The sequence below is a fragment of the Rutidosis leptorrhynchoides genome, chromosome 2 (genome assembly GCF_046630445.1).
Source record: "Rutidosis leptorrhynchoides isolate AG116_Rl617_1_P2 chromosome 2, CSIRO_AGI_Rlap_v1, whole genome shotgun sequence".
NCBI lineage: Eukaryota > Viridiplantae > Streptophyta > Magnoliopsida > Asterales > Asteraceae > Rutidosis > Rutidosis leptorrhynchoides.
The window spans coordinates 154,852,582-154,996,760 of record NC_092334.1 but is presented as its reverse complement, the minus strand read 5'-3'; the positions used below and the strand labels follow the sequence as shown (position 1 = coordinate 154,996,760).

The 144,179-nt window shown below is 33.3% G+C and overlaps 1 protein-coding gene and 1 non-coding gene across 4 annotated transcripts; both read left to right on the top strand.

Moving 5' to 3' along the window:
• The first annotated feature begins 43,306 nt into the window (after positions 1 to 43,306).
• LOC139891520 (UTP:RNA uridylyltransferase 1-like) lies at positions 43,307 to 112,847 on the top strand. Of its 3 annotated transcripts, none has more exons than XM_071874493.1 (6): positions 43,307 to 43,493; positions 43,580 to 43,939; positions 44,068 to 44,285; positions 111,582 to 111,648; positions 112,175 to 112,383; positions 112,496 to 112,847. In XM_071874493.1, exons 2-6 carry the CDS (start codon positions 43,907 to 43,909, stop codon positions 112,686 to 112,688), a joined length of 720 nt encoding a protein of 239 aa, XP_071730594.1. In that variant the 5' UTR covers positions 43,307 to 43,493; positions 43,580 to 43,906; the 3' UTR covers positions 112,689 to 112,847. The 3 variants fall into 3 exon arrangements, with proteins under 3 accessions (XP_071730594.1, XP_071730592.1, XP_071730593.1); XM_071874491.1 differs by having other exon boundaries at positions 43,572 to 43,939; XM_071874492.1 differs by lacking the exons at positions 111,582 to 111,648; positions 112,175 to 112,383; positions 112,496 to 112,847 and adding exons at positions 44,669 to 44,735; positions 45,262 to 45,470; positions 45,583 to 45,934 and having other exon boundaries at positions 43,572 to 43,939.
• Positions 112,848 to 119,447: 6,600 nt separating this feature from the next.
• On the top strand, positions 119,448 to 119,554 carry LOC139895226 (small nucleolar RNA R71). Its single transcript, XR_011775687.1, has one exon. It is a non-coding gene; the product is annotated as a small nucleolar RNA R71 (small nucleolar RNA).
• The last annotated feature ends 24,625 nt before the right edge of the window (positions 119,555 to 144,179 follow it).

Sequence of the window (144,179 nt, the reverse complement as noted above, 5' to 3'; positions counted from 1 at the left end):
GATAGAATTAATAAATTCAAATGGGATTGAATTTAAAGTTAATGGTCACAGAGTTAAACATTACATACATGGTCCGATGGAAGTCAACAACGAAGTTAATCACAATTTCGACACCACAGTTAACTAAGTGTGGGGAGAATCAAGTCTTTAAAGGATAATATGTATTTCTGTTAGAGTTAGATTGTCTGTTTTCGTGTAGTTCTCGAAAATGGAACCCGAATGGTCTTTCCCTAGCAGACCCTAAAGAACTAGTCTTCTCCCCCCATTCTGAATTTTTATTTTTTTTTAGGAAATGAAGACTGCCTGTGAACTAAACCATGGTCTAATGCTACACGCTTTGATCACTAAACGTAATAATGACACACTTCCGAGTGAAATAGTATCAGTAATCAGAGAAAGAATGGACGGAGTTAGAAAAGAATCCAGATGCGAAGATAATAAGTTACAATTTGGTAAAGGAAAATCAAAATCCGCAGCGAAAAGAAGAGCACGACACCTAGAAAGATGTCACAAATGCGGAAAATGGTCACATGGAGGTAAATGTTAAAATAATCAAACCTATTCAAATACCGAATTTGTTACTTTATGCATAGACTGACCGTTCATATGTTTAGAAGAAAAGACACTGAATGCTCGAGGTTACGCCTATGTAGCCATGGAAAACCAATTAAAACGACTATCTTATGAATGGGATAGATCATATAACTAAGAAATCTATTTCACAGGTAAGTCTGTACAGTTTTTATTTATTTTTATTTATTTATTTTTATTTTTAACCTTTTGATAATAAACGCTAATTTGTTCGTTATAAAGTATTAAATTGGTATTGAATAAAATTAGGTTTGGCGACCGAACTTATTGATATCATTCAAAAATTTATTACATCACTGCGAAATTTAACGTTTATTCTTAAGGTATAAATATCTTTAATCAATCAACCCAAAATATTTCAACAATTCGTCATGGGTTAAATTAGGTCTTGGAACCGAAATTACTTTACCGAAAAGAGGGGCGCATATTTTTGATAATATTTGATTGATTAAAGTGGGATAAAAAGCCAAAAAGATTTTTAATTTTATTTTTACCATGTTTTTAAAATTAATATTTAAATCTTAAATTAATATTGTAAACTTTGTAAAAACAATATTTTTAAAATTGTAAATATTTGAAAATTTTATATAAGTTTGGTGTGAATTTATAATATGAATTTTTAAATTAAGTTTGGTGTGAATTTTTAATTTTTAAAAATATGAATTTTTTATTTTATGCATTTCAAATTTTAAGTTTGGTGTGAATTTTTAATATTAATTTTGAATTTTATATTTAAATTGTGTGAATTTAAAAACAAAAATTTACTTTATCTCATTAAGTTAAAAATATGATTTTTAAAATTCGTCGTAAGTTGAAGACTAGGTCTTTAAACCGAAATTGGTTTACCCGAGGGAGGGACGAGAACTTTTATTATCATTATTTTTAATCTTATTGAATTAAAGTATGCCAAAAACATTAAAAAAACCCAAAAATCTTAGCTTTTAAAACAATCGCTACAAAAAGACAAATTTTAAAATTTTGTCGAAGGACGGACTAGGACATCGATCCGAAACGACCTCGTCCTAAAGAACAAGGGAAACAAAATTTTAAAATTAATTACTTAATTGTTTTAATTAGTATAAGATGATATAAAAAAAAAAAAAAACTCCGCGACTCGCGGAGGGACCGAATTACAGAAAAAAATAAAAGGAGCTGGAACAGCTCAGTTGCACACCTCAAACAAGAAAAACACTATGAAAATACTCCGAAAAAACACGCAAAAACACCCCCAAAATCACAATTTTTAACCGTTAATCATCAAATCTTTTACTAAAATCATGTTGAGAAGGATGCTATCAAGGAATTACTCAAGAAAAACGGTAAATTTCTACACCTAAACACCATTTAATCTGAAAATTAGTGTTCTTGAGCAATTTTTTCCCCAATTTGATTTTGATGCTTTTTAGTGTAATTATGCTTAAATTGCTTATGTATTATGCTTGTATAACCTAGATTGATACTATTTAACATGATTAGAAGCCTTAAACTTCAAATTTTGAGTAATCTAGGGTTTGTGTTCTTGAGCAAATTTGGGGCTTTTTGATATAAACAGGTTATGGCCGATTTTTGTCATGAATTGTTGCTAAATTAAGTAGTGTAACATGTTTAGGTAGTTAAATGATCCAAACTTTGAGCCTAAACATAATTTTGAGAATTAAAATGGACTTTTTCAAGTCTAAAAATTCATGAACTTGATTTTTGAGAGATAATGCCATTTGAAACTTGTTTAATTGCTAGTAATGATTATTTTGACATGTTATTTGAGTTGAATGCTTATGAACTTCGCGAACATTTTCGTATATGCTTATTTGAAAAAGTGTAGATTTGATGAAAATATGAAAATGAGCTTAAGTTTGATATAAATTGATCATGTCATTGTAATTATTTTGATTGATGATTTTGCTGACACTAAAGCATATTTGGATGCACAAAAATTGTGTTTGATGTGTTTTGCAGACTGAAAGGGGTGAATCTTCATCCCAAGCTCGCAATGCTTCTGCTGAGAATGCAGAACAATAGGAGGTGGATAACTACTACAAGCAAGATATACCTCATCCAATCATGACATTTTCTGATATGCACTTGGAAGATTTGCACCCGAACCTGAGATTTGACAGACTTTGGATAGATTATCCAAAATACCAAAGGGGTTTGCATACTCTTCATTCTAAAGTTGTTGAGGTACCTAGGGTCATAGAATGGGGACCATTAGAAGCTGTAGAATTGGCCGGGCCAATTAGGGAATTACTTGCACAGAGGTATGGTAATTCTACTTTTAACGACTGGGTACGTTTATTCACCATGCGTAGACCTGTATATAAAGTATGGTGTGAAGAATTGTTGTGTAGTATAGAATTAAATGATCGGGTAGCTAGTTTAACCGATCGATCTTTTATTAGATTTTTGTTAGGAGGTTCGATGCGCCACATGTCTTTACTAGACATGGCTCAGGCTTTACGTATATATACGCCTGAGGAGTTAGCATCTGCCGATTGTAGAGGGTTGATACTAAATGGTAGAAAGATAGATGAAAATTTTGATACACATGGTGTATGGAGTCAAATGACAAGCCATCACCGATTCAAAGGGAGAAATTACTCTTATTTGGATATAGATAGAGCTGAATTAAGAGTGATTCATAGGTTTTTAGCTAATTCGATTACACAAAGATGTAAGAACAAGGAAAAGGTAAATGAACAGGATTTGTTTTACCATATGTGTATTCGAGACCCACAAAGCGCTGTAAGTATACCTTATTGTGTGGGTTATTATTTATCAGCTATGGTTAGGGGGATGAGACCGCATAGCATAATAGGAGGTGGTATTTTTATTACTTTGATTGCTGAATATCTCAGTGTGGATATAAGTCGGGGGGGATTATTAGTCGAAGAAACAGAACCCCGCGATACAATAGGTTTAAATGTATACCATGGTGCGAAAGTTTTGAAGAGGCGAAATAACGCCGCAGTACAATACCATGGTAGACATCCACAGGTTGAGAGAAACCAACAGCAAGGTAATGTAGGAGGGGGAAATGAAATGCAAGAAATGCAAAGGTTTATAGCTTCACAGGAGTACGAAAATGCTAGACAGAGAGCATTTGAAGATTGGAAAGTTCATCAAAACCAAATCATAGCTCATTGCCAACATATAGGTAGAAACTATATTCCTACGCCAAAACCCATATTCCCTCCCTGGTCTATAGAGATGCAACCACCGTATCCTACGTATAACGCTGTCGAAGCATTTTATAGCACCTATGGTTATGCTTGGAACCCCTATTGGTATCAGTATCATCCCTAGTCTACTTAGTTTTATTTATTTTGTAATTTATAATGTTGCTACGTTTAATACTTATGTTAATATTGTAATAGTTTTTATAATTTTCTAACTTTTATTCTTAGATTTTAATAATTTTTGAATGTGGGGTAATATACCAAACTTCAAAAATATGTATATATGTTTGCAGTTTATCTTATGTACACAACAGGGTAAAACAACGCATTTTCAAAGACTGGCATTAAGTTCAGCAAGATGCAAAATATATGTGAAATAACAACAAGACGGAATGAACAAATGATGTGCAACATTTATCATTCAGCAAACAAACGCCAATACATTTGGAAACTTTGGTAAAAATTTAATCATTTTCACACAAATCACCCTCAATAATTTAAATTGTTACTGATTTCTTGCAAATGAGGGCATTGCAAGATCTTAAGTGTGGAAAGGGGTTAAATTCTTTTAGATTTTAAAATTTTTATCTTAAACACTGGGTTACCATTAAAAATACTAGTAAAGCAGTAGTTGTATTAGAATCTAGTGCTCTCTGATAATAAAGAACAGCCCTAGTCTTATATACTGACTACCCAATTCTAGTAAAATTTTTCAAAAATTTTCAATTAAATGAACTCAAAATCACGTTTATACATATTTATGAACGATAAAACTAGGTTTTAACACCGAAATTATTGTAACCTCGGAAAGGACATAAATTGAGAAACAAACCAAAATGTTAAAATTCATTTAAAATGGAATAGAAGACAATAAAAAGGAAAATAAAAGCCAAGTGTGGGAAAATTCTCCAAGTTATTCAAAACATATATCACATATTTTTGTACAAATAACTGAAAATACTTTTGCTTTGGACTAAACTAAAAAGTTTTACCTGATTTACTGTAAGAAAGATGGATCTACACGATGAATCAATTCCATCATTAAAAGGAAGTAAAGTCTTCCGAAAAAGAAACGCGCTTCTTGATTTAGGTCAAGAAGTTGTCGTCCAGACCAGCTGTAGGTTGACGAAAAATCTAGAAAAGTCATCACTAAAATCAGCAGGAAATCCACGGACCTCGGCATTAAACAGGGTCGCCAAGTGGTCAGATTTATCCTAACCATGAGAAGGATTTATCTCGTAAAATGGGGGGGCACCATGCAAATTAGCTGGATAAGACTAATGAATCAGATCTCCAGAAAGGATAATCTCCTTAAAGATTAAAAATCAGCTTTTAAAGCCTGATATTACTCAATCATAGAGATTGACCTTAAAGATTGAGAATTCAAACTCATGGAATTCAATGATATCTAAACTCGAGCTTGAACGAGAAAATATTTTGATCAAAAATAAAACCGATTTGTTTTCTGAAAACCCTATTTTCAATGCGTTCATTACCATTGAACGTAAAATCCTAGGAATTCACCTGAAATTCATTAGGTCACCTGAACCAAATCGGGTGTCAACCGTAAGAACGGTGGTTGCATAACATGGTCAAAGACAGGACCTTGTGCCAGACCGAAAAATCATAAGGGTGAGCTTTACTATTGCTCCTACCAAGGATAGTAATTGCGTCCGACACGTTATAGACCATAATTAAAAGCATGTCAGGGGACATTGCCTTAACAGTTGCTTGTTCAACGCTTTCCTTTACAACCGGACGGTAGTTTACCGAAAGGTAATATACGGGACAAGTAAACTGGACGTGTTGCTTTCCAAATACAAGGTTAGCAAGTGGGTGACACAAAACCATAAGTTTTGAGCTAAAATTTTCAAATCTGAAACCCACCAAACCCACAAAAATATTTTGCAAACACCGGTAAAGGGTTATTCCGGAAAACTTATCTAGGGTAAAAACTAGATTTAATTTTCAAAAGATCAAATGTTTTCACAAAGATCCAATTTCCTTAACGGATCTAAATTTTTATAGTCATGTGGGACTGTAAACCATATCGTTACTACCATTGTTTATACCGCCGTATAGAAATCACTGATGTACAAAGTGTGAAGAATAAAGAAGTGATTCTAGTATTTCAAGACGATATTGCTTGAGGACAAGCAACGCTCAAGTGTGGGAATATTTGATAATGCTAAAAACGAACATATATTTCATAGCATTATTCCTCAAGAAAGACAAGCTTTTAGTTGCAATTGTTCTATTTAAAAGTGATATTCATTTAAATAATAAAAGGTGAAGACAAAATACAGATTCGACGAATTGAAGAAGCAAACGACCAAAAAACTCAAAAGTACAAAATACAATCAAAGAGGTTCCAATTATTGATAAGAAACGTCTCGAAATTACAAGAGTACAAGATTCAAAACGCAAAGTACAAGATATTAAATTGTACGCAAGGACGTTCGAAAATCCGGAACCGGGACCAGAGTCAACTCTCAACGCTCGACCAACGGACTAAAAATTACAAGTCAACTATGCACATGAATATAATATAATATATAAATAATTCTTAAAAATTATATATATATTATATTAGTATAAAAATCCGTCGGCAAGAAATACTCCAAAGTTTGTGAGCTGTAATTTCAAACTCCGCGACTCGTCGAGTTTGAAGGCAAAAAATGTCGCGAGTCGCGGAGTATCCCTGAAACCAATTCCCTATAAAGCCAACCGAATTCTGATCATTTTTCATAACATATATCCATCCATCTCTCTATCTATATACGTAAATATTTATATTTTAATTTTAATTTTAATTTTAATCCTAATAATAAGGGTATGTTAGCGAATGTTGTAAGGGTGTAAGTCGAAACTCTGTCCGTGTAACGCTACGCTATTTTTAATCATTGTAAGTTATGTTTAACCTTTTTAATTTAATGTCTCGTAGCTAAGTTATTATTATGCTTATTTAATCCGAAGTAATCATGATGTTGGGCTAATTACTAAAATTGGGTAATTGGGCTTTGTACCATAATTGGGGTTTGGACAAAAGAACGACACTTGTGGAAATTAGACTATGGGCTATTAATGGGCTTTATATTTGTTTAACTAAATGATAGTTTGTTAATGTTAATATAAAGATTTACAATTGGGCGTCCCTATAAATTACCATATACACTCGATCGGACACGATGGGCGGGGTATTTATATGTACGAATAATCGTTCATTTAACCGAACACGGGAATGGATTAATAGCCACTAGAATAATTAAAACAGGGGTGAAATTATGTAAAAGGACACTTGGCATAATTGATAACAAAATATTAAAACCTTGGGTTACACTCAGTCGACATCCTGGTGTAATTATTAAACAAAGTATTAAAATCTTGTTATAGTTTAAGTCCCCAATTAGTTGGAATATTTAACTTCGGGTATAAGGATAATTTGACGAGGACACTCGCACTTTATATTTATGACTGATGGACTGTTATGGACAAAAACCAGATGGACATATTAAATAATCCAGGACAAAGGACAATTAACCCATGAGAATAAACTAAAAATCAACACGTCAAACATCATGATTACGGAAGTTTAAATAAGCATAATTCTTTTATTTCATATTTAATTTCCTTTATTTTATATTTAATTGCACTTCTAATTATCGCATTTTTATTGTTATTGTATTTAATTGCACTTTTAATTATCGTACTTTTTAATTATCGCAAGTTTATTTTATCGCACTTTTATTATTCGTAATTTCATTATCGTTATTTACTTTACGCTTTAATTTAAGTCTTGTATTTATTTTTAATATTTTACATTTGGTCTTAACTGCGACTAAAGTTTTAAAATCGACAAACCGGTCATTAAACGGTAAAAACCCCCCTTTATAATAATAATATTACTTATATATATATTTGTATTTTTATAAAAGTAAACTAATATAGCGTTAAGCTCTGTTTAAAGATTTTCCCTGTGGAACGAACCGGACTTACTAAAAACTACACTACTGTACGATTAGGTACACTGCCTATAAGTGTTGTAGCAAGGTTTAAGTATATCCATTCTCTAAATAAATAAATATCTTGTGTAAAATTGTATCGTATTTAATAGTATTTCCTTGTAAAATAAAATAGCTATTTTCTATACACCTCGCATAACATCAAACACCTTATGAAATTTTAAATTGTAGAAAACCAACCGTAAGTCATCTTAAAGTATTCGGGTGCAAATGTTTTATCTTAAACAAAAAGGAATATCTTACAAAGTTTGAACCTAAGGCTTACGAAGGAGTGTTTTTAGGGCATTCATTAGAAAGTAAGGCGTATAGAGTTCTAATTAAATATACAAATGTCATAGAAGAATCCCTAGATGTCACATTTGATGAAACTCTACCACCACCTAAGACTAAACCTTTAGAAGATGATGATGTGATAGAACAAGATGCCATAGAATTAATGCCAACTCAAATCAAGTTCAATGACACAAATGAGGATGGATCTCATTTGAAACCAAGTAAGTATAACTTAGCATCTTCGATCGACCTTAAACATATAAAGGATCATCCTATAGAACAAGTCATAGGAGACATCAACACTAGAACCACTAGATCACAAGCATTCAACCTAATTGCCAACTATGCTTTTATCTCCCAAATAGAACCCAAAAATGTTAAGGAAGCCCTATTAGATGAAAGTTAGGTAGAAGCTATGCAAGAGGAATTAAATCAATTCCAAAGGAGCGATGTATGGGATTTGGTTCCTTTACCTAGTGAAAGCAATATCATAGGTACAAAATGGGTGTATAGAAACAAACTAGATGAAGATGGCAACGTAGTTAGAAACAAGGCTAGACTAGTTGCACAAAGATATAACCAACAGGAGGGAATTGATTATGATGAAACATTTGCTCCCGTCGCTAGGCTAGAATCAATAAGAATACTTCTTGCATATGCGTGTGCCAATAACTTCAAACTCTATCAAATGGATGTCAAAAGTGCATTTTTAAATGGTGTCATAAATGAAGAAGTCTATGTGTCACAACCTCCGGGGTTTGAAGATTTCGAAAAACCTTATCATGTGTTTAAACTTAAAAAGGCTCTTTATGGACTTAAACAAGCCCCTAGAGCATGGTATGAAAGACTTAGAACCTTCTTGATAAATAATGGGTATGAAATGGGAAAAATTGATAATACACTCTTTATCAAAAGGCATGAAAAGGATTTAGTTATAGTTCAAATATATGTTGATGATATTGTATTTGGTTCTACTAACGATTCTCTTAGCAATGAGTTTTCTAAGTTAATGCATGATGAGTTTGAAATGAGCATGATGGGTGTACTTAAGTTCTTTCTCGGACTACAAATCAAGCAACTAGAAGATGGAACATTCATCAATAAAAAAAAATACATTCATGAAATGATCAAAAAATTCGGAATGGAGAACTCAAAACCAATGGCGACCCCGATGGCAACAAATGTAAAACTCACTTTGGAAGGGGAAGGATAACTGTTCAATGGTATAAAATATAGGGGAATGATTGGATCTCTTCTATACTTAACGGCAAGTCGGCCAGATATCGTGTTTAGTGTGTGCTTATGTGCAAAATTTCAAGAAAAACCAAAAACATCACACGTTGAGGCCGTCAAAAGAATCTTTAGATACTTAAAAGGGACAATGCATCTTGGGTTATGGTATCCAAAGTTCACCGGAGTTGATATTATGTGCTTTGCGGATTTCGATCACGGAGGATCAATGATTGATAGAAAAAGCACAAGTGAAGTATGCGCATTCGTAGGTCTTTGCCTAACATCATGGTTCTCAAAGAAACAAACGTCCGTTGCATTGTCTACCACCGAAGCCGAATATGTAGCTATGAGAAGAGCATGCGCACAAGTGTTATGGATGAAGCAAACCTTCCTCGATTACGGTATCATCTCATCCGAAATTCCCATATGTTGAGATAACAAAAGTGCTATAGACCTATCGAAAAATCAAATATTACACTCTATGACTAAACACATAGACATTAAGAACCATTTCCTTCGTGACCACGTCCAAAATGCTAATATTGTGATAGATAAGGTAGAATCTGCGGAAAACATAGCTGACATATTCACTGAGCCCCTTAAAAAGGAAACCCTTAACTTGCTTAGGAATGGGTTGGGAATGATGGAACACACTCCGTAAAATTCTATCCTGATCACGCACTGTCGAACCACGGTCGATCGTGTGGTGAACCGCCTGGTGTCTGACGAATTTCTTTGTCTTTTATGAAACTCCTTTAATGTCCAAAAAACTTTTCCACCAACCACATCTCTTCCTTAAACCCCAACCACTGAATTTCTGCTTTCTCTTTTGTCTTACCTTCAAGTACTTTTCAAAAAGTGGTCCATACTCTTTCAATTCTCTTCAAGGTAAACATCTAAATCTTACTTCAAATTTTACTAGATTAATTACATTCTTTCCAAAATCATAGGAATACTTGTTTCTTGCATAAATTACTTAAATATATGAGTAAAATTGTTGTAAAAGGTTTTTCTTATTAAATGAGTCATAATAGTGATTTCTTGCATAAAAACTCATATATGTTTTAAATCATTAAACTCACTCATGCGCACACACATATGTTTGAACAAATTATTATGATACTTGTGAATCTCATGACTAGTATCTATTCTTGACAAACATAAAGCAAAATGATGAAACTTATCTAAATTTTTAAAAGAAAAAGAGTACAATTCAAATTCAAATACATTGTTTTCAAAATGGGTCTAGACAAGGACTAATCTACAAAGTTTTAGCATATAGTTTTTCAAACTTATGAACTTGATTATTTTGCTAAAATTGTTGTTTTTCTAGGAAATGACAAACACGAGAAATCAACGTATTATGAACAATAGGCAACACATGGAGACTAGAACACTTCATGAGGAGCGTGTTGTTCATCATACTGAGTTTCCCGAACTAACTCAACTTTTCACCAATAACAATTGTTTCTTATTTCTTGAGCTCGATGAAACCATTTATCCAACACTAATTAGGGAATTCTATGCAAATCTTGACGTTTCAAATCCCGACCAAGTTGCATTTCGACTTTTTAATACACCTTACACTTGGTCCTTTGAACAATTCGCAACCGTCATGGCAATTCCTTCCACTAGGCGTTCCTTCTATACTCCTTCAACCGATCTAATATCACTTAATCCTACGTTTCCGTTGCAAAACATCTTAGATCTCATCACCACTCCAGGAGTATAACGAAACTTCAACCGACGGCTTAGCATTCAAGATGATAAAATCCGCCATGATCCTCAACTTATTCTAAATGTCAGTCGGAACAATATCTATTATCGGGAACCTACCGCTACTCATATTTTCGAAACCGAAGTTGTTGTCATGTGGTCACTTCTTACTCATGAACCCATAAATCTCACTTATCTCACTACTCAAAGAATGGGTTACCTTCGAGAACTAGGAAATCGTCCACTTCCATATTCAAATCATCTTAATCGACTTTTCTGATTTGTTAATGCCATCAACACTTCTCATATCCCTCAACCCATGTCAACAATTCCTATAACTTATTGGGTAGCTCACCCGGTGATCATTCTCTCGTCCGACAACGATGCGTTTAGTACCAATGGTATTTATCCTTAAAAACAATTAATGTTGTTTAAAAACAACTTTAAAGGGCGGGTAGTTTCAACACTTATCCTAAGATTGACACTTGTTATGTATTAATTATTGTAATGCACTTGACACGCTTATAATGTTTGTTGCTCTTTATGTCTACTAATGGTTCGAGGGGGAGCCACTTTATAGATAAGCAGGAACAATTAGTAAGTGTGTATGATTTAAGGGGGAGCATTACTCTAGGGCGCGCTTAGTTCCAAGTGGGACTAACCTTTTTGCTTCGACAAAAGGGGGAGAAAGTGTATGGTAAGTGATGTTAACACTTATGTCGGCTTACATAGTTAACACTTACTCATATGTTTGTCATCATCAAAAAGAGGGAGAATGTTAGTTAAGATTCCAATCATAATATTCAAAAGTTAATCACTTTGTTTTGATGATGACACACAAGAGCTAAGTTGTTAATCATATGTAGATAGATATGAGTTCATATGCGTAAACTATCTCTAGCAAAAGACCAACACATAAGTAATTATCTTGGTAAAAATGCTACACGCCTGCACTACGGTCGATCGTGAAACCAACCGTGTGTGTCCTGTATCAACGAGTTCAAGTTTTTCTAAAACTGTAAATCTACGGCTGACTATACAGACGACCGCAGCCTAACCGTATTTTTCTCTGTTACCAAAATCATCCACTTTAAGATAAACCACTTTGAGGCATCTATAATTTATAAAACCTTTTTAAACACACTTATAATAGTTGTCCTTTTTGACCTCAAAAGAGTTTTGTACCAAAAGATGTTAATTTTCACTAATCACACCTAAAGACATCTTAATGACGTTTTAAGCTTGATTAAGGCTAAAACACTCAAGTGACATTTCTCTTTAACCTAATGCATAGTGTCATTTAAACATACTAATAATGGTCATTAAAGTCCTAATTAAAGAGTTGCTCTCCCATTGAGTTCTATGTTTCATTATTTGTATGAGATTGTAATTAGTTCAAATCTAGTCAAGTTGTAACAAAAATCATTATGTTCAAACTAGATTCAAACTAGTTCATTTAAGTTGTAACAATGTTCTAAAAGGCAAGATACTCCCATAAGCTAAATGACAAGTAGATAAGAAAGGTTGATGAAGCTTTTGGAAGATAATGGTTTGTTAAGGGATAAAAATCTGCAATTACCTCTTTTGGTAATCAATGACAATTGGTCAAAGATTGAAGACTTTCTTCTTTAATGGACATGTCAACTTCCAAGCTTATGTCCAAAACATAAAGGGTAATGAGGATAATTTCAGAAGTAATTGGCCTCTAGTTTCAACTATTCAACAACGAAAAATGACAATTTTCAAAGGACAAAAATGGCCATAAGAATCAGATGTCAGAGGTACACGGTCGAACCACGGTCGACCGTGCAGTGAGTCGTATGACTTTCAGGCAGATTTCTCTTTCCTATAAAAGCCAAGCCTTGAAGCATTTGAAGACTTACCTCTTGCACTCATATTTTCTCATACTTACTGATATCATTCTTATAATTAAATTGTAATCTTTTGGAGTGATTCTAGCAAGAGTACTTGTAAGCTTATAGTTGTAAGTTTACTTGTAAACTATCTTCTTAAAGGGATCTAGAGGATAGTTGTGTTTTCACTAGGATAGTTCATTAGGATCTTGTGGTAGGAGCTATAGGTGATTGTGAAGTCTTCAAAGGGACGTAAGAGTTCACGAGTTGCAGCTTATCGAAGTACTAGTGTTGTATCCGGACACTCCACCGAGTTTGGAGTATCATAGTGAAGAAAAATCTCAATTCGTAGAATTGAGGAGTGGATTAAGGAAGATTAGTTAACATCTTCCCGAACCACTATAAATCGTTGTGTTTGTTCTCTCTTCCCTTATCTTTTGATTATAATTTTACATATATTTATATTGTTAGTATTATTAGAGAACAAATATTTCAAGTCACACTATATCAAGTTCAAATTCAACAAAACGAAAAGAAAATTTTAAAAAATCGACTAAGTAACTATTCACCCCCCTCTAGTTACTTACAGTTTAGTACATAGCAGAAGACGAACAGAAAAGAATACAATAAATAAGATAAATAAAACAATAAAATAAGGATAGAATCATATCTTAAAAAGAAGGTAGATGTAAAATAACTTGAATTAAAACTTGAATCTTGATTACAAAGAATAAATCTAACCTAAGGGTTTAGAGAAAAACCCTAAAAAATGACCTAACCAGAATTATTGAATTTTGAAAACTAATACATTTGAAAACTGAGACCAGAGGCCAGTATTTATACAGTTTAAGTTCGGTGGCCAAGCCGACGGCTTCATTGGGAAGCTGGCGGCTTGCCTTGAGTCGGTGACTCCTTTTGCAAGTTAAACTTAATCCGCAAGCTAGAACCTTTTAACCGTCATACTCAAGCCGGCGGCTTCAGAAGAGCTCGGCGGCTTCGTAGATTCGCCAAATCTTTTTGATTTTGTTTCCATTTTTGCTTGAACTTGATCAACAAGTTGAGAAACCGTATCAGCTAGGCCGGCGGCGTTAGTACCAAGCCGGCGGCTTCCTTTGCCTTTTTCTTGATCAACAAGTTCTTTCACTTTTATGAAGATTCTGAAACATTATGCACATGTGACTCCAAAGCCGGCGGCTTCCTTATACCCATGCCAGCGGCTTCATTAAGCCGTTCTGCAATTTGCTGTGTTTTTGATCCTGTTTGATACATAACTTTGATAAAATCATTAGAAATACATTTTTCTCATTTTTACCCATTTTTGTGTGTTTTAGTATAAAAATGACTTTAAATAACCAAAATAACTCCTCAAAATGTATTCAAAAACAAATATAATTTAGGAGTTATCAAATCCCCCACACTTAAACTTTTGTTTGTCCTCAAGAAAATAAAGATAAAACATTTAAAAGTATACTCCCTTAGGAATTTTTATCAAAGATAGTATTTAAAGAGATGTTTTGACAATACTTTGGTTAATCTCGTGTTTTCAGCTGAAAATTATCTTCAAATTTTATCAAAGATTAACACTTATTTATGAATTTCACCTAGGTAATGTATCAAAAGAAATATTAAATGGGTAGTTTATATCGGAATTTGGTTTCTCGGGTTGGTCATGACATGAGATAAAATTGGTGTAAAAGCGGAAGCAAAATGCAAAGTCAAAAAGATGTCTAATCATTAAAGTTTAGTTATTATTATAAGAACTAGTCTGAACGAGACCAAGGAGTACAAGTGGTCCTAATGTTCATTAATCCAGATTTATACAATAGTTAGTCATCATTGGACTCTTTTGTTTTCTAACTAAAGCTTTTATAAGTGTGTGGTTCTCATTGGAACTCTTTTCTCTCACTCTCATCACTCCTTTTGGCCTTCATTGGGCTCTTTTACTTTTTATTTCTTTTGCTCTTGGCAATTTTTCTAAGTTGACCCTCATTGGGACTCTTTTGCTGCCTTAGTGGTCCATGCTTATTATGCCATATGGTAGTGGCTATAAGTTCGCACTCATTTCACAATTTTTGGCTATTAACTTCTTATCTTAAACAAGTAATCCGATCTCGAAATTGAGAGTAGTTCTATAATTATCATTAAGATTAAGTTAGTAAAAAGATATAAGTTTGACTAACAATTTATACTTCCAAAAATATAGGGTTCGGAATGGGAATTTGGTTTAATTGGGTTATTCCTAAAAAGGTTAAAGTTTCTAATGGTACCTGATAAGGCTAAAAAGGAACATATATTTCATAGCAATATCCCTCCTAAATAATAGGTTTTCATATGTAATTGTATTATATTTTCATTGTAATTGTTTAAATAAATAAGTGCGAAGACAAAAGGCGAAAACGAAGATTTGAAGACACAAACGTCTAAAAAGCTCAAATGTACAAGATACAATTCAAAAGGTTCAATTTATTAATGAAAAACGTCTAAAAATGACAAGAGTACAAGTTACAAAATGCAAAGTACACGATATAAAATAGTACGCAAGGACGTTCGAAAATCCGGAATCGGGACATGAGTCAACTATCAACGCCCGACGCAACGGACTAAAAATTACAAGTCTACTATGCACAAGAATATAATATAATATATAAATAATTATATTAATTATTTATATTTTATATTTATATATAAATTATGTCGACAAGCAAGGTTCCAAAATTATGTGAGCTGGATTTTCAAACTCCACGACTCGCGGAGTTTGCAGGCTTAAAACTCCACGACTCGCGGAGCTGTCAGAAATCAAAACGCCTATAAAAGGCCATGCATTCTGCCGAGTAAATATATAAAATAATAATAATAATAATACTCTGTAATAAATAATAAATAAATATATATATAATATATATATATATATATATATATATATATATATATAGTATAGGGTAGTTTTATATTAGATTAGTTCGGGTTATGTAAAGGTTATTTTACGGGGTTTTGAAGTCGAAATTCTGTCCGTGTAACACTACGCGATAAATACTTAATGTAAGTTATGTTCTCCTTTTTAAATTAATGTCTCGTACTTAAGTTATTATTATGCTTATTTAATACCGAAGTAATCATGATGTTGGGCTAAAAATATTAAAATTGGGTAATTGGGCTTTGTACCATAATTGGGGTTTGGACAAAAGAACGACACTTGTGGAAATTAGACTATGGGTTATTAATGGGTTTTATATTAACTAAACAATACCTTGTTAATTTAATATACAAACTTATAATTTGACGTATTTATATATAACCACATACGCTTGACTGGGTACGGTGGGCGGGATATCTATAAATACCAATAATTATTCATTTTACCGGACACGGAACTGAATTAATAATTAATAGACTTGTTGAAACAGGGGTAAATTACATTCAAGGGTAATTGGTATAATTGTTAACAAAGTAGTAAAACCTTGGTTTACATGCAGTCGATAACCTGGTGTATTCATTAAATAAAGTATTAAAACCTTGTTACAATTCGAATCCCCAATTAGTTGGAATATTTGACTTCGGGAATAAGAATAATTTGACGAAGGCTTTCGCTCTTTATATTTATGACTGATGGACTATTATGGACAAATCCGTATGGACATATTAAATAATCCAGGACAAAGAACAATTAACCCATGGGAATAAACTTAAAATCAACACGTCAAACATCATGGTTATGGAAGTTTAAATAAGCATAATTATTATATTGTTATTTATTTTACGTACTTTAATTATCATCATTTACTATACGCTTCGCTTAAAATATAAAATCGACAAACCGGTCATTAAACGGTAAACCCCCCTTTTATATATTATTATATATATATATATTTATATATTTTTGTACAAATATAATTGTTTAAAAATATAGTGTGCAATAAGCCCGCTCCCTGTGGAACGAACCGGACTTACTAAAAACTATACTACTCTACGATTAGGTACACTGCCTATAGTGTTGTAGCAAGGTTTAGGTATATCTCATTTGTAAATAAATAATTAAAACTTGTGTAATCTGTATCGCTTTTCGTATCAAAAATATAATACTATTTCGTACCCCTTCGCTTTAACATCAAGTTTTTGGTGCCGCTGTCGGGGACTCGGCGAAATGCTATATTTTTAATTTATTTTTGTATAAATATATTTATATATATTTTAGAAAAACAATATAAAATTAAAAAAAAAACACGTTTTTCAAACTCCACGACTCGCGGAGTTTGCAGGCTTAAAACTCCACGACTCGCGGAGCCACCCTGACAGGCGCACCCAGGAACCCTACTTCGCATTTATTACGGAATAATATTAATTATTATTATTTTAAAACCCTAATTAGGTTTAATTAATTTAATATTTAATTTTTAGTTTTAATTAAATTTGTAATAATTACTTTTAATTAGTTTTATTATATATAAAAATTAATACTTTTATAAAATAAAAATATAAAAATAATATTTTTATAAAAATTGTACTTTTTACAACTTTAAGTTTATTTTTATATTTTGTATTTTTTTTTAGAGTAATATTTGTATCTTTATTGTTCGTAGCTAGTTTTAAGTTCTAGTATTTTGCCGTAGCTTATTTTTATTTTTAGATTTTTAGGCTTTGCCATTAAATTCCTTAAGTGCTATTTCTTTAGACTAAGATTTAGGTGCTTTAGAATTTTGCGACGATTTTAAAATTTTAGTGCCTTTTAAGTCACGACTCGCTACTTTCTTATTTTTATTTTTCGACGTTTTTCGACGCGCGTTCTTTTTCTTTCTTATTTCTCGACGCTTTAGTTTTTAGGACTTAGAAATTTTCTCTATTTCTTATCTAATATCTCAAACGGAAAGAAAAATTATTTAAGTGGTTAAATTAATGGACGTTGACAATATTCTGCTTCGTAGTAATAGTTGGATTTGTTAGTGGCTGAGTTGTGAGCTTCCGATTTAAAGGGTTCTGGCTCCCTGCTGCATCTTTTGGCTATTCGAAACGTGGGCAAAAGCAGAAAAGTCTATTAATTGGACAACTTATATAAGTTTGTCTATTTTTATAACTAATAGGATAATTAGTAAATGCACCACATTGTAGCTAAAATTTGGCCATCGCAATAAAATGGAAAATTTTTAAAACAAGGCTATGGAAACTCTTTTTGATATCCAAAATCAATTAAATCAATACTCTCAAACGGGAGTTGATGACAATTCGTTCGGTCAATCTTGGATCACGAATGACGAAACAATAACTGGTTGTGAAATCTGTGGAGATTATCACTCAACATGGGAATGTTATTATTACGTTCCTATGGAAAATTACGCACCCACGGAACCTGAATGGAATGATTATGAAGAATACAATTCAAATTGGGATTATTCCCAAGAATATTTCCAAACTCAACAACCAGTAGACGAGGAAAATTACGTGTCTGAAAATTTATTAGACAATATGAAAATCAAACTCGAAGAACTCAATGCTCAAAATGAACAAATGAGAGAGTTTGTAAACTGGCAAGCTGAAACTCTATCAGACTACACACCTGTTGATCTGAGGAGTCGTGTGCAAGAAAATCTCATATCATCGAATTTTGATGAATTCGAGAGCTCCGAAATCACCAACTATCCCGATGATACTTTTTATTCAGTCTTACCAATTTTTCAACATATCGACACATTAGCCTCTACCGACGAAATCATCGATCCATCAATGGATAAAGAAGAAGTAAGGGTGACAAATTGGTACTCTTGGGAATACGATAACGTTGAAAATTTTACCCCCGAGGCCAAACCGAACTTCACCATTCCACAACCTTCCAACCCAATATTCTCAATAGACGAGTCATCCACCGGAAATGAACTACGAGCTGTAATAGATAATGACACCTCGAATTTCACCCAATTGGGTAATAGAGGTGAAAACTTTGATCCTGAGAATAAAAGGATGGAAATATTAGGAATTGTCCACCCTATAGAAATAAGTATGTCGGTGTATATCGATCCATTTGACCAAAAACCAGAAAAGCGACATATCCATTTACTAAAAGCTACACTTAAAAAAGAATTAACTAGTGACAATCGGGCGAGTCTAAACATTAAACCCATTGATATATTATACACCACCCGAGATGTAAATAACTGGCTCACTACTCTAATTCGTGGAACTCATTCTACTGAATTCACATGTCGTCAGCTAAGTGTGGGGAAGTCTAACCCCACTTAACGTTAAATTCGGGGTTCGGGTTAGTGCATAACTCGTTAATAAAAATGCATGATAATTTAGGGTAAAATACGTATATTCAAAGATTAGCAAACAGTTCAGAAAAGCAACCATTTTTGAAGAAAAATATGTGTGATAAAACAAGAAGGAATGAACGATGAGGCGCGCCATCTATCATTTGACGAGCTTTGTAATTACAAACTGGGTATTTTCAATCACTTTTCTACACTAATCACCCTCCTGAATTTATAATTAGAGTCTGATTTCATGCAAATGAGGGCATTGCATGATCTCAAGTGTGGGGAAGGGTTATAAATTCTCTCGGGTTTATACGCCAAATTTTATGAAAATTTGAAAAATTTTCAACTAAATGAATTTAAAATCATGTTTATATATATTTATGAACGGTGAAAATTAGGTGTTAATACCGAAATTATCGTTACCTCGGAAAGGACATAAATTGAGAAACACCCTAAAACGCTTGAATTTATTTATTTAAGAATAAAAAGGCAAAGAAAGAAACTAAGTGTGGGGAGAATGTACCTAGTTATTCAATTAAAAACTATCTAGCACATGTTTCTGTAAAGTTTATTGCAGGTGCTTTTGTTTTGGACTAAATTAACTATTTTACCCGATGAAAGAAAAGAAAAGATGGATCTACACGATGAATCAATTCCATCATTAAAAGGAAGTAAAGTCTTCCGAAAAAGACACGCGCTTCTTGATTTAGGTCAAGAAGTTATCGTCCAGACCAGCTGTAGGTTGACGAAAAATCTAGAAAAGTCATCACTAAAATCAGCAGGAAATCCACGGACCTCAGCATTAAACAGGGTCGCCAAGTGGTCAGATTTATCCTAACCATGAGAAGGATTTATCTCGTACAATGGGGGGACACCGTGCAAATTAGCTTGATAAGACTAATGAATCAGATCCCCAGAAAGGATAATCTCCTTAAAGATTAAAAATCAGCTTTTAAGCCTGATATTACTCAATCCTTGAGATTGACCTTAAAGATTGAGAATTACAAACTCGTGGAATTCAATGATATCTAAACTCGAGCTTGAACGAGAAAATATTTTGATCAAAAATACAAACCGATTTGTTTTCTGAAAAACCATTTTCAATGCGTTCATTACCATTGAACGTAAAATCCTAGGAATTCACCTGGAATTCATTAGGTCACCTGAACCAAATCGGGTGTCAACCGTAAGAACGGTGGTTTCATAGAATGGTCGGAGACAGGACCTTGTGCCAGACCGAAAAATCATAGGATGATCTTTACTATTGCTCCTACAAAGGATAGTAATAGCATCCGACATGTTTATAGACCATAATCAAAAGCAAGTCACGAGACATTACCTTAACAGTTTCTTGTTCATCGCTTTCCTTTACAACCGAACGGTAGTTTACCGAAAGGTAATATACAGAGCAAGTATACTGGACGTGTTGCTTTCCCAATACAAGGTTAGCAAGTGGGTAATACAAAACCACAAGTGTTGAGCTAAAATTTTCAAATCTAAAATCCACACAACCCACAAAAAAATATTTTGCAAACATCGGTGAAGGGTTATTCTGGAAAACTTATCTAGGGTAAAAGCTAGATTGGATTTTCAAAAGATCAAATATTTTCATAAAGATCCAATTTCCTTAAGGATCTACATTTTCATAGTCATGTGGGACTGTAAACCGCCATTCAAATGTGCACTTTGCTTTGGAAACCGAAAGTAAATCGGCTATTTAATTGCAAGTGTCGTTGACCTAAACCCGAGGCAACTGTGGATGGCACACCCACCTTTAACCATGATTCTATCGTTACTATCATTGTTTATACCACCGTATCAAAATCACTGATGTATAAAGTGTGAGAATAAAAAAGTGATTCGAGTGAAGTGTGATTTTATTTCAAGTTATGTATTGCTTGAGGACAAGCAACGCTCAAGTGTGGGGATATTTGATAAGACTAAAAAGGAACATATATTTCATAGCAATATCCCTCCTAAATAATAGGTTTTCATATGTAATTGTATTATATTTTCATTGTAATTGTTTAAATAAATAAGTGCGAAGACAAAAGGCGAAAACGAAGATTTGAAGACACAAATGTCCAAAAAGCTCAAATGTACAAGATACAATTCAAAAGGTTCAATTTATTAATGAAAAACGTCTAAAAATGACAAGAGTACAAGTTACAAAACGCAATGTACACGATATAAAATAGTACGCAAGGACGTTCGAAAATCCGGAATCGGGACATGAGTCAACTATCAACGCCCGACGCAACGGACTAAAAATTATAAGTCTACTATGCACAAGAATATAATATAATATATAAATAATTATATTAATTATTTATATTTTATATTTATATATAAATTATGTCGACAAGCAAGGTTCCAAAATTATGTGAGCTGGATTTTCAAACTCCACGACTCGCGAAGTTTGCAGGCTTAAAACTCTACGACTCGCGGAGCTGTCAGAAATCAAAACGCCTATAAAAGGCCATGCATTCTGCCGAGTAAATATATAAAATAATAATAATAATAATAATAATACTCTGTAATAAATAATAAATAAATATATATAATATATATATATATATAGTATAGGGTAGGGTAGTTTTATATTAGATTAGTTCGGGTTATGTAAAGGTTATTTTACGGGTTTTTGAAGTCGAAATTCTGTCCGTGTAACACTACGCGATAAATACTCAATGTAAGTTATGTTCTCCTTTTTAAATTAATGTCTCGTACTTAAGTTATTATTATGCTTATTTAATACCGAAGTAATCATGATGTTGGGCTAAAAATATTAAAATTGGGTAATTGGGCTTTGTACCATAATTGGGGTTTGGACAAAAGAACGACACTTGTGGAAATTAGACTATGGGCTATTAATGGGTTTTATATTAACTAAACAATACCTTGTTAATTTAATATACAAACTTATAATTTGACGTATTTATATATAACCACATACGCTTGACTGGGTACAGTGGGCGGGATATCTATAAATACCAATAATTATTCATTTTACCGGACACGGAACTGAATTAATAATTAATAGACTTGTTGAAACATGGGTAAATTACATTCAAGGGTAATTGATGTAATTGTTAATAAAGTAGTAAAACCTTGGTTTACACGCAGTCGATAACCTGGTGTATTCATTAAACAAAGTATTAAAACCTTGTTACAATTCGAATCCCCAATTAGTTGGAATATTTGACTTCGGGAATAAGAATAATTTGATGAAGGCTTTCGCTCTTTATATTTATGACTGATGGACTATTATGGACAAATCCGTATGGACATATTAAATAATCCAGGACAAAGAACAATTAACCCATGGGAATAAACTTAAAATCAACACGTCAAACATCATGGTTATGGAAGTTTAAATAAGCATAATTATTATATTGTTATTTATTTCACGCACTTTAATTATCGTCATTTACTATACGCTTCGCTTAAAATATAAAATCAACAAACCTGTCATTAAACGGTAAACCCCCCTTTATATATTATATATATATATATATATATATATATATATATATATATATATATATTTATATATTTTTGTACAAATATAATTGATTAAAAATATAGTGTGCAATAAGCCCGCTCCCTGTGGAACGAACCGGACTTACTAAAAACTATACTACTCTACGATTAGGTACACTGTCTATAGTGTTGTAGCAAGGTTTAGGTATATCCCATTTGTAAATAAATAATTAAAACTTGTGTAATCTGTATCGCTTTTCGTATCAAAAATATAATACTATTTCGTACCCCTTCGCTTTAACATCAGTAACTAATTGTATCTAGCATACATACTGGGTGCTAACGACCTGGGTACTGGCTTAAATTGGTTTTAAAACAAAAGACTAACAAAAAAATAAAATCCTAGATATTTCTTTATCATTTACATTACCTTAATTTTAGGTGTTTTACAATTTATTTCATCTCAAAATTTAAAAATTTCACAATATAGAGAGTCAAAAACTAGTTACTTTTAAGGGTATGAATTATTAACCAAAAAGCGCTATAATATAGGACAAACAAAATCAAGTGTGATTTTATACCATAAAAACCTCATTTTATTAGTATTTCCTTAACAATTTTCAAAAAATTTATCTTGGGTTTTTTATTAAGTGAAAAATTCACATCTTCCCCTCACACTTAAAATCATGCAATGTCCTCACTTGCATGAATTTATACTATAACGATAAAATAAAGGAAGACAAAAATGTAAATAGGGAGAAGAATGATATTACTTGGAATTAGATTGTAGTTACAAGATAGTTGCAGCAGTTGAATTTGAAGACCACGCGCCCAATCACCCCATTTATTCAAATAATCAACAATAAAAAGAAAATAAATACGTTCTTCTTTATTAACGAGTCATAAGCTTGACTCGACCCCATTTAATTTTTTCCTTAGTGGTGTTTAACTTCCCCCACACTTATCCGGCGACATATAAAATCGGTGAAAAACATTCCACGAATTAGTAACGTGAGCCAATCATTAACACCTCGGGTTGTAAAGATATATTTAATTTGCTGTTTATTTAAAATTTTGAAATTAACCCGAGTGTCAAGTAATAGTTTCCCATTGTATAGGTCTTGCGGCAATAAGTTTGTTTTTGTTGTGGGTTCTTGCCAAAACGGGCCTTTAAATACCATTTCACATCTGATAATATCTTGAGGATACGCGAAGTCTATCGGAGTTATACATATTTCAATTGGTGTTTCCGATATAAGTTCTTTCTTAGTAAATAGTTCATCCTCGGATTCATCATTGATGTTAACCTTCATAAACTCTTCAAACACGGCATCTAGATCTTCATCCTTAATACTTATAGGTGTGAAATCCCCCGTGTCTACATCCATTAATGCCCGAAAGTCTTCCTCAAGAGAAGAATCAATATCATATATCCTTAAAATTGGAGCAGTTTCCACTAACCTAGCATTTTCTAGCAATCCGTACACCTCAAAATCAAGATAAGAATCATCTTCATCATCATCAGAATAATCCCATTTGATCGAATGGAACTCATCATCGTCTTCGGTATCTGAAGGATCCCAATCTATACTCGGTGATTCTTCATCTAAAATTTCATCGCTAAATATATTATCCGTGTCTACTAACATAGGTGGTGGAATGGTAGGTTGTGGTATTGGAATAGATTCTATGTTACTTAATTGTTCTATGTATGAATCGGTAGGTAATTGTGTATTAGATGGGGTACATGAATGTTTTACGTCCGGATTTGTGCAACATTGAAAAGGTCCATAAAAGCACGGGTAAAATCCCTCGACTATCATTATCTCTTCTATCGACATGTTTCTAACACTAACCCCAATCTCCTCTACCTCTTATTTGACTAGTTCGAACTCCTCATTAACCAACTCTTCCTCATCATTAGTCCAATAATACGCATTGGAAAGATATTGTTCGATAGTTATCTTATGTTGAGTTTGAGCATTTTCTTCCTTTTCTTTTATTTGTCTCATGTATTCATTCCATTCTAACATTGATTGTATTTGTTTTGGTGTATACGGATCAACTTTATATTCATCCTTATTTTCTAAACTGAACAGTTCCATAAAAGTTTTAACTTCTTTTCTCTTTATTGGTTGTTCCATATTTTTAAATAAGATTTTAGATTTAGATTTTAAAATTGAGATTTTAATTATAGGAGTAATTAAGATTTGAATGAAAAAAATAATTTAAGTAATTAAATAATAACTATATATTAAATTTAAGTAATAAAATATGAATAAATTAATTAACAACTTTTATCGCTTAACAACGAATAATCAAACATACACGGCCTATTGAATCTTTCAATACTTAAGTGACCCGTCAGCTTCTAGGTTCGAGCAGGAGCCTTTAAATCGGAACCCCAGTAACCCTCCCCTAAAGGAAGATAGTCATCACCCGTTTTCAAGAAATATCAATAACCAAAGTATATCCAACCTCCGTATTTACCGCGCTCCCCGGCAGTGGCGCCAAAAAGTTGATGTGCAAAAGTGTGCAGTGCTTAATTTGCCTTTCAAACTTTTAAATTTATATAAGCTTTATTGTTATTACACTTTTAACACTCTAACGAGCAACAAGACCCGGTCAGATGTAGTATTTTAGGTTATCGTCCCAAGAGAGCGTAGATGCGTTATAAGTTGTTTATAGCTTAGCTCTTATTAAAGAACTAAGGATATTTTTATGTGTTTTATGGGATAGAATCTTATCTCTTAGGAAAGAGATGATTTAAGATAAACAAAATAACAAAATATAAAGCAAGAAAATAAAGATTTAAATTAAACAATTATAAATAAAAGTAGCTATATGAACGAATAACTCATACGAGAATCATATTAGGCAAGTTTCATAACTTATATTAACACAAATCAAGATAACAATCATAGAACAATTATTATCCCTAAACCGGTTAAGACAAGTGTTGCATATTATTTAATAAGCAGGACTTAAAGCATATACTAGACATGTGATGTGCATGACTAATATCTCAATTCTTAGCATTCAATTCAATTACATGATACATATCAACCTTATGATGCGGATCAACATGCAAATTGACTGACAAATTATATAAGCTATTAAACATCAAGCAGATCAACTCAAATTACTAGCTGAAAGTCAATTACTACTTAGTTTTCATGTAATTATTAATTAAACACATCCAAATAAAGGATCTTCGATTAAGCCTAACAATATCAAACTCTATTATATAAGTGTAATTCCAATTAAACAAGTTTATAACTATTATGCTGTTTAACCTAGTTGCATGCAATTCAAATTAACAAGTTTGATGGACTAGATCTAAACAAGTAGCATGAATCGAATAATAGATCATCGGATCAAGTACTAATCAACCCTAAAATCATGTTATTTAAACATTAAGCATGGCAAACAAGTGTATTTAAGCAAAACAGATTCGAAACAGTTCAAATATCATCACAGAAACTCGACCATACAGATCTGGAAAAGAACCAGAAACTGTACGGATGAAGCACTGAAGCCGGCGGCTTCCTTCCCATCAAGCCGGCGACTTGGGGGTGAGGCCGGCTGCTTCATCTGATTCTCAGATGAAGTTCAATCTTCGTCCACGAAACTACTATGAACATTTAGTACATAGCAGAAGACGAACAGAAAATAATACAGTAAATAAAACAATAAAATAAGGATAGAATCATACCTTAAAACAAAGGTAGATATAAAATAACTTGAATTAAAACTTGAATCTGGATTATAAAGACTAAATCTAACCTAAGGGTTTAGAGAAAAACCCTAAAAAATGACCTAACCAGAATTATTGAATTCTGAAAACTAATACATTTGAAAACTGAGACCAGAGGCCTGTATTTATACAGTTTAAGTTCGGTAGCCAAGCCGGCGGATTCATTGGGAAGCCGGCGGCTTGCCTTGAGTCGGCGGCTTCAGAAGAGCCCGGCGGCTTCGTAGATTCACCAAATCTTTTTGATTTTGTTTAAATTTTTGCTTGAACTTGATCAACAATTTGAGAAACCGTGTCAGCTACGCCTGCGGCTTCAGTACTAAGCCGCGGCTTCCTTTTCCTTTTTCTTGATCAACAAGTTCTTTCACTTTTACGAAGATTCTGGAACATTCTGCACATGTGACTCCAAAGCCGGCGGCTTCCTTATATCCATGTCGGCGGCTTCATTAAGCCGTTCTGCAATTTGCTGTGTTTTTGATCCTGTTTGATACATAACTTTGATAAAATCATTAGAAATATACCTTTTTCCCGTTTTCCCTATTTTTGTGTGTTTTAGTATCAAAATGACTTTAAAATACCAAAATAACTCTTCAAAATGTATTAAAAATATGCATAATTTAGGAGTTATCACATAGCAAACACAAAACATAGATATGCATATATGGAATTATGCAAGGAGAATACATCATAGAGCGAAAACATTCATAACATAGGTAGGCATTCTTCAAATTGCCTTGACCTAGTTCTTGCGGTGAACGTAGTGATGAGTGTCTCTTAATGTAATTTATAAGCTAATAATCCAAAAAAGATTCGAATTGTTTAATCCATTTCACATGTAATAAATTAATGACACCTTCTATATATATATATATATATATATATATATATATATATATATATATATATATATATATATATATATATATATATATATATATATATATATATATATACATATACATATATAGATATTCCTATACATATATATATACCTATACATATATATATACCTATACATATATATATACCTATATATATATATATATATATATATATGTGTGTATATATATATATATGTATATATATATGTATAGGTATATATATATATGCATAGGTATATATCTATATAGGTATATATATATATATATATATATATATATATATATAGGTATATATATATATATATATGTATAGGTATATATACCTATATATATATATATATACCTATATATATATATATATATATATATATATATACATATATATATGTATACATATATATATGTAAAAGAATGATTATATATTGCATCCAAACTATATCATGCATTTGTTCTACTCATGTTATCAAACAAAAACATGAAAAACAAACAGCATGCTAATTCAACTATAATGAAAAAATATAGCATATAACCGGAAAATAAACTTCAAGCTCTGATACCAATGATGTATTAATAATAGATTCGAGACATACCCTAAAGCTAGTAGTAGAAGCGAATAGGATCGACATTTATATTACCGGTCAGGAAAGCGATCACGAAAAGGAACACTTTCAAGTTTCACAAACTAATTCCTTCAATAGTTTGTCACGTACCAACACAAACACTAATATTTTCTCTCTCCTCAATTGTGTGTGTATTTTTATTCTTTCTTGTGTGTGCATTCAACATAGAAATGGTGACTATTTATAGAGTCGCAAAAGTGAAACTTTAACAAATGAAATGTCACAATAAAAACTCATTTTAATCACAAAGTTAATGAGTGAACTTATTTCTTGTTGAATTCCAAGAGTTTGTTGTAACAACCCGACTTTTTTCGTTAACTTTTCTGTTAAATACTTAACGACCGTTGGTTAAATCCTACAAATTTATACGCCAGAATTTTTTTTTAGAAAATACCCTTTTTAATATGTGCTACATATTACTTGATTTCATACTTTGGTTTAGAAGTATGCGAGAAACTTCGAAAACGCATGAAAAACGTACGGTTAGTGAAAATCGAAAAAACGTCTTTAAGACAACGAAACGAATGATAATTCACTTTTAATAATTATTTTATATAATTATTATGATTTCAAGATACTTTTAATTTATTAGAATGTTTATAAATTTAAAATGCATTGAATTCGCTAAAATGCTTGGTTAACGTTTATGTTCTTGGTTTCGGTTAACGAAACTTATCAACGAATTAAATAACTATTATTTAAAATAATTATTCAATATAATTTATGTAAATTAGACTTCTTTTATGATTAAGAGAATTTAATTTAAATTTAGAATCCGAAAAAATTAACGTTTAGCGACTCCGTTTGCATTTTCGGGTCACGGAACTCAACGACACTTAACGGAATTCTATAGAAACTTAGCTAGCAACTTTTGGGAGCCCATGGACCCCCTTTTACAGCCCCTTGTCTGAAAATCAATTTCCCCACCCCTTTATTGTAATTTTTGGACCACTAGATTACTTGTTGGGTTTTTAATTAAGCCCTAAACCTAATTATAACAAAATAAGTACAATCCCTTCTTTCCTCTTTCAAAAACCACGACCTAGGGCAGCTCCAAACCCCTAAAAATGTCGCCATCTTCATCTTCATAAATTACCTTCAAAAATTGCTTGTTTGCTTGAGCCTTCAACACGAAAGTGCTTCCTTTGATCGTCTTCTACACGCTAATAACCATTGATTGTGTTATTAAGGTATAAATCATTAACCCTAATCTTATTAGATCTAATTTTGATCAATTACATAGTGTACAAGGGTCTAGTGCTCAATTGATTGTGATTGCATACGTTGTTAGTCGTTATTTTGCGCGATTGATGTATTTTGTTTGAATCGCGAATTGATTTGCTATGAATCTGATTAAATGAGTTTATCTACTGTTAATATAATGTATCTATATGGATATATTTCGAAAAATTAATAAATTTGGACTTTGAATTTGCATGATTTCGTTACCGGATACACTAGTTATGATTGATTGAAGTTTTTGCTATGGTTTAGCATGTGACACGAATTTTATGGTGATTATGCTTTATGAATGAGTCATTGAATTTCTAACTAATGGATTCCTTGTTAAAAATCACTCAAATTAGACTTAAGAATCATATTAATTGGTTATGTATAGCTCTCGGTATGATTAAATGAAAAATGGTGACTTGTATTGCTCGGAAACTGTTTTCATATGCACACGAAATGACCTCATGTGAACTATAAATTGTTTGAGACTTTGATCTTCTGGAATATTGTTACTTAGATGTTCATATTCATATTTCATTTGTATGATGACTTCTGAAACCATTGTATGCTATGTGTTATATGCATCACCAAATGACATGTCTAGTTGTTGTCCAAAAACAGAAGGTCTGTAGAGTTATGCAAAACTGTACAAAATAGCTATATGAAAGTCTTTGTTTATTTTATCACCGATAATTTGGAGTGTCTAGAGTCATCTCCAATTGGACATTTGTTAATTGCTATTTTCTAAATTAAATGAGAATTTTTCTAAAACTGCTGCGCTTGATGAAACTGATTTGGTAAACCTTAACTGAACCTTTTCTGAAACCCGACTTGTAGACATCGTATGAAGGCATGACTAGGCTTTTTGGAAACATTTATGAGTCTAGTTATGATCTGGAGTTTTTCATATTACCATGACTTATGTGCTATGAATTATGTTCGTTGTTTACAAGTTGTGCATGAATTTTATGCTATACGATAAACTGTGAACGCGTACCTAACAAACTGTGAGCTAAAACATGTTAGTTGACTTAGGATTGACATGTTGGCTAAGATTGCATGACCTACTGAGATGGGTTTATAGAAACAAACTATATGAAGATGGCAATGTAGTTAGAAACAAAGCTAGACTAGTTGCACTAGGATATAGCCAACAAGAGGGAATTGATTATGATGAAACATTTGCCCCCGTCGCTAGGCTAGAGTATATAAGAATACATCTTGCATATGCATGTGCAAATAACTTCAAACTTTATCAAATGGATGTCAAAAGGCCTTTCCAAATGGTGTCATAAATGAAGAAGTGTATATGTCACAACCTCCGGGGTTTGAAGATTTCGAAAAACCATATCATGTTTTTAAACTTAAAAAGGCTCTTTATGGACTTAAACAAGCCCCTAGAGCATGGTATGAAAGACTTAGAACCTTTTTAATAAATCAAGGTTATGAAATGGGAAAAATTGATAACACACTCTTTATTAAAAGGCATGAAAAGGATTTAGTTATAGTTCAAATATATGTTGATGATATTGTATTTGGTTCTACTAACGAATCTCTTAGCAATGAGTTTTCTAAGTTAATGCATGATGAGTTTGAAATGAGCATGATGGGTGAACTCAAGTTCTTTCTCGGACTTCAAATCAAACAACTAAAAGATGGAACGTTCATCAATCAACAAAAGTACATTCATGAAATGATCAAAAAGTTTGGAATGGAGAACTCAAAACCAATGACGACTCCTATGGCAACAAATGCGAAACTTACTTTAGAAGGAGAAGGAGAACCGTTCGATAGCACTAAATATAGGGGAATGATTGGATCCCTTCTATATTTAACGACAAGTCGGCCCGATATCATGTTTAGTGTGTGCTTGTGTGCAAGATTTCAAGAAAATCCAAAGACATCACACGTTGAGGCCGTCAAAAGAATCTTTAGATACTTAAAGGGAACAATGCATCTTGGGTTATGGTATCCAAAGTTCACCGAAGTTGATATTATGTGCTTTGCGGACTCCGATCATGGAAGATCAATGATTGATAGAAAGAGCACAAGTGGAGTATGCGCGTTCGTGGGTCTTTACTTAAAATCATGGTTCTCGAAGAAGCAAACGTCCGTTGCATTGTCTGCCACCGAAGCCAAATATGTAACTATGGGAAGAGCATGCGCACAAGTGTTATGGTTGAAACAAACCTTCCTTGATTACAATATCATCTCATCCGAAATACCCATATGTTGTGATAACAAAAGTGCTATAGACCTATTTAAAAATCAAATATTACACTCTAGGACTAAACACATAGACATTAGGCACCACTTTCTTCGTGACCACGTTCAAAATGGTAATATTGTGATAGACAAAGTAGAATCTGCTGAAAACATAGCTGACATATTCACTAAGCCCCTTAAAAGGAGACCTTTAACTTGCTTAGGAATGGGTTGGGAATGATGGAACATACTCCATAAAATACCCTGCAGATCAGGCACGGTCGAACTACGGTCGACCGTGTAGGCAGCCGCCTGGCGTCTGACGATTTTCTTTGTCCTTTATGTACTCTCTTTAATATCCAAACAACTTTTTCACCAATCACATCTCTTCTTTAAACTCCAACCACTGGATTTCTAGATTTGCTTTTGTCCTATTTTCAAGTACTCTCCAAAAAGTGGTCCAAACTCTTTCAATTTTCTTCAAGGTAAGCATCCAAAATTCATTTTTAATGTTACTTGTTTAATTATGTAAGAATCTTTCCAAACTAATAAGAACACTTGTTTTCTTGCATTAATTCCTCAAATTATGTGAGTAAAAAATTGTTATGAAAAGCATTACCTAGCAAATGTGCCATATTAGTGTTTTCTTGCATAAATCTCACATATGTTTTAAGCTTTTAAACACACTCATGCACACACATATGTTTGAACAACTCATTATGATACTTGTGAATCACATGACTAGCATCTATTCTTGACAAACATAAAGCAAAATGATGAAACTTGTCTAAATTTTCAAAAAAAAATTGGCACAATTTACCTTCAAAATTTTGTTTTCAAAATGAGTCTAGACAAGGACTAATCTACACATATTTGGCATATAGTTTTTCAAAATTATATAATAAACTTTAATATTTTGCTAAAAATGTGGCTTTTCTAGGAAATGACGAACACGAGAAATCAACGTATTACGAACAATAGGCAACACATGGAAACTAGAACACTTCATGAAGAGCGTGTTGTTCATCATACCGAATTTCCCGAACTAACTCAACTTTTCACTCAAAACAATTACTTCTCATTCCTTGAGTTTAATGAAGTTATTTATCCAACGTTAATTTTAGAATTTTATGCTCATCTTGATCTCTCAAATCCCGACCAAGTTGCATTCTGACTCTTCAATACACCCTACTCTTGGTCTTTTGAACAATTCGCAACCGTTATGGCTATTACTTTCAATGGGCGTTCCTTATATACTCCTTCTACCGATCTAAGATCACTTAACCCCACATTTCTGTTGGAACCTATCTTGGATCTCATCACCATTCCTGGAGTACAACGAAACCTCAACCAACGACTTCGCATTCAAGATGACGAAATACGCCATGATCTTCAACTCATTTTAAAAGTCATTCGCAACAATGTCTATTGTAGGGAACCTACCACCACTCACGTTTCAGGAACCGGAGTTGTTATCATATGGTATCTTCTTACTCATGAGCCCACAAATCTCGCTTATCTCACTACTCAAAGAATGGGTTACCTTCGAGAACTAGGAAATCGTCCACTTCCATACTCAAACCATCTTAATCGACTTTTCCGATTTGTTGGTGCCATCAACCCTTCTCAAATTCCTCAACTCGTGTCCACAATTCCTCTCACTTATTGGGAAGCCCATCCGGTCATCATTATCTCTTCCGACAATAAAGGCTCAACTATCTTGCGTTTAGCACCAACGAAATTTATTCTTGAACAATTAATGTTGGTTAAGAATAAGTATAAGGGCGGGTAGATACAACTAGGGATGGCAATGGCCACCCGATCCGGTGGATATCCACCCGATCCATCCACTTCGTGATGGATATGGATGAACCTAAATGGATATGGATACGGATATGGATGAACCTAAATGGATATGGATATAGAAATGGATCAAAAGCTTCATCCATGGATATATCCATTACAACCTAAAATACGTATACAAATACATAAATATCGATATATGCTTATATATTTACTATTACAAGCTCATTTTACTGTTAGATTTACATTTTACTTCCAACCCTATAATGAAATAACTGAAATATATTGCAATAAAACATGTTTATCTAACAAAATAAACTTACAAATTTCATATTTAATTTTTTATAATCTGTCTTATAATAAATTTAAAAAATTTGTTATATCTTCGACAAAGGTTACACATTTTTATGGATAGAATTTAATAATGTCATGGTATATTTAGTTTTGCTATACTACGTTTTCATTTTAATCGCTTATTAGAAAATATTATAACATTTTTTTAATATCCATTGGATATCCATTAACCCGCTTAATCCACTGGATATGGATATGGACAGATGACCTGAAACTAAATGGATATGGATATGGATATGAATGAACAAAAACTAAATGGATATGGATGTGGATGTGGATACGGCGTCACCCGATCTATATCCGATCCATTGTCATCCCTAGATACAACACTTGTCCTAAGGTTAAAACTTGTTATGTACTAGTTGTTGTCATGTACTTATTATACTTATTATGTTTGTTACTCTTTATGTTTGATATTGGTTCGAGGGGGAGCCATCCTATTGATAAACAGGAACAATTGATAAGCTTGTACGATTTAAAGGGGCGCATTACTCTAGGGCGCGCTTAGTTCGAAGGGGGACTAACCTTTTTGCTTCGACAAAAGGGGAAGAAAGTGCATGGTAAGTGACGTTAACACTTACTTCGGCTTACATAGTTAAAAACACTTACTCATATGATTGTTATCATCAAAAAGGGGGAGAATGTTGGTTAAAATTTCAATCATAATATTCAAAAGTTAATCACTTTGTTTTGATGATGACACAAAAGAGATAAGTGATTAATCATATGTAAGACGACATGAGTTCATAAGCCTACACTATATCTAGCAAAAGACCAATGCATAAATAATTAACTTGGTAAAAGTGGTATGCGGCTGCACCACGATCAACCATGAACTTGACCGTGGATGCCCTGTACCAACGAAATTAAGTTTTTCGAAAACTGTCAATCTACGGCTAACCTCACGGTCAACCGTAGTTCGACCGCAGTTTTCTCTATTACCGAATTCATCCACTTTAAATTAGACCACTTTGAGGCATCTATAATTAACAAAAGCTTTTTAAACATACTTATAACAGTTGCCCTTTTTGATCTTAAAAGAGTTTTGAACCAAAAGATTTTAATTTCTACTAATCACACCTAATGACATCTTAATGACATTTTAAGCTCAATTAAGGTTAAACACATAAGTGTTTTATTTTTCACTTGTTACAAAATGTCATTCAAATACATACTAATGATGGTCATTAAAAATCCCAACAAAAGAGATGATCTCCCATGATTCTCATGTATCATTTTTATGTATGTATTATTATGTGTTAGTAAGTTGTTACGATCTTCAATTATGTTCCAACTAGAATCAAACTAGTTCAATTGAGATGTAACAATGTTCCAAAGGGCAATATACTTTCATTAGCAAAATGACAAGTAATTAAGAAAGGTTGATGAAGTTTTTGGAAGATAATGGTTTGTCAAGACAAAATTCTGCATTTACCCTATTAAGTAATCAATGGCAAATAGTCAAAGCTTGAAGACTTTCTTCTTTTATGGACTTGCCAACTTCCACACTTATGTCCAAAACAAAAGGGTAATGGGATGATTTCAGAGATAATTGGCCTCTAGTTACAGCTATTCAACAAGGAAAAATGACAATTTTCAAAGGGCAAAAAATGGCTATGAGAATCAGATGTTAGAGGTACACGATCAAACCATGATCGATCGTGCAGTGAGCCGCACAGCTTCCAGGTAGATTTCTCTTTCCTATAAAAGCCAAGCCTTGAAGCATTTGAAGACTCACCTCTTGCACTCAAATTTTCTCATACTTACTGATATCATTCTTATAATTAATTGTAATCTTTTTAGAGTGATTCTGGCAAGAGTACTTGTAAGCTTAAGTTGTAAGTTTACTTGTAAACTATCTTCTTAAAGGGATTTAGAAGGTAGTTGTGTTTTCACTAAGATAGTGCATTAAGATCTTGTGGTAAGAGCTATAGGTGTTTGTGAAGTCTTCAAAGGGACGTAAGGGTTTACAAGTTGCAGCTTATCAAAGTACTAGTGTTGTATCCGGACACTCCACCGAGTTTGGAGTATCATAGTGAAGAAAAATCTCAATTCGTAGAATTGAGGAGTGGATTAAGGAAGATTAGTTAACATCTTCCCTAACCACTATAAATCATTATGTTTGTTCTCTCTTCACTTATCTTTTTGATTATATTCACATATACATATATCTTATAAGTATTGTTTGAGAACAAACATTTCAAGTTACACTATATCAAGTTCAAGTTCAAGAAAACGCAAAGAAAATTTTAAAAAATCGACTAAGTAACTATTAACCCCCCCCCCCCTTCTAGTTACTTACAATCTCCTTTTTGTGGACATGTGGAGGACACTTTTGGATAAAACCTAAGTTGGGTAGTTTAACTCCAAACGCCATGCTCGTGTTTTGTTTGGAACTTAAACTCTTTGGGTTAAAAATTATCTTTCGGATTGTACAAAATGGGTCTTGTAAGCCAATGAGATGTTATGCATATTTTGATACTTGAAGTATTGTATGAAACATTTTAATGTCGTTTAAACAATGTATGGTGGTTTGAATGTGTTTTGAAAACGTAATGGTGGTGTTGTTATTAATTTTATTAATGTAAAAAAAATTTGTCAGGTTAATGACGGATGGGTCATTATAGATATTCATTAATAGGGTTGCATATGCTTGACTGTGTTTCTTTTTCCGTAATGTTATCATTTACGTCGTGGCTCGTTTGTTTTCCCTAAGAATTGAGCAGAACTTGAGCAGACAACTCTGTTGACGATATTGATGTTCTTCAATGCTGCGAAAAAAGAGCTTTTCTTTTATATTACTTTTTTCGGAGTTTGGAACCTAGTCAAATTAGGTGCTCAGCCCCATGCCGATTTATTTATTTATTCCTTCTTTATTTTAGAAAAGCAACACGGGAAGAATTAAACGTGAGATAATAAAGTGGCAGTAGGTTGGCATTTGATATTGTTTGTGACCGTCAGTAACCTTGTACGCAAATTGTAGAGAGAAAATAAAATAACAATAATAATAATTCCATTCAAGGATGTCTTCCGCATATTGCGTTATGAGGACAGTGGAGGAGGAGGTTTTTACCGCCCACATCTTCGGATTTGGCCGGGTTTACTCTTGGGCAGTAGTTTGGGGCGGGTTATGCAACTCGGGAGATGAACGCATGTGTGGTTAAGTTCCCCCTTGGTGATCCCGTACTGATGATAAAAAAATAATAATAATGATAACAAGAAATAATAAAATAAAAGATGGAGAAAGAAAATTGTGTTGGTTGGCTATGAATGTAATCGCATTCGGGAACATTCAAACAATTTCGACATGTTTGTTATTCGGCCGCATTATTATTTTTATTTTGGTTTGGTAGTTTTTTTTTTTTTTTTTTTTTGGGAAAATAAAAGAGAAAGATCAAAGAAACATAGATTTGACGGACGGTAAAGAGATAGCGGCTCATGGTAGCTCACTAGGTTTCGAGATCAGACCAAAGCTTTAATTACCATGTTAAATAGTGATAATAACCCGTGCTTATTATTCAATACTCATATGATATATATAGTACATACAGAAACCTTAATAATTCTATAAACTTTAACGGATCCAAGCCCACAATCGAGTTAAGTCAGTGACCTATTATTAACATAATATTGAACATGTTTTATGTTTAAACTCAAACTTCAAACCAAATAATTTATACATATACCTATTCTCACTATCTTACGTTAAACTCATCTGGCAAACTCATTTCAAAGCGCGTCAATTCTTTCAGAAGATAGGCATCAAATTGTGAAAGTGTCAAACAATCAAATAAAAGTCAACAATAAAAATAAATTTGGCCATTCTAGTAAAAATGGTACTGGTCAACAATCAATTCTTATTAGAAGTAAACTTTCCATTCATTTGGTAACATTCATTTGTTAACATGAGATACATATCTGATATTGTAATTTTAATACAGATTTTTTGCACCAAAAGGGAAAAGAGTAAGGTAAAAGAAAAAAAAGAACAAGGCAAGATTATGCTCAACTTTACCCTATTAAGTAATCAATGGCAAATGGTCAAAGCTTGAAAACTTTCTTCTTTTATGGACTTGCCAACTTCCACACTTATGTCCAAAACAAAAGGGTAATGGGATGATTTCAGAGATAATTGGCCTCTAGTTACAGCTATTCAACAAGGAAAAATGACAATTTTCAAAGGGCAAAAATGGCTATGAGAATCAGATGTCAGAGGTACACGATCGAACCATGATCGATCGTGCAGTGAGCCGCACAGCTTCCAGGCATATTTCTCTTTCCTATAAAAGCCAAGCCTTGAAGCATTTGAAGACTCACCTCTTGCACTCAAATTTTCTCATACTTACTGATATCATTCTTATAATTAATTGTAATCTTTTTAGAGTGATTCTGGCAAGAGTACTTGTAAGCTTAAGTTGTAAGTTTACTTGTAAACTATCTTCTTAAAGGGATTTAGAAGGTAGTTGTGTTTTCACTAAGATAGTGCATTAAGATCTTGTGGTAAGAGCTATAGGTGTTTGTGAAGTCTTCAAAGGGACGTAAGGGTTCACAAGTTGCGGCTTATCGAAGTACTAGTGTTGTATCCGGACACTCCACCGAGTTTGGAGTATCATAGTGAAGAAAAATCTCAATTCGTAGAATTGAGGAGTGGATTAAGGAAGATTAGTTAACATCTTTCCTAACCACTATAAATCGTTATGTTTGTTCTCTCTTCACTTATCTTTTTGATTATATTCACATATACATATATCTTATAAGTATTGTTTGAGAACAAACATTTCAAGTTACACTATATCAAGTTCAAGTTCAAGAAAACGCAAAGAAAATTTTAAAAAATCGACTAAGTAACTATTCACCCCCCACCCCTCTAGTTACTTACAATCTCCTTTTTGTGGACATGTGGAAGACACTTTTGGATTCGACCTAAGTTGGGTAGTTTAACTCCAAACGCCATGCTCGTGTTTTGTTTGGAACTTAAACTCTTTGGGTTAAAAATTATCTTTCGGATTGTACTAAACGGGTCTTGTAAGCCAATGAGTTGTTATGCCTATTTTGATACTTGAAGTATTGTATGAAACGTTTTAATGTCGTTTAAACAATGTATGGTGGTTTGAATGTGTTTTGAAAACGTAATGGTGGTGTTGTTATTAATTTTATTAATGTAAAAAAAAATTGTCGGGTTAATGACGGATGGGTCATTATAGATATTCATTAATAGGGTTGCATATGCTTGACTGTGTTTCTTTTTCCGTAATGTTATCTTTTACGTCGTGGCTCGTTTGTTTTCCCTAAGAATTGAGCAGAACTTGAGCAGACAACTCTGTTGACAATATTGATGTTCTTCAATGCTGCGAAAAAAGAGCTTTTCTTTTATATTACTTTTTCAGAGTTTGGAACCTAGTCAAATTAGGTGCTCAGCCCCATGCCGATTTATTTATTTATTCCTTCTTTATTTTAGAAAAGCAACACGGGAAGAATTAAACGTGAGATAATAAAGTGGTAGTAGGTTGGCATTTGATATTGTTTGTGACCGTCAGTAACCTTGTACGTAAATTGTAGAGAGAAAATAAAATAACAACAATAATAATAATTCCATTCAAGGATGTCTTCCGCATATTGCGTTATGAGGACAGTGGAGGAGGAGGTTTTTACCGCCCACATCTTCGGATTTGGCCGGGTTTACTCTTGGGCAGCAGTTTGGGGCGGGTTATGCAACTCGGGAGATGAACGCGTGTGTGGTTAAGTTCCCCCTTGGTGATCCCGTACTGATGATAAAAAAATAATAATAATGATAACAAGAAATAATAAAATAAAAGATGGAGAAATAAAATTGTGTTGGTTGGCTATGAATGTAATCGCATTCGGGAACATTCAAACAATTTCGACATGTTTGTTATTCGGCCGCATTATTATTTTTATTTGGGTTTGGTAGTTTTATTTTTTTTATTTTTTATTTTTTTTTGGGGAAAATAAAAGAGAAAGATCAAAGAAACATAGATTTGACGGACGGTAAAGAGATAGCGGCTCATGGTAGCTGACTAGGTTTCGAGATCAGACCAAAGCTTTAATTACCATGTTAATTAGTGATAATAACCCGTGCTTATTATTCAATACTCATATGATATATATAGTACATACAGAAACCTTAATAATTCTATAAACTTTAACGGATCCAAGCCCACAATCGAGTTAAGTCAGTGACCTATTATTAACATAATACTGAACATGTTTTATGTTTAAACTCAAACTTCAAACCAAATAATTTATACATATACCTATTCTCACTATCTTACGTTAAACTCATCTGGCAAACTCATTTCAAAGCGCGTCAATTCTTTCAGAAGATAGGCATCAAATTGTGAAAGTGTCAAACAATCAAACAAAAGTCAACAATAAAAATAAATTTGGCCATTCTAGTAAAAATGGTACTGGTCAACAATCAATTCTTATTAGAAGTAAACTTTCCATTCATTTGGTAACATTCATTTGTTAACATGAGATACATATCAGATATTGTAATTTTAATACAGATTTTTTGCACCAAAAGGGAAAAGAGTAAGGTAAAAGAAAAAAAAAGAACAAGGCAAGATTATGCTCAACTTTACCATATTAAGTAATCAATGGCAAATGGTCAAAGCTTGAAAACTTTCTTCTTTTATGGACTTGCCAACTTCCACACTTATGTCCAAAACAAAAGGGTAATGGGATGATTTCAGAGATAATTGGCCTCTAGTTATAGCTATTCAACAAGGAAAAATGACAATTTTCAAAGGGCAAAAATGGCTATGAGAATCAGATGTCAGAGGTACACGATCGAACCATGATCGATCGTGCAGTGAGCCGCACAGCTTCCAGGCAGATTTCTCTTTCCTATAAAAGCCAAGCCTTGAAGCATTTGAAAACTCACCTCTTGCACTCAAATTTTCTCATACTTACTGATATCATTCTTGTAATTAATTGTAATCTTTTTAGAGTGATTCTGGCAAGAGTACTTGTAAGCTTAAGTTGTAAGTTTACTTGTAAACTATCTTCTTAAAGGGATTTAGAAGGTGGTTGTGTTTTCACTAAGATATTGCATTAAGATCTTGTGGTAAGAGCTATAGGTGTTTGTGAAGTCTTCAAAGAGACGTAAGGGTTCACAAGTTGCGGCTTATTGAAGTACTAGTGTTGTATCCGGACACTCCACCGAGTTTGGAGTATCATAGTGAAGAAAAATCTCAATTCGTAGAATTGAGGAGTGGATTAAGGAAGATTAGTTAACATCTTCCCTAACCACTATAAATCGTTATGTTTGTTCTCTCTTCACTTATCTTTTTGATTATATTCACATATACATATATCTTATAAGTATTGTTTGAGAACAAACATTTCAAGTTACACTATATCAAGTTCAAGTTCAAGAAAACGCAAAGAAAATTTTAAAAAATCGACTAAGTAACTATTCACCCCCACCCCTCTAGTTACTTAAAATCTCCTTTTTGTGGACATGTGAAGGACACTTTTGGATTCGACCTAAGTTGGGTAGTTTAACTCCAAACGCCATGCTCGTGTTTTTTTTGGAACTTAAACTCTTTGGGTTAAAAATTATCTTTCGGATTGTACTAAACGGGTCTTGTAAGCCAATGAGTTGTTATGCCTATTTTGATACTTGAAGTATTGTATGAAATGTTTTAATGTCGTTTAAACAATGTATGGTGGTTTGAATGTGTTTTGAAAACGTAATGGTGGTGTTGTTATTAATTTTATTAATGTAAAAAAATATTGTCGGGTTAATGACGGATGGGTCATTATAGATATTCATTAATAGGGTTGCATATGCTTGACTGTGTTTCTTTTTCCGTAATGTTATCTTTTACGTCGTGGCTCGTTTGTTTTCCCTAAGAATTGAGCAGAACTTGAGCAGACAACTCTGTTGACGATATTGATGTTCTTCAATGCTGCGAAAAAAGAGCTTTTCTTTTATATTACTTTTTTCGGAGTTTGGAACCTAGTCAAATTAGGTGCTCAGCCCCATGCCGATTTATTTATTTATTCCTTCTTTATTTTAGAAAAGCAACACGGGAAGAATTAAACGTGAGATAATAAATTGGCAGTAGGTTGGCATTTGATATTGTTTGTGACCGTCAGTAACCTTGTACGCAAATTGTAGAGAGAAAATAAAATAACAATAATAATAATTCCATTCAAGGATGTCTTTCGCATATTGCGTTATGAGGACAGTGGAGGAGGAGGTTTTTACCGCCCACATCTTCGGATTTGGCCGGGTTTACTCTTGGGCAGCAGTTTGGGGCGGGTTATGCAACTCGGGAGATGAACGCGTGTGTGGTTAAGTTCCCCCTTGGTGATCCCGTACTGATGATAAAAAAATAATAATAATGATAACAAGAAATAATAAAATAAAAGATGGAGAAAGAAAATTGTGTTGGTTGGCTATGAATGTAATCGCAATCGGGAACATTCAAACAATTTCGACATGTTTGTTATTCGGCCGCATTATTATTTTTATTTTGGTTTGGTAGTTTTTTTTTTTTTTTTTTTTTTTTGGGAAAATAAAAGAGAAAGATCAAAGAAACATAGATTTGACGGACGGTAAAGAGATAGCGGCTCATGGTAGCTTACTAGGTTTCGAGATCAGACCAAAGCTTTAATTACCATGTTAAATAGTGATAATAACTCGTGCTTAGTATTCAATACTCATATGATATATATAGTACATACAGAAACCTTAATAATTCTATAAATTTTAACGGATCCAAGCCCACAATCGAGTTAAGTCAGTGACCTATTATTAACATAATATTGAACATGTTTTATGCAAACTTCAAACCAAATAATTTATACATATACCTATTCTCACTATCTTACGTTAAACTCATCTGGCAAACTCATTTCAAAGTGCGTCAATTCTTTCAGAAGATAGGCATCAAATTGTGAAAGTGTCAAACAATCAAATAAAAGTCAACAATAAAAATAAATTTGGCCATTCTAGTAAAAATGGTACTGGTCAACAATCAATTCTTATTAGAAGTAAACTTTCCATCCATTTGGTAACATTCATTTGTTAACATGAGATACATATCTGATATTGTAATTTTAATACAGATTTTTTGCACCAAAAGGGAAAAGAGTAAGGTAAAAGAAAAAAAAGAACAAGGCAAGATTATGCTCAACTTTAACATGCAAAATTTGCATATATGTTTAAATTTGAAGATCCAATATTCCGTTATAAATGAGTTTAGTAAATTTCTCATATTAAATTTGTAATACCGATTTTTTTCGGAGCGAAAACCTCCCTAGCGACAACCACATCGGGTCCCCACTACCGAGTAAAACTCCCGGATGACGAGTCCCCCGAGCGACGAGACCTGTATCCGGGTAAATTGCGCACATTGATGTCCCTCTAGTCAAGAGCCCAATTAATTCAATCTTGAGCGTTACCAATAATTGAACATGAATCTTCAGCTTCATTGGGAATTCAATGACGAATACCGATGTAGGTCTCATTTATGTATGTTCTACTTCACATAAACAATATCAGTGTATCAAAAGGATTTCCGCCTAATACCTCTAGAGTTTAGGCGAAATGTTTGTCTATGATTGAGAAAATCAATCCGACATTGCAAATTTTTGTAAGAGGATTGAAATTGGTTGTTTATGTAAATTTCTCTAAATCTAAATAGGAACATTAATTAAATATTAAATTAAATATTAGTAGTATTTATACGGAGTATTAATATTTAATATTTTAATATAAATATTTAATATTTTTAATTATTATTAATCATTAATTATAACTAATTTAATCACAATAAGACAATGTGGAGTAGTTTTTTTTTTTTTTTTTTTTTTATATCCAGGTTATATGTATTTGCCCTAAATCTATTGGTTTCCAATTTTTTAATTCAAACCCTACCCCAAGATCGAGAGGGCTGCAAACCACTCCTCACCTTCTTTGCAATTAGGGCTTGGATCTTGAAACACACATCTCGCTTTCTTCTTCTTCTCGCCCTTTTCTCATTTTACTACGACGGAGTAGATTACATTGCTAAATAAGGTAGATGCTTATATGTATATATTTGTGAATAAAATTAGTAGTATGAATTCAGTTCGCTTACTTGTGAGTTATGATCAGCGTCACAGGGAAGCTTCTTCTTTACTTAACGAAAGACAGAGGATGTATAGAAGAACTATACCATGTCCGAAAAGTTTACTTAGTCTAGATGATGATTTTGTTAAGTTTTATGAATCTTTAATCCCTACAGAGGATGAGATGCAACAACGTGAGGGACTAAGAAAATCATTGAAGGAAGTGGATGCAATGCTGTTGACCCAAGCTGAATTGTTTCTTTATGGATCGTCTGCAAATTTGTTAGGGTTCAAAACAAGTGATATTAATATGTCTGTTGTTGTTGATGATGATGCTAATAGGATAGAAGATACTTTGTTTGTTCTTTAGAAACGCTTGCTATGAAATTGAAGGATAAGTTTGATGATGTTAAGGTATCATTCCTTTATCTTCAAGCATAACTTGGGTGTTAGATTCTATAATTAATATATGATAATTAATAATAAATAATATATAAATAGATAAATAAATAAATACAAAATGATTTATGTTGTTTTCACAGGTGGTTAAGGACGAGGTTTTACTGAAGTTTAAGGACTTAATAACTGGAATCCCTTGCAATATAAGTGTTAACAACCAGCTTGCTCTTGAAAATACAAAGCTTGTTAATAGCTATAGGGAGATAGATCCTAGATTGCGACAGTTGGTCATAATTGTGAAGAAATGGGCAAAATCAAGAGGTGTTAACGATGCTTTCAAACAAACGCTCTCTAGTTATGCGTGAGTTGATCACCACTCTCTTATATAGTTCTAGATAAAGATTTTTTGTAATGCCTTTTACCTTTATTTAAAAGGAATTAGAAAGATAAAAAAAAAAACATATAGTATTATTGTGTTGTGTTTTTGAATGATAATTACTATATTATTGCAATAATAATTTAAGTCGTCTCGAGATAGAATTATTTAGGAGATTTTATGCATTAGAAAACGACTTCAATTGAGCTTTAACTCAGTATTCTGCTAACCAATTTCTTAATATTGAACATGTTCAAGATATGTCGGTTCCAAATCTATTTAATAATAAGTGAACGGGTTGAAATTGCTACCTTTATTTATACCGATCCCATCATCTTCTGAAAGCTGAATTTTTATATATTTTTCAGGTATGTTTTGATGTGCATCTATTTCTTGCAGCAGCATTGCATACCTTCCAATCTTCCATGTCTACAGGTGTATCTTCTCTTATTAACTGCCTTATAAGAGTCCCATGTGTAGTATTCATTTAGTATAATATGCAATATGAACATAACCAGTTTGTTAAAGATCATTCTATTGAAGTAGAAACGGCAAAGATACTGGTACTCGTTGGGGAAATTCGAAACCCGACGTTTTTGGGGTTGGTCGGGTCCGAGTATTTGGGTCAAGGGGCAGGTCTAGGGATAGTTTTAGTTTCATTTTTTGCGGGCTTGAGTTCAGGGATGGTTTTATATAAAAACCTGCATGAGCGACCCACACTCGCATTCCTGAAATTTGAGCTCATCTAGTATACCCGTTGGGAAACCAGTTAACCCGATAGTTAGTAAGTAAACGGGGACCCCTCGGGTATGGGTTTGGGACAAGTTTTTTTAATCGGGTTCTTGGCCGGGATTAGGCCCGATATCATACCTATGTTGAAGGTGATACATTATAAATTATTAGTTATTAACTAATTAAAAAAATAAAATTAGTTATTAACTATAAAAGAATGTGTTCTCAGGAAATGGAGTTGAAAAATTATAAAGTAAATCTGGGTGGTGATATCATATGTGAGTATTATAATCAAGTGGATAAACTAGAAAATTTTGGATGTGGCAATCGTAATTGTGAAAGTATTGCTCGATTAGTGTGGGGGTTCTTTCGATACTGGGCTTATTGTCATGATTATGCATCTCGAGTCATATCTATTCGTACCAAAAACATTATAAGGTAAGTTATTAATTTTTGTTATTCTTTAGTAGATATTTGGTTTGTAGTTTTAATTATTTTGTTATAACGACTAAATATCTATATCTAAATTTTTTATATTGATATGAAACAGCAAAACTGAGGAAGGCTGGAATGATCATTACATAAGCATAGAAGAACCTTTTAAGGTTTCTTCTGATTTGGGTAAAGAAGTGGATGAACAAACCTTTATTGTTTTCAGAAAGGAGTTTGAGCGGGCTGCTTTTATTATGGAGGTTGATTCTGATCCTCTTGTAAAGCTTTTTGAGAATAAACAACAATGGTGATGTGGTGTTTGGAAAAAGTTGAAAGAGTTTAGTGAGAAGTTGAAAGTAACTGTTTAGCTTATATAATTTATCATTTTAGTAATTGGATATGAAGTTTCCCTATTATTTTAGTAATAGTTCATCGTAAATGAAATTGAATGAGTTTCCATTATGGAATTGAAGATTTAAGATGTCAAAATCTTGTTTGTTTGATGTTCAATTTTGCATTTTCTGATCTTGTTTGGTTTTTCATCTTCTGCTTCAGTAACCGGCCATTTTATACGTCGCTCCAAATAAATATTTAGAACATGATTCCCCTGTTCCTGAATTTTCGATGCTAATATTTCTGTTTATTAGTGTTACTACTCTATCTCAATCATACTAGTATTACGGAGTAAAATTTATTTTTTGATGTGGGAGTTCCAACCAACATACATATTAACGGACTGATTTGGGTCGCATTATATTTCAAACTGGCGAAATCAAAATAGTTAGTTGAATATGGGAACTAGTCCTAAATTGTTTTTTTCTCTAACCGTTTAGAATATTGTTGTTTTGACCCAAAACTCCTGGTACTTGGTGGTTCTGGTGCTTGCGGCGCTGGTTGTGGTGTTTGTGGAGCTGGCGTAAGCCTAGCTTCTAAATTGTGCAACGTACCCTCTAGGGCTATTATTCTTGAACGAAGTTCTCTCACTCCTACTACTCCCACTTGATTATAAGTTGTCATTAGGGGTCGAATCATATCCAAAAGTGTTCTCATGGAACCCTCCAGGCGAAAAATCCTTGCAAAAAGTGTGTAAATTGTGTTTCGAACAGGTTCCCTGGTAATTGGTTCATGTTGTCCGACATTAGGAGGAAAATTTACTTCGTTATAGGGAGAACCTTCTTCATACCTTCATACCTCCATCGGTGAGTACATTTTGAACTCACCCCCATCTATTCCAAAAGGACTGGTAGTTAATCGGTTGGGGCATTCCCGTCACACTGTCCTCGGAGTTTTCTTCAACCTCCATTTTAGGATCGGAGCCAGAACTAGCAGAGCTCGAACTTCGTGAATCATCCATCTTGAGTGTGCAACAATCCAAATCAATATGACCTTCCGCAATCAAAGTCCGCAGCAATTATCCTTTGAAGTAAAGAACGAGTAAGCATAAACAATATAATTTTTTTTTAATAACATAATCTTAAAATAATAAAAACAAAATTTCCGCCCCATCCTCGGTAGGGTAATTTCGGTTCGTGCACCTAGTTTTACCAGCGACAAATTTTCAGAAATTATTATTTCAAGTCGTCAATAAAAAGTAAATTTGGTTCTACTATTTAAATGATACTTATGAATCTGACAAAAAATTACGTGTGCAATTTTGATAAACGATAATTTCAGCTGTAACACTTAGTTTTATCGTTTCCAAATAAACAAGTTAAATTCAAGGTTTTAAAGGTTTTATCGTTTTTAAATAGTAAAAAGAAATTTTAAAATCACACAACTATATAAACAAACATGGTGAGAAGAGAATTTCAGAATGTTAGAGACCTAACTTAATCGCCTCTTCGGTGAGTCGATTAAGTGGATTTCCTACGGCTACATGGGCGTACCCTCGTGAGTTTAACAATTTTTCCATATGACATCTAATCGGACCTTCTTTGCATAAAGTTACAAACTCGTAATTAGAATGTGTTTGATTCTTTGGGCATTTTCCCTTGTGGAACCACTTTCCGCACTTGTAACATTTTTCAAGATGTCGTGCTCTTCGTTTTGAAGCAGATTTAGACGTTCCTTGTGCGAAATGTTTTCGATTATGTTCTTGCCTCAATTCTCTCCTCACTTTATTACAGATATCCCTAATTTCTAAAACTAACTCGCTCGGCAAACGGTTTTTATTATATTCACAAATTAACGCGTACATTACTAGAAAATGATTGTATTCAAATTGATTGCGCATTTTGAAATTTTTTTCAAAATAAGAATGGAGGGAGAAGACTAGTTTTTAGAGTCTGCTAGGGAAAGACCATTGGAACTATATTTACATTAAAACTTGGTGCATGTTTATTTCTGAGTCGTTGCACTCGATTCTCCCCACACTTAGTTATTTGTGGGGTTGAAGTTGTGATTAACCTCATCATCAACATAGTGTTTAACTCTGTGACTATTAACTTTGAATATGTCTCCCTTTGAGTTTATCAATTTGAGAGTTTCGTAAGGTAGTACTCTTGTAACTACAAACGATCCTGACCGTCTAGTTTCAACTTTCCAGGAAATAGTTTAAATCTTGAAATGAACAGAAGAACACGGTCACCTTCTTTAAACACTTTTGATTTTAGTCGTTTATCATGCCATTTTTTTGTTTTCTCCTTATAGATAAGAGAACTTTTATATGCATCATGTCTTAGCTCCTCTAATTCGTTCAGTTGACTTAACCGTAGGCGGCCAGCTTCATGCAAATCAAGATTGCATGTCTTAAGAGCCCAAAACGCTTTGTGCTCAATCTCAACCGACAGATGACATGCTTTTTTGTAAACAAGACGAAAAGGGGTGGTCCCAATTGGAGTTTTATAGGCCGTTCGAAAGGCCTAAAGAGCATCCTCCAATTTCATGGACCATTCCTTCGGATTTGCACCTACAGTTTTCTCTAGAATGCGTTTTAATACTCGGTTAGTGTTCTCAACTTATCCACTTTTTTGTGGATGATAAGATGTCGATATTTTATGAGTTACCCCATATCTTTTCAGAACTTTCTCAAGATGATTGTTGCAAAAATGTGTACCTCGATCACTTATCAAAGCTTTCGGTGTTCCAAACCTTGCAAAAAGGCGTTTCAAGAAGTTGACTACAACTCGTGCATCATTTGTTGGTAGAGCTTGTGCTTCTGCCCATTTAGATATATAATCAATGGCAACGAGAATGTAGAGATTAATATGAGACTTTGGAAACGGGCCCATGAAATCAATGCCCCAAATGTCGAAAACTTCGCAAACTTGAATGATATTTTGTGGCATTTCATCACGTTGACTTATTTTTCTGGCCCTTTGACATGCATCACAGGATTTACAAAGAAGATGGGCATCCTTGAAAATAGAAGGCCAATAGCATCCAGCATCGTAGACCTTTCTTCCAGTGAGTTGAAGTCCGTAATGCCCTCCTTTGGGTTCTGTGTGACAGTGGAGTAAGATTTGTCTAGCTTCATTCCCAAATACGCACCGGCGTATTATACATCGTGACAACTTTTAAATACATGTGGATCCTCCCAAAAGTAGTATTTAATGTAACTAAAGAATTTCCTTCATTTTTGATATGACAATCCTTTCAAGATATCCACATGCCAAGTAGTTCGCGAAGTCTGCGAACCATGTTATTTCACTACTCTCGATCCTCATGAGATATTCATCAGGAAAGTTATCTTGTATTACAGACTCTTGGAGAACCTCCAATTCAGGGTTCTCAAGACGAGAGAGATGATCGGCAGCGATATTTTCTGCTCCCTTTTTGTCTCGAATTTCGATGTCAAATTCTTGCAGGAGCAAGATCCATCGAATTAAGTGTGGTTTAGCATCTTGTTTTAAAAACAAGTACTTAAGAGCAGAATGATCGGTATAGACAACCGTATTTTCTAGTACGAGATATGATCGAAATTTATCAAAAGCAAAGACTATAGCAAGGAGTTCCTTTTTCAGTGGTTGTGTAGTTCGTTTGTGCTCCTTGTAAAGTCTTACTAGCATAATAAATGGGTTGGAATCGTTTTTCAATTCTTCGACCCAAAACAGCTCCTATTGCGAAATCACTTACATCGCACATGAGCTCAAATGGAAGGTTCCAATTTGGAGTTATCATGATTGGCGCATTTCTTTTCTTTAAGAAGGTTAAAGGATTTAATGCATTCATCTTATGAATGGATTGTCTTTTTCAAGGAGTTTGTTCATTGGCGTGGCGATTTTAGAAAAATCTTTGATGAAACGTCGGTAAAAACCGGTGTGCCCTAGAAAACTCCAAACTCCTTTAACATTGGTAGGATGTGGAAGTTTAGAAATTACATCAACTTTTTCTTTATCCACTTCAATTCCTTCACTTGAGATTTTATGACCTAAAACGATGCCTTCTTTGACCATGAAATGGCATTTCTCCCAGTTAAGTACTAGATTTGATTTCTCCCATCTAATAAGCATTCGTTCAAGATTGATAAGACATGTATCAAAAGTGTCACCGAAGACTGAAAATTCATCCATGAATACTTCCATACATTCTTCTATCATGTCATGAAAAATCGCTATCATGCACCTTTGAAAGGTTGCAGGGGCGTTGCAAAGTCCGAATGGCATGCGTTTATACACGAAAGTGCCATAGGGGCGTGTGAAGGTGGTTTTCTCTTGGTCTTCGGGTGCAATTGGGATTTGAAAATATCCGGAGAAACCGTCAATAAAACAATAGTAACTGTTTCCGGCTAACCTTTCCAACATTTGATCGATGAAAGGTAAGGGAAATTGATCTTTTCTGGTGGCATCATTCAATTTTCTATAATCAATACAAACATGCCACCCCGTTACTGTCCGAGTAGGAATAACCTCATCTTATTCATTTGTGATTACGGTAATGTCACCTTTTTTAGACACGCATTGCACCGGGCTTACCCATGGACTATCAGAGATTGAATAAATTAAACCTGCATCAAGCAGTTTAATTATCCATTTCTTAACAACATCTTGCATGTTAGGATTTAGTCTTTGTTGACTTTGCACACAAGGTTTAAAATCATCTTCCATCAGAATTTTGTGTGTGCAATACGAAGGACTTATACCTTTTATGTCATGAATTTTCCATGCAATAGCCGGTTTATGGGCTTTTAGCAAGGAAATAAGTTTTGATTTTTCATTTTTCGTGAGGGAAGATGAGATGATTACAGGTAATTGAGATTCACCATGTAAATATGCATATTCTAAATGGTTTGGAAGTGGCTTTAACTCTAATGTTGGTGGTTCTTCAATTGATTATTTGTATTGGTATCTGTCTTCCTCTTTCAGCACTTGAAGTTCTTCTGTTATTGGTTCGAATCCATTAGCCATGAGTGTGGCTAACATTTCGGCTTCATTAATTGGTTCAGTTACATCTCCTAAAGAACATTCTCCAGTTCCCTGTAATTCTGGAAATTCTTGCAACAATTCTAGATGCGTATCTATACTTAGGGTCAGTTTCTTACCAAACATGTCTATTATTGCCTTAGCTGTATTTAAGAATGGTCTTCATAAGATAAGAGGAACTCGAGAATCTTCTACATTGTCTAGAATAACAAAATCTACTAGGAACACTAAATTACCAACTTTAACTAGCATGTTCTCCATTATCCCTCTAGGATATTTTATTGATCGATCGGCTAGTTGTATGCTCATTCGTGTTGGTTTTAATTCTCCAAGGGCTAGTTTAACATATAATGAATAAGGCATTAAGTTAATACTAGCACCTAAGTCTTCCAATGCTCACATTGAACTAAGACTACCCAAAAAAATATGTGATTGTAAAACTTCCAGGATCAGAAAGTTTTTCTGGTATCTTGTTCAATAAAATTGCTGAACATGTATCGTTCATCGTTATTGCTAGGAGTTCTTCCATTTTTCTTCTATTTGTGATCAGGTTTTTCAGAAATTTTGCATATCTTGACATCCCTGAAATCACATCAATAAAACGAAGATTGACGTTTATTTGTTTAAACATGTCCAAAAATTTAGACTGTTCGGCTTCGAGTCTTTCTTTCCTCATCTTGCTTGGGTATGGAAGCGGTGGTTGGTATGGTTTAACGTAAGGTTTTTCCTTCACTGTATTATCTTGAAATTTTGTGCATTGTTGGTTAACCTTTTCAACTACCGATTCATTTTCTTTCTCTTGCTCAAGCTGTGGTGCTTGAGAAAGAGGAATAGAGTAATCGGAAATGACAAGCTCATCAGGTGGCTTTAATGTCATACCACTTCTTGTAGTGATTGCTTTAGCTGCTTCATTTCGGGAGTTAGCATTTGTGTCGCTAGGTAAACTCCCCGGTCTTCTTTCACCAATCAACCTTGCTAGGTTACTCACTTCTTGTTTCAAATTTTGGATGGAAGCTTGTTGATATCTAAATGCTTGAGCATTTTGTTCATTAGTTTGTTTCTGAGCTGTAATAAACTGCGTTTGAGATTCAACTAGCTTTGACATCATTTCTTCAAAATTTGGCCTTTTTCTCGTCGGTTTGTGGTGGCTTATTATAAAAACCAGGTCTTTGCTGATTATAAGTATTGTTAGATACTTGTTGATTGCTAGGACCTTGTTGGTTATTCTGGTGGGCATTTGGATTGTAAGAAATGTTTGGATTTCGGTTGAAGTTTGGCCTTGGTGGTTGATAATTATTTTGATAATTATTTCCCGGCCTTTGGTTCATGTATGATACATTCTCTCATTGTTCCATTGTTTGTTTAACACTGAAACAATCTTTCGTTAAATGAGGTCCACCACACTGCTCACAACTGATTCGTATCGCGTGAATATCTTCAGTCATCTTTTCCATTTGTCTCCCGAAAGCATCTATCTTTGCGGAAATGAAATCAAAGTCATGGCTAGATTCGGCTCTAGCCACTTTAGATGAACGAAAAATATCTTTTTCCTGATGCCACTCATGGGAGTGGGAGGATGTATTATCAATAATCTCGTAAGCTTCAGCAGCGGTTTTCTTCATAATCGAACCACCAGCTGATGTGTCGATGTCCTTTCGTGTAGCGACATCGACACCCTTGTAAAAGATTTGCACTTTTTGAAAAGTGTCCAATCCGTGTTGAGGACATCCTCTCAACATCTTTCCGAATCTTGTCCATGCCTCATATAACGTTTCCATTGGCTTTTGCGCGAACGTGGCAATTTCTCCTTGAAGTCTCACGGCTTTAGATGCCGGAAAGAATCTTTGAAAAAAATATTCAACTAAACCATCTCAAGTGTCAATCGTTCCCTCGGGTAATGATTCCAACCAATCTTTAGCTTCCCCCTTTAAAGTCTAAGGGAACAACCTAAGATAAATTGTTTGATCCTCAACTTCTCGAATTTTAAATAGATTACAAATCCTATTAAAGGTTTGAAGATGTTCGTTTGGATCTTCTTTTGTCGTACCACTAAATTGGCACTGATTAGTGATCATGTGTAAGACTTGTCCTTTGATTTTAAACTCCGGTGCATTAACTTCTGGTGGAGTGATGGCGTGTCCTTGGCCCGTGAGAGTGGCCTTTATTCTTTCTTCCATGCTCACTGGTTCAGTGTGAAAGGACCCGTTCATATGCATTATAAACGATTCACAATAGTTGATTACATTGCGAGGTATTTGACCTCTATATGATACATTTTACAAACATCGCATTCGTTTTTAAAAGACAAACTTTCTTTACATCGAAAATTGACAGGCATGCATACCATTTCATAATATCCACTATCCAACTATAAATTGATTTAATAATAATCTTTGATGAACTCAATGACTCGAATGCAACGTTCTTCGAAATATGCTATTAAAGACTCCAAGTAATATCTTTAAAATGAGCAAATGCACAGCGGAAGATTTCTTTAACACCTGAGAATAAACATGCTTTAAAGTGTCAACCAAAAGGTTGGTGAGTTCATTAGTTTATCATAATCATTTATTTCCATCATTTTAATAGACCACAAGAATTTCATTTCCGGTTCTCATAAATATACGTCCCATGCATAGAGACAAAAATAATCATTCATATGATGAACACCTGGTAAACGACATTAACTAGATACATATAAGAATATCCCCTATCATTCCGGGATCCTCCTTCGGACATGATATAAATTTCGAAGTACTAAAGCATCCGGTACTTTGGATGGGGTTTGTTAGGCCCAATAGATCTATCTTTAGGATTCGCGTCAATTAGGGTGTCTGTTCCCTAATTCTTAGATTACCAGACTTTAATAAAAAGGGGCATATTCGATTTCGATAATTCAACCATAGAATGTAGTTTCAATTACTTGTGTCTATTTCGTCAAACATTTATAAAAGCGCATGTATTCTCAGTCCCAAAAATATAAAGGGTAAAAAGGCAAATGAAACTCACCATACTGTATTTTGTAGTAAATATACATATAACGTCATTGAACAAGTGCAAGGTTGGCCTCGGATTCACGAACCTAAATTAATTATATATATTTATGTGTTGGTCAATATTTATCTAACAAATTAGGTCAAGTCATAGTGTACCACAATCCTAATGCTCGAGACTAATATGCAAAAGTCAACAAAAGTAAATTTGACTCAAAATAATTTCCAAAAATCTATACATGATTAATATATAGTTTAAATATCGTCGTTTTATATTTTTAAATATTTTTTAAAAGATTTATTAGAGTAAATAATATAATTTATTTATTAATAAATAAAATTTTATATTAAATTTATATAATAAAATATACTTTTATATATATTAAGTAATAAAATTTATAGGGTTCATTTAATATCATAAAGATAATATGATAGGTATTATTAAAGTAAGATATTACACATAGTAAAATATATTTGTATCACATATTTATTTGATAAAATAATATCTATAATGATAGTAAGTAAAAGTTGTATTATTTTGTAATAATAATTATTATTATAAAAATATCAATATTTATAATTACTAAGATGACATTATGATAAAACGATAATTCTAATTATGATAACTTTAATATTTACGATAATTTTTAATATTATCTTTAAAATAATAATTCTATTTAAAATAATAATAATAATGATATTTTATAGTAACAATGACATTTCTATTAAAATGATAATTTTTGTTAAAATGATAGTTTTAATACTAACGATACTTTTAATAATAATAGTAATGATAAAAATAATAACGATAATTTTATCTAAATCAATATCTTATAATATTTTAATTTCATCATGATACTCTTACTCATTATTTCCTAATCGTTTCGTTTAATAGCTTTTAATCGTCTTTTATATCGTGTTCATAATAATGATAATAATAGTAATCAAAATAATTAGGTGTTACAAATATTTGTTTTAATTACACTAATATTAATAATGATAGTTACTATAACATTATTAACGATAATACTAATAATTATCTTAATGATAATATAGTAATAATAATAATAACAATAACAATAACCATTTTTAAATAATGATATACATATTAATAATGATAATAATAATAATAATAATAATAATACTAATAATAATAATACTAATTAGATAATAATAATAATACTAATTATAACTTTAACGATAATAACGATAGTAATAATAAAAAAAATAACAATTTTTAATGATAAATCCCTTTTATTGATAAAGATAATAATAATCATAATAATAAGATAAAACTAGAACGACGATAAAAATGACAATAATAATAATCATTTTTAATAAAAATATCGAAAATTCAATTGATTATAACTTCTAATCCGTTCATCGAAACCATTTGATATCTAAAGGAAAAGTTCTTAATTTTTCGCTAGCTTTCTAAGGACATGCATATCTTATACTTTATCTCAACCGCAAGTGTAACTAATTCAAGATTCAACCTAACCTGTCTAAGGGCAATATCAAAAGTACAAGCATGCATAATCCTAAATACTCGAGCACTAGTCAGGGATACACTATTAGTATGTAAAAGTTAAATTATGAGTACTCACGTATCAATATTGAGATTCAATATTGCAGGAAAGGTACGTAGACGCAACGGAAATGATAAACACTATATTGACCTCACGAGCATACCCATGAACCATACTCAATCACCTCCATAGCTATAACCCATAATTTCCTTAATCCTATCCTACCCGAAAAATAATTTCGAAACCACTCGGACAGCACTCCGTCGTAATATTTTATGTATACTAATAATATCTTGAAATAATACGGAGTAAATATATATATGTAAATCGATTGAGAGAGTTTAGAGAAAAATATTTTCAAGTTTCTATGAAATAATGAAACCTATTGAATTCTATTTATAATAGATTTTTGAATTATTAAAGTGAATAATTAAAGTATGAATTATTAAAGTGAATTATTAAAGTGTGAATTATTAAAGTATGAATTATTAAAGTGAATTATTAAAGTATGAATTATTAAAGTGAAATATTAAAGTTAAAGTAAAATAAAAATAAAGTAATGGTAAAGTTTAAGTATAGTAAAAGTATAAAACTATGTACGTATAATACGCGTATAAATATATATAATATTAATTTAAATCGTTATATATATTTAATAAAATAAAATATAAATATCGTTATCTTTATCATACTAGTTAAGTAATGAGTTGTCAAAAGTGGTTCTAGATATTTATAAAAGTTATATATGTTTTAATAATAAAGTTCTTTTTAAACTGAAAACGTTTTTGTACGTTTGAAACTAAATAGATCAATCGAGTCTTTATGAGATTCAATCTTCCACTATCCTTTGTCTAGTTCTCAATGATTGATAATTGTTCTTATTTATAAATCACTTTACCATTTTCCGAATATTGTTAAAATGGAAAGATTTCTCAAATCAACGTGGGCCTTTCAACAGAGACTTGTAATCATAATTCAATATATCTGATAATTCAATCATTTGATCTTATCTTCTAATTCCATTGATAAACATTTTGAAACAGACACAATCATATAAAGTATTTAATCTAATATTTTGTTTACGTTTCAAGTTATAATATATATACACATATACATATATAATCATATTCGTTTAATGGTTCGTGAATCGTTGGAACTTGGTCGAGGTTGAATGAATGTATGAACGTAGTTTAAAATTCTTGAAATTTAACTTAACAAATATTGCTTATCGTGTCGGAAACATATAAAGATTAAAGTTTAAATTTGGTTGGAAATTTCCGGGTTGTCACAGTACCTACCCGTTAAATAAATTTCGTCCCAAAATTTGAGTGGAAAGGTCGTGAATGATAATAAGTATGTTTTCATGATGCATACGGGATGAAAATTAGAGTTTTATCATCAGCGAACAATTTGGATAAACAATCCATTTATATGAAGAGTACGAATGAAGCAAACATAGAAGAGTGAAATGTGTAAGTGTAGATTCATCTTATCATTTGACGTAGATATGATTGATTCACAGATTTCAAGGGATTTGAAGAAAATCTTCTTAATAAGATTTGACTCTCCGGTAATCAAGGGAATTAGGATCCGCTTTAAATGCGATCGTCTATTTTAATTGTTCTGTCGGAGATTTTCTTATAAATTCACCTCCTTCGTTTCCTTACAACTCACACCTTCTGTTGATGCATTTTATGCAAGTCCCTAGACATCTACCCACGTCCATTGCAGGTACAACAATTTATAGGCCACCATGATTGCTCGTTATTATCTTATCCGTGTTTGTATGTGGTTACAGGAACTGCAGGAACGAGATTTAGATGTTTGACTATGTTAGACTTAGTTAGACGTACGAGTGAAGCCTCACTAGTACGGCTGACAGGCTCATACGCACGGTTGATGCTGAACTAAGTCACAATTACAACCTAAATGAGAAGACATGAGTGAGTGATCACTCGTACGGCTGATGAAGCCAACTCGTACGTGTGATGAATGAATCGTATGGGTGAGTCAACAGCAGGGGTATATAAAGTCTTATGTTCTTCATTTTAGGTTAAGCCTCTCATTTGTTACACACACTCAGATCTAGTGAGCTCCTCCGATTCTCTCTCAGTCCAAATCACCCAGGTGGTGAATAATAGCTCTAGGTGTTGATCTAATCACACTCGATTTAGTTGTGGTTTGACTAAATTAATCAAAAAAAAAAAAAAAACTTAACCTATTCACTAGAGGGTTTGATTCACTTATTCCGCCATTGTGTGAGTTAAATCTGTTGATTTCTAAGTTCCTAGTCATGTTTCATCACCTTCTATTATTTCCCCCTCAACTCATTTTTTAAAGTATTCATCAATATACTCCATCCAGTTCTGATTCTCGATATACTTCTAACTTTCATATCGGTCATTCTTCTTTTTCATCTACCGCCGGAAGAATCTATTTACTTCTACTATACTCTTGGGTTTATAGTGTTTCTAGTTCTCCAGTGTCTTTATATTGCTATATTCATCGATATATATGGTTTATAATTTCTGGTTTGTCGTTGGGATTTATATGTTCCCTTATATTTCAAAGTCTCTGCTTCTGTCTTCTATAATCATTATCATTCACAGTTAATGCTCTCTTTTATTTGCTGCAATTTATACCCCAATTTCTATTTCGGAGTTTTATCCTTTCGTTTCTTCTTCTTGTGATTAAGCACCACTTGTAATGGTCCAGAATTCACAGATATGAATTTCGGAATGAACATTGTTAATGTTCTAGGAAGGAAATTGTGATGGCACGATCTTGACTTGTCAAATTACTAGAATACCTTGGAAAAGGCCGAATCATCAAGAAATATTTTCTTGATATTTTAGAGGTTAAATAGAATACAAGAGTCATATAACATGGCACATGATGATGTTATGATATGTGAATCATCACGTTCCATTTAGAAACTCAGCATGACTTACTGTAATATAATCACATTGATCAAGTGTCATTATATTATACTAATTCATGCTTCAGTTCCCAACATTACTTCAAAATATTCCTATTTTAAACTTGAATGTTTCAGAATTTTGAAACTAAAATAGTTTCTTTTATGATGTAATACAGATAGCGCAAAGAGCTAAATGATTTCAAATAAGAAAAATTAAGAAAATATCTTCAGAAATATGGAGGATACTTATAATGAAAGATATGATGATATTTTAAAATTTCTAATATCAGAGGATGATGAAGAATATTGTCCGCAGGGGTTTAGAGTCAGGAGCAAGGTATTCGTTAATGACTTCAGCAGGTACTGAATCATTTGGATCCTTTGAAGTCAGGTTCAGTCTTTGTAATTTGTCCACAGCCTCCTTCCTACTTTGCTCAATCCGTTTTCCAGTTCTAAAACTTCTCTTTTTCTGCGCTTTGCCAGCACACTTCATCATTATCATCCAGCTTTTGCCGTTTAAAGTCATTTATAGTTTTTGCTGCTTCATCAGCATTTTTTTTCCATTTTCGGAGAACCAATTCGTAGTTCGGAGTGTTTTTCAGAAACTTCACATTCAAATTAAGTCCAGAAGATAGACGTTATATATACACATATAACTGTTGACGTAGACATCCTGCGAAATTTCAAAATACTGATTGCTAATTCCCAATGATTCATATGGTAATTCTCATTATAAGATGCGAATGAGTAAATGATGGGGTTTCAATGAATAATTATAATGACTTTTTGAAGAGGCTAAAGTCAAAGGGTAATGAAGTTGTTGGTACATCTGCTAATAATGTGGTGGAATGTAAAAGGTTCCCTGGTAACGAAGGTGTATATCTCAAGGTTATAATAAGGTTAGTCTGACTGAAAAGTTGAAGTTGACTTGCTGGAGCTGTGACAAAACTGGCTACTTTGAATAGGAGTCGCAAAGTTATTTTTGCTAATAAATGCCAAAGAATCTGACGCTGATACGTTGTTTAAACTTTTACTTTGGTTTCAAGAGTTTTTCGGGTACATAACTGTGGGTAACATGTGGTTGGATCATCATCTCGATTGCTCATCATTCGAAGTGACTTCAGAAATTTTCGAAGGGTTTGAACACAGATTGTAATCGTTAACATACATTTGATTTTCTGACACAGTTTTGAAGTCAAAATATAGCTTATGAAAGATGTAAGGATCTAAGAGTGATGATTTTGGTCATATCTCAAGTTGAATTTTGAGATTTCAAAATCAGAATATGTAATTAAATTTTGAATGAGTATGGTTGTTTTGATTTCTATAAAAGAATGTATATTGTTGTGAAAGTAGGGAGTATAATGGATGATTTGCTGAATCAGATTCGAAGAATGTAACATATTAATTGTGAATTTATATATCTCTCGGGTATTACCTACCCGTTAAAAAAAAAATTCACAATTAATATTTTGTACAAAAGAATTTTATTACAGTCTTTATGAAAATATATATATATGTATATTTTCTTCAGATGTAACATAGATTTAATGAGTTAATGTTAAATTAAACTCATTTGATTTACGGTTAAAACTAGAATTGAATAATCCCTAAAGGCTTTAAAAAGTACATAACTTTTACGCAGTATTTCTTTAATGACATTGAAATTATGAATCAATACTTCGTTATTTGTTGACGTATGATGTTCGGTTCGTGGAATTCTTGTGAATTTTGCAAAGTACGAATGATGTTATCTGAAAAGTTTCGGGTACATCGATGATGAAAGTGTAAAATCAAATATATACTTGATTTATTATGAATTGGAATTTGTTGAATTGCGACAGAGATTGTAGTTAACGCTGGTTAAGTTGCGGCCGAAGGACGTACATTATTGCATATTTGTAATATGAATTAACCGAGTAGTTAAGATTCACACACAATAGCATAGCACGGAAAGATTTATATATATATATATATATATATATATATATATATATATATATATATATATATATATATATATATATATATATATATATATATATATATATATATAATATATACATATAATTTCTTCAGAGGGAATGAGTTAATTCTTCATAACTCGTTGATACAATATACACGTTATTGATTCGTAATGATGTCCACAATGATTCTTGAACTGACGGAGTTTGTGATGTTATCGGTGTTGTTGATTCGGATGTTGACTGTACTGACGATGCTGGTAATGCTGACGGTACTGTTGATGTTGTTGGTAAAGCAAGTTTAGCTTGTTAATCACACACCATTTTTGTCAGGGTTTCTACTCTTCCTTCTATCATTTTGGTTCGCTTAACTGATTTATGGTTAGGGCTAGATTAGATAATCTCTAAGACTTTAGAGGTTACATAATCGCCGCGGAATGTTTCTCCAATGAAGTTATGAATTAATACTTCGTCAGTTGTTGTTGTTGGTACTCCTTGGTATCTATGGTGCGTATGACGTTGATGCTCGTGGGATAGATTGTGAAGTTGAGGTTTACGACGCGGTTGTGGTTGGAGGTGGTAATGGTACTGTTGGCGTTGATGATGGTGGTACTGGTTATGCTGCTGATGCTGCTGCTGGTGTTTGTAATCTCTGCACCATATTCTCCAAAGCCACTACCCGAGCGTGAAGCTCGTTGACTTTTTCTATTACACCGGGGTGATTGTCGGTTTGGACGAGCGGATAAATAAAATCTAAAATTTGATGTAATATATAATCGTGACGAGATACTCTGGAAATGAGCGAGAAAATGGTGTTTCGGACAGGTTCGCTGGTAAGTGCTTCAGGTTCTTCATCAAGAGGGCAATGTGGTGGATGGAAGGGATCACCTTCTTCTTGTCTCCAATGATTGAGGAGCTACGAACCCATCCCCAATTCATCTAGAATAGGTGATGACTGATTGGTTGATCTATTCCGGTCACACTGCCTTCGAAGCTTGAATGGGATTCCATTTTGGAATCTGAGTGACTTGAACTGATGATGAATTCCATTTCGTACGATTGGATAAAGGATTTTTTTTTTCGATATGAAATGATTTTGGCTAACGGATGGTATTCTAATTACATAGAATATATATATATATATATATATATATATATATATATATATATATATATATATATATATATATATATATATATATATATATATAGATCAAAAGATTTCGTAGATTACGGAGGACTTTGCGGGATATGTCAGGCAAAGTTTAAAGTAACAGATACGATAAGATATGATTTAGCAGATATGCTAAGATATGAATTTTTTTCTATACACTATTCATGCAATCAATGCAGCAAGACGTGTCTTAGACTAAAAATGATAAGCAGGTAATTTCCTGAGGATGATAAGTAGTTAATTTTTGACACAAAATGATAAGTAAAACTTTTGACATGCAGACACAGTCGAAGTCCAGACTCACTAATGCATCCTATCGACTTATCAGTTAGACACACTAATGCAGACCTGGTTCGCTAAGACCACCGCTCTGATACCAACGGAAAGGATCCGTTCATATACATTATAAACGATTCACAATAGTTGATTACATTGCGAGGTATTTGACCTCTATATGATACATTTTACAAACATTGCATTCGTTTTTAAAAGACAAACTTTCTTTACATCGAAAATTGACAGGCATGCATACCATTTCATAATATCCACTATCCAACTATAAATTGATTTAATAATAATCTTTGATGAACTCAATGACTCGAATGCAACGTTCTTCGAAATATGCTATGAAAGACTCCAAGTAATATCTTTAAAATGAGCAAATGCACAGCGGAAGATTTCTTTAACACCTGAGAATAAACATGCTTTAAAGTGTCAACCAAAAGGTTGGTGAGTTCATTAGTTTATCATAATCATTTATTTCCATCATTTTAATAGACCACAAGAATTTCATTTCCATTTCTCATAAATATACGTCCCATGCATAGAGACAAAAATAATCATTCATATGGTGAACACCTAGTAACCGACATTAACTAGATACATATAAGAATATCCCCTATCATTCCGGGATCCTCCTTCGGACATGATATAAATTTCGAAGTACTAAAGCATCCGGTACTTTGGATGGGGTTTGTTAGGCCCAATAGATCTATCTTTAGGATTCGCGTCAATTAGGGTGTCTGTTCCCTAATTCTTAGATTACCAGACTTTAATAAAAAGGGGCATATTCGATTTTGATAATTCAACCATAGAATGTAGTTTCAATTACTTGTGTCTATTTCGTAAAACATTTATAAAAGCGCATGTATTCTCAGTCCCAAAAATATAAAGGGTAAAAAGGCAAATGAAACTCACCATACTGTATTTCGTAGTAAAAATACATATAACGTCATTGAACAAGTGCAAGGTTGGCCTCGGATTCACGAACCTAAATTAATTATATATATTTATGTGTTGGTCAATATTTATCTAACAAATTAGGTCAAGTCATAGTGTACCACAATCCTAATGCTCGAGACTAATATGCAAAAGTCAACAAAAGTAAATTTGACTCAAAATAATTTCCAAAAATCTATACATGATTAATATATAGTTTAAATATCGTCGTTTTATATTTTTAAATATTTTTTAAAAGATTTATTAGAGTAAATAATATAATTTATTTATTAATAAATAAAATTTTATATTAAATTTATATAATAAAATATACTTTTATATATATTAAGTAATAAAATTTATAGGGTTCATTTAATATCATAAAGATAATATGATAGGTATTATTAAAGTAAGTTATTACACATAGTAAAATATATTTGTATCACATATTTATTTGATAAAATAATATCTATAATGATAGTAAGTAAAAGTTGTATTATTTTGTAATAATAATTATTATTATAAAAATATCAATATTTATAATTACTAAGATGACATTATGATAAAACGATAATTCTAATTATGATAACTTTAATATTTACGATAATTTTTAATATTATCTTTAAAATAATAATTCTATTTAAAATAATAATAATAATAATGATATTTTATAGTAACAATGACATTTCTATTAAAATGATAATTTTTGTTAAAATGATAGTTTTAATACTAACGATACTTTTAATAATAATAGTAATGATAAAAATAATAACGATAATTTTATCTAAGTCAATATCTTATAATATTTTAATTTCATCATGATACTCTTACTCATTATTTCCTAATCGTTTCGTTTAATAGCTTTTAATCGTCTTTTATATCGTGTTCATAATAATGATAATAATAGTAATCAAAATAATTAGGTGTTACAAATATTTGTTTTAATTACACTAATATTAATAATGATAGTTACTATAACATTATTAACGATAATACTAATAATTATCTTAATGATAATATAGTAATAATAATAACAATAACAATAACCATTTTTAAATATTGATATACATATTAATAATGATAATAATAATAATAATAATACTAATAATAAAAATAATAATAATAATAATAATAATTAGATAATAATAATAATACTAATTATAACTTTAACGATAATAACGATAGTAATAATAAAAAAAATAACAATTTTTAATGATAAATCCCTTTTATTGATAAAGATAATAATAATCATAATAATAAGATAAAACTAGAACGATGATAAAAATGACGATAATAATAATCATTTTTAATAAAAATATCGAAAATTCAATTGATTATAACTTCTAATCCGTTCATCGAAACCATTCGATATCTAAGGGAAAAGTTCTTAATTTTTCGCTAGCTTTCCAAGGACATGCATAACTTATACTTTATCTCAACCGCAAGTGTAACTAATTCAAGATTCAACCTAACCTGTCTAAGGGCAATATCAAAAGTACAAGCATGCATAATCCTAAATACTCGAGCACTAGTCAGGGATACACTATTAGTATGTAAAAGTTAAATTATGAGTACTCACGTATCAATATTGAGATTCAATATTGCAGGAAAGGTACGTAGACGCAACGGAAATGATAAACACTATATTGACCTCATGAGCATACCCATGAACCATACTCAATCACCTCCATAGCTATAACCCATAATTTCCTTAATCCTATCCTACTCGAAAAATAATTTCGAAACCACTCCGACAGCACTCCGTCGTAATATTTTATGTATACTAATAATATCTTGAAATAATACGGAGTAAATATATATATGTAAATCGATTGAGAGAGTTTAGAGAAAAATATTTTCAAGTTTCTATGAAATAATGAAACCTATTGAATTCTATTTATAATAGATTTTTGAATTATTAAAGTGAATTATTAAAGTATGAATTATTAAAGTGAATTATTAAAGTGTGAATTATTAAAGTGAATTATTAAAGTATGAATTATTAAAGTATGAATTATTAAAGTGAAATATTAAAGTTAAAGTAAAATAAAAATAAAGTAAAGGTAAAGTTTAAGTATAGTAAAAGTATAAAACTATGTACGTATAATACGCGTATAAATATATATAATATTAATTTAAATCGTTATATATATTTAATAAAATAAAATATAAATATCGTTATCTTTATTATACTAGTTAAGTAATGAGTTGTCAAAAGTGGTTCTAGATATTTATAAAAGTTATATATGTTTTAATAATAAAGTTCTTTTTAAACTGAAAACGTTTTTGTACGTTTGAAACTAAATAGATCAATCGAGTCTTTTTGAGATTCAATCTTCCACTATCCTTTGTCTAGTTCTCAATGATTGACAATTTGTTCTTATTTATAAATCACTTTACCATTTTCCGAATATTGTTAAAATGGAAAGATTTCTCAAATCAACGTGGGCTTTTCAACAGAGACTTGTAATCATAATTCAATATATCTGATAATTCAATCATTTGATCTTATCTTCTAATTCCATTGATAAACATTTTGAAACAGACACAATCATATAAAGTATTTAATCTAATATTTTGTTTACGTTTCAAGTTATAATATATATACACATATACATATATAATCATATTCGTTTAATGGTTCGTGAATCGTTGGAACTTGGTCGAGGTTGAATGAATGTATGAACGTAGTTTAAAATTCTTGAAATTTAACTTAACAAATATTGCTTATCGTGTCGGAAACATATAAAGATTAAAGTTTAAATTTGGTTGGAAATTTCCGGGTTGTCACACAGTGTCTCCCATGTTAGAAATGGCTGACTCTGAAATTGCGGGTGATGTCGGACGTACAGGAGGTACGTGAATAACCTCTGGTGGATCAATGATGGCTTTTGGTTCAAAAACTGGATTTTCGGAAATTCGAATAGGTGTGATCGATTGATTGGATGATGATCCTAACGTGTAATTTATTTCTATTTGCCTGGCCTGTGCTAATCGTGTTACGGGTGGTGATAGTTTCGCACGGTGCATTCACTACTTAACCTATGAATTATTAGTATTTATTATTATCTAACTTAAGTATATAAGTATTTAAATAAATAGACTTTTCCGATTTTGCCCACATTTCAACTGGCCGACAGATGTAGTGGAGAGGCAGGATCCTTTTGGTACCAATATAATTCGTGATCCAACAACTAAGTCCACGTACAAATTCTAGACACCACATACTCCGAATCAGAAAAATAATGTCTATTTACTTAACTACTAATATATAATACTAATAAAATATTAAAATGTTATTTGAAACTAAAGATAAAAATAAAAAATAATTACAATTCTATTACTGTTATTATTAACTTTTGAAAAATAAAAGTGCCAATTGTTCATAGTTGAAATAAAATCCAAGATAGAAACTAGAAATCCTAACTTGATAATTTGTCCCAAGTTGCAGTGTATTCGATACCACACAAAAATAATAAGTAATATTCCAAACTTGAAGTATCCTCCTTTTTTGTTTTCTGTCGTCGACCCAAAATCAACTCAAGATGGTGTCTACCACTTTTTAGAAGAAAAATATATATATATATATATATATATATATATATATATATATATATATATATATATATATATATATATATATATATATATATATATATATATATATATATATATATATATATATAGTGGTAGGATCAAGAGGGAAGTAACCAATCGGGGGAAGCGGGGGGAAGCAAAAACTTTTTTTTTCATTTTTTGAAAAAACTTTGTTCACGAACATTATAGATGGGATGAAAATATGAACATTTAGTAGACACACTTTGTGATAAATGTTTTTATTTTGGCGGAAAAACACTCGAAGAAGTAATATATAACAATTATCGTGTTTTTCGAGCGTATGTTGAGGTTTTAGCTATTGGGTTTTAGATATTAGGGTTTAGATATTAGGGTTTATAGGGTTTAGATATTATGGTTTAGAAATTTAGGGTTTAGGGTTTAGATTTAGGATTTAGATTGAGTTTTTAACACGAACGGTTTAGAGTTTAGGGTTTAGGGTTTAGGGTTTGGTGTTTTAGGTTTATGGAATAAACCCAAAACACCAAACCCTAAACCCTAAACTCTAAATCGGGCTAAATTTTACTTCACAAAACATGAAAAAAAAAGTTCATATTCTTCACGAATAATATTATCTTGAATGTTATTTTTGTCGATCGTTTTCCCGCCTAAATAATAACATTCATCACGAAGTGTCTCTTCTAGATGTTCATATTTTCGTGTGATCTTGATGCCGGAAAAAAATTCCAAAAAAATGAAAAAAAAAAAATTTGCTTCCCCCCGATTTGTTACTTCCTCATTGATCCTGTATATATATATATATATATATATATATATATATATATATATATATATATATATATATATATATATAACCTAACCATATATATATATATATATATATATATATATATATATATATATATATATAACCTAACCTAACCTAAGTTATTGTGTAGGGTGTTAGTGGTCAATATACATTTATGTGTAATAAATGGTCTTGAGTCTTGACACATTTGTTATACTCTTATTATACTATTCGAAAAAGTTACTATGGTGTGACTGTTTAAAATTATTAGTTACTAGCGAAGATAAAATTTACTAAAGAAACATAAGAGTTACTATCTAAAAATTATTACTACAGGAACAAAAGAGTTGGTTATGGAACAAAAGAGCATCTTTTTTTAGAACTAAAAAAAAAAAATAAACTATACTATATTATCACTCGAGATATCACTAAAAAAAACTGGTCTTCTTTTTGTCACCGAATTAAATTATCACTTCTAGGTAGAGGAAAATAAATGGTGGTTAACAAGTAACAATTTTTTTGTGGTTTCCCCCTCTTTTCCTTCTCTGTACGTTGACTCACTCACAAAAACAACACATTTAATTAATTTGTCACTTGCTTCTTCTTTATTTTTCGTGAGTCACACAAGTGGGAATAATTCCTTCTTTTTCAGTTATTTATTAATTTTTTATGTCCAACTGTGATTTCAAGTGGCCAAGAAATAATTCAATCTTCTTTTGTTTTCTGCTTGTCGTGATTCAACAAATCAAAGGGGACCACCAACAATCACCAACACGTATGTCCAATTGTGATAGTGGACATCAAGTTTATTTAAAATGAGCTTTTGTGCTTAGGATTCTCTTTTTAAAAGGGGATGCATGCTCAAATTGGGAGTGCAGATTCAAATTGAATGCAGGCTCAAATTGGGAGTGCAGATTTAAAACAAATAAATAAAACTTTAATAAAATTCTAATAACTAAATACCTATAAATTAATTAACAAAACGTAATAAATAAATACTAAGATTCTAAAAATTAAAAAAAAAAATCTAAAACAAGTCCCCTGCAGCGGTGCCAAAAACTTGATGTGTTCTATAGGGTATATGAAACGATTATTATTTTTACACTAATTACTACGGGAGATTACTTACATTTATACTAAAACACAATAGGCAAGTATACCTATCGTATAGTAGTATAGCTAGGGTAAATTCCGGGATATCGTTCCAAGGACTTGTTAGGTGTCAAACTAGATTTTTTATAGTTAATCTTAATAGTTACAGTAATTATTAAGTTACTGATTAGTTTTTGGAGGGTTTTACCGTTTAATGACCAGTTTATCTTTTTAACTTTTTCTACTTGATTAAACAACAAGAAAAATAAATTTAAACTAGATTATAGCAACAAAGTAAATAAAAATTACTGTAGTAAATAAAAGTTACTAAAAGAGATGAAAATACAATAAAAGAGTATTATGCTTATTTAACTTCCATAGTAATTATGTTTGACTTTTACTTTTTACGTTTTTATCCTGGGTTAAATTTCCTCTGTACCAGTAGAATATTAAATATGTCTACCTGGAGTTGTCCAGAATAGTCCTATAATTACAAGTATCAAATGCGAGTGTCCTCGACATTCTACCTTGTATTTACAGTTAAATATTCTAACTAATTAATATTTAAAAGGATGACGCGGTTGTCACGTATGTCAATAGTTGTACCACTTGTCACTGAATACAACACACCTTAGTTTTAACTAGCCTTTTAATTATTAATCCATTCTCATGTCCGGTTCAATGAATAATTTTCTATATATATAAATAATCCGTCTCCCGTATTCGGTTCAACGTATATGATTATTTATACATATATCAAATTATAAGTAATGGTAGTTTTTAACAAGTTGTCACTTAATTAATTATTTACCATAACCATTAATAGTCAAAATCCCAATCACCCTTAAGGTCGTTCTTTATTTAAATATTAACCGTTGTACAAATTTGGTTTAACCCAATTCCTATTTTTGGTCAAACATCATAACTACTTAGGTTAAATAAGCATAATAACAGATTAGTTACGAGACATGGTAAAAAGATAAATAATACTTACAAACATAATCACTTTCATTATCTTCAAACGGTTAAAACTTGAAATAAAATACCCTTACAATACTTGATTACAATACCAAACTACTAAATTAAAACTAAGAATTGAAATATGGAATGAAATGAGACGGAGTGTATGTAAAATGAAATTTGTTGTTGTCTGTCTTCTTTTTTCCAAAGTGATCATGTGTATCCTTCTTTAATACTGGCTTCTTCGAATTATTACTCCGTAAACTTTGCAAACACATTCCTTGAATTCCTCAATATTTAATATCTCAACCATCTTTACTGTGCCATTCAATTCATTGACTTGATGTTGCCAGACACTATTGTCTTCATACTCCAATGTAAATATATTCTGTCGACACTTTCTATTCCATAAAGGGAGGTCTTCAAAGTCTAGAATTTTGCTTCTTGTTTCATAATTTGTGCTTCTAAACTTGTATCTCTTGGAGTATAATTTCTACATTAAGTATTTTGACTGTTTTCTTGATGAAATCTTCATTTTCGCACTCCGTTTTCACTTTTATTTATTTATAGGATTAGAAGTAGAAAATATAACAATTACAAATAAAAACCTATTATTTCGGATAGGTATTGCTTCTAAATATGTGTTCATTTTTAGCAATATCAATAGAATGTTTGGAAAATGGTCACGAACTATTACACATTGACCGTTTACATCGAAGCTAAAATACTCATTGTGTTAGTCATTCTTCAATTTTTCTGCACTTCCAAGGAGTAATAATCAACTAAACGCTGCTGAAAGTATCACATGCAACCTCCTTTTGCTGCCTTTCCACTGCTGTTTACAAACTTTGATTACCTCCTTCTCTGATTACTTCACGTCCCTGTGTTCTTGGATCAAAAATTGGGTTAACAAGCCAACTGATAGGCCTGAATCGTGACTTGTTTTTTCTACCCTTTTGATCTCCTAGAACACGAATCTTCGATCCTCTCTGAATACCAAATAGAATCGGTATCAGAGCCAGGTTGCTCTGATACCAAATGTAGGACTAGCTTTTACTGATTTAAAGTACTAAGTTTATGAACAAGAAAAATGAGAAACGTAATATAGGAAGGAAATGGAATATGTTGGGAGAGGTTATGCAATTTGTTTGATCGATTTAAGTCCACCAACATATCATGCATATAAGCTTATGAGTCTCTCTCTTCTCTAAAACCAATTGGTGATAGAGAGTGATTCCCAAGTGCCTTATATGAATACATATTTTTCTTTCTACTTTCTATGTGGGACACCCTACCCTTTTAATCCAAACTTGTGACCATATAAATGATTACCCCCAACATTGTGAGGAACAGATCTGTAATTTTTTACAACCTGTACAAGTTTGTGAGTGATAATAAGGCTATTTTTGCAATGGGCTTTATTGTGATTATGAGAAATCGAAGTATTATTAAAGGTATAAAATCCATTTTAATTGGTTGAACCCATAAAGATTTCAAAACAAAATTATAGCTGTTTTATAAGCCATGCACCAACAATATTTGGTGGCTAGGTATAGCTCTTCTACACAATCAACTCGTACGAAAATGTGAAAATATATATACATATATACACAAACGATATGAAAATAGAGTATATAACTTTTAAACATGATAAAAGGTTAAATTATTAATGTGTAAATTATATTGGCGAAACCAAACATTGGGGACACAAAATAAAAACCGAATATAACAGCATATTTATTTTTAATTTTGAAAATTTTCTACTGTTAAAAAATTAATTATTTATAATATACAACTAAGTACAATTTGTATAAAGGTAAATTATCAGTTTTATGTCTCATATGTGTAATGTCTATATCATATAAAAGTAAAAGATAAAATCATAGAAGGTTTGGAAAACGGTCATGAACTATTACACATTGCTGTTTACATCGGAGCTAAAATACTCGGTGTGTTAGCCATTCTTCAATTTTTCTTCACTTCCACGGAGTAATAATCAACTAAATGATGCTGAAAGTATCACTTACAACCTCCTTTTGCTGCCTTTCTACTGCTATCTACAAACTTTGATTACCTCCTTCTCTGATTGCTTCACGTCCCCGTGTTCTTGGATTAAAAAACTGGGTTAACAAGCCAACTGATAGGCCTGAATCATGACTTATTTTTTCTACCCTTTTGATCTCCTAGAACACGAATATTTGATCCGCTCTGAATACCAAATGGAATCGGTATCAGAGGCAGGTTACTCTGATACCAAATATAGGACTACCTTTTTACTGATTTAAAGTACTAAGTGTATGAAGATAAAAATGAGAAACGTAATGCAGGAAGGAAATGGAATATGTTGGGAGAGGTTATGCAATTTGTAGGATCAATTTAAGTTCACCAACATGCCATGTATATAAGCTCATGAGTTCATTTTTTCTCTAAAACCAATTGGTGATTGAGAGAGGTTCCCAAGTGCCTTATATGAATACATATTTTTCTTTCTACTTTCTATGTGGGACACACTAACTGATTAGCTCCAACAATCTCCCTCTTAATCGGTTTGTTCATGCACTCGTATCGTATAACGTGGCTATATATCTCGGACCCGTTCATTTACATCTCGAATTTTCGCAGACACCCGATCTCTTCCCTTGGTCACATCCTCAGTCACCCCAATATGAACCGTCGTTGCCACAATAATTGTAACATCCCGCCTTTTTCCGTTAAATTTATTTTTAACACCATTTTTTTTTTAATAATACCTTTCATTATTTAAATTTGTAGTTTCCGTTGACTAACGTTCATAATAATTCCGTCATTTAATTATAACATCACTCGTTTACTCGAGCGTTTTTTTTAAAATATTCGTTTGGTTAATTCTCGCACCCGCTCTGAAACTTGAGGGACTAGTTCCGCCACTTGACCAAAGAGGTGGCTAGTAGTTGACTAGTCAACCACTCACCACTTCCACCCACTCATTCATCCATTTCTATTTTTTTCTTTCTTTCTTTTTTTTTCTTTCTCTCAAGAACACAAACATAAATCATCATCTAAATCCGGATCGGGAAGCAAACTTCAAAACAAATTACATATTCGTGATCCTCTCTTCATCCTCTTCGATTTGGTACCAATTTCATCCATTTTGGGTAACTTTCTAAAATCACTAATTTTCTTTAAATTCGTGTTTTTGACTTGAAATTGTGTTAGTTAGTGTCTATGGCTCGTGTATAATATGAATATATATTTTGTTTGCTCGATTTGTTGATTTGGAGTAACTAGTATGAACTTTGAAATGGGTGTGCTTAATATTTGATTTTGGATGATTAAATGTTGTTTAATTGTTAAAGTTCATGTATTAAATGTGTTACTAGCATCATTAGCTTCAATTTGATGTGTAGGTTGATTAAGAAAACTTCAAAAGCATGATTATTGATTTTGAGATGTTTGACTAGGGTTTGATAGTTCTTGACATGAATTTTTGGATGCTTGAATGCCATGGAATGTTAGTTGTTAGTATTTAGTTGTAATGTATGCCTCATTACCTTCAAAACGGCATATCATATGTGAGAATTGGATTCCCGAAACTCAAAATGCATTTGATGAACTTGAAAATTTGAAAATAGACTTTTATTGATCACTTGACGAGAAATCGGTTGTTGAAAATGATGTTTTTGATTGATGATACATGTTTAGTTGTGTTCCTTGTCAAAAGAGCTTTCCAACGGTATAAGATACTCCTTCTAGTTGTTTACGGTTTGCGTTTTATGGTTGTTTGAAGTTTTGACCAAGACTTGAACATTTGAAACTGACCAGGCACCAGACCCCGTGTATGGCCGCGGCGCGGCGCTCCAGGTCGCGGCGCGACATAAGCCGCGTCCAGATTCTGTTTCCCTTGACCTTTTTACTAAAAATGTTTGACATGTTCTAGACCTCCAATTTACATGCAACTTGTTTTAACATGCTTATATATGAATAACTAGCATAGAAAAATAGTTCGGGACCCGACCCGAACGTGTTGACTTTTTCGTTGACTTTGACCAAGTTTGACTTTTAGTCAAACTTAACCAAACTTTTATACAATCGTTCTAACATGCTTTTATACTTGATTCTTACATGAAACTTGACAACGTGATTCACATGCTATACTATTCGAGTCGTAACGAGCCATAGGACTAATTGAACACATTTCGCTCGACCTTGTGTCGTAACCGGTTAATTGATACAACTTACTTGTTTAGGTCAAGGCTAAGCAACTTTCATGCACACGTTTACTTTGTGAAGTACCTTTATACTCGTGCACTCGAGGTGAGATCATAGTCCCACCTTTTCAACAACTTCTTATACTTTTAAATTGTGGGCTGAGAAACATATACTTTGTTACATTTTGTACTACTTACTTTTATACTTTGAACACAAGTACAAGGAAAACAAACATTCCACAGCGAGTTAGAACAAAAATCCTCAATTCGATTATCATTAGTTACACTTGCAGGGTGTAAGCGAGAACTTATATTGTGTGGCCATACGGGTTTGACAAACCCTCATTTCGGACGGTTCGCTACCGTCTACGGATGAAATATATTTTCGAGAAACAGTGTATGTTCTAACACTATTGTTGTCACGACCCTACTTTTTCCGTTATCTTTTTCAGTTAATTATTTAACGACCGTTAACTGTTAGTGTGCCACGTCATTTTAATGACCTATATTATTATTATTTGTAATAATATGTATATATTAATTATTATGTGTTATGTGAATATTTGTATTCATATTTTAATTTATACGTTTCTACGTCTCGCGGATTTCCATCCGGCGAATCTTTTCGGTTTTCAAACCAACGGACGCGTTTTCGGGATTTTTAAATCCTAAATATTTTAAATATGATATTTTAAGATCATATTATTATATAGTGTATTTATATTTATTTTTCGTCGCGCGTTTGTTATCTTTCCGGATTTTAAATCGCGTAGGTGCGTTTTCGCGTTTCGGGACTCGTTCGGGCTTTCGGGCCACAAGGAATATACATTTAAGTGAGATGGACCAAGTGGGGCCCACCCCACTGAAAATCTCGGCTGAATGGGGGAGGGAGGGAGTAATACTCCCATTTTCTCATTATTTTCCTCATTTAATTTTCACATTCTATTTTTATCTTAACCTAAATTATTTTTTTTTGTGCTCTCCTCTTCCCCTTGCCTCCTTGGCCGTCGCCATTCATCATCACAACATCATCATCATCAACCAAAATTAAAGCTTGGATCATCAATTGATTAACACCAACACGTTCCTCTCTTCATTCTCTACGCGATAACATCAATCGTTTCTCGATTAGGGTATAAACCCTAACCCTAGAACTTTCAATTTTTCAATTATTTTCTGTATTTTGATATTTATTTAGTAGTATGATGTTTGTGGATTATTGTAATGGTGTTTGTATGCATAGATGTACTCATAATTGAATGTTTTCGGTTTATAAAATTCTGGACAGCAGCTATTTCATGTATTCTGGGTTTGTGACTGACATAAAAGTTAAAATAAACTATCTAGATGAGTTCCTCTCATCAAGACATTAATTTTAGACTCCGGATTCATGTCGTTTCGATTCCCGGAGCCCTAGTTATGATCAAATTACTATTTTGTTAAAATTGAATTGTGGATTGACATGAAACAGGTTTGGTCCGACTTTGTGACCTTACTTGGTGTCTTTAGGGTGTGTTAGTGTGTTAGGACTGATGGTGGGACGAACTTTCATGTTCGGGTCACCTAAATCCGAGCCACGGTTCACCCGTTACGTCTAAAAACACGTTTTTGATTGAATTGAAGTTCCAAGTAGTGTATTGGCTGTATATCACGACTTGTGGGCTGTTCTTGGTGTGTTATTGAGTGTACCAAAGTGTCGGATGGTTTGCTTAGGCGGAGATATATGTAAGGCTCGCCGAAAACCGACACCCGGGACTCAAGATACGACCCGATGAACTTTTGATTAAAACTTATGGTTAATTATTAAACTTAGGATAAAAATAATGACTTTCATTATTAATTAATTACTTATGATATAAGAAGTAATTATTATTATTTAAGACTTATGATATGTATATTTATTATATCATTTAATTATTACTTATGATTTAATTAAACTTTTAATTAAACTTATGATTAATAATACTCTTATTATTAATGAAAAATACTTATGATAAGTATTAAACTTATATTATGAGATTATTATTATTATAGGACTTATAATAAGGATTAAATAATTATTTAATTATTATAAGACTTAGTTATTATTTAATTATTAAATACTTATGATTTAATAAGTATAATTAGAAATTTATGATAGGATTAATAATTCATTATTAATTAATAATACTTATGATATGATTTAAAATTTATTATTAATTAATAATACTTATATTATGACTAATATTTAATTAATTAATTAAATACTTATGTTATATTAATTATATCATTTAAACTTATCTAAACTTTAATAATTCATTTTTATTTAATTAAACTTATGTTAAGACATAATTATACACTTTTGACTTTAATAAACATTATAACCTATGTTATTATTATAACTTACACTTTTCAAATTAATGTTGACTATGTTTGACCAAGGTTGACTTTTGAGTTGACTTTCGGTTGACTTTGACTTTGACTTTCAGTTGACTTCTGTTGACTTTCTAAATAAGGAAACTTTCCTAACTTCAAAACTTTCTAAAAATAGAACTTTCTAAATTTGGAAACTTTCCAAAAATAGAAACTTTCCAAAAATAGAAACTTTCCAAAAATAGAAACTTTCCTAAAATAGAAAACTTTTCAAAAATGGAAACCTGCTAAAAATAGAAACTTTCTAAAAATAGAAAGTGTGTGTCCGTATGCTGTTCCAGTCAAACCGATGCTTGCCGAGTGTTATTCTATGTCTACTTGCAACATGTACAATAGCTATCATACTAAGACTTGACCTAAGTTAGTTATTTATATCGGCCTGCTTTATTTATAGGTCGGCGTTGTGATCTTTCTTGATCACTTTACTTTATTTGCTGTTCGCTTGTTTGTGAGATTTCTTCAGTTGCTATTAAGGTGAGTTATAGTCCCATTTTTCTATTTTAAAGCTTTTGGGATGAGAATACATGCAATTTATTTTATACTTTGGACACATGTGGAAGTTGGTTTAAATTATTCATTGTGAGTTGAACAAAAATATTCCCTAGTCTAGTAACTGTAATCACTGGTTTCTACTGGTGAACGCGAATCCTATGGATAGATCTATCGGGTTTGACAACCCCATTTCGAGCTAGTCGCGCTAGCAATTTGTTATCGGAATGTTTAGTACTTCGTATTTTGTTGTAGATACACTTGTTCGGTGTATATTATTTATTGTGTTTGGCAAGGGTAAATAAAGGGTTAAGTGGTTACCAGGTGTGATGTTATGCGAGGTGTATACAAAATAGTTTATATTTTACTAGGAAAAACTATTAAATATGATACAATTTTACACAAGATATTTATTTATTTATAGAATGGATATACTTAAACCTTGCTACAACACTTATAGGCAGTGTACCTAATCGTACAGTAGTGTAGTTTTTAGTAAGTCCGGTTCGTTCCACAGGGAAATCTTTAAACAAAGCTCAACGCTATATTAGTTTACTTTTATAAAAATACAAACATATATATAAGTAATATTATTATTATAAAGGGGGGTTTTTACCGTTTAATGACCGGTTTGTCGATTTTAAGATTTTAGTCGCAGTTAAAACCTAATGTAAAATATAAAATAAATAAAAGACTTAAATTAAAACTTAAAGTAAATAACGATAATGAAATTGCGAATAATAAAAGTGCGATAAACTTGCGATAATTAAAAAGTACGATAATTAAAAGTGCGATTAAACAACAATAAATAAAAGTGCGATAATTAGAAGTGCAATTAAATATAAAATAAAGGAAATTAAATATGAAATAAAAGAATTATGCTTATTTAAACTTCCGTAATCATGATGTTTGACGTGTTGATTTTAGTTTTATGCCCATGGGTTAATTGTCCTTTGTCCTGGATTATTTAATATGTCCGTCTGGTTTTTGTCCATAACAGTCCATCAGTCATAAATATAAAGTGTGAGTGTCCTCATCAAATTATTCTTATACCCGAAGTTAAATATTCCAACTAATTGGGGATTCGAATTGTAACAAGGTTTTAATACTTTGTTTAATGAATACACCAGGTTATCGACTGCGTGTAAACCAAGGTTTTACTACTTTGTTAACAATTACACCAATTACCCTTGAATGTAATTTCACCCCTGTTTTAATTATTCTAGTGGCTATTAATCCATTCCCGTGTCCGGTTAAATGAACGATTATTCGTACATATAAATACCCCGCCCATCGTGTCCGATCGAGTGTATATGGTAATTTATAGGGACGCCCAATTGTAAATCTTTATATTAACATTAACAAACTTTCATTTAGTTAAACAAATATAAAGCCCATTAATAGCCCATAGTCTAATTTCCACAAGTGTCGTTCTTTTGTCCAAACCCCAATTATGGTACAAAGCCCAATTACCCAATTTTAGTAATTAGCCCAACATCATGATTACTTCGTTTTAAATAAGCATAATAATAACTTAGCTACGAGACATTAATATAAAAAGGTTGAACATAACTTACAATGATTAAAAATAGCGTAACGTTACACGGACAGAATTTCGACTTATACCCTTACAACATTCGCTAACATACCCTTATTATTAGAATTAAAATTAAAATTAAAATATAAATTATATATATATATATAAATTTTACGTATGATAAGAGAAGAAAAAGATGATGATTTTGATCAGAATTCGGTTGGCTTTATAGGCAGTTTTCAATTTTGGGGCTCCGCGACTCGCGGTGAAAACCTCTTCAAACTCCGCGAGTCGCGGAGGTTACTTTTACAGCTCAGTCCTTGGAGTTTTTCTCTGCCGACGGTTTTTTATTTATAAATATAATATATATATAATTAATATAATTAATTATATATTATATTATATTTATATACATAGTTAACTTGTAATTTTTAGTCCGTTGCGTCGAGCGTTAAGAGTTGACTCTGGTCCCGGTTCCGGATTTTCGAACGTCCTCGCGTACAATTTAATATCTTGTACTTTGCGTTTTGAATCTTGTACTTTTGTAATTTCGAGACGTTTCTTATCAATAATTGGAACCTTTTTTATTGTCTTTTGTACTTTTGAGCTTTTTGGTCGTTTGCGTCTAAAATTCGTCGAATCTGTCTTTTGTCTTCACCTTTTATTATACAAACGAATATCACTTGTAAATAGAACAATTGCAACTAAAAGCTTGTCTTTCTTGAGGAATAATGCTATGAAATATATGTTCGTTTTTAGCATTATCAAATATTCCCACACTTGAGCGTTGCTTGTCCTCAAGCAATATTGTCTTGAAATACTAGAATCACTTCTTTATTCTTCACACTTTGTACATCAGTGATTTCTATACGGCGGTATAAACAATGGTAGTAACGATATGGTTTACAGTCCCACATGACTATAAAAATTTAGATCCATTAAGGAAATTGGATCTTTATGAAAACATTTGATTTTTTTGAAATCTAGTTTTTACCCTAGATAAGTTTTCCGGAATAACCCTTTACCGGTGTTTGCAAAATATTTTTGTGGGTTTGGTGGGTTTCAGATTTGAAAATTTTAGCTCAAAACTTGCGGTTTTGTGTCACCCACTTGCTAACCTTGTATTTGGAAAGCAACACGTCCAGTTTACTTGTCCCGTATATTACCTTTCGGTAAACTACCGTCCGGTTGAAAGGAAAGCGTTGAACAAGCAACTGTTAAGGCAATGTCCCGTGACATGCTTTTGATTATGGTCTATAACGTGTCGGACGCAATTACTATCCTTGGTAGGAGCAATAGTAAAGCTCACCCTTATAATTTTTCGGCCTGGCACAAGGTCCTGTCTTTGACCATGCTATGCAACCACCGTTCTTACGGTTGACACCCGATTTAGTTCAGGTGACCTAATGAATTCCAGGTGAATTCCTAGGATTTTACGTTCAATGGTAATGAACGCATTGAAAATAGGGTTTTCAGAAAACAAATCGGTTTATAATTTTGATCAAAATATTTTCTCGTTTAAGCTCGAGTTTAGATATCATCGAATTCCATGAGTTTGTAATTCTCAATCTTTAAGGTCAATCTCTAGGATTGAGTAATATCAGTCTTAAAAGCTGATTTTTAATCTTTAAGGAGATTATCCTTTCTGGGGATCTGATTCATTAGTCTTATCCAGCTAATTTGCATGGTGCCCCCCCCCATTGTACGAGATAAATCCTTCTCATGGTTAGGATAAATCTGACCACTTGGCGACCCTGTTTAATGCTGAGGTCCGTGGATTTCCTGCTGATTTTAGTGATGACTTTTCTAGATTTTTCGTCAACCTACAGCTGGTCTGGACGACAACTTCATGACCTAAATCAAGAAGCGCGTGTCTTTTTCGGAAGACTTTACTTCCTTTTAATGATGGAATTGATTCATCGTGTAGATCCATTTCTTCTTTTCTTTTATCGGGTAAAACAGTTTAGTTTAGTCCAAAGCAAAAGTATTTTCAGTTATTTGTTACAGATATATGTGACATATGTTTAAAATAACTTGGTAAATTTTCCCACACTTGGCTTTTATTTTCCTTTTTATCGTCCTCTATTCCATTTTAAATGAATTTTAACATTTTAGTTTGTTTCTTAATTTATGTCCTTTCCGAGGTAACAATAATTTCGGTGTTAAAACCTAGTTTTATCGTTCATAAATATGTATAAACATGATTTTGAATTCATTTAATTGAAAATTTTGAAAAATTTTACTAGAATTGGGTAGTCAGTATATAAGACTAGGGCTGTTCTTTTTTATCAGAGAGCACTAGATTCTAATACAACTACTGCTTTACTAGTATTTTTAATGGTAACCAAGTGTTTAATATAAAAATTTTAAAATCCGAAAGAATTTAACCCTTTCCCACACTTAAGATCTTGCAATGCCCTCATTTGCAAGAAATCAGTAACAATTTAAATTATTGAGGGTGATTTGTGTGAAAATGATTAAATTTTACCAAAGTTTCCAAATATATTGGCGTTTGTTTGCTGAATGATAAATGGTGCACATCATTTGTTCATTCCGTCTTGTTGTTATTTCACATATATTTTGCATCTTGTCGTCAAAATTAGTTGCTTTTGCTGAACTTAATGCCGGTCTTTGAAAATGCGTTGTTTTACCCTGTTGTGTACATAAGATAAACTGCAAACATATATACATATTTTTGAAGTTTGGTATATTACCCCACATTCAAAAATTATTAAAATCTAAGAATAAAAGTTAGATAATTATAAAAATGATTACAATATTAACAAAAGTATTAAACGTATCAATAATTACAAATTACAAAAAAAAAAAATAAGTAAACTAAGGATGATATTGGTACCAATAGGGGTTCCAGGCATAACCATAAGTGCTATAGAATGCTTCGGCAGGGTCATACGTAGGATATGGTGGCTGCATCTCTATAGACCAAGGAGGGAAGACGGGTTTCGGTGTAGGAATATAGTTTCTACCTATATGTTGGCAATGAGCTATGATCTGGTTCTGATGAACTTGCCAATCTTCAAATGCTCTCTGTCTAGCATTTTCGTATTCCTGAGAAACTATAAACCTATGCATTTCTTGCATCTCATTCCTCCCTCCTACATTACCTTGCTGCTGGTTTCTCTCCACCTGTGGATGTCTACCATGGTATCGTACTGCGACGTTATTTCGCCTCTTCAAAACTTTCGCACCATGGTATACATTTAAACCTATAGTATCGCGGGGTTCTGGTTCTTCTACTAATAATCCCCCCCGACTTATATCTACACCGAGATATTCACCAATCAAAGTAATAAAAATTTCACCTCCTATTATGCTATGTGGTCGCATCCCCCGAACCATAGCTGATAAATAATAACCCACACAATATGGTATACTTACAGCGCTTTGTGGGTCTCGAATACACATATGGTAAAACAAATCCTGTTCATTTACTTTTTCCTTGTTTTTACCCCTTTGTGTAATCGAATTAGCTAAAAACCTATGTATCACTCTTAATTCGGCTCTATCTATATCCAAATAAGAGTAATTTCCCCCTTTGAAATGGTGATGGCTTGTCATTTGACTCCACACACCGTGTGTATCAAAATTCTCATCTATCTTTCTACCGTTTAGTATCAATCCTCTACAATCGGCAGACGCTAACTCCTCAGGCGTATATATACGTAAAGCCTGAGCCATGTCCAGTAAAGACATGTGGCGCATCGAACCGCCTAACAAAAATCTAATAAAAGAACGATCGGTTAAACTAGCTACCCGATCATTCAACTCTATACTACATAACAATTCTACACACCATACTTTATATACAGGTCTGCGTATGGTGAATAAACATATCCAGTCATTAAAAGAAGAATTACCATACCTCTGTACAAGTAATTCCCTAATTGGCCCGGCCAATTCTACAGCTTCTAAGGGTCCCCATTCTATGACCCTCGGTACCTCAACAACCTTGGAATGAAGAGTATGCAAACCCCGTTGATATTTTGGATAATCTATCCAAAGTCTGTCAAATCTCAGGTTCGAGTGCAACTCTTCCAAGTGCATATCGGAAAAAGTCATGACTGGATGAGGTACATCCTGCTTGTAGTAGTTATCCACCTCCTGTTGTTCCAAATTCTCAGCAGGAGCATTGCGGGCTTGGGATGAAGATTCACCCCTTTCATTCTGCAAAACACATCAAACACAATTTTTGTGCATCCAAATATGCATTAGTGTCAGCAAAATCATCAATCAAAATAATTACAATGACATTATCAATTTATATCAAACTTAAGCTTATTTTCATATTTTCATCAAATCTACACTTTTTCAAATAAGCATATACGAAAATGTTCGCCAAGTTCATAAGCATTCAACTCAAATAACATGTCAAAATAATCATTACTAGCAATTAAACAAGTCTCAAATGGCATTATCTTTCAAAAATCAAGTTCATGAATTTTAGACTTGAAAAAGTCCACTTTAATTCTCAAAATCATGTTTAGGCTCAAAGTTTGGATCATTTAACTACCTAAACATGTTACACTACTTAATTTAGCAACAATTCATGACAAAAATCGGCCATAACCTGTTTATATCAAAAAGCCCCAAATTTGCTCAAGAACACAAACCCTAGATTACTCAAAATTTGAAGTTTAAGGCTTCTAATCATGTTAAACAGCATCAATCTAGGTTATACAAGCATAATACATAAATAATTTTAGTCTAATTACACTAAAAAACATCAAAATCAAATTGGGGAAAAAAATTGCTCAAGAACATCAAATTTCGAATTAAATGGTGTTTAGGTGTAGAAATTTACCGTTTTTCTTGAGTAATTCTTAGATAGCATCCTTCTCAACATGATTTTAGCAAAAAATTTGGTGATTAACGGTTAAAAATTGGGATTTTTGGGGGTGTTTTTCGGGTTTTTCGGGTCTATTTTCGCAGCAGTTTTTGAGTTTTTGGGTTGGGGACTGAAACTGATCGTGCAGCTCTTTTTATTTTTTTTCTGTAATCCGGCCCTCCGCGAGTCGCGGCGAAATGCACTTCACACTCCGCGACTCGCGGAGTTTTTTTTTTTTTTTTTTTTTTTTTTTTTTTTTTATAATCATTAACTTTTGAAAACAATTAAGAAATTAATTTTAAAATTTTGTTTCCCTTGTTATTTAGGACGAGGTCGTTTCGGATCGATGTCCTAGTCCGTCTCTCGATAAAATTTTAAAATTTGTCTTTTTGTAGCGATTGTTTTAAAAGCTAAGATTTTTGGGTTTTTTTAATGTTTTTGGCATACTTTAAATTAATAAGATTAAAAATAATGATAATAAAAGTTCTCGTCCCTCCCTTGGGTAAAGCAATTTCGGTTCAAAGACCTAGTCTTCAACTTACGACGAATTTTAAAAATCATATTTTTAACTTAATGAGATAAAGTAAATTTTTGTTTTTAAATTCACACAACTTAAATATAAAATTCAAAATTAATATTAAAAATTCACACCAAACTCAAAATTTAAAATGCATAAAATTAAAATTTTATATTTTAAAAATTAAAAATTCACACCAAACTTAAAATTTGAAATGCATAAAATTAAAAATTTATATTAATTTTTCAAATATTTTAAATATATTGTTTTTACAAAGTTTACAATATTAATTTAAGATTTAAATATTAATTTTAAAAACATGGTAAAAATAAATTTAAAAATCTTTTTGTCTTTTTATCCCACTTTAATCAATCAAATATTATCAAAAATATGCGCCCCTCTTTCCGGTAAAGTAATTTCGGTTCCAAGACCTAATTTAACTCATGACGAATTTTTGAAATATTTTGGGTTGATTGTTTAAAGATATTTATACCTTATAATAAACGTTAAATTTCGCAGTGATGTAATAAATTTTTGAATGATATCAATAATTTCGGTCGCCAAACCTAATTTTATTCAATACCAATTTAATACTTTTTAGCGAACAAATTAGCGTTTATTATCAAAAGGTTAAAAATAAAAATAAAAATAAAAACTGTACAGACATACCTGTGAAATAGATTTCTTAGTTATATGATCTATCCCATTCATAAGATAGTCGGTTTAATTGGTTTTCCATGGCTACATAGGCGTAACCTCGAGCATTCAGTGTCTTTTCTTCTAAACATATGAACGGTCCGTCTCTGCATAAAGTAACAAATTCGGTATTTGAATAGGTTTGATTATTTGAACATTTACCTCCATGTGACCATTTTCCGCATTTGTGACATCTTTCTAGGTGTCGTGCTCTTCTTTTCGCTGCGGATTTTGATTTTCCTTTACCAAATTGTAACTTATTATCTTCGCATCTGGATTCTTTTCTAACTCCGTCCATTCTTTCTCTGATTACTGATACTATTTCGTCGTTCTTTTCTAACTTATTTCTCGGATTTTGTACTTTTGAGCTTTTTGGTCGTTTGCGTCTAAAATTCGTCGAATCTGTCTTTTGTCTTCACCTTTTATTATACAAACGAATATCACTTGTAAATAGAACAATTGCAACTAAAAGCTTGTCTTTCTTGAGGAATAATGCTATGAAATATATGTTCGTTTTTAGTATTATCAAATATTCCCACACTTGAGCGTTGCTTGTCCTCAAGCAATATCGTCTTGAAATACTAGAATCACTTCTTTATTCTTCACACTTTGTACATCAGTGATTTCTATTCGGCGGTATAAACAATGGTAGTAACGATATGGTTTACAGTCCCACATGACTATAAAAATTTAGATCCATTAAGAAAATTGGATCTTTATGAAAACATTTGATCTTTTGAAAATTAAATCTAGTTTTTACCCTAGATAAGTTTTTCGGAATAACCCTTTACCGGTGTTTGCAAAATATTTTTGTGGGTTTGGTGGGTTTCAGATTTGAAAATTTTAGCTTAAAACTTGCGGTTTTGTGTCACCCACTTGCTAACCTTGTATTTGGAAAGCAACACGTCCAGTTTACTTGTCCCGTATATTACCTTTCGGTAAACTACCGTCCGGTTGTAAAGGAAAGCGTTGAACAAGCAACTGTTAAGGCAATGTCCCCTGACATGCTTTTAATTATGGTCTATAACGTGTCGGACGCAATTACTATCCTTGGTAGGAGCAATAGTAAAGCTCACCCTTATAATTTTTCGGTTTGGCACAAGGTCCTATCTTTGACCATGCTATGCAACCACCGTTCTTACGGTTGACACCCGATTTGGTTCAGGTGACCTAATGAATTCCAGGTGAATTCCTAGGATTTTACGTTCAATGGTAATGAACGCATTGAAAATAGGGTTTTCAGAAAACAAATCGGTTTGTAATTTTGATCAAAATATTTTCTCGTTCAAGCTCGAGTTTAGATATCATTGAATTCCATGAGTTTGAATTCTCAATCTTTAAGGTCAATCTCTAGGATTGAGTAATATCAGGCTTAAAAGCTGATTTTTAATCTTTAAGGAGATTATCCTTTCTGGGGATCTGATTCATTAGTCTTATCCAGCTAATTTGCATGGTGCCCCTCCATTTTACGAGATAAATCCTTCTCATGGTTAGGATAAATCTGACCACTTGGCGACCCTGTTTAATGCTGAGGTCCGTGGATTTCCTGCTGATTTTAGTGATGACTTTTCTAGATTTTTCGTCAACCTACAGCTGGTCTGGACGACAACTTCCTGACCTAAATCAAGAAGCGCGTGTCTTTTTTGGAAGACTTTACTTCCTTTTAATGATGGAATTGATTCATCGTGTAGATCCATCTTTCTTACAGTAAATCAGGTAAAACATTTTAGTTTAGTCCAAAGCAAAAGTATTTTCAGTTATTTGTACAAAAATATGTGGCACATGTTTAAGATAACTTGGTAATTTTTCCCACACTTGGCTTTTATTTTTCTTTTTTTTTCGTCCTCTATTTCATTTTAAATGAATTTTAACATTTTGGTTTGTTTCTCAATTTATGTCCTTTTCGAGGTAACAAAAATTTCGGTGTTATAACCTAGTTTTATCGTTCATAAATATGTATAAACATGATTTTGAGTTCATTTAATTGAAAATTTTGTAAAATTTTACTAGAATTGGGTAGTCAGTATATAAGACTGGGGCTGTTCTTTATTATCAGAGAGCACTAGACTCTAATACAACTACTGCTTTACTAGTATTTTTAATGGTAACCCAGTGTTTAAAGTAAAAATTTTAAAATCCGAAAGAATTTAACCCCTTCCCACACTTAAGATCTTGCAATGCCCTCATTTGCAAGAAATCAGTAACAATTTAAATTATTGAGGGTGATTTGTGTGAAAATGATTAAATTTTTACCAAAGTTTCCAAATATATTGGCGTTTGTTTGCTGAATGATAAATGGTGCACATCATTTGTTCATTCCATCTTGTTGTTATTTCACATGTATTTTGCATCTTGTCGTCAAAATTAGTTGCTTTTGCTGAACTTAATGCCAGTCTTTGAAAATGCGTTGTTTTATCCTGTTGTGTACATAAGATAAATTGCAAACATATATACATATTTTTGAAGTTTGGTATATTACCCCACATTCAAAAATTATTAAAATCTAGGAATAAAAGTTAGAAAATTATAAAAACTATTACAATATTAACATAAGTATTAAATGTATCAATATTACAAATTACAAAATAAATAAAACTAAGTAGACTAGGGATGATACTGGTACCAATAGGGGTTCCAGGCATAACCATAGGTGCTATAGAATGCTTCGGCAGGGTTATACGTAGGATACGGTGGTTGCATCTCTATAGACCAGGGAGGGAAGATGGGTTTTGGTGTAGGAATATAGTTTCTACCTATATGTTAGCAATGAGCTATGATTTGGTTCTGATGAACTTGCCAATCTTCAAATGCTCTCTGTCTAGCATTTTCGTACTCCTGTGAAGCTATAAACCTTTGCATTTCTTGCATTTCATTTCCCCCTCCTACATTACCTTGCTGTTGGTTTCTCTCAACCTGTGGATGTCTACCATGGTATTGTACTGCGGCGTTGTTTCGCCTCTTCAAAACTTTCGCACCATGGTATACATTTAAACCTATAGTATCGCGGGGTTCTGGTTCTTCTACTAATAATCCCCCCCCCCGACTTATATCCACACCGAGATATTCACCAATCAAAGTAATAAAAATACCACTCCTATTATGCTATGCGGTCGCATCCCCCTAACCATAGCTGATAAATAATAACCCACACAATAAGGTATACTTACAGCGCTTTGTGGGTCTCGAATACACATATGGTAAAACAAATCCTGTTCATTTATCTTTTCCTTGTTCTTACCTCTCTGTGTAATCGAATTAGCTAAAAACCTATGAATCACTCTTAATTCGGCTCTATCTATATCCAAATAAGAGTAATTTCCCCCTTTAAAACGGTGATGGCTTGTCATTTGACTCCACACACCGTGTGTATCAAAATTTTCATCTATCTTTCTACCGTTTAGTATCAACCCTCTACAATCGGCAGATGCTAACTCCTCAGGCGTATATATACGTAAAGCCTGAGCCATGTCTAGTAAAGACATGTGGCGCATCGAACCTCCTAACAAAAATCTAATAAATGATCGGTCGGTTAAACTAGCTACCAGATCATTTAATTCTATACTACATAACAATTCTTCACACCATACTTTATATACAGGTCTACGCATGGTGAATAAACGTACCCAGTCATTAAAAGTAGAATTACCATACCTCTGTACAAGTAATTCCCTAATTGGCTCGGCCAATTCTACAGCTTCTAAGGGTCCCCATTCTATGACCCTCGGTACCTCAACAACCTTAGAATGAAGAGTATGCAAACCCCTTTGGTATTTTGGATAATCTATCTAAAGTCTGTCAAATCTCAGGTTCGGGTGCAACTCTTCCAAGTGCATATCAGAAAAGGTCATGACTGGATGAGGTATATCCTGCTTGTAGTAGTTATCCACCTCCTGTTGTTCCGCATTCTCAGCAGGAGCATTGCGAGCTTGGGATGAAGATTCACCACTTTCAGTCTGCAAAACACATCAAACACAATTTTTGTGCATCCAAATATGCATTAGTGTCAGCAAAATCATCAATCAAAATAATTACAATGACATGATCAATTTATATCAAACTTAAGCTTATTTTCACATTTTTATCAAATCTATACTTTTTCAAATAAGCATATACGAAAATGTTCGCCAAGTTCATAAGCATTTAACTCAAATAACATGTCAAAATAATCATTACTAGCAATTAAACAAGTCTCAAATGGCATTATCTCTCAAAAATCAAGTTCATGAATTTTAGACTTTGAAAAAGTCCACTTTAATTCTCAAAATCATGTTTAGGCTCAAAGTTTGGATCATTTAACTACCTAAACATGTTACACTACTTAATTTAGCAACAATTCATGACAAAAATCGGCCATAACCTGTTTATATCAAAAAGCCCCAAATTTGCTCAAGAACACAAACCCTAGATTACTCAAAATTTGAAGTTTAAGGCTTCTAATCATGTTAAACAGCATCAATCTAGGTTATACAAGCATAATACATAAACAATTTAAGCCTAATTACACTAAAAAGCATCAAAATCAAATTGGGGAAAAAATTGCTCAAGAACACTAATTTCGGATTAAATGGTGTTTAGGTGTAGAAATTTACCGTTTTTCTTGAGTAATTCCTAGATAGCATCCTTCTCAACATGATTTTAGCAAAAGATTTGATGATTAACGGTTAAAAATTGTGATTTTGGGGTGTATTTTTCGGGTTTTTTCGAGCAGTTTTCGCAGTGTTTTTTTTTTCTGTGTTGGGACTGATCAGTTCGGGTGTTTATATTTTTTTCTGATTTTTGGTCCTCCCGCGACTCGCGGTGTTTGGACCCTTCAAACTCCGCGAGTCGCGGAGTTTGCTTCTTTTTTTTTTTTTAGGTTATCATTAACTTATAAAACAATTAAGTAAATAATTTTTAAAATTTTTGTTTCCCTTGTTATTTAGGACGAGGTCGTTTCGGATCGATGTCCTAGTCCGTCCTTCGACAAAAATTTTAAAATTTGTCTTTTTGTAGCGATTGTTTTAAAAGCTGAGATTTTTGGGTTTTTTTAATGTTTTTGGCATACTTTAATTCAATAAGATTAAAAATAATGATAATAAAAGTTCTCGTCCCTCCCTCGGGTAAAGCAATTTCGGTTCAACGACCTAGTCTTCAACTTACGACGAATTTTAAAAATCATATTTTTAACTTAATGAGATAAAGTAATTTTTTGTTTTTAAATTCACACAATTTAAATATAAAATTTAAAATTAATATTAAAAATTTCACACCAAACTTAAAAGTTGAAATGCATAAAATTAAAAATTCATATTTTAAAAATTAAAAATTCACACCAAACTTAATTTAAAAATTCATATTATAAATTCACACCAAACTTATATTAATTTTTCAAATATTTACAATTTTAAAAATATTGTTTTTACAAAGTTTACAATATTAATTTAAGATTTAAATATTAATTTTAAAAACATGGTAAAAATAAAATTAAAAATCTTTTTGGCTTTTTATCCCACTTTAATCAATCAAATATTATCAAAAATATGCGCCCCTCTTTTCGGTAAAGTAATTTCGGTTCTAAGACCTAATTTAACTCATGACGAATTTTTGAAATATTTTGGGTTGATTGTTTAAAGATATTTATACCTTAAGAATAAACGTTAAATTTCGCAGTGATGTAATAAATTTTTGAATGATATCAATAATTTCGGTCGCCAAACCTAATTTTATTCAATACCAATTTAATACTTTTTAGCGAATAAATTAGCGTTTATTATCAAAAGGTTAAAAATAAAAAAAAAAAAAAACTGTACAGACTTACCTGTGAAATAGATTTCTTAGTTATATGATCTATCCCATTCATAAGATAGTCGGTTTAATTGGTTTTCCATGGCTACATAGGCGTAACCTCGAGCATTCAGTGTCTTTTCTTCTAAACATATGAACGGTCCGTCTCTGCATAAAGTAACAAATTCGGTGTTTGAATAGGTTTGATTATTTGAACATTTACCTCCATGTGACCATTTTCCGCATTTGTGACATCTTTCTAGGTGTCGTGCTCTTCTTTTCGCTGCGAATTTTGATTTTTCTTTACCAAATTGTAACTTATTATCTTCGCATCTGGATTCTTTTCTAACTCCGTCCATTCTTTCTCTGATTACTGATACTAGTTCACTCGGTAGTATGTCATTATTACGTTTAGTGATCAAAGCGTGTAGCATTATACCATGGTTTAGTTCACAGGCAGTTTTCATTTCGTAAAAACCTAAAAAAAATAAAAATTCAGAATGGGGGAAGAAGACTAGTTCTTTAGGGTCTGCTAGGGAAAGACCATTCAGGTTCCATTTTCGAGAACTACATGAAAACAGACAATCTAACTCTAACAGAAATACATATTATCTTTTAAAGACTTGATTCTCCCCACACTTAGTTAGCTGTGGTGTCGAAATTGTGATTAACTTCGTTGTCGACTTCCATCGGACTATCTATATAATGTTTAACTCTGTGACCATTAACTTTAAATTCAATCCCATTTGAATTTATTAATTCTATCGTTCCGTATGGGAAAATTCTTTTGACTATGAATGGTCCAGACCATCTTGATTTCAATTTTCCAGGAAATAGCTTGAATCGCGAATTGAAAAGAAGAACTCTGTCTCCTTCTTTAAATTCTTTTGAACTTCTGATTCTTTTATCATGCCATTTCTTCGTTCTTTCTTTATAGATTAACGAATTTTCGTATGCTTCATGCTTTAATTCTTCTAATTCGTTTAGTTGACTTAATCGTAGACGTCCGGCTTCATGTAAATCAAGATTACATGTCTTCAAAGCCCAAAATGCTTTGTGTTCAATTTCTACTGGAAGATGACATGCTTTTCCATAAACAAGTCTAAAAGGTGTGGTTCCAATTGGAGTTTTGTAGGCTGTTCTAAAAGCCCAGAGTGCATCCTCCAATTTAATGGACCATTCCTTCGGATTTGATCCTACGGTTTTCTCTAGAATACGTTTTAAAGCTCGGTTGGTATTTTCAACTTGTCCACTTGTTTGTGGATGATATGCGGTGGAGATTTTATGAGTTACTCCATATCTTTTAAGAACTTTCTAAAGTTGATTATTACAGAAATGAGTACCCCGATCACTTATTAAAGCTTTCGGTGTTCCAAACCTTGCAAAAAGACGTTTTAAAAAGTTGACTACAACTCGTGCATTGTTAGTTGGGAGAGCTTGTGCTTCTGCCCATTTAGATACATAATCAATGGCTACGAGTATATATAGATTATTATGAGATTTTGGAAATGGACCCATAAAGTCAATACCCCAAATGTCAAATACTTCACATACTTGGATGACATTTTGTGGCATTTCATCACGTTGACTTATTTTTCCGGCCCTTTGACAAGCATCACAGGATTTGCAAAGAAAGTGTGCGTCTTTGTAAATTGTAGGCCAATAGAATCCAGCATCATAAACTTTTCTTGCTGTTAGTTGAGGCCCATAATGTCCTCCTGTTGGTCCTGTGTGACAATGGTTTAATATTTTACTAGCTTCATCTCCAAATACACATCGGAGTATTATTCCATCTGGACAACTTTTAAACAAATGTGGATCTTCCCAGAAATAGTGTTTTATATCACTGAAGAATTTCTTTCGTTTTTGGTACGATAATCCTTTTTCAAGGAATCCACAAACTAAGTAGTTTGCATAGTCTGCAAACCATGGAATTTCTTTATAATCTATCTTCAATAGATATTCATCAGGAAAGTTGTCTTGTATGGCCGATTCATTCAGAACTTCTAATTCGGGATTTTCAAGACGAGAAAGATGATCAGCGGCGAGATTTTCTGCTCCTCTTTTATCTCGGATTTCAATATCAAACTCTTGTAAGAGTAAGATCCTACGGATTAATCTTGGTTTAGCATCTTCTTTTGAAAATAGGTATCTAAGAGCAGAATGGTCGGTATAGACCACCGTTTTTGCTAGAACGAGATATGATCGAAATTTGTCAAAAGCAAAGACAATAGCAAGGAGTTCTTTCTCAGTAGTTGTATAGTTCGTTTATGCTCCTTGTAACGTCTTACTAGCATAATATACAGGTTGAAATCGTTTTTCAATCCTTTGTCCTAAAACGGCTCCCATTGCAAAATCACTTGCATCGCACATTAGTTCAAATGGTAGATTCCAATTTGGTGTTATCATGATCGGCGCATTAGTTAGTTTTTCTTTAAGAATATTAAAAGATTTGATACACTCATCTGAAAAGATGAATGGAGCATCCTTTTCTAGGAGTTTATTCATAGGAGTGGCAATTTTAGAAAAATCTTTTATGAAACGTCGGTAAAAACCGGCATGCCCTAGAAAACTCCTAACTCCTCTAACATTGGTGGGATGTGGAAGTTTAGCAATTACATCTACTTTAGCTCTATCCACTTCAACTCCTTCTTTTGAAATTTTATGACCAAGAACGATGCCTTCTTTAACCATGAAATGGCATTTCTCCCAATTAAGTACTAGATTTGATTGTTCGCATCTAATAAGCATTCGTTCCAGATTAACTAGACATGATTCAAATGTATCACCGAAGACTGAAAAGTCATCCTTGAATACTTCCATGCATTCTTCTATCATGTCATGAAAAATTGCCATCATACACCTTTGAAAGGTTGCAGGGGCGTTACAAAGTCCAAATGGCATGCGTTTATAAGCAAAAGTACCATAAGGGCACGTGAATGTGGTTTTCTCTTGGTCTTCGGGTGCTATTGGAATTTGAAAATATCCGGAAAATCCATCTAGAAAACAATAGTAACTATTTCCGGCTAATCTTTCCAACATTTGATCTATAAAAGGTAAGGGAAAGTGATCTTTTCTGGTGGCGTCATTTAATTTTCTATAATCAATACACACACGCCATCCTGTTACAGTCCTAGTAGGAATAAGCTCATTTTTCTCATTTGTAATGACAGTCATGCCACCCTTCTTAGGCACGCATTGAACTGGGCTTACCCATGGACTATCAGAGATTGGATAAATTAGACCTGCGTCTAGCAGTTTAATAATCTCTTTCTTAACTACATCTTGCATATTAGGATTTAGTCTTCATTGGCGTTGCACATACGTTTTATGACCTTCTTCCATAAGGATTTTATGTGTGCAATACGAAGGACTTATTCCTTTAATATCATGAATCTTCCATGCAATAGCTGGTTTATGAGCTTTCAACACAGAAATGAGTTGTGATTTCTCATTTTCAGTAAGAGAAGACGATATTATTACAGGTAATTCAGATTCACCATGTAAATAAGCGTATTCCAAATGGTTTGGAAGTGGCTTTAACTCTAATTTCGGAGGTTCTTCTATCGATAATTTATATCGATATGTGTCTTCTTATTTTAGCATTTGAATTTCTTCTGTTGTTGGTTCATATCCATTAGCTATAAGTGTAGCTAACATTTCAGCTTCATCAATTGGTTCATTACCTTCTCCTAAAGAACATTCTCCTGTTCCTTGTAATTCTGGAAATTCTTCTAATAATTCTGCATGTGCATCTATAGTTTGAATATAATAACATGTATCATCTGCAGATTGTGGTTGTTGCATTGCTCTATCAACTGAAAAGGTAACACTCTCATCCTCTATACTTAGGGTCAGTTTCTTACCGAACACGTCTATCATTGCTTTAGCCGTGTTTAAGAATGGTCTTCCTAATATGAGAGGAACTTGAGAATCTTCTTCCATGTCCAGAACAACAAAATCTACTGGAAATACTAAAGTACCAACTTTAACTAGCATGTTCTCCATTATCCCTCTAGGATATTTTATTGATCTATCGGCTAGTTGTATGCTTATTCTAGTTGGTTTCAATTCTCCAAGGTCTAGTTTAGCGTATAGTGAATACGGCATTAAATTTATACTAGCACCTAAGTCTGCCAATGCTTCTATTGAACTAAGACTTCCCAGAAAACATGGAATTGTGAAACTTCCTGGATCGGATAGTTTTTCTGGTATCTTATTCAACAGCACTGCTGAACAATTAGCATTCATAGTAACAGCCGAGAGTTCTTCCATTTTCTTTCTATTTGAGATTAGATCTTTCAAGAATTTAGCATATCTAGGCATTCCTGAAATCACATCAATGAAAGGAAGATTTACATTTATCTGTTTAAAAATATCCAAGAATTTGGATTGCTCGGCTTCAAGTTTCTCTTTCTTCATTTTACTCGGGTAAGGAAGTGGTGGTTGGTATGGTTTAACATAAGGTTTAGCCTTAACTGTGTTATCTTCATTAACCTTTTCAACTACCGGTTCTTTTTCCTTATCTTGATCAGGTTGTGGTTCTTGTGGAGTAGGAATAGCTTCATCAGAAGTTACAGGTATTTCAGGTGGTTTAAGTGTTGTACCACTTCTTGTGGTAATGGCTTTAGCTGTTTCATTCCGGGGGTTAGCATTTGTATCACTAGGTAGACTTCCCGATTTTCTTTCACCTATTAACCTTGCTAGGTTACTTACTTCTTGTTCCAGATTTTGAATAGAAGCTTGTTGATTTCTAAATGCTTGAACATTTTGTTCATTAGTTTGTTTCTGAGATGTGAAAAACTGCGTTTGAGTTTCAACTAGCTTCGTCATCGTATCTTCTAAATTCGGCTTTTTATCATCGGTTTGTTGTGGTGGTTTGTTTTGAAAATTAGGTCTTTGCTGATTATAAGTATTATTGGATACTTGTTGATTGCTAGGACCTTGTTGGTTGTTGTATGGAATATTTCGGTTATAATTTTGGTTTTGATTGTAAATCGGTCTTGGCGGTTGATAATTATTCTGATAATTATTTCCAGGCCTTTGGTTTATGTATGAAATATTCTCTCTTTGTTCCATTGTTAATTCAATACTGAGACAATCTTTTGTCAAATGTGGTCCTCCACACTGCTCACAACTAATTCATATTGAGTGAATATCCTTAGTCATCTTTTCCATTCGTCTCTCCACAGCATCTATCTTTGCGGAAATGGAATCTAAGTCATGGCTAGAATCGGCTCTAGCTGCTTTAGATGATCTAATGATATCTTTTTCTTGGTGCCACTCATGTGAGTGGGAAGCAGTGTTATCAATAATTTTGTAAGCATCAGTTTCGGTTTTTTTCATAATAGAACCACCAGCTGCTATATCTATGTCTTTCCTTGTAGTGATGTCGCATCCTTGGTAGAATATTTGTACTATTTGACAGGTGTCTAAACCATGTTGCGGACATCCTCTTAACAACTTTCCATATCTAGTCCACGCCTCATATAGAGTTTCATTCGGCTTTTATGTGAACGTAACAATTTCTGCTTGAAGTCTTACGGCTTTAGATGCCGGAAAGAATTGTTTAAGAAATTTTTCAACTAAAACGTCCCATGTATCAATCGCCCCTTCAGGTAATGATTCCAACCAATCTTTGTCTTCTCCCTTTAAAGTCCAGGGAAATAACATGAGATATATCTGTTCATCCTCTACTTCTCGGATTTTAAATAGTGTGCAGATCCTATTAAAGGTACGTAGATGTTCATTTGGATCTTCCTTCGGCGCACCACTAAATTGGCATTGATTAGTCACCATGTGTAGAATTTGTCCTTTGATTTCATAATCTGGTGCATTAATGTCTGGATGAGTTATTGCGTGACCTTGGCCAGTGCGTTTAGCTCTCATTCGGTCTTCCATACTTAAAGGTTCCAGATTCTCCATAATTGAATTTGTTGAATCGGAATCACTAGAGGATTCTGATTTAATGGTTCGTTCCTCAACAATCTCTGTTTGAATGATTGGTGGTTCCGGGGGAAAGTTTAGTGGTTCAGGATCTACGAACCGTTCCTGAATATTCTCCGGATTCTAAATTGTGAGGTCGGGTTCAAAAAATGGATTATTGGAAATTTGAACTGAAGTACTTGGTCGACTGGATGACGTTTCTAAAGAAAAATCAACGGTGGTAATATTTGCTAAATGTCTTGATCTAGTTACAGGTGGTGAACGTACAAAAGGTGGTGAACGTCTTGCTCGGTGCATTCACTGAATATCCTATTAGTTTTTAAAAGGAAAGAAAAATTATAATAAGTTATCCAATCAATAGAGTTTTCTGATTTTGCCTACGTTTCGAATAGCCAAAAGATGCAGCAGAGGGGCAGGATTCGTTTGGTCTCAATATAATTGAGGACTGTTTGGCTCCAATAACCCGGTCCACGTACAAATCCAACTATTACTACGAACCAGAAAATTTTGATGTCTATTAATTTAACCACTTAAAACAAATTTTCGTAATTTTAAGAAATTTAGATAAGAAGTAGAATAAAAATCTATGTCCTAAAACTAGAATAGCGAGAAATAAGAAAGAAAAAGAGTTCGTCGAAAAAAAAAATTGAAAAAGAAAAATGGTTGAAAAAGGTGACGGAAAAATTAAAGAAACTTATAAAACTTAAAAATACTTGACTAACCTAACCTTATTACTACAACTAACTTAAAATTATAATCGCAAATTGAGATTACTAATTGAAATGATAATTGATACATAGGTAAAAGTCGTCTAAAAATATTAAAGCTTACAGGAAAAACTATATCCCAAATGGAAATAACTTAAAAAAAAAAAACTAAAACTTAAAAAGGCGTCGCAAAATTCTAAAGTACCTAAATCTTAGTCTAAAGAAAAAGCACTTAAGGAATTCTACGGCAAAGCCTAAAAATCTAGAAGTAAAAATAACTATGGCAAAAACTAAGTTTAAAACTAAATATGAGCGAAAAATACAAAAGTTACGCTAAAACGATTAAAAAGGAACAAAATATAAAAATATACAAAAAGTTATAAAAAGTACAATTTTTATAAAAATATTATTTTTATATTATTTATTTATTAAAACTATTAATTTTACAATTTAATTAAACTTAATAAACTAAATATACAAATTAATTAAAACTTAAATTAAATACTAAATTAATTAAATATTTAACCCTAATTACAAATTAATTAATAATAATTAATAATACTCCGTAATAAATGCAGGATTAGGGCTTCCTGTTGGTGTCAGGTCCCCTCCGCGAGTTGCGGTATTCAAGGCACCAAACCCCGCGAGTCGCGGGGTTCAGAAATTCAATTGACAGGTTTAAAATTCGACGCGTTTTTCTTTATTTTTTTTTATTTTCTGTTTTCTGTTTTTATATTTTCTGTTTATATTATCTAATTAAAATATTTATATAGTTTAAATAAAACTTATCTTTAATAACTAAGATAAAAATAAAATACTTTATAACAATAAAAAAATAGATTTATATATATTTATATTTTTTTCGGTTTTTTATATTTATAAAATATATTTATAAAATAAATTAAATAAAACTTATATTTTTACAAACTAAAGAAACTTTATAAAACTTAAATATTTATCAAAATCTTAAAAATACTTATATTTTTGTTTTTCTTTTTATATTTTTGAATAATTAAAACGTATTTTTACAAAAACGAATTTTAATAAAAGTTAACTAAAAATCTTTTTTTTATAGCGTTGCGCTTCTGGTTTTTAAGAGTTCCTCGGCAGCGGCGCCAAAAATAACTTGATGTCGTGCGAGGTGTATAGAAAATAGCTATTAATTTTTACAGGAAAATACTATTAAATACGATACAATTTTACACAAGATATTTATTTATTTATAGAATGGATATACTTAAACCTTGCTACAACACTTATAGGCAGTGTACCTAATCGTACAGTAGTGTAGTTTTTAGTAAGTTCGGTTCGTTCCACAGGGAATCTTTTTTAAACAAAGCTTAACGCTATATTAGTTTAATTTTATAAAAATACAAATATATATATAAGTAATATTATTATTATAAAGGGGGGTTTTTACCGTTTAATGACCGGTTTGTCGATTTTAAAACTTTAGTCGCAGTTAAAACCAAATGTAAAATATTAAAAATAAATACAAGACTTAAATTAAAGCGTAAAGTAAATAATGATAATGAAATTGCGAATAATAAAAGTGCGATAAAATAAACTTGCGATAATTAAGAAGTACGATAATTAAAAGTGCAATTAAATACAATAACAATAAATAAAAATGCGATAATTAGAAGTGCAATTAAATATAAAATAAAGGAAATTAAATATGAAATAAAAGAATTATGCTTATTTAAACTTCCGTAATCATGATGTTTGACGTGTTGATTTTAGTTTTATGCCCATGGGTTAATTGTCCTTTGTCCTGGATTATTTAATATGTCCATCTGGTTTTTGTCCATAACAGTCCATCAGTCATAAATATAAAGTGCGAGTGTCCTCGTCAAATTATCCTTATACCCGAAGTTAAATATTCCAACTAATTGGGACTTAAACTGTAACAAGATTTTAATACTTTGTTTAATAATTACACCAGGATGTCGACTGAGTGTAACCCAAGGTTTTAATATTTTGTTATCAATTATACCAAGTGTCCTTGTACATAATTTCACCCCTGTTTTAATTATTCTAGTGGCTATTAATCCATTCCCATGTCCGGTTAAATGAACGATTATTCGTACATATAAATACCCCGCCCATCGTGTCCGATCGAGTGTATATGGTAACTTATAGGGACGCCCAATTGTAAATCTTTATATTAACATTAACAAACTATCATTTAGTTAAACAAATATAAAGCCCATTAATAGCCCATAGTCTAATTTCCACAAGTGTCATTCTTTTGTCCAAACCCCAATTATGATACAAAGACCAATTACCCAATTTTAGTAATTAGCCCAACATCATGATTATTTCGAATTAAATAAGCATAATAATAACTTAGCTACGAGACATTAAATTAAAAAGGTTGAACATAACTTACAATGATTAAAAATAGCGTAGCGTTACACGGACAGAATTTCGACTTACACCCTTACAACATTCGCTAACATACCCTTATTATTAAGATTAAAATTAAAATTAAAATTAAAATTAAATTATATATATATATATATATTACGTATATATTGAGAGAAGAAGGAAAAAAGATGATTAAAAATGCTCAGAATTCGGTTGCTTTTATAGGGATTTTCAAAACTTGAGGCTCCGCGACTCGCGGCATTTTTGGCCTTCAAACTCCGCGTGTCGCGGAGTTTGAAATTACAGCTCACCCATTTTGGAGTCTCTCTTGCCGACGGTTTTTATTTATTTATATAATATATAAATAATTATCAGAATTATTTAAATATTATATTATATTATATTTATGTGCATAGTTGACTTATAATTTTTAGTCCGTTGCGTCGAGCGTTGAGAGTTGACTCTGGTCCCGGTTTCGGATTTTCGAACGTCTTTGCGTACAATTTTATATTTTGTACTTTGCATTTTGAATCTTGTACTCTTGTAATTTCGAGACGTTTCTTATCAATAATTGGAACCTCTTTGATTGTCTTTTGTACTTTTGAGCTTTTTGGTCGTTTGCATCTTCAATTCGTCGAATCTGTCTTTTGTCTTCACCTTTTATTATTTAAACGAATATCACTTGTAAATAGAACAATTGCAACTAAAACCTTGTCTTTCTTGAGGAATAATGCTATGAAATATATGTTCGTTTTTAGCATTATCAGCCCATAATCGAGTTAAGCCAGTGACATACTATTAACATAATATTGAACATGTTTTATGTTTAAACTCAAACTTCAAACCAAATAATTTATACATATACCTATTCTCACTATCTTACGTTAAACTCATCTGGCAAACTCATTTCAAAGCGCGTCAATTCTTTCAGAAGATAGGCATCAAATTGTGAAAGTGTCAAACAATCAAATAAAAGTCAACAATAAAAATAAATTTGGCCATTCTAGTAAAAATGGTACTGGTCAACAATCAATTCTTATTAGAAGTAAACTTTCCATTCAATTGTTAACATTCATTTGTTAACATGAGATACATATCTGATATTGTAATTTTAATACAGATTTTGTGCACCAAAAGGGAAAAGAGTAAGGTAAAAGAAAAAAAAGAACAAGGCAAGATTATGCTCAATTTTAACATGCAAAATTTGCATATATGTTTAAATTTGAAGATCCAATATTCCGTTATAAATGAGTTTAGTAAATTTCTCATATTAAATTTGTAATACCGATTTTTTTCGGAGCGAAAACCTCCCTAGCGACAACCACATCGGGTCCCCACTACCGAGTAAAACTCCCGGATGATGAGTCCCCCGAGCGACGAGACATGTATCCGGGTAAATTACGCACATTGATGTCCCTCTAGTCAAGAGCCCAATTAATTCAATCTTGAGCGTTACCAATAATTGAACATGAATCTTCAGCTTCATTGGGAATTCAATGACGAATAACGATGTAGGTCTCATTTATGTATGTTCTACTTCACATAAACAATATCAGTGTGTCAAAAGGATTTCCGCCTAATACCTCTAGAGTTTAGGCGAAATGCTATAGGAGCATTCGGTGGAACCGGTGAACTACACTTGCTTCTGGATAGATGTGTGGGACAGAGGGCTCGTGGTACCTGCTGCCCACCCTTCCTCCTCTGCTTTGAGAACCATGTGAACGGAGAGTGGGCAGAAGGGAAGGAGGTCCTCATACGGAGTCGCACACTTACTTGAGCAGTGCGGGAGACTATATTCCGCCTACACAACTACCTTGCTTGGTGGTTCAAAATGGAAGTCTAGGTATCTGCTTAAGTGGCCTGCTCGTACCGTTCCAAAAAGAGCTGCGCTGACAGGCTTGAAAATGTGTTTCCGGGCTCACATGTCTAAATTTCAGCGAGATAGGGTGTGGATAGGTGGAATGGGATGGGTATCATGCTTAGTTGTCAGTTACAGGCAAGGACGAAGGAAATGAGTTTTGTTAAGAGGTGCAAGGTTTGTCAACTACATGGCAACCTCATACATGCTCCAGCCGTGTATGATTGAGAAAATCAATCCGACATTGCAAATTTTTGTAAGAGGATTGAAATTGGTTGTTTATGTAAATTTCTCTAAATCTAAATAGGAACATTAATTAAATATTAAATTAAATATTAGTAGTATTTATACGGAGTATTAATTAATGATACCGCAACCCGCAGGCACACCGCAAGAGTATGCGGACAATCACTATTGTGCGTATGCGTGTTCTTGTGTGCGGTATGCGGCGTGCGAATGCCTTTGTTCCCGGTACGGTGGTTGCTTAGCTGTCAAGTAAATATCTTTTCCATAATTATATCCGTGATTTGGGGGAGTCAGTTATGGATACGATTAACGTGATCTGGGACGGTTCTAGAATTAGGGTTTGCCTATAAATACAAACCCTAATCATCATTTACCGGACACAGCACATTACGTAACCATCGCATACGATACACATTACGTAAAACAGCATCATTCAGCATCTTTTCAAGGTTAACAGGTTAGTCTTTTGTAAGCTAGTACCTACGACCTTATTTGGGGCCTCCTGATCGACGACCGTTATCGGAGGTGGACTTAATCACTTGGCCACCCCGCCAACATCATCATGTTGGCCAGGGTTATTCACGATAGCCGGACCGGAGAGCCACGTTCTAAGATCCTTAAACCCCCCCTTATGTATTGGGCAGGCATATTAAACCCCGCGGTTAAAATATGCATGATCAAGTGGTGCTTTCATTGAGAGTCGAATTAATTCAAGACTGTTTAATTGCTTTTTCTTTTAAGGTTTTGAATTGTATGACTCGTTATTTACAAAATTTTTGAATTTTTTCTTTAACAGTATCATGACTTCCGAGGAATCATCGGAACATACCCAAACAGATGTTCAGAACGCACCGTCTGGTAGTCAACATACACCGGTTATGACTACGGGGGCCGCTACTCAGGCGGGATACACGATATACCCTCCACCTATATCCGGCGAACCCTTTCAGAGGTACAAGCCGATATATTCAGACGGGGTCACACCGCCAAGAGCAAACTCACCAGTCACAACCACGCGGCTGGACTTTACGTCAGTAGATCCAAGGGTCATCTTTGCAGGCACTGGCGGTGGAACAGCGGGGCCGCATGTGGTTTGCTGCGGCCAGGTACCTATTTACAGTACCACTGTTTCAATACCTCTGCATACGCAGAGCATTCAGCAGAATTCGTCATTTACACCGTTGCAACCTTGGCAACCACCGCGCCCAGTTTCACAATTTTTAACTCCTGCGGATGCGCAGGCGTTACTTAATAGTTGGGGATTTGGGGTCATCCCAGATGCGAACTCTCATTGGGCGCCGATAACAGCGCAGCAGCAAAGCACAGCGCATACAGTTGGGCTTTTAAGTGTGTATCCTCAAGTTTCGCAGATATCTGCGCCACGGGTTTCGCTTCCTTTACAACCACCTGTGTACTCTGCGTCTTCAAGTTATCCCTCTTTTCCAACGCAGCAGCCTTGGTTATATCCGTAGACGCAGGGTCAACCTTGGCAAAATGTTCAAGGGCAGGCAAATCTTGCAAGTCAATTCATGCAGGCCGCACCTCCTGATATGGTTCACTTATTTTCACAACCTGACTTTGTTCAGGACATGATGAAGCGTTTCTTTGTAAATTTGAAAGGGGATCCTATTAAACCACCCTTCGAGCTACCGACTAACTTTGACAAGTTTCCTCCGCATATATCCGCATAGCCGTTTCCATCAGCACCAAAGATACCTAGCACGTTGGGTACTTACAATGGCCTGACCGATCCAGATGATTTTTTACAGCGTTTCGAAGGCGCAATGCGCACTCAAGGCTGGGTGGATCCGGTTGCGTGTCAGATATTTCCTATGACACTACAGGGTATTGCTCGTGAGTGGTTTAATAAGTTGCCGGCGGGTAGTATTGCCGGGTTTATGGATCTGCGGACAAAGTTTTTACTGCAACATCAGAATCAGAGACCACGCAAGCGCACTCACATTGAATGCCATGACATCGTGCAGAAGCCCAAGGAATCTTTGGGCGAATTTCTCACAAGGTATACTAATGAGTGCCTGCGTATACCAGATCTCAAACCAGAGCAACAGATTTCCGGACTCATACATGGTATAAACTCAGAACGTCATCCAACACTGGTAAGGCGTCTGCGCCATACAGTCCCAACAACTTATGCTGAGGCGCTTAATGAATGCCACGACTATATGCGAAGTGGCGAAGATAATGACATTCCAACAGCTAGCTCACGCAACGAGAGAAAGGACGATGATGATCGTTCGCGCGATCAAAATCGTGGTAACAACTCTCGTGGAAGGTATCCTAGCGGTGGTCCCATCAGGAATGATAAAGGGAAATCAAGTGGCAATTATCGAAACAATAATCAGCGCGGCATCAATAATCAGAACTATGCGCTGCTTAAAAGTTTGTCCAAAACGCCAAAAGAAATTTTGGCAACCGAACCGGTGTGCGCAACCTTTGCGGTCCCAACTCCGCTTACGGAATTTGGTAAGCAGGACAAAACAAAGTATTGTGAATTTCATGACGATTATGGTCACGACACCAATCGGTGTAAAAACTTGATGGAACGGGTTCTGCAGGCGCTTCGCGCAGGCAAATTGGATCATCTAAAACCACCTAAAAAGGAAAAGGGAAAGGCCGCAGAAGAGGCTTCGAAGTCTAAGACTTTCGCGTGGCAGAAAGTTGACAAAGCGAAAAATGCCGACTTAACCATTAACATGGTTGACGCAGAGAAAATCAACCAGCGGAGAAAGTACAATGATCACCAAGATTGGGAGCTTCTCCCAATCACTTTCCCTCCTGTAATGTCAATTGATTCTATTAATGAGCCCATTATCATCAAGTGTCGCATCCCTGATTGCGGAATCCAGGTTAAGCGCATGCACGTTGACACTGGCAGCGGTGTCGATATTATGTATGAGCATTGTTATCGTTTCCTTCCGGCAGAAGTCAAAGCGCAGTTACGCCAGCCTGATATTATGCTATCAGGGTTTTCCGGAGAAAGCTCGTGGCCGCTAGGCCGAATAGAATTAATGGTAGAGCTTGCGGATGACAGGAACCCGCAGATGATCAGGCATGAATTGGTCGATTTTTATGTGGTTCGTTCAACTTCACGATATAACGCACTGCTAGGGAGAAACTTCATACGGTGTTTCAATATCATACCATCGGTAGTGCATGGTTTGATCAAGTTTCCCACAGTAGGAGGCGTTGCCACGGTTGCGTCACATCAAACAACCGAGTTGTGTGGCTCAGTTGCGCCTATAAGCACTCCTAGCATGGGAGAACAACTGGCAAATTGTGCAGTCATAGCAAATCGCTTGCATCCGGATAAGCGAATTAAAATCAGTGCAGGCTTGTCAGCCGAAACAAAGGCCAAATTGCATGGAATTTTGTCCGCAAACGCAGATGTTTTCGCGTGGCGTGAGTCAGACATGACTGGGGTTCCGCGTGATATTGCGGAACATAAGTTAAATGTTAATCCATCATTGACACCCGTTAGGCAAAAGAAGCGGCATATGGCTCTAGACCGCAGTGATTGGTTGTGCGCAGAGGTGGACAACCTTGTCAAAGCAAGCATTCTGCGGGAAGTGCGTTATCAGACATGGGTTGCAAATCCTGTATTGGTAAAAAAGGCTGACGGTAACTGGAGGATGTTCGTTGATTTCAAAGATATTAATAAGGCATGTCCCAAGGACAATTACCCTCTCCCGGAGATAGACTGGAAGGTAGAATCACTATCGGGATTTAGGTACAAGTGTTTTCTGGACGCATACAAGGGTTATCACCAAATCTTAATGGCTGCGGAAGATGAGGACAAGACTGCTTTTCATACGCCGCAGGGTATTTATTGTTACACGAAGATGCCTTTCGGTTTAAAGAATGCTGGCGCGACCTATCAGCGTGTAATTGACGCAGCATTCAAGCACCAAATCGGTAGAAATCTTGAAGCGTACATCGATGACTTGGTAATTAAAAGCAACACTGAAGAAGACATGCTCGCAGACATCCTGGAAACGTTTGCATCTCTGCGCAGGATCAACATGAAGCTTAACCCGCTTAAATGTAGTTTTGGGGAAGAGGAAGGCAAGTTTTTAGGTCATGTGGTGACAGCGCGGGGTATCAAGGCCAATCCCAAAAAGATTGAAGCCATTGATAATTTGCCATCTCCAAAGACAAAGAAAGATGTGCAGAGTCTAACGGGGAAGCTTGCGGCTATCACACGGTTTCTGTCGAAAGCCGCAGAACGACAGTTACCATTCTTCAATACTTTGAAAAATTGTTTGAAGAAAAAAGACTTCGTATGGACTCATGAAGCAGAATCAGCCTTTCAGGAGATGAAAAAGGTGCTTGCAGAATTACCAACACTTACTGCGCCAGTATCAGGGGAAACGCTAACGCTGTACCTTGCGGCATCGAAAGAAGCTGACAGCTCAGTCCTCATCGCGGATCGCGGAAAGGTAATCCATTAATTTACATGCTTTATTTATATCGCATAAATTTAACGACTGAGGTTTTTCTCGGACGTAAATGCCGGTCTACTTCGTAAGCAAGACGCTGACATCAAGCGAAGTAAACTACTCACCAATAGAAAAGCTTGTATATGCGCTGGTCCATACGGCGCGGCGTTTGCGCCGATATTTTCAAGCACATCCAATCGTGGTTCTAACTGATCAACCAATCAAACAGGTTGGTAAACGCCTACTTTGCGGCAATGACCGGGGTTACCGCATTGACTAACGCAATCATTTTTCTTTCAGGTGTTGTACAAGCCTGAGATTTCTGGCCGAATGGCTAAGTGGGCAGTTGAATTAGGTGAACATGAAATAAATTTTTCTTCACGCAGTGCGGTTAAGGGTCAAATACTTGCTGATTACCTAGCAGAATTACCTGCGGATGTCGAGGCATCAGCAGAACATCAGGATCCACCTGCACCAACTTTGTCACCATGGGAATTGTACACCGATGGTGCATGCAGCGCATCTGGTGCAGGTGCGGGTGTAATTTTAACAGGCCCGGATGGCGAAGAGCATACATACGCACTGCGGTTTAATTTTGCTGTTACAAACAACGAAGCTGAGTATGAGGCTCTGTTAGCAGGTATGCGCATTGCGCATAGGTTAAATGTTAAAATTTTGCACGCATATGTGGATTCAAAGCTAGTATGCAGTCAGGTCAGCGGAGATTTCGAAGCGCATGACATAGCCATGCAGCAATATCTATCGCTTGTTCACAACCTCGCTGACCAATTTGAAGCTTTTCAAATCTCCCACGTAATGCGTGGGCAAAATAAGAAGGCGGATGCGCTAAGCAAACTGGCTGCCTTGGCTTTTGGTCATATGGGAAAGAAAGTTCTAATAGAAGAACTCAATGCGAAATCCATTGTTATGATGCCTTTAGTGGCACCAGTTGAGGAATCAAGCTCAACATGGATGACTCCCATTGTGGCTTTTCTGCGGGATGGCACATCTCCTGCGGATTCCGCTGATGCAAAGAAAGTCCGCGTTAAGGCGCCGCTGTATGCCCTTGAGGGTGACGTCCTATATCAAAAAAATTATTTGGGACCGCACTTAAGGTGCATTGGCCCGAAAGAGGCAGAGGAAGTTGTACGCGAGGTGCATGAAGGTGCATGCGCACTCCATTCGGGGCACAGGTCCATTGTGTCAAAAATAATTCGGCTAGGATATTATTGGCCCACCATGTACGCGGATACTGTGCGCATAGTTAGGCAATGTGAATCATGCCAAATACATGCACCTATTAGCAGAGCACTTGCGCATCCAATGATACCAGTCTCCTCACTGTGGCCATTCTGCAAATGGGCAATCGACATAGTCGGACCATTCCCAAAAGGCTGAGGTAATTTTATCATTTATTTTCTAAACATGCTACTCACATCAGTATCTTACGCACATTCTGCGCACGCAGGAAACATCAAATTCTTGATTGTTGCAATCGACTATTTCACAAAGTGGGTCGAAGCGAGACCGCTGGCAGCAATCTCAGGAAAAAGGGTGCGAAATTTTGTATGGGAAGACATCGTCTGTCGATTTGGTATACCAAACGAAATTGTTAGCGATAACGGTACGCAGTTCGCGGGTGACCCTTTTCGCAGCTGGTGCACGGAGCTTAATATTAAGCAAACTTTTACATCTGTTGCGCATTCGCAGGTGAATGGCCAGTGCGAAGTCACCAACCGGGATATAGTAGCTGGAATCAAAGCTAGGTTGGGTCATGGTCGCGTTGGTTGGGTGGATGAACTACCGAAGGTTTTATGGGCGCATAGAACAACACCCAAAGCAAGCACTGGTGAGACCCCGTTCAGTTTGGTCTATGGATCAGAAGCTGTTGTACCCACAGAAATTGGGGTACCAACGTTCCGCTACAAAATTTTGATGAGCAAAATAACTCTGAAGCTTTGCGGGAAAATCTTAATTTGCTGGAAGAGCGCAGACTCTCTGCGGCTGTCAACGAAGCAAATAACAAGCAAAAAATCGCAAAGTACTATAATCAGCGTGTGCGTTCGCGCTCTTACAAGTGCGGTGACTTGGTTTGGCATCAGAACGACGCAAGTCATGCGAAGGATACTGGGAAACTGGGCCCCCGTTGGGAAGGTCCATACAGGGTAGCGAAGGCAAACAATACCGGGGCGTACCATCTCGAGACACTAGATGGAAAACCTGTGAAACGCATTTGGCATGCGACGTTATTGAAAAAATGTTATATGTAGCTAGGTGGACCTGATCACTCCAATTTATTGTAGCACATTATTTTCTATGTATTTTCCGTCCGTTTGGATGTGTCGCGGTTGTAATTGTGATTAATGCCAATTAAATATTTACTCGCGCATACTTTTGTTGTTTAAATCTCTTTTGTATGCGGTTCCTGCTTACTTAAGGGGTGTCCTCTAGTCCCCGTGCGGCAGAAGCCTGTTTGGTTACAAGGCTAGACGCTAACGGCAGGCAAAGGGAATTGGTTTTCCCCTAGCCAAGCGCCACGCAGACTAGATGGCTGCAAAGTCGACTTAAAAAATTACAAGCATTGGTTTGCTTGTGCGTAATTACTCTCGCATTGGTTTGCTTGAGGAACTCAAAGCATAAAAACATTGGCTTGTTTTTAGTTGCGTTGCTTACCATACAGCTATAGTGCACCTCTAGTACATGACAAAGCGATAACGCAGTAGCTTTCGAGTCTAAATTATTAAAGGGTAATTGTTAAAGTATTGATTTATTTTACGCAGTAATACCCGCATACGCATGAGTTTTGGTTAACTATGCGCTTGGGCATGCGGTTCACATTTTGTTTTGATTCGTGATATATAAACAAATAAACACACTACGCATGCATATCAGGAATATATATACATCAAATTAAGTTGTTACATATGAGGTAATTGTTTGTAACGCCTGCCCAACACGGGACTTAGGGCTGCAAAAATACAAATACCTGCCTAAGCATAGGACTTACGGCGCAATCCAACACTAATAATCCTCCTTTAAAAACCCATCGATCGGCATGTTCGGGTCTGCAGCGAATGCGTTGATTAGGGGGATAGGGATGGACTTGATGGCTTCTTCCGCCTCCATTAACGCTGCAGCCGTTCCCTCTTTTAGCTTCTTTTGAACGATGTCGGGGAACGGCGGTGTTAGACCGCAAGCTTGGATTACCTCCTGCACAGCCTTGTTGATTTCATGGTCCCTGACCGCATCAACGTAGGCATTGAACTTGTCGGACACAGGCTCTGAGTCCATCACCTTTTGCGCAATGGTAGGGAGTGCGGTGCGCAGCTTCGCTAGATCCGCCTCTGCCAGCTCGCGGTTGGTTACCGCGTCATCCCTTTCCCTCGTAACTTTCTCAAGCTCCGACCGAAAACGTTCTGCATCCCCCTTCGCCTGCTCAACCGCACCAACCAGCTCACGGCTCTTTTTTCTTTTCTCAATCAGCGCGGCTTTGGTTTCATTCGCGGTCGACTCAACCGCCTTACGCGCCTCCTCAGCAGCATCCCTATCCTTCTTGACCTGATCTATACCCGCCTGCAGTAGTCCTAGCTCTACCTCTTTGTGCAAAGCTAGCTGGTATATGCTGGAAGAGCGGCGGGCCTGATCCGCAAACATGCCGAAAAATACAAGGCCGTTTTGAATGAAGGCATTGTGCGCCTGGTTAAACGGTAGAGCGGCCAGTTGCTCGCGGAATTCGTCCGGAAAGATTTGCTGCAGGAACGCAGACTGCTCTGCGGCATTTTCCGCGGAAGACTGTGTGAGTTGGCTGAGGTTGGCAACGCGGAAGCTACCTTGCGGAGGAGTTGGTGTGGAATCGGAATCCACGTGTATTGTCTTATCCTTTGATGTGGCGGTAGCTTGGAGATCTGGGTTGACCCGCGGGGTGGACGGCTGCGTCTCCTCCACATGCTCTGCATATCAGTAAATAGTTATAACGTGAACTTTAGTATGCGGTAAAGGCGCAAGGAATGGACGCTTACCAGTAATGGGGGGAAGTAGTTCTGCGGAGCGTGGCTCGATTGGAACAAAGTTATCGTTCCGCATGTCCTCCCTTTGTTTGGGAGTCATCTTCTTCTTCTTCTGCTGAGCCGCAGAGGTCTCAGCTGCTTTGCGTTTGTTGCCAGATGCCGCCGGCGATTGCTCCACGTTTTCGCTAGCTTTCTCCTGCTCTAGCTGTACGTTCACATCTTGCTTGCGGAAGGAGATTCCCGCAATCTCTTCAGCAGTCAGCACCTTCTTCATCCTCATTTCTGCAAAGATACGCGCATGCGTTAGATAATATACATACAAAAACAGTTTAGTACGCGATTATACTATTCCTACCCTTTCCATCCGGTCCGACTATGGCTGGGCGCACATCCTCCCATGGCCAGTGTGCGGATATCTTCCCTAGCCGCAGCATTACGTTCCCATATGATCGATGCACTAGCTGTGCGTTTGCACACTCCGCTAATAGTTTCCTTTCATCCTCATCCAGGGCGGGGGTCTTGTTTACATCCTTCTCCACCTTCTCGAACCATATCAGCATTTGCGGGAAGTTTGCACTCACCACAGTTTGGTCGACGAAAAAGAATGTCTCTTTCCAATTCCCCGCATTCGATTTTGGGGTCTTGGTGAAGTTTTGACGAGCGAAGAAGGTGAACCACGATTTGTGGTGGTGGGCTAGTCGGTATAAATGGCAAAACACCTTCACCAGGGGCACTTTCTTGAGTGCAACGCACCACATCTCGAACAAGACTATTTTTCCTATAGCGTAAGGGTGTAACTGACCTACTCCGACCTTAAAGTGATCTAGCACGCCAAGGAAGAAATCAGTGGGAGGAACCCTAAAGTTGCCATGCTTAAAAGCATGTTCGTAAATAGCCACCTTTTTCTCCGGTGGCTCGTGGGCTCGCTGATTGGACAAAGGGGGCACCGGATTGTACTTGGCTAAGGGAGGATACTGTTTCACTAAGTAATCTATGTGCTTCTGCTCTATAACAGACTCTACGCTATCTACATACGTCTCGTTAGCTTTAGTCATTTTCTAGGAGTAATCGGATGAATACTAACCTTTAAATGGTGGCCGGAATGTTCGATTTTTGATCGGAATTCAAATTGGCAGCGTAACGAGGAAGCTTGAAGCAGGAAAGTGGAAATGAGCTGCAAAATGGGGTATTTATAGGGAAGATTGGATGGAGTGGTGTGATCGTGGCTGTACACGTGTTACGCAATCGACGGCCAGCACTTTATTTATGCGCGTGGATGCCAGTTGGGTATGATTACATGTACGCGCGTGGTTGGCACGCGCCTGACACACTGCCACTTTATGTCATGTCCGCCGAATGGGCTTCTGCGATTGTGACAGGCATTTAATGGCATCGAGGCGCACGCGGAATATTAAATGCTAGCCGTTTTCTTGTTTTTTCTTTCGCTTAATAGTTTGATATCATACGCCTCGCGCCATATAACATCAAACTGGGGGGACATAATGATACCGCAACTCGCAGGCGCACCGCAAGAGTATGCGGACAATCACTATTGTGCGTATGCGTGTTCTTGTGTGCGGTATGCGGCGTGCGAATGCCTTTGTTCCCGGTACGGCGGTTGCTTAGCTGTCAAGTAAATATCTTTTCCATAATTATATCCGTGATTTGGGGGAGTCAGTTATGGATACGATTAACGTGATCTGGGACGGTTCTAGAATTAGGGTTTGCCTATAAATACAAACCCTAATCATCATTTACCGGACACAGCACATTACGTAACCATCGCATACGATACACATTACGTAAAACAGCATCATTCAGCATCTTTTCAAGGTTAACAGGTTAGTCTTTTGTAAGCTAGTACCTACGACCTTATTTGGGGCCTCTTGATCGACGACCGTTATCGGAGGTGGACTTAATCACTTGGCCACCCCGTCGACATCATCATGTCGGCCAGGGTTATTCACGGTAGCCGGACCGGAGAGCCACGTTCTAAGATCTTCAAGCATAACTTGGGTGTTAGATTCTATAATTAATATATGATAATTAATAATAAATAATATATAAATAGATAAATAAATAAATACAAAATGATTTATGTTGTTTTCACAGGTGGTTAAGGACGAGGTTTTACTGAATGATTTCTATAGTTCTAGATAAAGATTTTGTGTAATGGCTTTTACCTTTATTTAAAAGGAATTAGAAAGATAAAAAAAAAAAACATATAGTATTATTGTGTTGTGTTTTTGAATGATAATTACTATATTATTGCAATAATAATTTAAGTCGTCTCGAGATAGAATTATTTAGGAGATTTTATGCATTAGAAAACGACTTCAATTGAGCTTTAACTCAGTATTCTGCTAACCAATTTCTTAATATTGAACATGTTCAAGATATGTCGGTTCCAAATCTATTTACTAATAAGTGAACGGGTTGAAATTGCTACCTTTATTTATACCGATCCCATCATTTTCTGAAAGCTGAATTTTTATATATTTTTCAGGTATGTTTTGATGTGCATCTATTTCTTGCAGCAGCATCGCATACCTTCCAATCTTCCATGTCTACAGGTGTATCTTCTCTTATTAACTGCCTTATAAGAGTCCCATGTGTAGTATTCATTTAGTATAATATGCAATATGAACATAACCAGTTTGTTAAAGATCATTCTATTGAAATAGAAACGGCAAAGATACTGGTACTCGTTGGGGAAATTCGAAACCCAACGTTTTTGGGGTTGGTCGGGTCCGAGTATTTGGGTCAAGGGGCAGGTCTAGGGATAGTTTTAGTTTCATTTTTTGTGGGCTTGAGTTCAGGGATGGTTTTATATAAAAACCTGCATGAGCGACCCACACTCGCATTCCTGAAATTTGACCTCATCTAGTATACCTGTTGGGAAACCCGTTAACCCGATAGTTAGTAAGTAAACGAGGACCCGTCGAGTATGGGTTTGGGACAAGTTTTTTTAATCGGGTTCTTGGCCGGGATTAGGCCCGATATCATACCTATGTTGAAGGTGATACATTATAAATTATTAGTTATTAACTAATTAAAAAAATAAAATTAGTTATTAACTATAAAAGAATGTGTTCTCAGGAAATAGAGTCGAAAAATTATAAAGTAAATCTGGGTGGTGATATCATATGTGAGTATTATAATCAAGTGGATAAACTAGAAAATTTTGGATGTGGCAATCGTAATTGTGAAAGTATTGCTCGATTAGTGTGGGGGTTCTTTCGATACTGGGCTTATTGTCATGATTATGCATCTCGAGTCATATCTATTCGTACCAAAAACATTATAAGGTAAGTTATTAATTTTTGTTATTCTTTAGTAGATATGTGGTTTGTAGTTTTAATTATTTTGTTATAACGACTAACTATCTATATCTAAATTTTTTATATTGATATGAAACAGCAAAACTGAGAAAGGCTGGAATGATCATTACATAAGCATAGAAGAACCTTTTAAGGTTTCTTCTGATTTGGGTAAAGAAGTGGATGAACAAACCTTTATTGTTTTCAGAAAGGAGTTTGAGCGGGCTGCTTTTATTATGGAGGTTGATTCTGATCCTCTTGTAAAGCTTTTTGAGAATAAACAACAATGGTGATGTGGTGTTTGGAAAAAGTTGAAAGAGTTTAGTGAGAAGTTGAAAGTAACTGTTTAGCTTATATAATTTATCATTTTAGTAATTGGATATGAAGTTTCCCTATTATTTTAGTAATAGTTCATCGTAAATGAAATTGAATGAGTTTCCATTATGGAATTGAAGATTTAAGATGTCAAAATCTTGTTTGTTTGATGTTCAATTTTGCATTTTCTGATCTTGTTTGGTTTTTCATCTTCTGCTTCAGTAACCGGCCATTTTATACGTCGCTCCAAATAAATATTTAGAACATGATTCCCCTGTTCCTGAATTTTCGATGCTAATATTTCTGTTTATTAGTGTTACTACTCTATCTCAATCATACTAGTATTACGGAGTAAAATTTATTTTTTGATGTGGGAGTTCCAACCAACATACATATTAACGGACTGATTTGGGTCGCATTATATTTCAAACTGGCGAAATCAAAATAGTTAGTTGAATATGGGAACTAGTCCTAAATTGTTTTTTTCTCTAACCGTTTAGAATATTGTTGTTTTGACCCAAAACTCCTGGTACTTGGTGGTTCTGGTGCTTGCGGCGCTGGTTGTGGTGTTTGTGGAGCTGGCGTAAGCCTAGCTTCTAAATTGTGCAACGTACCCTCTAGGGCTATTATTCTTGAACGAAGTTCTCTCACTCCTACTACTCCCACTTGATTATAAGTTGTCATTAGGGGTCGAATCATATCCAAAAGTGTTCTCATGGAACCCTCCAGGCGAAAAATCCTTGCAAAAAGTGTGTAAATTGTGTTTCGAACAGGTTCCCTGGTAATTGGTTCATGTTGTCCGACATTAGGAGGAAAATTTACTTCGTTATAGGGAGAACCTTCTTCATACCTTCATACCTCCATCGGTGAGTACATTTTGAACTCACCCCCATCTATTCCAAAAGGACTGGTAGTTAATCGGTTGGGGCATTCCCGTCACACTGTCCTCGGAGTTTTCTTCAACCTCCATTTTAGGATCGGAGCCAGAACTAGCAGAGCTCGAACTTCGTGAATCATCCATCTTGAGTGTGCAACAATCCAAATCAATATGACCTTCCGCAATCAAAGTCCGCAGCAATTATCCTTTGAAGTAAAGAACGAGTAAGCATAAACAATATAATTTTTTTTTAATAACATAATCTTAAAATAATAAAAACAAAATTTCCGCCCCATCCTCGGTAGGGTAATTTCGGTTCGTGCACCTAGTTTTACCAGCGACAAATTTTCAGAAATTATTATTTCAAGTCGTCAATAAAAAGTAAATTTGGTTCTACTATTTAAATGATACTTATGAATCTGACAAAAAATTACGTGTGCAATTTTGATAAACGATAATTTCAGCTGTAACACTTAGTTTTATCGTTTCCAAATAAACAAGTTAAATTCAAGGTTTTAAAGGTTTTATCGTTTTTAAATAGTAAAAAGAAATTTTAAAATCACACAACTATATAAACAAACATGGTGAGAAGAGAATTTCAGAATGTTAGAGACCTAACTTAATCGCCTCTTCGGTGAGTCGATTAAGTGGATTTCCTACGGCTACATGGGCGTACCCTCGTGAGTTTAACAATTTTTCCATATGACATCTAATCGGACCTTCTTTGCATAAAGTTACAAACTCGTAATTAGAATGTGTTTGATTCTTTGGGCATTTTCCCTTGTGGAACCACTTTCCGCACTTGTAACATTTTTCAAGATGTCGTGCTCTTCGTTTTGAAGCAGATTTAGACGTTCCTTGTGCGAAATGTTTTCGATTATGTTCTTGCCTCAATTCTCTCCTCACTTTATTACAGATATCCCTAATTTCTAAAACTAACTCGCTCGGCAAACGGTTTTTATTATATTCACAAATTAACGCGTACATTACTAGAAAATGATTGTATTCAAATTGATTGCGCATTTTGAAATTTTTTTCAAAATAAGAATGGAGGGAGAAGACTAGTTTTTAGAGTCTGCTAGGGAAAGACCATTGGAACTATATTTACATTAAAACTTGGTGCATGTTTATTTCTGAGTCGTTGCACTCGATTCTCCCCACACTTAGTTATTTGTGGGGTTGAAGTTGTGATTAACCTCATCATCAACATAGTGTTTAACTCTGTGACTATTAACTTTGAATATGTCTCCCTTTGAGTTTATCAATTTGAGAGTTTCGTAAGGTAGTACTCTTGTAACTACAAACGATCCTGACCGTCTAGTTTCAACTTTCCAGGAAATAGTTTAAATCTTGAAATGAACAGAAGAACACGGTCACCTTCTTTAAACACTTTTGATTTTAGTCGTTTATCATGCCATTTTTTCGTTTTCTCCTTATAGATAAGAGAACTTTTATATGCATCATGTCTTAGCTCCTCTAATTCGTTCAGTTGACTTAACCGTAGGCGGCCAGCTTCATGCAAATCAAGATTGCATGTCTTAAGAGCCCAAAACGCTTTGTGCTCAATCTCAACCGACAGATGACATGCTTTTCTGTAAACAAGACGAAAAGGGGTGGTCCCAATTGGAGTTTTATAGGCCGTTCGAAAGGCCTAAAGAGCATCCTCCAATTTCATGGACCATTCCTTCGGATTTGCACCTACAGTTTTCTCTAGAATGCGTTTTAATACTCGGTTAGTGTTCTCAACTTATCCACTTTTTTGTGGATGATAAGATGTCGATATTTTATGAGTTACCCCATATCTTTTCAGAACTTTCTCAAGATGATTGTTGCAAAAATGTGTACCTCGATCACTTATCAAAGCTTTCGGTGTTCCAAACCTTGCAAAAAGGCGTTTCAAGAAGTTGACTACAACTCGTGCATCATTTGTTGGTAGAGCTTGTGCTTCTGCCCATTTAGATATATAATCAATGGCAACGAGAATGTAGAGATTAATATGAGACTTTGGAAACGGGCCCATGAAATCAATGCCCCAAATGTCGAAAACTTCGCAAACTTGAATGATATTTTGTGGCATTTCATCACGTTGACTTATTTTTCTGGCCCTTTGACATGCATCACAGGATTTACAAAGAAGATGGGCATCCTTGAAAATAGAAGGCCAATAGCATCCAGCATCGTAGACCTTTCTTCCAGTGAGTTGAAGTCCGTAATGCCCTCCTTTGGGTTCTGTGTGACAGTGGAGTAAGATTTGTCTAGCTTCATTCCCAAATACGCACCGGCGTATTATACATCGTGACAACTTTTAAATACATGTGGATCCTCCCAAAAGTAGTATTTAATGTAACTAAAGAATTTCCTTCATTTTTGATATGACAATCCTTTCAAGATATCCACATGCCAAGTAGTTCGCGAAGTCTGCGAACCATGTTATTTCACTACTCTCGATCCTCATGAGATATTCATCAGGAAAGTTATCTTGTATTACAGACTCTTGGAGAACCTCCAATTCAGGGTTCTCAAGACGAGAGAGATGATCGGCAGCGATATTTTCTGCTCCCTTTTTGTCTCGAATTTCGATGTCAAATTCTTGCAGGAGCAAGATCCATCGAATTAAGTGTGGTTTAGCATCTTGTTTTAAAAACAAGTACTTAAGAGCAGAATGATCGGTATAGACAACCGTATTTTCTAGTACGAGATATGATCGAAATTTATCAAAAGCAAAGACTATAGCAAGGAGTTCCTTTTTCAGTGGTTGTGTAGTTCGTTTGTGCTCCTTGTAAAGTCTTACTAGCATAATAAATGGGTTGGAATCGTTTTTCAATTCTTCGACCCAAAACAGCTCCTATTGCGAAATCACTTACATCGCACATGAGCTCAAATGGAAGGTTCCAATTTGGAGTTATCATGATTGGCGCATTTCTTTTCTTTAAGAAGGTTAAAGGATTTAATGCATTCATCTTATGAATGGATTGTCTTTTTCAAGGAGTTTGTTCATTGGCGTGGGGATTTTAGAAAAATCTTTGATGAAACGTCGGTAAAAACCGGTGTGCCCTAGAAAACTCCAAACTCCTTTAACATTGGTAGGATGTGGAAGTTTAGAAATTACATCAACTTTTTCTTTATCCACTTCAATTCCTTCACTTGAGATTTTATGACCTAAAACGATGCCTTCTTTGACCATGAAATGGCATTTCTCCCAGTTAAGTACTAGATTTGATTTCTCCCATCTAATAAGCATTCGTTCAAGATTGATAAGACATGTATCAAAAGTGTCACCGAAGACTGAAAATTCATCCATGAATACTTCCATACATTCTTCTATCATGTCATGAAAAATCGCTATCATGCACCTTTGAAAGGTTGCAGGGGCGTTGCAAAGTCCGAATGGCATGCGTTTATACACGAAAGTGCCATAGGGGCGTGTGAAGGTGGTTTTCTCTTGGTCTTCGGGTGCAATTGGGATTTGAAAATATCCGGAGAAACCGTCAATAAAACAATAGTAACTGTTTCCGGCTAACCTTTCCAACATTTGATCGATGAAAGGTAAGGGAAATTGATCTTTTCTGGTGGCATCATTCAATTTTCTATAATCAATACAAACATGCCACCCCGTTACTGTCCGAGTAGGAATAACCTCATCTTATTCATTTGTGATTACGGTAATGTCACCCTTTTTAGACACGCATTGCACCGGGCTTACCCATGGACTATCAGAGATTGAATAAATTAAACCTGCATCAAGCAGTTTAATTATCCATTTCTTAACAACATCTTGCATGTTAGGATTTAGTCTTTGTTGACTTTGCACACAAGGTTTAAAATCATCTTCCATCAGAATTTTGTGTGTGCAATACGAAGGACTTATACCTTTTATGTCATGAATTTTCCATGCAATAGCCGGTTTATGGGCTTTTAGCAAGGAAATAAGTTTTGATTTTTCATTTTTTGTGAGGGAAGACGAGATGATTACAGGTAATTGAGATTCACCATGTAAATATGCATATTCTAAATGGTTTGGAAGTGGCTTTAACTCTAATGTTGGTGGTTCTTCAATTGATTATTTGTATTGGTATCTGTCTTCCTCTTTCAGCACTTGAAGTTCTTCTGTTATTGGTTCGAATCCATTAGCCATGAGTGTGGCTAACATTTCGGCTTCATTAATTGGTTCAGTTACATCTCCTAAAGAACATTCTCCAGTTCCCTGTAATTCTGGAAATTCTTGCAACAATTCTAGATGCGTATCTATACTTAGGGTCAGTTTCTTACCAAACATGTCTATTATTGCCTTAGCTGTATTTAAGAATGGTCTTCATAAGATAAGAGGAACTCGAGAATCTTCTACATTGTCTAGAATAACAAAATCTACTAGGAACACTAAATTACCAACTTTAACTAGCATGTTCTCCATTATCCCTCTAGGATATTTTATTGATCGATCGGCTAGTTGTATGCTCATTCGTGTTGGTTTTAATTCTCCAAGGGCTAGTTTAACATATAATGAATAAGGCATTAAGTTAATACTAGCACCTAAGTCTTCCAATGCTCACATTGAACTAAGACTACCCAAAAAAATATGTGATTGTAAAACTTCCAGGATCAGAAAGTTTTTCTGGTATCTTGTTCAATAAAATTGCTGAACATGTATCGTTCATCGTTATTGCTAGGAGTTCTTCCATTTTTCTTCTATTTGTGATCAGGTTTTTCAGAAATTTTGCATATCTTGACATCCCTGAAATCACATCAATAAAACGAAGATTGACGTTTATTTGTTTAAACATGTCCAAAAATTTAGACTGTTCGGCTTCGAGTCTTTCTTTCCTCATCTTGCTTGGGTATGGAAGCGGTGGTTGGTATGGTTTAACGTAAGGTTTTTCCTTCACTGTATTATCTTGAAATTTTGTGCATTGTTGGTTAACCTTTTCAACTACCGATTCATTTTCTTTCTCTTGCTCAAGCTGTGGTGCTTGAGAAAGAGGAATAGAGTAATCGGAAATGACAAGCTCATCAGGTGGCTTTAATGTCATACCACTTCTTGTAGTGATTGCTTTAGCTGCTTCATTTCGGGAGTTAGCATTTGTGTCGCTAGGTAAACTCCCCGGTCTTCTTTCACCAATCAACCTTGCTAGGTTACTCACTTCTTGTTCCAAATTTTGGATGGAAGCTTGTTGATATCTAAATGCTTGAGCATTTTGTTCATTAGTTTGTTTCTGAGCTGTAACAAACTGCGTTTGAGATTCAACTAGCTTTGACATCATTTCTTCAAAATTTGGCCTTTTTCTCGTCGGTTTGTGGTGGCTTATTATAAAAACCAGGTCTTTGCTGATTATAAGTATTGTTAGATACTTGTTGATTGCTAGGACCTTGTTGGTTATTCTGGTGGGCATTTGGATTGTAAGAAATGTTTGGATTTCGGTTGAAGTTTGGCCTTGGTGGTTGATAATTATTTTGATAATTATTTCCCGGCCTTTGGTTCATGTATGATACATTCTCTCATTGTTCCATTGTTTGTTTAACACTGAAACAATCTTTCGTTAAATGAGGTCCACCACACTGCTCACAACTGATTCGTATCGCGTGAATATCTTCAGTCATCTTTTCCATTTGTCTCCCGAAAGCATCTATCTTTGCGGAAATGAAATCAAAGTCATGGCTAGATTCGGCTCTAGCCACTTTAGATGAACGAAAAATATCTTTTTCCTGATGCCACTCATGGGAGTGGGAGGATGTATTATCAATAATCTCGTAAGCTTCAGCAGCGGTTTTCTTCATAATCGAACCACCAGCTGATGTGTCGATGTCCTTTCGTGTAGCGACATCGACACCCTTGTAAAAGATTTGCACTTTTTGAAAAGTGTCCAATCCGTGTTGAGGACATCCTCTCAACATCTTTCCGAATCTTGCCCATGCCTCATATAACGTTTCCATTGGCTTTTGCGCGAACGTGGCAATTTCTCCTTGAAGTCTCACGGCTTTAGATGCCGGAAAGAATCTTTGAAAAAAATATTCAACTAAACCATCTCAAGTGTCAATCGTTCCCTCGGGTAATGATTCCAACCAATCTTTAGCTTCCCCCTTTAAAGTCTAAGGGAACAACCTAAGATAAATTGTTTGATCCTCAACTTCTCGAATTTTAAATAGATTACAAATCCTATTAAAGGTTTGAAGATGTTCGTTTGGATCTTCTTTTGTCGTACCACTAAATTGGCACTGATTAGTGATCATGTGTAAGACTTGTCCTTTGATTTTAAACTCCGGTGCATTAACTTCTGGTGGAGTGATGGCGTGTCCTTGGCCCGTGAGAGTGGCCTTCATTCTTTCTTCCATGCTCACTGGTTCAGTGTGAAAGGACCCGTTCATATACATTATAAACGATTCACAATAGTTGATTACAGTGCGAGGTATTTGACCTCTATATGATACATTTTACAAACATCGCATTCGTTTTTAAAAGACAAACTTTCTTTACATCGAAAATTGACAGGCATGCATACCATTTCATAATATCCACTATCCAACTATAAATTGATTTAATAATAATCTTTGATGAACTCAATGACTCGAATGCAACGTTCTTCGAAATATGCTATTAAAGACTCCAAGTAATATCTTTAAAATGAGCAAATGCACAGCGGAAGATTTCTTTAACACCTGAGAATAAACATGCTTTAAAGTGTCAACCAAAAGGTTGGTGAGTTCATTAGTTTATCATAATCATTTATTTCCATCATTTTAATAGACCACAAGAATTTCATTTCCGGTTCTCATAAATATACGTCCCATGCATAGAGACAAAAATAATCATTCATATGGTGAACACCTGGTAAACGACATTAACTAGATACATATAAGAATATCCCCTATCATTCCGGGATCCTCCTTCGGACATGATATAAATTTCGAAGTACTAAAGCATCCGGTACTTTGGATGGGGTTTGTTAGGCCCAATAGATCTATCTTTAGGATTCGCGTCAATTAGGGTGTCTGTTCCCTAATTCTTAGATTACCAGACTTTAATAAAAAGGGGCATATTCGATTTCGATAATTCAACCATAGAATGTAGTTTCAATTACTTGTGTCTATTTCGTCAAACATTTATAAAAGCGCATGTATTCTCAGTCCCAAAAATATAAAGGGTAAAAAGGCAAATGAAACTCACCATACTGTATTTTGTAGTAAATATACATATAACGTCATTGAACAAGTGCAAGGTTGGCCTCGGATTCACGAACCTAAATTAATTATATATATTTATGTGTTGGTCAATATTTATCTAACAAATTAGGTCAAGTCATAGTGTACCACAATCCTAATGCTCGAGACTAATATGCAAAAGTCAACAAAAGTAAATTTGACTCAAAATAATTTCCAAAAATCTATACATGATTAATATATAGTTTAAATATCGTCGTTTTATATTTTTAAATATTTTTTAAAAGATTTATTAGAGTAAATAATATAATTTATTTATTAATAAATAAAATTTTATATTAAATTTATATAATAAAATATACTTTTATATATATTAAGTAATAAAATTTATAGGGTTCATTTAATATCATAAAGATAATATGATAGGTATTATTAAAGTAAGATATTACACATAGTAAAATATATTTGTATCACATATTTATTTGATAAAATAATATCTATAATGATAGTAAGTAAAAGTTGTATTATTTTGTAATAATAATTATTATTATAAAAATATCAATATTTATAATTACTAAGATGATATTATGATAAAACGATAATTCTAATTATGATAACTTTAATATTTACGATAATTTTTAATATTATCTTTAAAATAATAATTCTATTTAAAATAATAATAATAATGATATTTTATAGTAATAATGACATTTCTATTAAAATGATAATTTTTGTTAAAATGATAGTTTTAATACTAACGATACTTTTAATAATAATAGTAATGATAAAAATAATAACGATAATTTTATCTAAATCAATATCTTATAATATTTTAATTTCATCATGATACTCTTACTCATTATTTCCTAATCGTTTCGTTTAATAGCTTTTAATCGTCTTTTATATCGTGTTCATAATAATGATAATAATAGTAATCAAAATAATTAGGTGTTACAAATATTTGTTTTAATTACACTAATATTAATAATGATAGTTACTATAACATTATTAACGATAATACTAATAATTATCTTAATGATAATACAGTAATAATAATAATAACAATAACAATAACCATTTTTAAATAATGATATACATATTAATAATGATAATAATAATAATAATAATACTAATAATAATAATACTAATTAGATAATAATAATAATACTAATTATAACTTTAACGATAATAACGATAGTAATAATAAAAAAAATAACAATTTTTAATGATAAATCCCTTTTATTGATAAAGATAATAATAATCATAATAATAAGATAAAACTAGAACGACGATAAAAATGACGATAATAATAATCATTTTTAATAAAAATATCGAAAATTCAATTGATTATAACTTCTAATCCGTTCATCGAAACCATTCGATATCTAAAGGAAAAGTTCTTAATTTTTCGCTAGCTTTCCAAGGACATGCATATCTTATACTTTATCTCAACCGCAAGTGTAACTAATTCAAGATTCAACCTAACCTGTCTAAGGGCAATATCAAAAGTACAAGCATGCATAATCCTAAATACTCGAGCACTAGTCAGGGATACACTATTAGTATGTAAAAGTTAAATTATGAGTACTCACGTATCAATATTGAGATTCAATATTGCAGGAAAGGTACGTAGACGCAACGGAAATGATAAACACTATATTGACCTCACGAGCATACCCATGAACCATACTCAATCACCTCCATAGCTATAACCCATAATTTCCTTAATCCTATCCTACCCGAAAAATAATTTCGAAACCACTCGGACAGCACTCCGTCGTAATATTTTATGTATACTAATAATATCTTGAAATAATACGGAGTAAATATATATATGTAAATCGATTGAGAGAGTTTAGTGAAAAATATTTTCAAGTTTCTATGAAATAATGAAACCTATTGAATTCTATTTATAATAGATTTTTGAATTATTAAAATGAATTATTAAAGTATGAATTATTAAAGTGAATTATTAAAGTGTGAATTATTAAAGTATGAATTATTAAAGTATGAAATATTAAAGTGAATTATTAAAGTATGAATTATTAAAGTGAAATATTAAAGTTAAAGTAAAATAAAAATAAAGTAATGGTAAAGTTTAAGTATAGTAAAAGTATAAAACTATGTACGTATAATACGCGTATAAATATATATATAATATTAATTTAAATCGTTATATATATTTAATAAAATAAAATATAAATATCGTTATCTTTATCATACTAGTTAAGTAATGAGTTGTCAAAAGTGGTTCTAGATATTTATAAAAGTTATATATGTTTTAATAATAAAGTTCTTTTTAAACTGAAAACGTTTTTGTACGTTTGAAACTACATAGATCAATCGAGTCTTTATGAGATTCAATCTTCCACTATCCTTTGTCTAGTTCTCAATGATTGATAATTGTTCTTATTTATAAATCACTTTACCATTTTCCGAATGTTGTTAAAATGGAAAGATTTCTCAAATCAACGTGGGCCTTTCAACAGAGACTTGTAATCATAATTCAATATATCTGATAATTCAATCATTTGATCTTATCTTCTAATTCCATTGATAAACATTTTGAAACAGACACAATCATATAAAGTATTTAATCTAATATTTTGTTTACGTTTCAAGTTATAATATATATACACATATACATATATAATCATATTCGTTTAATGGTTCGTGAATCGTTGGAACTTGGTCGAGGTTGAATGAATGTATGAACGTAGTTTAAAATTCTTGAAATTTAACTTAACAAATATTGCTTATCGTGTCGGAAACATATAAAGATTAAAGTTTAAATTTGGTTGGAAATTTCCGGGTTGTCACAGTACCTACCCGTTAAATAAATTTCGTTCCAAAATTTGAGTGGAAAGGTCGTGAATGATAATAAGTATGTTTTCATGATGCATAAGGGATGAAAATTAGAGTTTTATCATCAGCGAACAATTTGGATAAACAATCCATTTATATGAAGAGTACGAATGAAGCTAACATAGAAGAGTGAAATGTGTAAGTGTAGATTCATCTTATCATTTGACGTAGATATGATTGATTCACAGATTTCAAGGGATTTGAAGAAAATCTTCTTAATAAGATTTGACTCTCCGGTAATCAAGGGAATTAGGATCCGCTTTAAATGCGATCGTCTATTTTAATTGTTCTGTCGGAGATTTTCTTATAAATTCACCTCCTTCGTTTCCTTACAACTCAAACCTTCTGTTGATGCATTTTATGCAAGTCCCTAGACATCTACCCACGTCCATTGCAGGTACAACAATTTATAGGCCACCATGATTGCTCGTTATTATCCTATCCGTGTTTGTATGTGGTTACAGGAACTGCAGGAACGAGATTTAGATGTTTGACTATGTTAGACTTAGTTAGACGTACGAGTGAAGCCTCACTAGTACGGCTGACAGGCTCATACGCACGGTTGATGCTGAACTAAGTCACAATTACAACCTAAATGAGAAGACATGAGTGAGTGATCACTCGTACGGCTGATGAAGCCAACTCGTACGTGTGATGAATGAATCGTATGGGTGAGTCAACAGCAGGGGTATATAAAGTCTTATGTTCTTCATTTTAGGTTAAGCCTCTCATTTGTTACACACACTCAGATCTAGTGAGCTCCTCCGATTCTCTCTCAGTCCAAATCACCCAGGTGGTGAATAATAGCTCTAGGTGTTGATCTAATCACACTCGATTTAGTTGTGGTTTGACTAAATTAATCAAAAAAAAAAAAAACTTAACCTATTCACTAGAGGGTTTGATTCACTTATTCCGCCATTGTGTGAGTTAAATCTGTTGATTTCTAAGTTCCTAGTCATGTTTCATCACCTTCTATTATTTCCCCCTCAACTCATATTTTAAAGTATTCATCAATATACTCCATCCAGTTCTGATTCTCGATATACTTCTAACTTTCATATCGGTCATTCTTCTTTTTCATCTACCGCCGGAAGAATCTATTTACTTCTACTATACTCTTGGATTTATAGTGTTTCTAGTTCTCCAGTGTCTTTATATTGCTAAATTCATCGATATATATGGTTTATAATTTCTGGTTTGTCGTTGGGATTTATATGTTCCCTTATATTTCAAAGTCTCTGCTTCTGTCTTCTATAATCATTATCATTCACAGTTAATGCTCTCTTTTATTTGCTGCAATTTATACCCCAATTTCTATTTCGGAGTTTTGTCCTTTCGTTTCTTCTTCTTGCGATTAAGCACCACTTGTAATGGTCCAGAATTCACAGATATGAATTTCGGAATGAACATTGTTAATGTTCTAGGAAGAAAATTGTGATGGCACGATCTTGACTTGTCAAATTACTAGAATACCTTGGAAAAGGCCGAATCATCAAGAAATATTTTCTTGATATTTTAGAGGTTAAATAGAATACAAGAGTCATATAACATGGCACATGATGATGTTATGATATGTGAATCATCACGTTCCATTTAGAAACTCAGCATGACTTACTGTAATATAATCACATTGATCAAGTGTCATTATATTATACTAATTCATGCTTCAGTTCCCAACATTACTTCAAAATATTCCTATTTTAAACTTGAATGTTTCAGAATTTTGAAACTAAAATAGTTTCTTTTATGATGTAATACAGATAGCGCGAAGAGCTAAATGATTTCAAATAAGAAAAATTAAGAAAATATCTTCAGAAATATGGAGGATACTTATAATGAAAGATATGATGATATTTTAAAATTTCTAATATCAGAGGATGATGAAGAATATTGTCCGCAGGGGTTTAGAGTCAGGAGCAAGGTATTCGTTAATGACTTCAGCAGGTACTGAATCATTTGGATCCTTTGAAGTCAGGTTCAGTCTTTGTAATTTGTCCACAGCCTCCTTCCTACTTTGCTCAATCCGTTTTCCAGTTCCAAAACTTCTCTTTTTCTTCGCTTTGCCAGCACACTTCATCATTATCATCCAGCTTTTGCCGTTTAAAGTCATTTATAGTTTTTGCTGCTTCATCAGCATTTTTTTTCCATTTTCGGAGAACCAATTCGTAGTTCGGAGTGTTTTTCAGAAACTTCACATTCAAATTAAGTCCAGAAGATAGACGTTATATATACACATATAACTGTTGACGTAGACATCCTGCGAAATTTCAAAATACTGATTGCTAATTCCCAATGATTCATATGGTAATTCTCATTATAAGATGCGAATGAGTAAATGATGGGGTTTCAATGAATAATTATAATGACTTTTTGAAGAGGCTAAAGTCAAAGGGTAATGAAGTTGTTGGTACATCTGCTAATAATGTGGTGGAATGTAAAAGGTTCCCTGGTAACGAAGGTGTATATCTCAAGGTTATAATAAGGTTAGTCTGACTGAAAAGTTGAAGTTGACTTGCTGGAGCTGTGACAAAACAGGCTACTTTGAATAGGAGTCGCAAAGTTATTTTTGCTAATAAATGCCAAAGAATCTGACGCTGATACGTTGTTTAAACTTTTACTTTGGTTTCAAGAGTTTTTCGGGTACATAACTGTGGGTAACATGTGGTTGGATCATCATCTCGATTGCTCATCATTCGAAGTGTCTTCAGAAATTTTCGAAGGGTTTGAACACAGATTGTAATCGTTAACATACATTTGATTTTCTGACACAGTTTTGAAGTCAAAATATAGCTTATGAAAGATGTAAGGATCTAAGAGTGATGATTTTGGTCATATCTCAAGTTGAATTTTGAGATTTCAAAATCATAATATGTAATTAAATTTTGAATGAGTATGGTTGTTTTGATTTCTATAAAAGAATGTATATTGTTGTGAAAGTAGGGAGTATAATGGATGATTTGCTGAATCAGATTCGAAGAATGTAACATATTAATTGTGAATTTATATATCTCTCGGGTATTACCTACCCGTTAAAAAAAAAATTCACAATTAATATTTTGTACAAAAGAATTTTATTACAGTCTTTATGAAAATATATATATGTATATTTTCTTCAGATGTAACATAGATTTAATGAGTTAATGTTAAATTAAACTCATTTGATTTACGGTTAAAACTAGAATTGAATAATCCCTAAAGGCTTTAAAAAGTACATAACTTTTACGCAGTATTTCTTTAATGACATTGAAATTATGAATCAATACTTCGTTATTTGTTGACGTATGATGTTCGGTTCGTGGAATTCTTGTGAATTTCGCAAAGTACGAATGATGTTATCTGAAAAGTTTCGGGTACATCGATGATGAAAGTGTAAAATCAAATATATACTTGATTTATTATGAATTGGAATTTGTTGAATTGCGACAGAGATTGTAGTTAACGCTGGTTAAGTTGCGGCCGAAGGACGTACATTATTGCATATTTGTAATATGAATTAACCGAGTAGTTAAGATTCACACACAATAGCATAGCACGGAAAGATTTATTTCAATATATATATATATATATATATATATATATATATATATATATATATATATATATATATATATATATATATATATATATATATATATATATATATATATATATATATATATATATATATATATATATATATATATATATATATATATATATATAATATATACATATAATTTCTTCAGAGGGAATGAGTTAGTTCTTCATAACTCGTTGATACAATATACACGTTATTGATTCGTAATGATGTCCACAATGATTCTTGAACTGACGGAGTTTGTGATGTTATCGGTGTTGTTGATTCGGATGTTGACTGTACTGACGATGCTGGTAATGCTGACGGTACTGTTGATGTTGTTGGTAAAGCAAGTTTAGCTTGTTAATCACACACCATTTTTGTCAGGGTTTCTACTCTTCCTTCTATCATTTTGGTTCGCTTAACTGATTTATAGTTAGGGCTAGATTAGATAATCTCTAAGACTTTAGAGGTTACATAATCGCCGCGGAATGTTTCTCCAATGAAGTTATGAATTAATACTTCGTCAGTTGTTCTTGTTGGTACTCCTTGGTATCTATGGTGCGTATGACGTTGATGCTCGTGGGATAGATTGTGAAGTTGAGGTTTACGACGCGGTTGTGGTTGGAGGTGGTAATGGTACTGTTGGCGTTGATGATGGTGGTACTGGTTATGCTGCTGATGCTGCTGCTGGTGTTTGTAATCTCTGCACCATATTCTCCAAAGCCACTACCCGAGCGTGAAGCTCGTTGACTTTTTCTATTACACCGGGGTGATTGTCGGTTTGGACGAGCGGATAAATAAAATCTAAAATTTGATGTAATATATAATCGTGACGAGATACTCTGGAAATGAGCGAGAAAATGGTGTTTCGGACAGGTTCGCTGGTAAGTGCTTCAGGTTCTTCGTCAAGAGGGCAATGTGGTGGATGGAAGGGATCACCTTCTTCTTGTCTCCAATGATTGAGGAGCTACGAACCCATCCCCAATTCATCTAGAATAGGTGATGACTGATTGGTTGATCTATTCCGGTCACACTGCCTTCGAAGCTTGAATGGGATTCCATTTTGGAATCTGAGTGACTTGAACTGATGATGAATTCCATTTCGTACGATTGGATAAAGGATTTTTTTTTCGATATGAAATGATTTTGGCTAACGGATGGTATTCTAATTACATAGAATATATATATATATATATATATATATATATATATATATATATATATATATATATATATATATATATATATGTATATATATATATATATATATATATATATATATATAGATCAAAAGATTTCGTAGATTACGGAGGACTTTGCGGGATATGTCAGGCAAAGTTTAAAGTAACAGATACGATAAGATATGATTTAGCAGATATGCTAAGATATGAATTTTTGTCTATACACTATTCATGCAATAAATGCAGCAAGACGTGTCTTAGACTAAAAATGATAAGCAGGTAATTTCCTGAGGATGATAAGTAGTTAATTTTTGACACAAAATGATAAGTAAAACTTTTGACATGCAGACACAGTCGAAGTCCAGACTCACTAATGCATCCTATCGACTTATCAGTTAGACACACTAATGCAGACCTGGTTCGCTAAGACCACCGCTCTGATACCAACGGAAAGGACCCGTTCATATACATTATAAACGATTCACAATAGTTGATTACATTGCGAGGTATTTGACCTCTATATGATACATTTTACAAACATTGCATTCGTTTTTAAAAGACAAACTTTCTTTACATCAAAAATTGACAGGCATGCATACCATTTCATAATATCCACTATCCAACTATAAATTGATTTAATAATAATCTTTGATGAACTCAATGACTCGAATGCAACGTTCTTCGAAATATGCTATGAAAGACTCCAAGTAATATCTTTAAAATGAGCAAATGCACAGCGGAAGATTTCTTTAACACCTGAGAATAAACATGCTTTAAAGTGTCAACCAAAAGGTTGGTGAGTTCATTAGTTTATCATAATCATTTATTTCCATCATTTTAATAGACCACAAGAATTTCATTTCCATTTCTCATAAATATACGTCCCATGCATAGAGACAAAAATAATCATTCATATGGTGAACACCTAGTAACCGACATTAACTAGATACATATAAGAATATCCCCTATCATTCCGGGATCCTCCTTCGGACATGATATAAATTTCGAAGTACTAAAGCATCCGGTACTTTGGATGGGGTTTGTTAGGCCCAATAGATCTATCTTTAGGATTCGCGTCAATTAGGGTGTCTGTTCCCTAATTCTTAGATTACCAGACTTTAATAAAAAGGGGCATATTCGATTTTGATAATTCAACCATAGAATGTAGTTTCAATTACTTGTGTCTATTTCGTCAAACATTTATAAAAGCGCATGTATTCTCAGTCCCAAAAATATAAAGGGTAAAAAGGCAAATGAAACTCACCATACTGTATTTCGTAGTAAATATACATATAACGTCATTGAACAAGTGCAAGGTTGGCCTCGGATTCACGAACCTAAATTAATTATATATATTTATGTGTTGGTCAATATTTATCTAACAAATTAGGTCAAGTCATAGTGTACCACAATCCTAATGCTCGAGACTAATATGCAAAAGTCAACAAAAGTAAATTTGACTCAAAATAATTTCCAAAAATCTATACATGATTAATATATAGTTTAAATATCGTCGTTTTATATTTTTAAATATTTTTTAAAAGATTTATTAGAGTAAATAATATAATTTATTTATTAATAAATAAAATTTTATATTAAATTTATATAATAAAATATACTTTTATATATATTAAGTAATAAAATTTATAGGGTTCATTTAATATCATAAAGATAATATGATAGGTATTATTAAAGTAAGTTATTACACATAGTAAAATATATTTGTATCACATATTTATTTGATAAAATAATATCTATAATGATAGTAAGTAAAAGTTGTATTATTTTGTAATAATAATTATTATTATAAAAATATCAATATTTATAATTACTAAGATGACATTATGATAAAACGATAATTCTAATTATGATAACTTTAATATTTACGATAATTTTTAATATTATCTTTAAAATAATAATTCTATTTAAAATAATAATAATAATAATGATATTTTATAGTAACAATGACATTTCTATTAAAATGATAATTTTTGTTAAAATGATAGTTTTAATACTAACGATACTTTTAATAATAATAGTAATGATAAAAATAATAACGATAATTTTATCTAAGTCAATATCTTATAATATTTTAATTTCATCATGATACTCTTACTCATTATTTCTTAATCGTTTCGTTTAATAGCTTTTAAACGTCTTTTATATCGTGTTCATAATAATGATAATAATAGTAATCAAAATAATTAGGTGTTACAAATATTTGTTTTAATTACACTAATATTAATAATGATAGTTACTATAACATTATTAACGATAATACTAATAATTATCTTAATGATAATATAGTAATAATAATAACAATAACAATAACCATTTTTAAATATTGATATAAATATTAATAATGATAATAATAATAATAATACTAATAATAATAATAATAATAATAATAATAATAATAATAATAATAATAATTAGATAATAATAATAATACTAATTATAACTTTAACGATAATAACGATAGTAATAATAAAAAAAATAACAATTTTTAATGATAAATCCCTTTTATTGATAAAGATAATAATAATCATAATAATAAGATAAAACTAGAACGATGATAAAAACGACGATAATAATAATCATTTTTAATAAAAATATCGAAAATTCAATTGATTATAACTTCTGATCCGTTCATCGAAACCATTCGATATCTAAGGGAAAAGTTCTTAATTTTTCGCTAGCTTTCCAAGGACATGCATATCTTATACTTTATCTCAACCGCAAGTGTAACTAATTCAAGATTCAACCTAACCTGTCTAAGGGCAATATCAAAAGTACAAGCATGCATAATCCTAAATACTCGAGCACTAGTCAGGGATACACTATTAGTATGTAAAAGTTAAATTATGAGTACTCACGTATCAATATTGAGATTCAATATTGCAGGAAAGGTACGTAGACGCAACGGAAATGATAAACACTATATTGACCTCATGAGCATACCCATGAACCATACTCAATCACCTCCATAGCTATAACCCATAATTTCCTTAATCCTATCCTACCTGAAAAATAATTTCGAAACCACTCGGACAGCACTCCGTCGTAATATTTTATGTATACTAATAATATCTTGAAATAATACGGAGTAAATATATATATGTAAATCGATTGAGAGAGTTTAGAGAAAAATATTTTCAAGTTTCTATGAAATAATGAAACCTATTGAATTCTATTTATAATAGATTTTTGAATTATTAAAGTGAATTATTAAAGTATGAATTATTAAAGTGAATTATTAAAGTGTGAATTATTAAAGTGAATTATTAAAGTATGAATTATTAAAGTATGAATTATTAAAGTGAAATATTAAAGTTAAAGTAAAATAAAAATAAAGTAAAGGTAAAGTTTAAGTATAGTAAAAGTATAAAACTATGTACGTATAATACGCGTATAAATATATATAATATTAATTTAAATCGTTATATATATTTAATAAAATAAAATATAAATATCGTTATCTTTATCATACTAGTTAAGTAATGAGTTGTCAAAAGTGGTTCTAGATATTTATAAAAGTTATATATGTTTTAATAATAAAGTTCTTTTTAAACTGAAAACGTTTTTGTACGTTTGAAACTAAATAGATCAATCGAGTCTTTATGAGATTCAATCTTCCACTATCCTTTGTCTAGTTCTTAATGATTGACAATTTGTTCTTATTTATAAATCACTTTACCATTTTCCGAATATTGTTAAAATGGAAAGATTTCTCAAATCAACGTGGGCCTTTCAACAGAGACTTGTAATCATAATTCAATATATCTGATAATTCAATCATTTGATCTTATCTTCTAATTCCATTGATAAACATTTTGAAACAGACACAATCATATAAAGTATTTAATCTAATATTTTGTTTACGTTTCAAGTTATAATATATATACACATATACATATATAATCATATTCGTTTAATGGTTCGTGAATCGTTGGAACTTGGTCGAGGTTGAATGAATGTATGAACGTAGTTTAAAATTCTTGAAATTTAACTTAACAAATATTGCTTATCGTGTCGGAAACATATAAAGATTAAAGTTTAAATTTGGTTGGAAATTTCCGGGTTGTCACACAGTGTCTCCCATGTTAGAAATGGTTGACTCTGAAATTGCGGGTGATGTCGGACGTACAGGAGGTACGTGAATAACCTCTGGTGGATCAATGATGGCTTTTGGTTCAAAAACTGGATTTTCAGAAATTCGAATAGGTGTGATCGATTGATTGGATGATGATCCTAACGTGTAATTTATTTCTATTTGCCTGGCCTGTGCTAATCGTGTTACGGGTGGTGATAGTTTCGCACGGTGCATTCACTACTTAACCTATGAATTATTAGTATTTATTATTATCTAACTTAAGTATATAAGTATTTAAATAAACAGACTTTTCCGATTTTGCCCACGTTTCAACTGGCCGACAGATGTAGTGGAGAGGCAGGATCCTTTTGGTACCAATATAATTCGTGATCCAACAACTAAGTCCACGTACAAATTCTAGACACCACATACTCCGAATCAGAAAAATAATGTCTATTTACTTAACTACTAATATATAATACTAATAAAATATTAAAATGTTATTTGAAACTAAAGATAAAAATAAAAAATAATTACAATTCTATTACTGTTATTATTAACTTTTGAAAAATAAAAGTGCCAATTGTTCATAGTTGAAATAAAATCCAAGATAGAAACTAGAAATCCTAACTTGATAATTTGTCCCAAGTTGCAGTGTATTCGATACCACACAAAAATAATAAGTAATATTCCAAACTTGAAGTATCCTCCTTTTTTGTTTTCTGTCGTCGACCCAAAATCAACTCAAGATGGTGTCTACCACTTTTTAGAAGAAAATATATATATATATATATATATATATATATATATATATATATATATATATATATATATATATATATATATATATATATATATATATATATATATATATATATATATAGTGGTAGGATCAAGAGGGAAGTAACCAATCGGGGGAAGCGGGGGGAAGCAAAAACTTTTTTTTCGTTTTTTGAAAAAACTTTGTTCACGAACATTATAGATGGGATGAAAATATGAACATTTAGTAGACACACTTTGTGATAAATGTTTTTATTTTGGCGGAAAAACACTCGAAGAAGTAATATATAACAATTATCGTGTTTTTCGAGCGTATGTTGAGGTTTTAGCTATTGGGTTTTAGATATTAGGGTTTAGATATTAGGGTTTATAGGGTTTAGATATTATGGTTTAGAAATTTAGGGTTTAGGGTTTAGATTTAGGATTTAGATTGAGTTTTTAACACGAACGGTTTAGAGTTTAGGGTTTAGGGTTTAGGGTTTGGTGTTTTGGGTTTATGGAATAAACCCAAAACACCAAACCCTAAACCCTAAACTCTAAATCGGGCTAAATTTTACTTCACAAAACATGAAAAAAAAAGTTCATATTCTTCACGAATAATATTATCTTGAATGTTATTTTTGTCGATCGTTTTCCCGCCTAAATAATAACATTCATCACGAAGTGTCTCTTCTAGATGTTCATATTTTCGTGTGATCTTGATGCCGGAAAAAAATTCCAAAAAAACGAAAAAAAAAAAATTTGCTTCCCCCCGCTTCCCCCCGATTTGTTACTTCCTCATTGATCCTGTATATATATATATATATATATATATATATATATATATATATATATATATATATATATATATAACCTAACCATATATATATATATATATATATATATATATATATATATATATATATATATATATATATATATATATATATATATAACCTAACCTAACCTAACCTAAGTTATTGTGTAGGGTGTTAGTGGTCAATATACATTTATGTGTAATAAATGGTCTTGAGTCTTGACACATTTGTTATACTCTTATTATACTATTCGAAAAAGTTACTATGGTGTGACTGTTTAAAATTATTAGTTACTAGCGAAGATAAAATTTACTACAGAAACATAAGAGTTACTATCTAAAAATTATTACTACAGGAACAAAAGAGTTGGTTATGGAACAAAAGAGCATCTTTTTTTAGAACTAAAAAAAAAAAAATAAACTATACTATATTATCACTCGAGATATCACTAAAAAAAACTGGTCTTCTTTTTGTCACCGAATTAAATTATCACTTCTAGGTAGAGGAAAATAAATGGTGGTTAACAAGTAACAATTTTTTTGTGGTTTCCCCCTCTTTTCCTTCTCTGTACGTTGACTCACTCACAAAAACAACACATTTAATTAATTTGTCACTTGCTTCTTCTTTATTTTTCGTGAGTCACACAAGTGGGAATAATTCCTTCTTTTTCAGTTATTTATTAATTTTTTATGTCCAACTGTGATTTCAAGTGGCCAAGAAATAATTCAATCTTCTTTTGTTTTCTGCTTGTCGTGATTCAACAAATCAAAGGGGACCACCAACAATCACCAACACGTATGTCCAATTGTGATAGTGGACATCAAGTTTATTTAAAATGAGCTTTTGTGCTTAGGATTCTCTTTTTAAAAGGGGATGCATGCTCAAATTGGGAGTGCAGATTCAAATTGAATGCAGGCTCAAATTGAGAGTGCAGATTTAAAACAAATAAATAAAACTTTAATAAAATTCTAATAACTAAATACCTATAAATTAATTAACAAAACGTAATAAATAAATACTAAGATTCTAAAAATTAAAAAAAAAATCTAAAACAAGTCCCCTGCAGCGGTGCCAAAAACTTGATGTGTTCTATAGGGTATATGAAACGATTATTATTTTTACACTAATTATTACGGGAGATTACTTAAATTTATACTAAAACACAATAGGCAAGTATACCTATCGTATAGTAGTATAGCTAGGGTAAATTCCGGGATATCGTTCCAAGGACTTGTTAGGTGTCAAACTAGATTTTTTATAGTTAATCTTAATAGTTACAGTAATTATTAAGTTACTGATTAGTTTTTGGAGGGTTTTACCGTTTAATGACCAGTTTATCTTTTTAACTTTTTCTACTTGATTAAACAACAAGAAAAATAAATTTAAACTAGATTATAGCAACAAAGTAAATAAAAATTACTGTAGTAAATAAAAGTTACTAAAAGAGATGAAAATACAATAAAAGAGTATTATGCTTATTTAACTTCCATAGTAATTATGTTTGACTTTTACTTTTTACGTTTTTATCCTGGGTTAAATTTCCTCTGTACCAGTAGAATATTAAATATGTCTACCTGGAGTTGTCCAGAATAGTCCTATAATTACAAGTATCAAATGCGAGTGTCCTCGACATTCTACCTTGTATTTACAGTTAAATATTCTAACTAATTAATATTTAAAAGGATGACGCGGTTGTCACGTATGTCAATAGTTGTACCACTTGTCACTGAATACAACACACCTTAGTTTTAACTAGCTTTTTAATTATTAATCCATTCTCATGTCCGGTTCAATGAATAATTTTCTATATATATAAATAATCCGTCTCCCGTATTCGGTTCAACGTATATGATTATTTATACATATATCAAATTATAAGTAATGGTAGTTTTTAACAAGTTGTCACTTAATTAATTATTTACCATAACCATTAATAGTCAAAATCCCAATCACCCTTAAGGTCGTTCTTTATTTAAATATTAACCGTTGTACAAATTTGGTTTAACCCAATTCCTATTTTTGGTCAAACATCATAACTACTTAGGTTAAATAAGCATAATAACAGATTAGTTACGAGACATGGTAAAAAGATAAATAATACTTACAAACATAATCACTTTCATTATCTTCAAACGGTTAAAACTTGAAATAAAATACCCTTACAATACTTGATTACAATACCAAACTACTAAATTAAAACTAAGAATTGAAATATGGAATGAAATGAGACGGAGTGTATGTAAAATGAAATTTGTTGTTGTCTGTCTTCTTTTTTCCAAAGTGATCATGTGTATCCTTCTTTAATACTGGCTTCTTCGAATTATTACTCCGTAAACTTTGCAAACACATTCCTTGAATTCCTCAATATTTAATATCTCAACCATCTTTACTGTGCCATTCAATTCATTGACTTGATGTTGCCAGACACTATTGTCTTCATACTCCAATTGTAAATATATTCTGTCGACACTTTCTATTCCATAAAGGGAGGTCTTCAAAGTCTAGAATTTTGCTTCTTGTTTCGTAATTTGTGCTTCTAAACTTGTATCTCTTGGAGTATAATTTCTACATTAAGTATTTTGACTGTTTTCTTGATGAAATCTTCATTTTCGCACTCTGTTTTCACTTTTATTTATTTATAGGATTAGAAGTAGAAAATATAACAATTACAAATAAAAACCTATTATTTCGGATAGGTATTGCTTCTAAATATGTGTTCATTTTTAGCAATATCAATAGAATGTTTGGAAAATGGTCACGAACTATTACACATTGACCGTTTACATCGAAGCTAAAATACTCATTGTGTTAGTCATTCTTCAATTTTTCTGCACTTCCAAGGAGTAATAATCAACTAAACGCTGCTGAAAGTATCACATGCAACCTCCTTTTGCTGCCTTTCCACTGCTGTTTACAAACTTTGATTACCTCCTTCTCTGATTACTTCACGTCCCTGTGTTCTTGGATCAAAAATTGGGTTAACAAGCCAACTGATAGGCCTGAATCGTGACTTGTTTTTTCTACCCTTTTGATCTCCTAGAACACGAATCTTCGATCCTCTCTGAATACCAAATAGAATCGGTATCAGAGCCAGGTTGCTCTGATACCAAATGTAGGACTAGCTTTTACTGATTTAAAGTACTAAGTATATGAACAAGAAAAATGAGAAACGTAATATAGGAAGGAAATGGAATATGTTGGGAGAGGTTATGCAATTTGTTTGATCGATTTAAGTCCACCAACATATCATGCATATAAGCTTATGAGTCTCTCTCTTCTCTAAAACCAATTGGTGATAGAGAGTGATTCCCAAGTGCCTTATATGAATACATATTTTTCTTTCTACTTTCTATGTGGGACACCCTAACCGATTAGCTCCAACAATCACCCTTTTAATCGGTTTGCTCATGCACTCGTATCATATAACGTGGCTATCTATCCTGGACCGGTTCATTTACATCCCAAATTTTCCCGGATACCCGACCTCTTCCCCTAGTCACATCCTTAGTCACCCCGATATGAACCACCATTGCCACAATGATTACACATGTGCCACCCGCTCTGATACCATTTAGAATCGGTACACTCATTCCTAACGTCCCACTTCTCACCCACAATTGCATAATACTCGGTTAATGCACTACCAATTCAAACTCTACCAAAACTAACAATATTAATTGAAACTAGAATAAACATTTAACTAAATTCTAACTTAATTATTCCAGCAAACTTAGCATAAAATTTCTAAACCAAACTTGTAAAATATTAATCCAAACTTGTGACCATATAAATGATTACCCCCAACATTGTGAGGAACAGATCTGTAATTTTTTACAACCTGTACAAGTTTGTGAGTGATAATAAGGCTATTTTTGCAATGGGCTTTATTGTGATTATGAGAAATCGAAGTATTATTAAAGGTATAAAATCCATTTTAATTGGTTGAACCCATAAAGATTTCAAAACAAAATTATAGCTGTTTTATAAGCCATGCACCAACAATATTTGGTGGCTAGGTATAGCTCTTCTACACAATCAACTCGTACGAAAATGTGAAAATATATATACATATATACACAAACGATATGAAAATAGAGTATATAACTTTAAACATGATAAAAGGTTAAATTATTAATGTGTAAATTATATTGGCGAAACCAAACATTGGGGACACAAAATAAAAACCGAATATAACAGCATATTTATTTTTAATTTTGAAAATTTTCTACTGTTAAAAAATTAATTATTTATAATATACAACTAAGTACAATTTGTATAAAGGTAAATTATCAGTTTTATGTCTCATATGTGTAATGTCTATATCATATAAAAGTAAAAGATAAAATCATAGAAGGTTTGGAAAACGGTCACGAACTATTACACATTGCTGTTTACATCGGAGCTAAAATACTCGGTGTGTTAGCCATTCTTCAATTTTTCTTCACTTCCACGGAGTAATAATCAACTAAATGATGCTGAAAGTATCACTTACAACCTCCTTTTGCTGCCTTTCTACTGCTATCTACAAACTTTGATTACCTCCTTCTCTGATTGCTTCACGTCCCCGTGTTCTTGGATTAAAAAACTGGGTTAACAAGCCAACTGATAGGCCTGAATCATGACTTATTTTTTCTACCCTTTTGATCTCCTAGAACACGAATATTTGATCCGCTCTGAATACCAAATGGAATCAGTATCAGAGGCAGGTTACTCTGATACCAAATATAGGACTACCTTTTTACTGATTTAAAGTACTAAGTGTATGAAGATAAAAATGAGAAACGTAATGCAGGAAGGAAATGGAATATGTTGGGAGAGGTTATGCAATTTGTAGGATCAATTTAAGTTCACCAACATGCCATGTATATAAGCTCATGAGTTCATTTTTTCTCTAAAACCAATTGGTGATTGAGAGAGGTTCCCAAGTGCCTTATATGAATACATATTTTTCTTTCTACTTTCTATGTGGGACACACTAACTGATTAGCTCCAACAATCTCCCTCTTAATCGGTTTGTTCATGCACTCGTATCGTATAACGTGGCTATATATCTCGGACCCGTTCATTTACATCTCGAATTTTCGCAGACACCCGATCTCTTCCCTTGGTCACATCCTCAGTCACCCCAATATGAACCGTCGTTGCCACAATAATTGTAACATCCCGCCTTTTTCCGTTAAATTTATTTTTAACACCGTTTTTTTTTTTAATAATACCTTTCGTTATTTAAATTTGTAGTTTCCGTTGACTAACGTTCATAATAATTCCGTCATTTAATTATAACATCACTCGTTTACTCGAGCGTTTTTTTTAAAAATATTCGTTTGGTTAATTCTCGCACCCGCTCTGAAACTTGAGGGACTAGTTCCGCCACTTGACCAAAGAGGTGGCTAGTAGTTGACTAGTCAACCACTCACCACCTCCACCCACTCATTCATCCATTTCTATTTTTTTCTTTCTTTCTTTTTTTTTCTTTCTCTCAAGAACACAAACATAAATCATCATCTAAATTCGGATCGGGAAGCAAACTTCAAAACAAATTACATATTCGTGATCCTCTCTTCATCCTCTTCGATTTGGTACCAATTTCATCCATTTTGGGTAACTTTCTAAAATTACTAATTTTCTTTAAATTCGTGTTTTTGACTTGAAATTGTGTTAGTTAGTGTCTATGGCTCGTGTATAATATGAATATATATTTTGTTTGCTCGATTTGTTGATTTGGAGTAACTAGTATGAACTTTGAAATGGGTGTGCTTAATCTTTGATTTTGGATGATTAAATGTTGTTTAATTGTTAAAGTTCATGTATTAAATGTGTTACTAGCATCATTAGCTTCAATTTGATGTGTAGGTTGATTAAGAAAACTTCAAAAGCATGATTATTGATTTTGAGATGTTTGACTAGGGTTTGATAGTTCTTGACATGAATTTTTGGATGCTTGAATGCCATGGAATGTTAATTGTTAGTATTTAGTTGTAATGTATGCCTCATTACCTTCAAAACGGCATATCATATGTGAGAATTGGATTCCCGAAACTCAAAATGCATTTGATGAACTTGAAAATTTGAAAATAGACTTTTATTGATCACTTGACGAGAAATCGGTTGTTGAAAATGATGTTTTTGATTGATGATACATGTTTAGTTGTGTTCCTTGTCAAAAGAGCTTTTCAACGGTATAAGATACGCCTTCTAGTTGTTTACGGTTTGCGTTTTATGGTTGTTTGAAGTTTTGACCAAGACTTGAACATTTGAAACTGACCAGGCACAAGACCCCGTGTATGGCCGCGGCGCGGCGCTCCAGGTCGCGGCGCGACATAAGCCGCGTCCAGATTCTGTTTCCCTTGACCTTTTTACTAAAAATGTTTGACATGTTCTAGACCTCCAATTTACATGCAACTTGTTTTAACATGCTTATATATGAATAACTAGCATAGAAAAATAGTTCGGGACCCGACCCGAACGTGTTGACTTTTTCGTTGACTTTGACCAAGTTTGACTTTTAGTCAAACTTAACCAAACTTTTATACAATCGTTCTAACATGCTTTTATACTTGATTCTTGCATGAAACTTGACAACGTGATTCACATGCTATACTATTCGAGTCGTAACGAGCCATAGGACTAATTGAACACATTTCGCTCGACCTTGTGTCGTAACCGGTTAATTGATACAACTTACTTGTTTAGGTCAAGGCTAAGCAACTTTCATGCACACGTTTACTTTGTGAAGTACCTTTATACTCGTGCACTCGAGGTGAGATCATAGTCCCACCTTTTCAACAACTTCTTATACTTTTAAATTGTGGGCTGAGAAACATATACTTTGTTACATTTTGTACTACTTACTTTTATACTTTGAACACAAGTACAAGGAAAACAAACATTCCACAGCGAGTTAGAACAAAAATCCTCAATTCGATTATCATTAGTTACACTTGCAGGGTGTAAGCGAGAACTTATATTGTGTGGCCATACGGGTTTGACAAACCCTCATTTCGGACGGTTCGCTACCGTCTACGGATGAAATATATTTTCGAGAAACAGTGTATGTTCTAACACTATTGTTGTCACGACCCTACTTTTTCCGTTATCTTTTTCAGTTAATTATTTAACGACCGTTAACTGTTAGTGTGCCACGTCATTTCAATGACCTATATTATTATTATTTGTAATAATATGTATATATTAATTATTATGTGTTATGTGAATATTTGTATTCATATTTTAATTTATACGTTTCTACGTCTCGCGGATTTCCATCCGGCGAATCTTTTCGGTTTTTAAACCAACGGACGCGTTTTCGGGATTTTTAAATCCTAAATATTTTAAATATGATATTTTAAGATCATATTATTATATAGTGTATTTATATTTATTTTTCGTCGCGCGTTTGTTATCTTTCCGGATTTTAAATCGCGTAGGTGCGTTTTCGCGTTTCGGGACTCATTCGGGCTTTCGGGCCACAAGGAATATACATTTAAGTGAGATGGACCAAGTGGGGCCCACCCCACTGAAAATCTCGGCTGAATGGGGGAGGGAGGGAGTAATACTCCCATTTTCTCATTATTTTCCTCATTTAATTTTCACATTCTATTTTTATCTTAACCTAAATTTTTTTTTTTGTGCTCTCCTCTTCCCCTTGCCTCCTTGGCCGTCGCCATTCATCATCACAACATCATCATCATCAACCAAAATTAAAGCTTGGATCATCAATTGATTAACACCAACACGTTCCTCTCTTCATTCTCTACGCGATAACATCAATCGTTTCTCGATTAGGGTATAAACCCTAACCCTAGAACTTTCAATTTTTCAATTATTTTCTGTATTTTGATATTTATTTAGTAGTATGATGTTTGTGGATTATTGTAATGGTGTTTGTATGCATAGATGTACTCATAATTGCATGTTTTCGGTTTATAAAATTCTGGACAGCAGCTATTTCATGTATTCTGGGTTTGTGACTGACATAAAAGTTAAAATAAACTATCTAGATGAGTTCCTCTCATCAAGACATTAATTTTAGACTCCGGATTCATGTCGTTTCGATTCCCGGAGCCCTAGTTATGATCAAATTACTATTTTGTTAAAATTGAATTGTGGATTGACATGAAACAGGTTTGGTCCGACTTTGTGACTTTACTTGGTGTCTTTAGGGTGTGTTAGTGTGTTAGGACTGATGGTGGGACGAACTTTCATGTTCGGGTCACCTAAATCCGAGCCACGGTTCACCCGTTACGTCTAAAAACACGTTTTTGATTGAATTGAAGTTCCAAGTAGTGTATTGGCTGTATATCACGACTTGTGGGCTGTTCTTGGTGTGTTATTGAGTGTACCAAAGTGTCGGATGGTTTGCTTAGGCGGAGATATATGTAAGGCTCGCCGAAAACCGACACCCGGGACTCAAGATACGACCCGATGAACTTTTGATTAAAACTTATGGTTAATTATTAAACTTAGGATAAAAATAATGACTTTCATTATTAATTAATTACTTATGATATAAGAAGTAATTATTATTATTTAAGACTTATGATATGTATATTTATTATATCATTTAATTATTACTTATGATTTAATTAAACTTTTAATTAAACTTATGATTAATAATACTCTTATTATTAATGAAAAATACTTATGATAAGTATTAAACTTATATTATGAGATTATTATTATTATAGGACTTATAATAAGGATTAAATAATTATTTAATTATTATAAGACTTAGTTATTATTTAATTATTAAATACTTATGATTTAATAAGTATAATTAGAAATTTATGATAGGATTAATAATTCATTATTAATTAATAATACTTATGATATGATTTAAAATTTATTATTAATTAATAATACTTATATTATGACTAATATTTAATTAATTAATTAAATACTTATGTTATATTAATTATATCATTTAAACTTATCTAAACTTTAATAATTCATTTTTATTTAATTAAACTTATGTTAAGACATAATTATACACTTTTGACTTTAATAAACATTATAACCTATGTTATTATTATAACTTACACTTTTCAAATTAATGTTGACTATGTTTGACCAAGGTTGACTTTTGAGTTGACTTTCGGTTGACTTTGACTTTGACTTTCAGTTGACTTCTGTTGACTTTCTAAATAAGGAAACTTTCCTAACTTCAAAACTTTCTAAAAATAGAACTTTCTAAATTTGGAAACTTTCCAAAAATAGAAAATTTCCAAAAATAGAAACTTTCCAAAAATAGAAACTTTCCTAAAATAGAAAACTTTCCAAAAATGGAAACCTGCTAAAAATAGAAACTTTCTAAAAATAGAAAGTGTGTGTCCGTATGCTGTTCCAGTCAAACCGATGCTTGCCGAGTGTTATTCTATGTCTACTTGCAACATGTACAATAGCTATCATACTAAGACTTGACCTAAGTTAGTTATTTATATCGGCCTGCTTTATTTATAGGTCGGCGTTGTGATCTTTCTTGATCACTTTACTTTATTTGCTGTTCGCTTGTTTGTGAGATTTCTTCAGTTGCTATTAAGGTGAGTTATAGTCCCATTTTTCTATTTTAAAGCTTTTGGGATGAGAATACATGCAATTTATTTTATACTTTGGACACATGTGGAAGTTGGTTTAAATTATTCATTGTGAGTTGAACAAAAATATTCCCTAGTCTGGTAACTGTAATCACTGGTTTCTACTGGTGAACGCGAATCCTATGGATAGATCTATCGGGTTTGACAACCCCATTTCGAGCTAGTCGCGCTAGCAATTTGTTATCGGAATGTTTAGTACTTCGTATTTTGTTGTAGATACACTTGTTCGGTGTATATTATTTATTGTGTTTGGCAAGGGTAAATAAAGGGTTAAGTGGTTACCAGGTGTGATGTTATGCGAGGTGTATACAAAATAGTTTATATTTTACTAGGAAAAACTATTAAATATGATACAATTTTACACAAGATATTTATTTATTTATAGAATGGATATACTTAAACCTTGCTACAACACTTATAGGCAGTGTACCTAATCGTACAGTAGTGTAGTTTTTAGTAAGTCCGGTTCGTTCCACAGGGAAATCTTTAAACAAAGCTCAACGCTATATTAGTTTACTTTTATAAAAATACAAACATATATATAAGTAATATTATTATTATAAAGGGGGGTT

What these genes read in the sequence shown, in the direction of transcription:
- LOC139891520 (XM_071874493.1), top strand. Translation starts at nt 43,907, where the DNA reads ATGAAATTGAAGGATAAGTTTGATGATGTTAAG. An exon ending in CAAACGCTCTCTAGTTATGC is followed by an intron (nt 44,286 to 111,581) that starts GTGAGTTGATCA and finishes TATATTTTTCAG; the next exon opens with GTATGTTTTGATGTGCATCT. An exon ending in CGTACCAAAAACATTATAAG is followed by an intron (nt 112,384 to 112,495) that starts GTAAGTTATTAA and finishes GATATGAAACAG; the next exon opens with CAAAACTGAGAAAGGCTGGA.